Below are 140,445 nucleotides of genomic sequence, written 5' to 3' on the forward strand. Positions count from 1 at the left end.
TATCGTCCCTCAGAGAGAAGGCTCCGATAGAGCGGTTCGCCGGCAATTTATCCTATGGAGCAGTTCACTCGCCGTGTGCCTAAGCTTTCGTTAGTCCCTCCATCGCCTTGCTCACTCCCGGAGTAACAACATTTACACCCTCTCCATCATCCAACACATGTTTTACTTTGTAACTGTTTCTACTTCCAGGCGCGGAGTGATATGCAAACTTTCACAAAATGATCGGGCGTCATAGCAGTTATGTATACGCTCATTATACAACAGTTGGGAACCAATCAGATCGCTGGATTTAGGTCCCCCGTTGTATAAATATATATATACATCTAGCATTTGTGGTTTTGGCATAAACAAAACTAGGGTGCACTGTACTATTTGCGAACACCCTTTCTGAAGCCTCTCTCTCGCTCTCCCTCTCTCTCTCTCTGTCCCTCCCTCTCTCTCTTTCTATCTCTCTCGTTCCGTTTTGTGGAGCACGTTAATTGTCTTAGAACACTCCCATTCAGAATGCATTGGTTTACATTTCGTTCTGTGTAACACGCAAAAAGTCGGACTATCGTGCTCTGGAACACGCTTCAATAGATTAACGTTCGTGCGCAGGAGCACGCAATCGCGTGATACCGGGTTGAAGAGACACAGCTGACCAGGTTGCTATAATAGTATAACAGTGTGTGTGTACTGATGATGGAGCTACCTCCGTCTTTATTGATGATGTAGCTACCTCTGTCTTTATTGATAATGTAGCTACCTCTGTCTTTATTTTGCATGTCATTATTGATAATGTAGCTACCTCTGACTATATTGATAATATACATACCTCTGTCTTTATTTAGCATGTCTTTATTGATAATGTAGCTAACATTTGTCTATTATAGCAACCAGGTTGCTATAATAGTTATAATTATTATTATGTACAACAAATACCATTGAATAAGAGTTAAAAAGGCTTACTAAAGGAGACAAGACAATTTAAAATGTATTTGAACCTTCAAACAAAGTCGATTTTTAACGTTGACGAGTTTCATTTCCCTCCAAGCTTTGTGCTCAAAAGAGGATGTGGTTATCTTGGTCAGTGTGTGTGTGTGTGTGTGTGTGTGTGGTTGTCTTGGTCAGTGTGTGGTTGTCGTGGTCAGTGTGTGTATGTGGTTGTGTTGGTCAGTGTGTGTGTGTGTGCATGTGGTTGTCTTGGTGAGTTTGTGTGTATGTGGTTTTCTGGGTCAGTGTGTGTGTATGTAATTGTCTTGGTCAGTGTGTGTATGTGTTTGTCTTGGTGAGTTTGTTGTGTGTGTGGTTCTCTTGGTCAATTCCATATTAAGGTCTACCCACCTTCAAATAAATATCCATATGTATAAACTAAATAATGTAAGCATTTAATTTCTATTTATTTTTCTGCATAAAGCCGAACTCCAGGCTGCTGATTTGAAGCCCAGTGGAGTGAATGTGATCTGGAGGCAGCAGCCTTGGCATTCAGGGTAGTCCAGCGTTGGCCTTCAGTGAGGAAAGGATAGGCCAGGGTAGGTCAGGTAGACCAGGGTAGGTTAGGGCAGGTCAGAGCAGGTCAGGGTAGGTCAGCGAATGTCCTGCGCCCTGGCGGCCCGGTCTCCGCAGGTTCCTTGTCCTTGCCCATGTCTTCAAACATCAGAATCCTTTCAGAGAAACACAACACATGCCAGTGAAATTTGTTAGCCTTTTCATCCATGATGATGGCATGTGCAGCGGTAATCATGAATACAGAACAATGTTTCAAGTATGAACGTGTTTTATTTCTTTGTAGCGTCAACGTGTAAAGATTTACTAATATGTCAGGTCCTGATATATTTTGATCCTTATAATAGCTTGGGGGAGCTAGCATTTCCAGCGCAGAAATACCTCAGTGCACGTACGACAAAAAGAGAACCAGGATTCAGATTGAAGAAATGAGGAACTGTCCTTTTGACCCCACTCTGTTGGCTGTGGTTGCTTGTTGTTAGCGAGTGAATGCTGGTTAGAAGAATGTCTTTGCTATTATTTATTCTGCAGAGTAAATCGGAGCACCCGACAGAGGCCCAAATCGTACACATTATCACCCTACTACCCTGAGGCATTGATTTAGGGTCCTTGTTTTCTACTTACAGTTTCAGAATTGAGTTATTCTTGCCCAACATCATGTGGAGAAAGTCTCTGTAGGAGATGGTCTCCCCTGCAGACACCTGAGACAGAATCTTTTTCAGCTCCAAGTGGGTCTTGGCCTTGCCCAGTTTCTCCAACATTTGTTTAAGTCCCATGATGTCTGTCAAAAAGAGATTGTGTCGTTAATTGTAGTCGGTCAAAGATCCTTGATTCAAACGCTTGCAGTAATCCTTTTCTTTTTTACCTAAATCTCCGCTGATATCCAGATCAAATTCCATGAATTTAGCTGTAAAAAGAATGAATACAGGTTGTTAAAAAACAAATACACAACCTATTGTTTAAGAGAATTTCAATATCTTACTTTTAAACAATTCAAGCTTTGATGAAAGGTCTTCCACTTCTTCATATTGAGTGTCTGAGAGGAATTCCTGAAAGACGAATAAAAAGAGAACGGAATCTGATGTTAACTGATTCAGTGATGTTTAGAATCACTGAGAGAGATTGTGTTTAGAATCAGTATTGATGGTAGTAGCACTACTTTAAGTATTAGCATTGTGTAAAATAAGATATTTGGACCAACCTCATTGATTTTGTTGAGTCTTTCTTCCTGTGCAGACTTGAGGGCACCGAATTCTTTCCCTCCTGAAGCAAATAGGCAGAATCAACCAAACTGGAGCGGCCTTTTCGATTTTAACGCCATAAACCTAAACACGTCGGACCTATATCACCTAGTAGAGGCCATCCAGACTCACCTTGGATTCTTCTTGCCATTTCTCGGTGGCAGTGACTGAGGAGTACTGTCCACTGGGAGGAAGTGCAGCAGCACTTGTGGTGGTTGATGAGGAAGTGGATCTGTTGTCAACGTGCTCATTCCTAGTTTGGTTGTCCTGCCTATTCAGCACTGCCATAACGCAACTAACCAGAACTAACAGGTTAGCAAAAGCGCTTCCTTTTGGCCTTTTACCGCGGGTCATCTCCATGAAAAAACTCAACAATTCAGCAAAACTCAACCATTTACGAAAATGACCTGAATAGTGGTCGTTCATTCACCTCACTGCTGTACTCCCCACCCACAACAACTTTCAAGACGTTCTGCATCTTCAGAGTTCCTGTCTCCCTCTGTCTCCTCTCTCCTCCTCTGTGCCCCTCTGGTCCGTGCCCCTCTGGTCTGTCCCCCTCTGGTCTGTCCCCCTCTGGTCTGTCCCCCTCTGGTCCGTCCCCCTCTGCCCTGTCCCCCTCTGGTCCGTCCCCCTCTGGTCCGTCCCCCTCTGCCCTGTCCCCCTCTGGTCTGTCCCCCTCTGGTCCGTCCCCCTCTGGTCTGTCCCCCTGTGGTCTCTCCTCCTCTGGTCTGTCCCCCTCTGGTCCGTCCCCCTCTGGTCCGTCCCCCTCTGGTCTCTCCTCCTCTGGTCCGTCCCCCTCTGGTCTGTCCCCCTCTGGTCCGTCCCCCTCTGGTCCGTCCCCCTCTGGTCTGTCCCCCTCTGGTCCGTCCCCCTCTGGTCTGTCCCCCTCTGGTCCGTCCCCCTCTGGTCCGTCCCCCTCTGGTCTCTCCTCCTCTGGTCCGTCCCCCTCTGGTCCGTCCCCCTCTGGTCTGTCCCCCTCTGCCCTGTCCCCCTGTGCCCTGTCCTGCTCTGGTCCGTCCCCCTGTGCCCTGTCTTCTACCAAGTGGCCTGCCCTCTCACTGGTCCGGTGGGTTCCATGGGGGGTCAGGTCCTTCAGCGCCTCGGCGATGGATCCCAGATGGACCAGGAAGGCTGACTCAATCGCTGCCTTCAAATGAAGCCTTAACCTCCCCACCATGACTCCACTGAGGGCTTGATTGTACAGCGTTGGGAGTCTCTGAAAAACCCTTCATAAAATGAACATCTTATTAATTTAGCAGTGACACATATGTGAGACATTAAATATAGAAACAGGTAGTGGGAAACCAAAAAGCCTTTTTAGTAACACAGAGATGATTGAATACAGCTCAACACAAAACACAGCCAGAGCAGCAGGAAGTGAAAGTGAATTGGGACCTTCCACAACGGAGGCATGAGGGAAGCTCAGGAGGGGAGGAGCAGACAGCAGTAACCTGAAAGATGAGTCGTTTATAACGAATGTAAGATACATTCATTATATATAACCCTATCTGTCATATTCATATAGATATTCATCTGGATACAAGTTTTTCTTTCTACACCTTTTTTAATCAACACATCTTTCAACAGACACATCATTCACAGCTTTTGTCATTGCGGTAAATTACAAGCCATGTTTACAGTTAATTTAATTTTTGATAACATCACATCATCACCTTGTGGTGCAGTTGGGAATTGTGCGGATCCCTGACAAAGACAATATACGAAACAGCATTCAGTGTACACACAAGCTTTCAGGAGATCTTTTTTTTGCTTATTGATTCCTGTTTGGAAGGTAAATTCAAAGTTTACCAAACAATTGTTTAGTTTCCATAGACCCAATAGAATTTCCCTATAATCGCTTTATCAACAAATTTTATAGAATTAGTTCCTTAGCTTTGGATTCATCTACAGCTTGGAGCAGATCATAAAAAACATCGTCAGAGTTGGACTTTCCAGCGTTATATTGAACGTTATATCTTTCTTGATTTACATCCGGGATAACTTCATAAAACGGAGCCTGTGAAGAAGAAACAGGAGGATTCATCAAACTTAGAAACTGTTGAAGTCAGTCAAAAGGTGGAATAACATAAGTTGTTAGTCCACAATGAAAGCCATTTTCATTCCATGAAAATGGCTTAGAGAAACTTTATTATGCAATTTCATCAAGAAATCATAACACTGTTGTGTGTTAATATGGGAAAAATGACTGCTGTCATTATGATGCGGTAAGGTCACGACATAATAGAGATTAGTATGGTAACAGCCTAGTAGCCGGGCATTCCTACGATATATCGGGTTCTATTGTTGCTTTCCTACGATATATCGGCCTAGTAGTTGTGCATTCCTACGATATATCGGGTTCTATCGTTGCTTTCCTACGATATATCGGCCTATGGCTGTGCATTCATATGATATATCGGGTTACATTGTTGCATTCCTATAATGGGTTCTATTGTTCCAGTCTTACGACATATTGAGTTCTAGTGTTACGTTCCTACAATATATCGTCCCAGTAGCCGTGCATTCCTACGATATATCGTGTTCTAATGTTGCGGTTGTACACTGTACCGGCCTGGAGGCTGTGGATTGCCACGATGTACGAGGTAACTGCTCCTACTTACCGGTTCGGTTCCTACTGCTTCGCTCCCTAAAAAAACCCCAATAACAATCAGCCATTGATGTTACACGATTTTTAAATAACGATCATCGATCAGAAGCTGCTCTCACCTTTCTCGGTTTTCTTCTTGGAATGGAAGTAGAGTCCTCCTCCGACGGCCGCACACAGCAGGAGGTTGAGAGGCAGGGCCGCCCAGGCCGCCGCCGGCGACGCTGCTGCTGCTGAGACCACATCATCACTGTCAGGAACAACCATGGCTTCTACGTCCACAGCGTCCACAGCTCAGCGTCACAGACTTACTGTTGGTAGAGCGCCACGTCTCGGACGCCATCAGAACCTCGTCTTTATGCACAGAGCACACAGTGGGGGCGCCGGTGAGCTGCACCGCCTCAGTGAACAGCCGAGAGGTGATGGTGTTTTGGGTCATGTGGTTACGACCCCTCAGCCGGGAGGACCGGCTGGCCGTGGTCCACTCTAACGTCACGTCCTGATCACACTTCTCCAGGGCGCAGGTGAGCACACAGCTCAGGGTGAGGTTACTGCCCTCCTGCTCGGCAGAAACTGGAAAGACAAACACAACCAGAAGAGTCCACTGGGTGTTTCACATCCTGACGGGAAGCACCCCACACTGGGGAACGAGTCGTCGCCTGATGTTGAGTTCTTGATTTCTTTTTAGTTCATGTCTTATCTTGTGATCTCAACCAGTTTGTAAAGCTTACCGTGGAGTGTGTGCAGTCGGACTGTGGCTAAGACTTTAGTTTTGTCGCCATTAGGGGAGCACTGGTAATCCCCAGCCTGCCCCTGGCTTACAGCCAAAGAGAAGTCGGATTTATCAGATGTGACGGCTGGAAGGCTGACTCCATCAAGGGTGGGCTGGGGTCCCACCCACTGCACCAGACCGCCAGCGATGGATGAAGTATCACAAGAGAATGACACCGACTCACCCACCAGTGCAAATACTTCCTGTATACCATCTGGGTGAAAGGAGACAGCATGTGACAGAGCTCAAGCACTTGAAACGGAAATCATGGTGACACACTTCATGGTTAAACCTGCATTGGTCGTGCACTCAAGCAGCTAGTATTTGCTCATGGGCAAAGACAAGTACAAAGTGCAGATTCGAGTGCCAATGGATACCTGTGATGTTTAGCGTGTAGCCCAGGGAGGTTTTCACAGTGTCATTGTCTCTGAGTTGACAACTCCACGTTCTGCGATGGTCCATCGGTCTAGGCTTAAAGATTATTTTAGAGAAGCACTTTGAGGGCGACTTAAAGGAAAATCTCTCTTTGTTCAATGCTGTGTTGGCTTCACTCAGCCACTCTAGAAGGATTCCCTGGTGGGGACAAGACCGGACAAGTCCTTTGAAATCGTTGAGGTAACAATGAATCTCCATCATTTCACCTTTCTTCTCCGAAGTAACTGCACACATGACAAGAAAAGGGCAGATGTAAGGTCAGGTTTGAGTTTAGCTTCAGATCCCTGTGGGAGTGATTCAGTCGGTCAAGATGCTTACTGCTGAGGATCTCGAGTGACAGTGATGCGTTGAACCGCCCGTTACTGCACACATAGGTCCTCGCGCTGTCCTGTTCCAGGCGGTCAATGTGCAGAGAGCAGCCGGCCCCCAGCCTCACAGTGGGGGGCTCGTCGGCCGTGACCAAGCCCGCCCGGACCACCTCCGTGTAGAAACCCGGGAAAGAGTCGCTCACTTTCCAGTTGACCTCGGAGCAGGGTCCGACCAAGGGGATGGGACACGGCAGATCGACGCTGTCCCCCAGCACAGCGAAGACGGCTGAGAACAAAACGCAATTCAAAAACTGATTTGCTGGATGAGCGAAATGGCAGGAAACAACATATTACAGAGTCCTCGACTATCATCATACAAGTAAGCCTCAGTACTATTAAATCATACAAAAAAGATGGGTTTCGGATATTTACGCCTTCTGGATCCTCCCTGCGGTGAGACGAGCAGTTTGAAAACTATTTCCCGGTAGCGGTTAGCATTAGCGGGCAGTTGTAAATCCCCAGGTGTCCCGATTGGCTCCAAAGGTAAACTTATAGAGCTAGCTTATGATGTTTGTTTGCAATATTTTGTTCCCCGAATTCTTCAGGTCGGATTTTTATTTTGCCGTCAACCTCAGTCCAGTTCAGTTCAGTTTAACTTTATTGTCCCAAAAGGGAAACTTGTCTTGCAGTCAGGTACACATAAAAAACACAATATACACAAGGGCACACGACAAAGAGATAGACACAGGCTAATAAACGGTCATACTTATCTAGTCATCAGATTCAAATACATTTACAGGTACGTGCAAGGAATTGTGCAAATTGAGCAAACGTTTTGCACTAGGAATAAAAGAGTTCTTTGTCTTATTGGACCTAGAAAGAGGGACTCTTAGTATTCGGCCTGAGCGAAGGGCCTCGAATGAACAATGAAGGGGTAGATTTTTACAGTCCAATATAGACAATGCTTTCTGAGTAACCTGTGTCTTATAAATGTTCATTGAGGATACATGTGTACAGCCAATCAACTTCCCAGCCACCTTCACAATATGGCTGAGGTTGTTTTTGTCCCTAAGGCTGATGCCCCCATACCAGGCAATAAAAGAAAAAGTGAGAACAGATTCAATAAAAGCATCATAACCTTATCGACATTGAAAAAGTTAAGCTTCTGAAGGAAGTACAATCATTGTTACCCCTTCTTGCAAATAGAATCAGTATTAACGTCAAATTTGAGTTTATTATCTATCATTGTTCCCAGATATTTATACTGGTCAACCATCTCTATGCAGTTTCTATTTATGTTAGTAGGTGGAGGAGAACAAGATTGGTTTCTCCTTAAATCAATGGCCATATTTTTGGTTAAGCTGAAGAAAAGACTTGTCACACCAACTGACAAACTCATCAACCACTGGCCCATGCTGAGATTCATGTTTATGCAGTTAACTAACAATAACTGTGTCAGTAACAAATTTCGGGATGTGTCTATTAATATGTTGACTTCTACAGTCATTAGTGTAGAGGATATCCAGTAGAGGGGTAAGTACACAACCCTGGGGAGAGGCAGTGGAAGAGACACGCCTTTCCGAAAGACAACCATTTACCTTTACTCTTTGTCTTCTGTTAGTTAAGAAATCCATGATCCATTTCAGGAGATGACTCTAAAGATTAAATTCGGATAGTAGTTTACTGACTAAAACATGTCGCTGGAGAGTATTAAAAGCAGAAGAAAAATCTAAAAACAAAAGCCTGGCGTGTGTGCCAGGACCATCTAGATGGCTGTACAGGAGATTTACTAGTGTAATCTGGGCATCCTCCACCCCTCTTCTAGCCCTGTGTGCAAATTGCCCGGGGTCCAGGGACTCACCCACCCTTAACAACAAAAGACACTTCACAATCTTTTCAAATGACTTCATGACCAGTGAGGTCAGTGCCACTGATCTGAAGTCATTTAAACCCTTTTTAGTGTTGCCCTTTGCCACTGGAACAATAATGGACTCCTTCGATGCCTTTGGGACCCTTCTCTGTTCAAAGGACATCTCAAAAATATCAGTGAACACCCCACAGAGCTGTGCTGAACAGCACTTTAACAGTCTCCCATGACCATATGGACCCAGACTTTTATTGACCTTATTTCTCTTAAATACTGACCTAACATCTTCTTGTGTAATTGAGAATGGTGTGGACTTTACCAGAGCTTGCTCCTCAGTTAATTTCTTATGTTCATCTGAAAAGTCATGAATATCAAAACGTGAACCTGTACGTGAACCTGTATCGTAGTGCACCGCCAGGCGTAAGAAAAAACGGTTATTCATAACTAGATTGTTGTAGTAACTGCTTTTAAAATAAGCTGAATTCTAGTTTCTGGGTGAGTTTATTACCATAGTTCATTCTAGATTAATAGTCGAATGTTTGCATTATCTGGAAGCTGAATTACATTGTGTAGGCCTATAGACATTGTGGAGAAATTGGCCGCTGGGTATTAACGCTCACAGATCACAACCAAACGATAAAAGTCCCCCCGTCCTTCACCTCAGGAAAGAGTAAGTTGGACGCACGGAGAAGAGCCGTCATCGAGAACCAAACCTTTAGGTAGTAAGTTCAGTCAAAATGCTTCCTCTTTGTCTGAACTAATTAAATGTACGCATACATGTATTATTATTAATCATTACAGAACGAAATGAATGCATAATACATATTTTATTCTTAATACATTTAAATATAATCAACACATTATTTGCTACATTGGTATTGTTTGCTGTTACCAGTTTGAAGTCCGTAAGTCATCCGGATAAAAGTATAAAGTCCTAGAAGTGGTAAGGAACACATCTTTCTTCTTTCAATCGTGTAGTAGTCTTCGTGGTTCATCACTCATCCAACTGCTGTGTTCAGGAAGTGAAGGCGTTCAGTTTTGTCAAAGGGGCAACCACATTACAACATACACGTTTTTCTGATTGCAAAACAAGTTTTCCATGCCAGCCTTCACCTCTTAATGTGGTGAGGAGGGTTTCAAATCATTGTGTTATAGCGAATGACCGAGAAACCATACTCAAATCATATGGAGGCAAATGTTATCTCACATAAAGTAAAGTAGTAGTAAGTAAATCCATCTTTTGTCAGAACTTTTCCACCGTTTTATTTTCCTTCACAGAGGGGCGACATTGGGAAGTGAGAAATCAGCTGCACACTCTGCACACTCTGTTGAACACACTCTGTTTGCACTCTGTGAAATGGAGACATATTTGAATATCATGTTTTGGAAATAACGCTTCTAAATTTGCGTTGGATTATAGATTAATGCATGAGTAAACTCAATACGCACATAGGCCTATTTCCACACCTAAGAAACAAATTCCTGATCTAGAATGTTGATAGCTTACAAACAATAACCAATACTTTTTTCTAGTAGTTCTTAAAGAATCTTATTAAACGATGGTAAGCTGTAACCATCTGTGCTAGCATGCTGGCTATCTCCGTGGTTTGCTCTCCATGATGTCTTTGACCCAGGAGATCAAGAGGTAGTCCTACCCCTGGACCCACACGAGGTCCCACTCCTCCATCTTACAATCCTTCACCCCAACACAAATGGTTCTCCAAGGAAATTCAAAATAATAATCGATACTAATATCAACAACTTATGTTCAGGGAAGCACAGCTTTTTGTTTCATTTCCACTAACAGGGTGAATGTTCGGGTGGTTTCCCTTTTTAAGGTCTGCTTCACTCATGATGTTATCATTCGTTGTTTTATCATTCGAGCGTAGCCGCTCAACATAGCGGCTACGCTCGAATGATAAAAAAACGAATGATAACATCATGAGAGTGATAACGTCATGAGTGAGAGATTCCTACGGATTCCTACCCACGGGGAGATCCCTACGGGCCCTAGGGTTAGACGTAACAACCTTCACAGCCAGGATCAAGACCATGAAGCCTCATTATAGCGCAGTGTCGCCGCTCTGCTGGTTAGGGGGTCCCACGGCGAGGTCCGTCTCCAGGGGGCGGGGCACCGCGATGACCTTGTAGGACTTGACCTTCAGCACCACGCTGGCTTCCCCCTCCAGGTCCGGTAGACCCGCCCCCTCTCCCCCGGGGAGGAACAGGAAGTCCCGCAGCAGGTAGGCGGTGAACAGGAAGAGCTCCGTCCTGGCGACCGTCTCGCCCAGACACAGACGGGCCCCGCCCCCGAAGGCCAGCAGGTCGCGGGCGCGGCCGCCGCCCCCCTCCAGGAAGCGCTCTGACGGAGGCAACGGGTCAAAGGTCAACTCTGCTGAGCCAGCAGGGAGTGGGTGTAGGCCTACCTGGTCTGAGAGGGTAGGTGAGTGTAGGCCTACCTGGTCTGAGTGTAGGCCTATCTGGTCTGAGAGGGTAGGTGAGTGTAGGCCTACCTGGTCTGAGTGTAGGCCTACCTGGTCTGAGAGGGTAGGTGAGTGTAGGCCTACCTGGTCTGAGAGGGTAGGTGAGTGTAGGCCTACCTGCTCTGAGTGGGTAGGTGGTCTAGGCCTACCTGGTCTGAGTGTAGGCCTAGCTTGTCTGAGGTGGTAGGTGAGTGTAGGCCTACCTGGTCTGAGAGGGTAGGTGAGTGTAGGCCTAGCTTGTCTGAGGTGGTAGGTGGTCTAGGCCTACCTGGTCTGAGTGTAGGCCTAGCTTGTCTGAGGTGGTAGGTGAGTGTAGGCCTACCTGGTCTGAAGCTGTTGGGCTCGCTCCACACAGAAGGGTCGTGGTGAGCTCCGAACAGGTTGGGAATGATCACTGTGTCCTTAGGGATGAAGTACCCTGCAATACTGAACACAGTACAGATACGTTACGTAACCTCAGTAGTCTACTGAACACAGTACAGATACGTTCCGTGACGTCAGTAGCCTACTGAACACAGTACAGATACGTTACATGACGTCAGTAGCCTACTGAACACAGTACAGATACGTTACATGACGTCAGTAGCCTACTGAACACAGTACAGATACGTTCCGTGACGTCAGTAGCCTACTGAACACAGTACAGATACGTTCCGTGACGTCAGTAGCCTACTGAACACAGTACAGATACGTTCCGTGACGTCAGTAGCCTACTGAAGACAGTACAGATACGTAACGTGACGTCAGTAGCCTACTGAACACAGTACAGATACGTTACATGACGTCAGTAGCCTACTGAACACAGTACAGATACGTTACGTGACGTCAGTAGCCTACTGAACACAGTACAGATACGTTACATGACGTCACCTGTGATACTGAACACAGTAGCAACACTGAGTCCAGGTGCCCTTGTGTGTGTGTGTGTGCTCTGAGTCAAGGTGTGTGTGTGTGTGTGTGTGTGCGTGCGTGCGTGCATGTGTGTGTGCGTGTGCGTGTGTGTGTGCGTGTGTGTGTGTCGAGGTGCCCTTGTTTGTATGCGTGCTCTGAGTCCAGGTGTGTGTGTGTGTGTGCTCTGAGTCCAGGTGCGTGTGCGTGTGTGTCTGTGTGTGCGTGTGCGTGTGCGTGTGTCCGGGGGCCCGGTCTCCACCTGCTGTCCCTGAGGGCGCGGTGGGGGACGGCGAGGGGGGCCACGGGGCGGAGCCTCAGCACCTCGCTGATCACCGCCCCCAGCACCGGGAGGCGGGGCCTGTCGCTGTACTGGGGGTACCGCCCCTCCAGCACCCCACACATCTCCTCATACACCTGTGTCTGCACCTGGGGGGGCGGGGGCAGATAGGGGGCGGGGGCAGGGAGGGGGGCAGGGAGGGGGGGGGGGGGGTCCGGGGTACCAGGTACAGCAGCATCAATGCAGAGCAGTGAGTTTGACATTGGGGTTGGGTTTAAGGGGTAGAGTAAACCCTCTACCCCCTAACCCTAACCCTAAACCAAACCCTACAATTAAAAAACAATTCCCTAATAGGTAGCCCTGACTCTGAAACCAAAGCCTAGATCAAATCCTCACCCTACCACTGAGCTAGCGTACCCCCTACAACTGAGCTAGCGTACACCCTAACCCTGAGCTAGCGTACCCCACTAACCCAGAGCTAGCGTACCCCCTAATCCTGAGCTAGCGTACCCCCTAACCCTGAGCTAGCATACCCCCTAACCCTGAGCTAGCATACCCCCTTACCCCTGAGCTAGCGTACCCCCCTACCACTGAGCTAGCGTACCCTCCTACCCCTGAGCTAGCGTAACCCCTACCCCTGAGCTAGCGTACCCCCCTTCCCCTGAGCTAGCGTAACCCCTACCACTGAGCTAGCGTACCCCCTTACCCCTGAGCTAGCGTACCCCCCTACCACTGAGCTAGCGTACCCCCTTACCCCTGAGCTAGCGTACCCCCCTACCCCTGAGCTAGCGTACCCCCCTACCCCTGAGCTAGCGTACCCCCCTACCCCTGAGCTAGCGTAACCCCTACCCCTGAGCTAGCGTACCCCCCTTCCCCTGAGCTAGCGTAACCCCTACGACTGAGCTAGCGTACCCCCCTACCCCTGACCTACCTGTGGCCGGTGCAGCAGGAAGGCCAGGGTCCAGCTGAGCCAGGCGGCGGTGGTCTCCGTGCCCCCGATCAGCAGGTCCACCGTGGCCATGTGGAGGTGGGTGTCCGTCAGCCGCTGCAGACGGACACATGGACACAATCACACTGCACTGCTGGGGATGTAGGGTGAGTAGGCCTACTGACCAGGTCGTCACAGTGCTCTGTTGTAGAGTAGGCTACTACTCTTTGTAGAGTTGTAGCTACTAGGGCTCTTTGTTGACTAGGTCTGCTTAGGGTGGTTACTCGGGCTCAATGTTCAGTAGGCCTACTTAAGGGGTAGTAACAGGGCTCTTTGTAGGGTAGGCCGACTTGAGGGTAAGTTATTGTTGCTCTATGTTGTGTAGGCTTACTTAAGGAGTAGCTACTGGGGCTCAATGTTTGGTAGGCCTATTAATGGGTAGTTACTGGGATTCTACATACAGTAGGCTTACTTAACGGGTAGTTACTGGGGCTCATGTGGAGTAGGCCTGACTTAAGGGGCAGTTTCTGGTGCTTCTTGTTCACTAGGTCTGCTTAAGGGGTTGTTGTTACTTCATGTTGAGTAGGCCTACTTAACAGGTAGAAACTAGTGCTTTAGATTTAGTAGGCCTTTACTTAAGTGGGCGTTACTGGAGTTCTATGTTCAATAGGCATAATTAAGGGATAGTAACTGTTGCTTAATGTTGAGTAGGCTTACCTACCACACCGTCTTCAGATCCAATACTTTGTTCGATGCCTTTGAGCAGAGAGCTGGTGATGCTGTCCTCTGATTGGTTGTCTCGCAGCTATAAAGTCAGCAACATAAACAGATGTTATTGTTATGTTGGGAGTTTAATGTTAAATGATAGTGGAGACAACATGTCAACTTACTTTGTATTCCTTGATGTGTCTTCCTATGATGTCATCTCTCCTCGCCACCTCTTTCAGAAGACGGGAGAATGGACGATTTGGCAATTTCTTGGGGAAACCACAAATGTGTTTGATTATGTAAATTCGAGAATATTTATCAGTTAATTGCGTGTATTATGGCTGATTATGGGTACTGACTCTGAGTATTACGGCTTGTGAGTCTAAGCGTTCTAGATACTGACTCTGAGTATTATGGGTACTGACTCTGAGCATTATGGGTACTGACTCTGAGTATTACGGCTTGTGAGTCTAAGCGTTCTGGGTACTGACTCTGAGCAGGGGGAAGGAGTCCAGAGCTGATATCCACGGGGATCCCCAGAGAGACACGATGTTGTTGAGGCAGCTGTGCAGTTGTTGCAGTTCCTCAGACTCCTTCCCATACTGGAGACACAAAGAGACCACATTTAATACACACAACACTGATATCGATAATAGAAACTAACCTAAATACATGAAGTACGAAACTACACAAACTATAAAATCCAAATGCTGCTATCAACAAAGAAACTGAAAGTTGATCAAAATATAAAATGACATGAACAAAAAAACCTGTTCGACTCGTGTTTGTTTAATGATGATTTGGTGCTTACTTCTTTTTCAAACGTCAGCGTTGTGATGACGTTACTGGCTGCCACGGTGAAATCCTCTGCGAGATCGACCGCACGGCCGTTGTACCCAATCAGAACCTGAACAGAAGAATGAAGCACAGCTCAAATAAATACTGATCATTTGTGCATTGTTATATATCAGCGTCTGTTAATCACAGACTGTGCGGTAAATAATCACTGCCTTCACGTTTATTCAACCAAAACCCTTGGTAGACCTGTAGACCGGTCTGAGGACCTCAGTCTCTGTAGACCGGTCTGAGGACAGCAGTCTCTGTAGACCGGTCTGAGGACAGCAGTCAGTAGACCGGTCTGAGGACCTCAGTCCATGAGGACCGGTCTGAGGACAGCAGTCAGTAGACCGGTCTGAGGACCTCAGTCCCTGAAGACCGGTCTGAGGACAGCAGTCTGTAGACCGGTCTGAGGACCTCAGTCCCTGAAGACCGGTCTGAGGACAGCAGTCTGTAGACCGGTCTGAGGACCTCAGTCTCGGCAGACCGGTCTGAGGACAGCAGTCTGTAGACCGGTCTGAGGACCTCAGTCTCGGCAGACCGGTCTGAGGACAGCAGTCAGTAGACCGGTCTGAGGACCTCAGTCTCTGCAGACCGGTCTGAGGACAGCAGTCAGTAGACCGGTCTGAGGACCTCAGTCTCTGCAGACCCGTCTGAGGACAGCAGTCTCTGTAGACCGGTCTGAGGACCTCAGTCTCTGTAGACCGGTCTGAGGACCTCAGTCTCTGGAGACCGGTCTGAGGACAGACGTCTGTAGACCGATGTACCTCTCTGACCTCTGTGTGTCTGTATGTGTCTGTGTGTCTCTGGTTGTGTGTCTGTTTGTGTCTGTGTGCGTCTGTGTGTGTCTGTGTGTGTCCGTGTGTGTTTGTGTGTGTCTGTGTGTCTCTGGTTGTGTGTCTGTGTGTGTCTGTGTGCATCTGTGTGTGTTGTGTGTACCTCTCTGAGGGCCAGGGCCTGTCTCTGCACCAGGGCCTGCAGGCTACTGTGTGTGTGTGTGTGTGTCTGTGTGTGTCTGTGTGTGTCTGTGTGTGTGTGTCTGTGTGTGTCTGTGTGCGTCTGTGTGTGTCTGTGTGCGTCTGTGTGTGTGTGTGTGTCTGTGTGTGTGTGTGTGTCTGTGTGTGTCTGTGTGTGTCTGTGTGTGTCTGTGTGCGTCTGGTTGTGCGTTGTGTGTACCTCTCTGAGGGCCAGGGCCTGTCTCCGCACCAGGGCCTGCAGGCTGCTGTGTGAGTAGCGCTGCAGGGTCTGGTGCACCAGGCGGCGCTGAACCCTCCACTCCTCGCTGTAGTCGCCCAGCGAGATGGAGCGCCCCCCCCCGGAGACCAGGGAGCCTGCAGGGGGCCATCACAGGCTCTTTAATGTATAGCTCTATATGATATATCTATATCTATATCTATAGAGATATAGATATAGATAGATATATAGAGAGATATATATTCAAAAAGTGTGTTTGTTAAGTTAGTTTGTTAAGTACGTGCATTCAGTATATTCATTAAGTATATTCATTAAGTATATTCATTAATTACATTCATTAAGTACATTCATTAAGTATATTCATTAATTATATTCATTAAGTACACTCATTTAGTATATTCATTAAGTATCTTCATTAAGAATATCATTACTAATATCCATAAAGTGTATTAGAATGCATATTTGTGAGTTTTGGAAAAAGCTATTTGTATCCCACTACATATGCATGTCCTTCTCCTTCTCCTTCAGCCCGTCTCTTTATGTTAGTCTGGCTGAACGGAAGTAGACAGCGTCTATTGCCTAGCGTCGGATTTGGCCGCGACTCCTCCCCTTCCGGTTGCTGGCGTTCCCGTATTGTGCTCCCCCTCAAACTTGGAAACTAGGCAGTATGGCGAGTTTTGAAGAGGACTTTGACGGCGCTGTAAAGTTGGCATGTTTTGCTCTTTCCGTCGAAAATTGCAAAGAACTGCAAAAGATTTGCTTGCAGCATTGGCTGAGGAAGAAAGATGTTCTATTTTGCATGGACACCGCTGCTGCTTCCCGGGCTTAGCCCCGCCCTAGACGATTGTGATTGGTTTAAAGAAATAAAAACAGGCCCGCCCAGTTTCCCCACGGATAGACGGCTCGAGGTAGCATGGCTCCAGACCATTCTACTTGCTGTAGTTTGGTCTGGCTTTGCGAGACTACTTTATGTTGACCCCCATCTGTCCAGCGCCTTCTGGTCACCTGTGTATGAAGTGGGTTAGGGTTAGGGTTAGGGTTACCCTCTGTCCAGCGCCTCCTGGTCACCTGTGTATGAAGTGGGTTAGGGTTAGGGTTAGGGTTAGGGTTACCCTCTGTCCAACGCCTCCTGCTCACCTGTGTATGAGATGGGCCGGCCAGCGAAGTCGGACCATTTCCTAACCAGCGCCTCCTTGATGACGTCGCTGCTGTTCAGAACCACCAGCGCTGCAAAACACACACACACACACACACACACACACACACACACACACACACACACACACACACACACACACACACACACACACATAGACAGTATAGACAGTAGAATCCACAAACACCAGACGCCCCATCAACCAAACCCCCCCCAGCCCCCCAGCCCCCCAACCGCCCGCCCCCCCCCCCCAGCCCCCCAGCCCCCCCCCCAGCGCCGGTCCTCACTGGAGCTGCCGCAGGTCAGGGTGTAGACGGGGCCGTACCTCCGGGCCAGCCGCGTCAGGTGGGAGGGCAGATGGTCCTGGCCCAGATCCAGCAGGTTCCCCAGGAAGGGGAGACCACGGGGCCCGGGAGGGAGGCCCTTGTGGAGGACTAGAGGAGGAGGGGGGGGGGGGGGGAGGAGGAGGAGAGGGAGGGGGAGGAGGAGGAGCAGGGGGGAGGAGGAGGAGGAGAGGGAGGAGGAGGAGGAGGGGGGAGGAGCAGGGGGGAGGAGGAGGATGGGGAGTGGGAGGAGGAGGAGGAGGAGGGGGAGGAGGGGGAGGAGGAGGAGGTGGAGGGGGAGGAGGAGGAGGAGGAGGGGGAGGAGGAGGAGGAGGAGGGGGAGAGGGAGGGGGAGGAGGAGGAGGAGGAGGGGGGAGGAGGAGGGGGGAGGAGCAGGGGGGAGGAGGAGGAGGAGGAGGGGGAGGAGGAGGAGGAGGAGGAGGAGGAGGGGGAGGAGGAGGATGGGGAGGAGGAGGAGGAGGAGTCACTGGGTTGCTGACATCGTCACTGTGAAACCCGTCTGCTGTTATATAATAATTATACATTAGACTTATATCGAGCTTTTTTCTTGTATATTCAAAGACGCTTTACCGAACACACTATAACATAGTCTAATAAGAACTTATCTAAGTAAAAAGATGTAAATATCTTGAATATCTTAAATATATCTTAAAGCTTACATCATGAAAGAAGTTCGCAAACTCCCTGTTTCAATTTAAATCAATATACAAATCGACATCAAACTTTAAAAAATACTTTAACATACAAGAAACATAATCCATATCATAAATACAATACACGTCACAAACACACTATGGTATGATATATATACAACACGCGACTATGGTATGATATATATACAACACGCGACTATGGTATGATATAGATACAACACGCGACTATGGTATGATATATATACAACACGTGACTATGGTATGATATATATACAACACGCGACTATGGTATGATATAGATACAACACGCGACTATGGTATGATATATATACAACACGCGACTATGGTATGATATATATACAACACGCGACTATGGTATGATATAGATACAACTCGCGACTATGGTATGATATAGATACAACACGCGACTATGGTATGATATATATACAACACGCGACTATGGTATGATATAGATACAACACGCGACTATGGTATGATATAGATACAACACGCGACTATGGTATGATATAGATACAACACGCGACTATGGTATGATATAGATACAACATGCGACTATGGTATGATATAGATACAACACGCGACTATGGTATGATATAGATACAACACGCGACTATGGTATGATATAGATACAACACGCGACTATGGTATGATATAGATACAACACGCGACTATGGTATGATATAGATACAACACCCGTACAGTGCCCTCCACCTGGTCCCCCCGCTGAGGCAGAGGACAACGGCGTCCTAGAGGTCCCCCACAGCCACAGCGCCACGGCCAGGGCCAGCAGCGCCATGCTGGCCAGCAGCAGCCACGAGTCCTGGGTCATGATGGGGCGTCGGGCAGACCTGGGTCCGGCCCGACGCCTCCTCTTATAGCCCGCCTCCCTCCGGCCAGGCCCAGGCCGCGGCCCTCAAGGACGCCACAATATTGTGTCGGCCTGATAAGAGAGGGGCCCGGAGAGACGAGGATACCAGGCCAAGGACGATCACATGGCTGGCGTTTATTTTGGAATCGGGTGTAGATAAAAAAACACACAATATAACATCATGATGAACTCATTTCATTTGGTAGAATTCCATGAGGTAATTATTGCAAAAAAGTAGTTTATTGGTATTTTATTGTTGTTTATATTTGATTTACTCTTTATTTAAATTTTAGATAGTACGTTGATGTACCTCATTTGGACCTTTTGAAGGTCATTAAAACACCAGAGTTGATGAATGACTTGAGACTGTGTTTGCAAGAGAACCAACGAGAACACACAACAAGGAGACGAGAAGCCCTGACGCCCAGAAACTCTTGTTTTTATTCATCACAATCTGCGATCCAGAGGACAAAAGGAACTGCATCACAATGGGGTTGGGTGCTCATGGAAACACTTTCTACAACAAAGTCACAAAGTATGTGTGGAGTTCGAGCCGGAACGAAACAGACAAAACACAGAGTGAAACATAAAATCAATAATAAAAAAAAAGACGTTTATCTTTTCTGTTTTGTAAAAAAAATAGTAACTGATGTTGACACAGCAAAAAGAAAGCAAAACAAACTTGGCATGCAGCTGTCAAAATACTGTTTAATATGCAGAAGGCGGACCTTAACCGTGTGTATAATGAGGGGAGGCGGAGCCTAACCATGTGTATTACGAGGGGAGGCGGAGCCTATCCATGTGTGAGGGAAAGAGGCCGAGCTTAACCATGTGTATTATGAGGGGAATAGGCGGAGCTTCACCAAATGTATTATGTGGGGAGGCGTGGCTTAATTGTGTGTATTATGAGGGGGAGAGGCGGAGCTTAACCATGTGAATTATGAGGGGAGGCGGACCTTAACCGCTAGTATCAGACGGCCTCAGCCTTGGGCAGTGGAGGGGGAGAAGGCGGCCGGTCGGATCTTCATCTCAGTGGAAGGTAGAGAAGAGTCTTTACCCTTCCAGTCGATCCACACCACGCCCTGACGGGAAGGAGAGACACAGAAGACGTCAGAAACTCCTAACGCTAACCCCTTCCTTAACCCTATCCCTGCTTGAACCCGACCAGACTCCACCCCCATCCTCTCTCCGTCTCTGCCCGGTTAGTTCCAGCCCCCCCCCCCCCCCCGTTGGTGGACGAGGTGTACCTGGTTGTTGGAGCTGACGCCGTAGAGCCCGTTCAGGTTGGTCTTGTAGCAGTTCTTGTACCACCACCCCCCCATGTAGGCCCGGGCGCAGTGGATCCCCAGGGGGTCGGGGTCCCGGTCGTTGGTGGAGAACGGCCGGCCGTTGTGGTACTTCATGGAGTCCCCTGGGGACGGAGAGGGTTCAGCGAGACGGCAGTGAGGGAGTGAGGCCTCGGGTATTCTACACATCTCCTCCTGGTGCCCACGGACTAGCTCTAAACATCTGCTCAAGAGTAGCTTACCCTCAAAAATAGCAGTTAGCATCATGTAGCATCATATTATCCTAGCTATCTCTGTTGTATACGGGGAATGACCAGGCAAACAAATCTGTATCAGTTCATCTAGATCCTGCATAGCTCCCCCCTTACCCTCCCCGCCCTCTTAGGCACTCCTGGCACTTAAAGATAGTTCTCAGCATCGTGTGCATCTTATCCCTGCTTTCTCGGTTGTATACGGGGAATGGGTTAACCTAGTGATGGTTAGTGCTTGGTACTTGGTTCTATGAACATCCTTACTGTACCCACAGAGATATATATATTTTTCTCTTTCTTCTGACGAATCTACTTAGGCCTAAAACATTTTTTTGTTTGGTTCCGGTTTCCGACCGACCCTGTCAATTTATGTGCGACCCAAATTATTTTATGAGCTTTATAAAAAAAAAAAAATATATATATATATATATATATTCTTTTTTTTTTTTTAGGCAAACTATAATTACGTTTTGGTACAGCACCTCTTCATTCTGTACAAAGATCAGCAAATTTTCTTGTTTTTAAATGAAAACAACCTACCTGTCATTCGCTGCCGCTGGAAAAAATAAAATAAATAAATAAAATAAATTCCCTACCTACCCATGACCTCAACTGACAACCAACAGGAACCAAAGTTTTTTTTTTTAGGCGTTATTTTAATTCTCTTTGGGTGAAAGCGTCTGCCGAAGGCCCCTGGAGGTGAGTGTGGACGAGCAGCTGTTTCCCAGCAGTGACCCAGATGTTTGTCGTCCCCACCTGCGGTGCCGGTGAACCCCGACAGCTGGAGGCTGTAATGGTTCTCCTCCGAGGCCACGCTGAAGGTGGAGTAGTGGGCGTAGGCCGTCTCGTTCTCCGCCCGCAGCTCCACCCTCATGGCCATGGGGCCCGCCTGGGTCAGGTGGTGCAGGAGCTCGTTACCTGGTGGAGGCAATGCCGCGTGGATCAAAGGTGGAGCAGAGGGAGTCACTAACAGTGTACTGTGGAGACACTGAAGGGTGGAGTAACTAACAGTGTAATGTGGAGACACTGAAGGGTGGAGTCACTAACAGTGTAATGTGGAGACACTGAAGGGTGGAGTCACTAACAGTGTACTGTGGAGACACTGAAGGGTGGAGTCACTAACAGTGTAATGTGGAGACACTGAAGGGTGGAGACACTAACAGTGTAATGTGGAGACACTGAAGGGTGGAGTCACTAACAGTGTAATGTGGAGACACTAAAGGGTGGAGTCACTAACAGTGTAACGACCATACGGGTGGAGTAACTGACAGTGTAACGACCATACGGGTGGAGTAACTAACAGTGTAACGACCATACGGTTGGAGTAACTGACAGTGTAACGACCATACGGGTGGAGTAGCTAACAGTGTAACGACCATACGGTTGGAGTAACTGACAGTGTTACGACCATACGGGTGGAGTAACTTACAGTGTAACGACCATACGGGTGGAGTAACTAACATTGTGACGACCATACGGGTGGAGTAACTAACATTTTGACGACCATATGGTTGGAGTAACTGACAGTGTAACGACCATACGGGTGGAGTAACTTACAGTGTAACGACCATACGGGTGGAGTAACTAACATTTTGACGACCATACGGGTGGAGTAACTAACATTGTGACGACCATACGGGTGGAGTAACTAACATTGTGACGACCATACGGGTGTAGCTCTAGACGTACCGATCCAGAACTCCTGGCTGACGTTCCCAAAGCCCACTCTGTACTCGCTCCAGCTCCTGTAGAAGTCAGTGTTCCCGTTCATCCTCCGCTGGAACACCTGGGAGACAGACGAACAGGGGGGGAGGAGGGGGGGGGGACCAGAAAGGGGAGGACAGGAGGGGGGGATAACGTGAGGACCAGAGGGGGAGGGGGTGAGGATAGACAGGGGGTGAGGAGGGGGGTGAGGACCAGAGGGGGAGGGGGGTGAGGACCAGAGGGGGAGGGGGGGAGGGGGGGGAGGACAGACAGGGGGTGAGGAGGGGGTGAGGAGAGACCAGAGGGGGAGGGGGTGAGGACAGACAGGGGGGGAGGAGGGGGGTGAGGAGAGACCAGAGGGGGGGGGAGGACAGACAGGGGGTGAGGAGGGGGTGAGGAGAGACCAGAGGGGGAGGGGGATGAGGAGAGACCAGAGGGGGAGGGGGTGAGGATAGACAGGGGGTGAGGAGGGGGGTGAGGAGAGACCAGAGGGGGAGGGGGGAGAGGAGGGGGGCAGATGGGGAGGGGGGTGAGGAGGGGGTGAGGACCAGAGGGGGAGGGGGTTGAGGAGGGGGTGAGGACCAGAGGGGGAGGGGGTTGAGGAGAGGGTGAAGACCAGAGGGGGAGGGGGTTGAGGAGGGGGTGAGGACCAGAGGGAGAGGGGGGTGAGACCCAGGGAGTGAGGAGGGGGGAGGGGGGTGAGGAGGGGGTGAGGACCAGAGGGGGAGGGGGGTGAGGAGGGGGGGGGGGGGGGGGGGACAGAGACCCAGGGGGGTGAGGGGGGGTGAGGACCAGAGGGGGAGGGGGGTGAGACCCAGGGGGTGAGGAGGGGGGGGGACAGATGGGGAAGGGGGTGAGGAGGGGGACGACGACGACAGAGACCCAGGGGGGTGAGCAGGGGGGAGGGGGGTGAGGAGGGGGTGAGGAGCAGAGGGGGAGGGGGGTGAGGGGGGGTTCGGAGCGGGTCCGGCCTCACCGTCCAGCCGCCGCCGTCGGTCTCCATGTCGCAGTAGACCCGCTGGGCTCCGCCCTCCCTCCCCTGGGGGTAGATGTCCGCCTCGCCCGACGGCCGCGCCCCGTTCTGCAGCTCCTCGGAGCAGTCCGCCGGGGACGGGAACCGCAGCGTCCCTGGGGCGGAGGAACCGTGTGAGCGTGGGGTCGTCACGCAACGAGGACGACACAGGGCGGGTTCTGTAGTTTACGTTCATATGAAGTTATTAAGCTCCTGCTCTCCTTCCAATCGGAGCCACAGGTGAGGCCACAACTACAACTAGGAGACCAGGAGTGCAGAACAGAGAAGAAATGTGTTTGATTTAGAAGGGAGGCATGGGGCTCAGGGGGTAGAGCCGCTTGGCTGGTGACAGGTGGGTCGCTGGTTCGATCCCCGGAGTGTCGAGGTGTCCCCGAGCGAGACACCTCACCCTGACTGCCCCTGACCAGCTGGCTGCCGCCCTGCTAATTGGCTCCGCCAGCGTTATGTGAATGTGTGCGTGAATGTTGGGCAGTATTTTAAAGCGCTTTGGGTGACCTATGGTTAGAAAAGCGCTGTATGAATGCAGTACATTTACCACTTAGTTAGTTATCGAGGCCATGGAAGAATCAGAATGTTCTGGTCGCCCCTCGGCTGCGGGTTCCAGACCCAGTGGAACCCGGGACATGAACACATCACTGTATTACCTGTTACAAACTCTGAGGTCACAACGGAGGTGTAGAGGCCGTCCCTCTCCCCCTGAACCAAGACCACGTAGCGGCTCGCGGGCTGCAGCCTAGTGAGCCGGTACTCTGTGACGGTAGGGTCCAGGATCACCTCCTGAAACACACACCATCCTCCCATTAGGCTGGGTCACACAAGAGGTAGGAGGGCCTCCTACATGGTAGGTCCTACTATAGCTGAGACTCCTCCTACTACATGCTAGGTCATACTACAGCTGTGACTCCTCCTACTACATGGTAGGTCTTACTATAGCTGTGACTCCTCTACACTACATGGTAGGTCCTACTATAGCTGCGTCTCCTCTACACTACATTGTAGGTCTTCTTATAGCTGTGACTCCTCTACACTACATGGTAAGTCCTACTATAGCTGCGTCTCCTCTACACTACATGGTAGGTCTTCTTATAGCTGTGTCTCCTCTACACTACATGGTAGGCCCTCCTTTAGCCGGGCCTCACCTTGCTCTCCTCTCCTACTACATGGTAGGTTATCCTGTAACGTTGGTAGGAGATGCTGGAAGTTTTCCACGTGATGACAGCAGAACGCGGGCCTACAGCGCTGGGCTTCACCGCTGGGGAGCACGGAAATGCAACAAGTAATAAAATGTACAACAATTCACAATATAGTAAAATCCTAACACCGTTTCTACATCATTACAATACACAATACAGTAATATCATCATGTAGCCCACTATAATACAGTAGTAACATAGTAATTATACGATAGGTAACAGACTCCAGTGACTCACTGCTGGCGGTGGTGAAGGTGGTGGAAACGGCTTGGCTCTGGAAGCTGTTCTTCTGGCTCAGAGCCTTCACCCTGTACACCGTCCCCCTCTGCAGAGCCCTCAGCTGGTGCTCCACAGCCCGGCCCGACACCATCACCGTCACCGTCACGTTAGGGACTGACGGGGGATCAATCAGAGTTCACCGAGACTCTGCATAGCCTCCCCCCTAACCCTCCCACCCCTCCTACTCACTTATTGTACGTTGTACGTCCTGACACTTAAGAACAGTACTTAGCTTTGTGCAGCATCGTTTCCTAGCTAGCATTCTTGTATACGGGAATGAGTATCCTAGCGATTGTTAGTGCTTGGCACTTGGTTCCATGAGCATCCTTACTGTACCAACAGAGATATAGTGTTGTTTCTCAAATTCTTGTAAGTCGATTTTGATAAAAGAGTCTGCTCAGTGCCCTGAATGTATATTCAAAGGATCTCCAAACTCACTCTTGGCCGACTCGTAGCTGATGATGAAGCGATCCACTCTCCCCGGGCTCGGCGTCCACCGCAGCAGAGCTCTGGTGTCCGTCACATCCACCACTCTGAACTGCAACGGAGGGGCGGGCACTGCAGGGAGAGGATATAGATGGGGTCAATTCAACGTTCTCAAAGACCAAGACACACATCATGGTTGGTTTATGGTACCTGGCGACGCTGAACTTTGTCTGGGCAAAGAGATTTGGTACCAGGTGAGGGTGTGCTATGTCTGGTACACTAGCTATGGTACCAGGCAGGGGCGAGGGGGGGGTGTATGGAGCGATTGTTGACGGGGGGGGGGGGGGTGTATGGAGCGAATGTTGAAGGGGACGGGGGGGGGGGGGGGGGTTATGGAGCGGTTGTTGACGGGGGGGGGGACGGGGGGGGGGGTTATGGAGCGATTGTTGATGGGGGGAGGGGGGGGGGGGACGTTTTTTTTTTTTTTTTTTTTTTGGCTCTTGGGGGCCCCCCCCGTGGCCCGGGGCCCCCAAACAATTGCGGGGCCCCAGGCAGTTGCCTGGTATGCCAATGGGATGCGGCGCCTCTGGTACCAGGTGAGGGAATACTATGTCTGGTACAGTAGCTTATGGTACCAGGTGAGGGTGTGCTGTGTCTGGTACACTAGCTATGGTTCCAGGTGAGGGTGTGCTGTGTCTGGTACACTAGCTATGGTTCCAGGTGAGGGTGTGCTGTGTCTGGTACACTAGCTATGGTTCCAGGTGAGGCTGTGCTATGTCTGCTGCAGTAGTTTATGGTAGCAGGTGAGGGTGTACTATGTACAGTAGCTTATGGTACCAGGTTAGGATATGCTATGTCTGGTCCAGGAGCAGGTTGAGGTGAACTTGTGTACCAGTGGTGATGTGGGATGTGAGGGCATCACTCTGGGCGTGTCCTTGGCTGGTTGTCACGGTGATGATGTAGGAGGACCCGGCACCCAAATGGGACAGGACAACATGGGAATGCTGGAACTCCACCGCCTCAAAGCTGCTCTCGCCTGGCAGGATGAGACACACACAGAGGCTTCTATTGAATCAGGAACAGTGAACAGCCATGGAATGAGGGGTTTTGATATCGAGGTGGGTAATACTGAATGAAGCAACAACTTTACCAAACCTGTAATAGAGTTGGTGTATGTGACCCTGAAGCCGGTGAAGGCGCTCTTCGGTTTAGACCAGGAGACCGTGACAGACGACTCGGTCACGTTGCTGAACACCATCTCCGTCGGCGGCTCAGGCCCTGGGGAAACATCAAGGCGTGTTAGCATGTGTGTGGCTTTATTTGAGTAACCCATGATGGAGACTTTTACCTGTAGTAATGGATGTCCTGTGGATCTTGGACCTTCTCCCAGAGGCTGTGCCGAATATCTGCAGGAGGTAGCGTGTGTTTGCCTGGAGGTGGTCGAAGCCCACCGCACGTACATTCCCAGGAAGAACCAGGGAGATTCTCTGCTCCTCTGCTTTTCCTATGGAGCCGGTGGCTTTAGCCGAAGAAGCCGTTGCGTCCGTGTTTTCCATCAGCGCCTGCCCTGCCGTCGTGTTCTTTGAGGGGGTGGTTGCCATGTCGTCAATGCCCGGTTGTCCGTCCGCTGCCTCTTCGTCTACTGTTCCCTCAGCCTCCATCCTCTGCTCTCTCCTGATCACAGTAAAGTTCTTGAACATCCCTGCTGGAGCCGACCATGTGAGGGTGAAGCTGTACGAGGACACGTTGGAGACCTTCACAGAACCCAGACCCCCTCCGGATTTCCTGCTTGTGTGCTGTTGTGTTGCCGTATCCCCGGTTACCTGGACGAGCGTCTCCTTAGCGGACGCCTCTCCATGTTCTACACTGGTCACGTTCACTGAAGTCTGGCTCTTCTGTGTACCTTTTGCTTTCCCGGAGCCAACCTTGCTTGTCTGAGTTTTGGCAGCCTTTCCATCCCCGTGTGACTTGATCACCGCTGTATGGTTGGCTGTGGGCGTGGGCTTGTCTTTGGCGCTCAGTGTAGCGTTGGTTGTAGAAGACTTTGTAACCAAAAACGGATCGACTGGAGTGTCTTTGGTTGACTTTGCATCAGCAGACTGATTGACTAAAGTTGTCAAATCACTTGTCAAAACTGAAGTTGCAGACTTGTCTTTGGTGATCGTTGTTGTACCCCTGCCTGTCGCAGGCTTTGTGACTCTAGACTGAGTAGTCCTAACCTCTGTAAGAATGGTAGTTTCTGTGTTAGGCTTCAAATCGCTCAATGTTTTAAGTGAAGTCTTCTGACTGACCGAAGTTGTTGGCTTGTCTTTGCTGTCAGTGGTACCAGTGGTTTTCACAGTTTTGGATGCGGTTGAAACCACTGTTTTAACACCACTTGAATGGGTTTTAACTGTAGTTATATGATCGACTGCAGACACTTGCTTATCTTTGCCTGTTGTGTTACCACCAGTGGCGTTTTTTGTTGCCGTGGAGAGCACTGTTTTAGCCAATGTGAGGGCAGGCTTAACATCACTTGAAAGTGTTTTCACTGAAGTAGTCTGCTTGTCTTTACCGGCAGTGGTTCTACTTAAAATAGCTTTCCCAGAGCTGATCTTGGTCGTTTGAGTCTTTTTGTTATCAACAGTCTGCACCACATGTGAATTGTTAACACTCCCGGTTTTGACCTCTTTAATCAGTGTATGGGCAGATGATTGGGTGACATCTTTCTCAGCCAGTGTGGAAGGATGTAGGGACTTCTTCACGTCAGATGTTTCAATGGCCTTGGTCAAAAGAGTCTGAACTTTGGCAGTACCATTGGTCACTTCCTGAGCCCCCAATGTCACATTTGTCTGTGGCTGGTCTTGCAGCTGGCCAGCGGTAGCATGTGCTTTAGCCATGACCCCTTCTTTCATCATCACCTGTTTGGCTTCAGATTTGGGTGGGAGTTCTTTGCTGGCCAGGACTGTAGTTCTCCCTTTACGGGCCTCCTCCTGCTTCGTGCCCTTGTGTTTCAGAAGAACCTGACCCACGGTCAGCTGGACAGACTTTCTGGCGCTTGCAGAGTTTTTGGTATTTATTTTGGCAGCGGTAGTCGCTTGTCTTGCTTGGGTTTTCACTGTGCTCACCTTCCCAGGTGTGGCCAGAGTTAGAGTCTGCACTTTTTTCTGGGAAAGCGTTTGCTCTGCCTTTGTGTTCTTGTCCTGGGGTATCTTCACCATCTCTACGTTCGTCTTGACCTTCCCTTTGTCCCCTTCTGAAATATAACAACAGCAACTGAGTTTGAGGAATGCGTGAACCATTTTCACTGCAATGACAAAAAACAATTGACTTCATGGAAATATTTCAGGGTTTTATGGCGAAGCCAGTTACGGACTCACTTGTTTCACAGTTGACTCCAGGAGCACACCTACTGCAGTCAGGGCCTTGGAACCCCACCGAACACACACATCTCCCCATCTCACATTCACCATTTCCATTACATTCGTTTGGACACTTCCCTGGATGGAAAGAAAAGAAGACAAGCAGCACATGAGTATTTTAAGTGACAATGGGCAGAATTAAGAAAATACCAACGCAAACATGTTTTCTCTTTACTTGCTATGTTTGCGGGCGGTCAACAACCAGCATCCTGAGCCAACACGCTAGAGTCGTGTCACAACTCATTCCCTTTATTTACCTTTTTACAAATGCAGTAGATCATTTTACTTTGCTTAAATAATATATTAGTAAATCTTACACATTATGACTTTAAAAGCGAACACATGCAAAACATTCATGAAGAAAGCGTGTGTTAAAGAGGACTCCATCCGTACGTTGACCTTTCAGAGCGGCCATCTCCTTCTCCAGTCGCTCTACACGTATCCTCAGAGCCTCCATCTCAGCCTGGCAGCTCTCGGAGCAGCCTGCAGGAACCAGGCTGATCTTATGGGTCACCACCAGGGGAGAGCCAGGCTTCAGCTTCACCTCCTGCTCCGTGGTGTGGACGCCGTCACACCTCTCGCTGGTCCCGGCGTCCTTCGGCCCACTGGTCACCGCGGGCGTTTTGATGGCTTTGGCAGACCTCACATTACTGGTTGAGGTCTGATTGACTGAGGTCGTCGGCCTGTCCTTGCTGGCTGGTTTAGTTATTATAAGGCCGGGCTTCTCTGTGACGGCCTCGCTTGAAGGTGTGTGCGTCGACTGAACTCCCTGAAAGACGGTTGGGCCGGAAATGCTGATTGCAGGAGATTTCATCGAGGTGGTTTGATTTGTTGAAGCTGTAAGCTTGTTTTTAGCGGTTTTGGCGGCACCATCTGTGACAGCAGCAACAAGTTTGTTTTTAATGATTTTGACATCACGAGTGGGAGGAGTTCTGAGAGTGGAGGTCTTATTAATGGCGTGCTTGTCCTTAATGGCCGCTGGCACTGTCTTTGGTGAGGTTGAAGGGAGGGCGTGGCTTAACGCGGACGCTTTCTTCGACTTCGTGGTCTTTGTCCCGTTGACCACCACAGGTTTCTGCTTGACCATCAGGGGGGCGGGAGTCGTTGGGTCTGCTACATTTGCCTTTGGGGAGGCCAGAGTGGTCTGTTTGGCAAGAGCGGGAATGTATTTCAGGATAGAAGGGGCGACAGTGGCATCGGATTTGATCGTGTCACTTCCCGTGGAGTTCCTCTTCTCGTTGGCTGCGGTGTGACGTGCGGGGACAGAAGTGATGAGCAGGACAAGACAGAGAGAGAGCAGCATTTTGAAACAGAAGCAGAAATCCTCTGGAGGCCTCGGGTATATGAACTCAAGGACAAGTTCCGTCCAGTACACGTCCTCTGTGAAACAGCAAGCGGGAGTCTTTCCTAGAGGAGAATTCAGAAAGAAAGAAAAGTCAAACTTGGTGGAAGCAGACGGTTTCATTTCAGAAAAGTCGTTTTTTTGTGAACCACCCAGCTCTAGGCGTATACAGAGCCCCCATTCACTACTGACCTCACCGACCACATCATGCACACCACCACTGACACACTCTCTTGATTAACCCATCTCAGCAGATCTAACTCTACTCACCTTAACCCTAACCCTACTAACCCCCCTCACACTAACCCTACTAACCTTAACCCAACTAACCCTACTCCTAATTACCTCCCAGCTGATTCATGGTTGAGGCCCAGATTAAAGGAAGGTTTAGACTGAAGTTTTGACTCATTAGGACATCTATTTATACTGTTTATAATTTCCCATTCGGTAATCAAAGCTTTTAGGGCCACCAAGCACAATGATATCTTCACTCAAACATCCGGTGACATTCATCGCTCGTGGACCGCTAGACAAACACCCCTCAAGTGTTTCCAATAGCGACCACTGTGCATCGATTCACCGGCGATATTGGAGTGAGTAAAGTAAATCTCCATAGAGCGGCGGTTTGAGCAGGAAGGAGAGAGGGCTGTAGGGTCTGTAGAGAGGCCCAACAGAGCCCTCCTGTATCAGCAGAGCACACTGCCTCTTTCACCCACATAACCCCCTCACACATCCACAACTCACCGAGGAGGCAAGCCGTCCATCAGGTGGAGACTGGATACTCCTGTACATTCACACTACTCTACTGTACTGTGTATGGATGCTACCTCAACTACATCCCAACGGGTGCATTGGGAATGCGGAAATGGGATGTATGAATGAATTGGTTTAATCAACTCATTTCGGTCAGGGTCGTCACTAAAACAGAATATTTGCAGTATTTCGTTATCTTTGTCATTCACTTCAGAATTGTAATAATTTTTGCAGCCCAATTGTAGGATTGTTGCTATTCATGCATGTCAATACATCAACTTTTTAACCATAGCTTTAACCTTTTTATTTAAATATTTTAAATATTATTTTGCGGCTTATTCATACCCAACATTTTGCAATTGTATTATATGTAGTTTCCTTCAATTAAGTCATTCAATGCTATTCAATTCATTATTCAATTGGGAATTACTGAAAATTTAAATTTAAATTTGTGTGCAATCTAACGCATAGGACATGACAAAATACACATGCACATTGAAATAAGTATGGGTACCAGAGTAATACCACAGTAATAAACAGTAATTCAACATTTTAACCACAGTAATCCCACAGTAATACCAGAGTAATACCACAGTAGTACCACAGTAATATCACAGTAATATCACAGCAATAGATAGTAATACCACAGTTTAACCACCGTTTTACCGCAGTAGTACCACAGCAATGCAAGTTATAGCACAGTAATACACAGGTTTACCACAGTAGTACACTGTTGTACCCCAGTAACACCACCGCAATACAAGTTTTACCACAATAATACCCAGTAATACACAGCTTTACCCCAGTAATAGCAGAAACATGCGTGAGAACGGCTGACCTACTGGGAGGTGGAGGCTCTAGGTGTGCCGGTCTGCTCCCTCCATGGACTGAAGCTCACTGAGACCCGCTGGAGCCGAGGGGGAGAAGAGCAGCGGGAAGGGGAGAACCTGAACGTGTGCTCTCACTGAAGACCCCCCACACCCTCCACCACCACCTCCACCTCCCCTCATCACCTCCACCTCCCCTCATCACCTCCACCTCCCCTCATCACCTCCACCTCCCCTCATCACCTCCACCTCCCCTCATCACCTCCACCTCCACCTCCACCTCCCCCACCACCTCCACCTCCCCTCATCACCTCCACCTCCCCTCATCACCTCCACCTCCCCCACCACCTCCACCTCCCCTCATCACCTCCACCTCCCCTCATCACCTCCACCTCCCCCACCACCTCCACCTCCCCTCATCACCTCCACCTCCCCTCATCACCTCCACCTCCCCTCATCACCTCCACCTCCCCTCATCACCTCCACCTCCCCTCATCACCTCCACCTCCCCCCATCACCTCCACCTCCCCTCATCACCTCCACCTCCCCTCATCACCTCCACCTCCCCTCATCACCTCCACCTCCCCCCATCACCTCCACCTCCCCTCATCACCTCCACCTCCCCTCATCACCTCCACCTCCCCTCATCACCTCCACCTCCCCTCATCACCTCCACCTCCCCTCATCACCTCCTCTAACCCCACCACCTCCTCTTACCCCACCACCTCCTCTTACCCCATCACCTCCTCTTACCCCATCACCTCCTCTTACCCCATCACCTCCTCTTACCCCATCACCTCCTCTTACCCCACCACCTCCACCTCCCCCCATCACCTCCTCTTACCCCACCACCTCCTCTTACCCCACCACCTCCTCTTACCCCATCACCTCCTCTAACCCCACCACCTCCTCTTACCCCACCACCTCCACCTCCCCTCATCACCTCCTCTTACCCCACCACCTCCTCTTACCCCATCACCTCCTCTTACCCCATCACCTCCTCTTACCCCACCACCTCCACCTCCCCTCATCACCTCCTCTTACCCCACCACCTCCTCTTACCCCACCACCTCCTCTTACCCCACCACCTCCACCTCCCCTCATCACCTCCTTTGCCCCATCACCTCCTCTTACCCCACCACCTCCTCTTACCCCACCACCTCCTCTTACCCCATCACCTCCTACCCCACCAGTATAATTAATCTATTGTGATTATTAACTTACAATTAAAAAGGGGGAGTCAACATCAATCAGGTAATAAGTAGGGGGTTAAAAATGTGCTGATGTGTCTTTGTCACAAAACACAACCTTAGTTAAAGCAGACATATTTAGTTAAGCAGACAACCATAGTTAAAGCAGCCATGCCTCGTTAAGGCAGACATCCCTCGTTAAGGCAGACATCCCTCATTAAAGCAGACATCCCTCGTTAAGGCAGACATCCCTAGTTAAAGCAGGCATGCCTAGTTAAGGCAGACATCTCTAGTTAAAGCGGATCTCCCTAGTTAAGCCATACCTGCCTAGTTAAAGCAGACATCCATAGTTAAATCAGGTCTCCCTAGTTAAGGAAGACATCCCTACTTCAAGCAGATCTCCCTAGTTAAGGCGGACCTCCCTAGTTAAGGCAGATCTCCCTAGTTAAGGCAGACATCCCTAGTTAAGGCAGATCTACCTAGTTAAGCAGACATCCTTGACGCCTAGTCGACCTCTGGTTGAATGCAGCCCCCTCAGAGGTCCGGTTCATCTGACTACGTATAGTTTAACACTGCGTGTATTCAGCCCTGATTCTGGGGGACAGGGCCCTCTCTCCAGATGAATGGGGGGTCTGTGTGCGCTAATGCAATGTGGCTACGTGGGAGTTATGTAAGGAACCAAATATCAGTCAAGGACTGCTGTGTGAGGACACCCGGCACCAACCTTCTGGGAACCACATGAAGACAAGTCAGCGGGACAGCGTCCACACAAACACACACCAGCAACACGTCCTTGAACATAACCATTCATGTGCCTGTTTATGTTTCAGACGCGCAGGTACAAGTACACAGGTCCACACCAACATGCAACCATCCGTAATGAGATCATTTATTTACATGCTATCGTTGTCTACAGCCTAATGATCCCTCTCCACGGAGGTTGAAGAGACTCCTCATTCATGAGAGACACCAGGGTTCTCCACCTTCCATGTGAAGCCAGGGACATACATGTGGTCCGATTAGTGTCATATAGCGGTGATGGGGGACTTCAATGGAACCACCCCCCTGGCACGGACCATGTGGTCTTCCTTTGGTGTTGATGATGGACATGATGACCTCACAGGAGGGAACACCTCTAAAGGCATATCTTTGGAGTCTGACTCAAGGATGGGTGGTCTCCCTGGCATCGCTGCCCCTGTCTGGCAGCAATGTACCGCTCAGCCTGACTAACTCTCTGATCCAGGATCACTGGTACTACCTCAGTCCTCATATACTGATCCAGGATCAGTGATGCTACCCAAGTCTTACTCTCTGATCCAGGATCACTGATACTGCCTCAGTCTTACTTCAGTCTCTGATCCAGGATCAGTGATATTCCCTCAGTCTGAGGATAACTGAGATGTGAAGTCGATGCTTTAGAGTTCATTACCCCGTTAGATTCAGTGATAATTTTGCTCTAGCATGGATTAGACACATTTGGATCCGTCACGTTTGGGAGAACATCCACATTTAGGATTTTAATGAATCAATCCCAAACCATCCGTACTTAACATTTACTTTGTCAGCAGCACTTTAAGTGTCCTAGGTGCCTTTCTGAAGCCCAGGTAGCATGTGGTACCAGTGCCATGCTACGGGCATTGCTGAGGTGAAATATGTGATGTGTGTTTACCTTTATTGATTCAAATGTTATGCAATGTGTAGTGCTGAGCGAACAGAGCGTACATTGAGCTGACAGCGCTGTGACACTCAGTACTTCCATGATGTTGATATTGGAGCAGCGCTTTAAAATAATAAAGTACATAAGCCTGCGCCTGTGCCCCCACCCTTAACCCTTCCCCCCTACCCTCACCCCCTACCCTCACCCCTCCCCCCATCCTGTTTCTATATTTTATATTTATACAATGATCTCCAACACATGTTTGGATATTATATATATTTATAAAATGATCTCCTACAGTTGTTGGATATCTGGTTAAAGGTATTGAAAGAGAAAGAAAAGTGATGAACATGCATGGTTTTATTAGTACGTATTAGAACGTAAAGCATTGATTAACCACAGGGGTTACACATTTCATAAGTATAATATTTGTGGTATATATATATCTCCGTTAAGATTTGAGTGGTCCAGAGATCATGGTTCTGATGTGAAATATACTGAACCAAAGTGGACCTTTACAAACTACAGTCATTCAGGTCATTAGCAAAGTCACTGAAAGATATACAACTAAGCTCGTATCTCCTCGATGAGGCACACTTCTGAGCATCAGGAACCAACTCCACCCAGGTGGTGGAGTCCAACAGGTACTGCATTCTAGAGAGAGAGAGAGAGAGAGAGAGAGAGAGAGAGAGAGAGAGAGAGAGACGGACAGAGAGATGGACAGAGAGACAGAGAGAGAGAGACGGACAGAGAGAGACGGACAGAGAGACATAGAGAGACGGACAGAGAGAGACGGACAGAGAGACAGAGACAGAGACAGAGACAGAGAGAGAAAGACAGAGAAAGAGAGAGAGAGATGGTCACAGAGAGAGAGAGACAGAGAGAGCGAGAGAGAGCGAGAGAGAGAGAGAGAGAGAGAGAGAGAGTGTGTCAACATAGCCTGGTATATATATCTTAGGATTTGTACTTCATGGACATCACTTCATCGCTTACTCTCCGTGTGAGTCGGTGGTGGAGCCGTCTTTGCCCATGATGAGGTACTGCCGGCCCACCTCAAGCTTCTCTCTGCACTGAAGCCTGTTGGCAAACACCCTCCTGCTGTGGGCGGCTACCCTGGTGTCCTTACCTGCATGGGAGAGGACGTACACGCGTCGTATCAAAGTAAAAGAACGCAGTCACACATTAGCATTTGTCTCGAGTGTTGTGGATGCCCTCTTTAATAAGCCTTACTTGACTTGAGGAGCCTCACTACATTTGTGTTGTAAAGCCGGAAGTTGCTCTTGAAGGAGACATCGAGAACCTCCACCAGGAACTCTGAAAGCAAATCGGGAAGAATGAGAATAAACACAGCAGCTGTTCTGTTGGTTCAGGTGATGCAACATGAGCGCAAAAACACAATGTGTTGAGATTAAAGGTCCCATGACATGCCACCAGGTGTGGTGTGATTAGCCGTTACAAGCCGTTTTGGAAATTGGCCCCTTGTGACATCACAGGTGGGCGTGTCCACCTAGATGTGTGCTGGATAGATCAGTTTGCCAGCCTACCCAGTGGACTGTAGCAAACGCTGCTCATCTATCCGTCGCACATCCACATCTATCCACATCGAGGTGGACACGCCCACCTGTGATATCATAAGAGGTAGATTTCCAAAACGGCTTGCAACGGCTAATCACACCATATGAGACCTTTGCAGATGTAGTAAAATTATTAAATCTGTGAGAGGGTTAATGTGACAGGGTTACTGTGAGAGGGTTGGTGTGACAGGGTTAGTATGACAGGATGAGTGTGACAGGGTTAGTGTGACAGGAAGAGTGTGATATGGTTAGTGTGACAGGATGAGTGACACAGGGTTAATGTGAAAGGGTTAGTCCGACAGGGTTAGTGTGAGAGGGTTAGTGTGAGAGGGTAAGTATGAGAGGGTTAGTGTGACAGGGTTAGAGTGACAGGATGAGTGTTAGAGGGTTAGTGTGACAGGGTCAGTGAGAGGTTCAGTTTGAGAGGGTTAGTTTGAGAGGGTTAGTGTGACAGGGTTAGTGTGAGAGGGTAAGTATGAGAGGGTTAGAGTGACAGGATGAGTGTTAGAGGGTTAGTGTGACAGGGTCAGTAAGAGGTTCAGTTTGAGAGGGTTAGTTTGAGAGGGTTAGTGTGACAGGGTTAGTGTGAGAGGGTGAGTGTGACAGGATGAGTGAGACAGGGTTAGTGTGACAGGGTTAGTGTGAGAGGGTTAGCGGGACAGGGTGAGTGTGAAAGGGTTAGTGTGACAGAGTTATGTCCTCACTGTAATCCACCAAAGGGTGGTAGCAGGCGTGCTGTATCCGGCTGCCCTTCTTAATCTTGGTCTTCAAGAGGTTCTTCACTTCATGGCAGGGTCCTGATAGAATAAGACAACGTTAGCAGAGTAGCAACAAAGCTTAGCGACATTGTGGGAGGCTGGCTGCCAGTGGTTGGGAATGAAGCCGTACTCTCTGCACATTGGCACACGTCATCAGAGCACAGTTTGGACACCTCTGTGCCCCTCTTGGGGGCAGAGTAGAATATAGTGCACTTCTTCACTGCAACGAAAGCAAAGAGCATAAATTAGGCTCACCAAGCCGGTGCTCATGGAATGAATGAAGACATGAGTGGATGAAAGGGTTATGGAAAGGATGGTTGTTACTTGGTTCATAATAATCGTAGAAGGAGGCTTGAGCGGGCTGCAGGAGGCTGATGGGGACGGTTTGTTTAGCCTCAAACGTTATGCACTGGCTCTTAGCCTTGAGCTGCAGGGAAAGGATGTGAATGCAGGATCAGGTGCAGCACTAAGGACCACAATGGGAATAAGCCTTAGGGCTTTATTGTGTCATCCCTGACTATCTTTATTGATAGAATGTATGGCACAGGTTGTTGTTTCATATTTTTGTGTCAAGAATGGTCAAATAAAATCAATCGAAAATCACTAGCATGTTGCATCGAATGTCATCAGATGGGGTCTGTTGTGAGAAGGCAGTACCTCGTTGAAGTACAGTATGACTCTTCCAGAGGAGATCTCATAATGTGAGATGTAGACCTCAGGGAGTTCTTTAAGCTGTTGAAGGAACAGGGTAAGAGCAGATTAAGTAATTCAATTCAATTTCATTAGTATAGCCCTTTATCACAGGTACAGTCTCAGAGGGCTTTACAGGCCATGTATTTATAAATATGCCCCCCGCCCCCTGACTCTAGCCCCCCAGAGGGCCAGAGGAAGGAATAAATCTGGAAAAGGAACACGGATTGGGGATCCCTCCTTCCAGGGATGATCAGGAGTGCAATGGGTGCCATAATTGACATACCGTCGCATAACAAAGCTATCGTGATAATCTGATGTGAAGGAGGGTTACTTACTCCGTCCAGATGCTCTGTATTAGCCTCAAAGCCACTGAGGAGGGTGATGTCTGCAATAGCCATACCAGTGAGATTGCTTTTCAGGCTGGAAAACAGAAACAGATGAATATGAATAACACTTGGCCCAGGCTAGGACAGGTGGAAACATATGGAGATAGATTGGTGAATCCCACTCAGCTTCCCATTGGTTTCATACACCCAATAAATGTGTTTAAAGTGAACTGAAATTAATCTGTTTGAACTGAACTAAACTGAATGTGTGTAAAGTAAAATTAACTGAATCTGTGTAAAGTGAACTGATTGTATGCAAGGTGAACTGAGCTGAATCTGTGTAAAGGGAACTAAACTGAATGTGTTTCCAGTGAAGTGAAGTGAATTTATGCAAAGGGAATTGAATTGAATGTGTGTAAAGTGAACTGAACTGAATGTGTGTAAAGTGAACTGAACTGAATGTGTGTAAAGTAAACTGAACTGAATGTGTGTAAAGTGAACTGAACTGAATATGGGTAAAGTAAACTGAATTTGTTTACAGTGAAGTGAACGGAATACATGTAATGTGAACTGAATGTGTGTAAAGTGAGCTGAACCATCTGAACGCCATCCAGGTTGACAGGACTTAAGGACTCACCTTAAACAGACATTGTACATCAAAGAGTTTTCTTTAGCAGAGTTTTCGTCGATTTCTCTCCTGCGTCGGGTTCTGTGCTTGTCGATTTCTGCGTCGTAATCGTAGTTTTCAGGGAAGTACTGGTAGTTGTCCAGAATCTTAGCTGTTGAAATAACGGTTGGCAGTGATTTCCATTTCTTTACACTGTTTGAAGTACCTTTAGAACTGGTGTTAACAACTAGACCAACTCACAGGTGTACTGAGCCTTCCCCTCCAGCGTCACGTTGATGTTCAGTAATGTACAGCTTTCCGTGGGCTCCATCAGATAGAAGTGCTTCATGACCTGTACAGATGGACCGTTGAGTTTCTATTCATTCATTTTTTTATTTGCTTTTGAGCAGAAATAAATCAAACCATCTTACTTTCATTTTGATGTTTCCCGTTCCTTTCAGTTCCACCTTGATCTTGTTTCCTATCATGGACTGAGATGACAGACAGGATTAAAGAGATGAGTTGGGAGTAGGGTAAGTGGTTCTATGGGCTCGGTGTCCATGATGCTGTACTGTACCTTCAGCTCGACTATCACTTTGTCCGTCGGCTCTTTTAACAACAACTCCCTCTTGTCTGATTTTCCCGATACGAAGAACTCTGCCTCCACCGTACTGAAAGACTTAGCGGGCTTCTTCACGTCGTACTCTGCCAGGGCCTCCAGAGCCACCATGGTGTCCTGGAGACAAGAACGTACTTCAATATAGCTCGTAGTTGTACTTCAATATAGCTCGTAGCAGCTGGACTTGAATATAGCTCGTAGTTGTACTTGAATATAGATCAAAGTTGTTCTTGAATATAGCTCATAGTTGGACTTGAATAGGGCTCATAGTTGGACTTCAATACAGCTCGTAGTTGTACTTCAATATAGGCCGTAGTTGTACTTGAATATAGCTCGTTGTAGTACTTGATTATAGCTCGTAGTTGTACTTGAATATAGCTTGAGGTAATACTGTAGCTAGGTCACCTGCGTTGACTGGAAACCCCCGCCGTAGTTCTCCTGCGCGACCAGCCAGCAGGAGGCGCTGTCGGCCCACGGGAAGTCCTGGTGCGCCACAGCTGTCAGCAGGGCGTAGGCCGTCGTTTCCACGGTGATAGCATCCTGCTGAGAGGAGCTTTCTGGATTGGCTTTCCACACCCGGCAACCGTTGTCATCTGTGGAGTGTTAAGAAGTCAACAAACACGCAGATTCAACTGTTTCAGTGTGAGCATTGTGTTGTTGGACCGACATTGGGTGTCTGACCGACCTTCTGCAGCCAGAGCTTGGAGCTGCTTCCAGGCTGGTTTGGCTCCGTCTATGTCAGGCAGACAGATGGCCAGGCAGTAGGCTGTGATGGCCACAGCATAAGGCCTCTCCAGCTCCCCCACGTGGGAGAGGAGGTACGACGTCGAGCTGGCGATACTGTCCAGCTAAGGACCAAAATAAATTCAGAAGTTTATGGACGTAGTTAAAGTACAGTGAAAAGACCTCAAACCAGAAAGCATGTACGGTTTCTGAACCAGTGCCAGCAGCACCCCTAGGGGTCACTTGGGTAACTGCATGCAAATTCAATTTCCAAATATAAAAAGCACCAAAAAGAGGGGGGCGGGAACAGCAGTGAAAGAGAGTTGAAGATATGTCTATAGATATCTATATGTATATATATATAAAGCTCTATGCTAGGCGTGGTTATATCTATATGTATTTGTATATAAAGCTCTATGCTAGGTGTAGCTATGGCTATATCTATATGCATATAAAGCTGTATGGATGCCTGTGGCTATAGCTATATGCATATGTATATGTAGCTATATGGATAGCTGTGGCTCACCACATCGTTCTTCATGCTGTGTTCGACGAATGGGATGGCGTGCTGCAGCGCCACGGCGATGAACGCCGTCATGGACATGTTCTTCCCAGCGCCTCTGATCCCCCCCTGCAGTGGAGGGAAGGGGGGGGGTCAGGAGAAGCACACCTTTAAAGGGGACACATTGAACCCCCAGGTGAGAGTGGGATTAGCCGTTACAAGCCGTTTGGAAAATCGGCCTCTTCTGACATCACAAGTGGGCGTGTCCACCTAGATGTATGACGGATAGATGAGCAACGTTTGCTACAGTCCGCTGGGTAGGCTGGTGGACCGATCTATCCAGAACACACCTAGGTGGACACGCCCACTTGTGATGTCAGAAGAGGCCGATTTTCAAAACGGCTTGTAACGGCTAATCACACTCACACCTGGTGGTATAATATGTCACCTTTAACCAACCATGTGTGAGTGGGCTCCTGAAACCAGCCTACATCCATCTCCCTGTCGTACACAGGGCGTGGGTCTGAGAAGGACCCGTCCTGTTTCTGCACGGACATCAGGAACCGGACTGAAGTGCTGATGTCCTGATTGGACACGTCCCTGCCAATGTGACCCTGCGGGCCGCCTCCCCTTCCGGCCATCTGGCGATCCGCCAACAGAGACAGCACTTTCACAACAAGAGCGGTGAGCCTGTGGTCAAAACAGAACACGGTTACGGCCAGTGCTGTTGTTTAGCAGGAGCCAACCTGGGAAGATATTTACAACAATATGTAGATAGAATGCCTACCAATAACTTGTTTGAAATTCTTTATATATTCCATAAGATCCATCATCTTTTCTGTGTTCCAGAATTCTCGTCAAACCTGGAGAGAAAACATAATTGTTTAAATATTTGTGTGCTGGGCTTGCTCAGGCTTGACTTTCTTCTCTTTGTGGACAACTGTTAAACCTCATGAAATCATCATGACATCATCATGACCTCACCACAACATCATCATGACATCAACGCAAATTCATCATCATGACATAGTCACAACGTTCTCGTGGTATCACCACAACGTTTTCCTGATGTCATGATGACATCGTCACCATGACCTCATCCTCATGACGTCATCATGAATTGCACGCAGAATAGACAACAGTTAGCAGACGTGGGAGGAGTGATGTGTTTCAGACATGCTGACCCTTCTCAGTCATCTCGAGAGCCTGGTCCCTTTTGCCGGCGGGCAGCTGGGTCCACTGCTGGCTGAGGTCCAGGTAGCGCAGAGCCAGGACTGTCGGGGCCATCAGCTTCATGGTCTGCTCTGCACAGCCACCAGGCAGCTGCAGAAGACGGTCGACCCCTTCGGCCGACAGGAGGACCCTGGCACTGGACTCGCCGAACCCCGCCCCTGGGAATAGGACTCAGCTGTGACTTACTGAAATAAATGACTATCGTAATATAGTTCATTACTACAACACAAGTGGGCTCAACACACACCTTCCATCTTAATGAATAGATTGGAGGAGGATCCGGGGACCGTCTCATTGGGTAGGTTTCCATCGATGCTGAAAGAAGCCCCCCCTGAACAGACAACAGCGCACCCACTGGTCGATCAGAAATGAAAGAGTCAATGATTAAACGTTTGAATTTGAAAAGTCTCACCTTTCAAATCATAATTCAAAGTAATCTCCTTCGTCTTTTCTTCTCCTTCTGTCTACAAAAAACAGAGAGACACTCATTGATCCTTTGCCATTAAGAGTTGAAACTGCAAAGTGAACTCTTCATTGGTTAATTCACATGAAGTAATGATAGCCAGAGAACCTTTCTTGAGCGCTTTCACCCAGACTACCAGTTCCATACCCATCTGCCCCCCATGAGAAACACGCACATTCAATCCATTGACTTACCCAAACATTCAGGCTCTTTTCAATGGCGTCGGGTTCCCTATTGTTGTTGAAATCATAAAGGCGTATTTTGATGGGTATAGCGCCGCTTATCATGGGGATGGCAGCGAAGGTCACCAGCGTAGAGGACCCGCTCTCCACGCTGACGTTCATGAAGGCTGTGAACGTGGAGGAGCCCGGGGAGCAAAGCCCGGGTGTCTGCTCCATGTGAACGGCTAGCTGGAACCACAGATCAGGGGACGGGATGAGACCTAAACAAGACCTACAGGCTGACTCCTACAGGCTGAGACCTAAACAAGACCTACAGGCTGAGACCTACACAAGACGTACAGGCTGGGACCTACAGGCTGACTCCCACAGGCTGAGACCTACACAAGACCTAGAGGCTGGGACCTACAGGCGGAGACCTACAGACAGAGACCTACAGGTTCAGACGTACACCAGCCCTACATTAATGAGTCTTTGCATAAAGGCAGCTGAAGGACTAAATAGTGGATGGAACCCCTGAGATGTTCAGGAGCCCAACAGTCATCCAGATCTTTACCTGTACAGCATCAGGCCCATAGTTGTAGATGACTGCCACAATGCTCAATTGTTCATATCTCCTGACCGAATAGGGCAGTCTCAGAGACACAAAGATGTTCTTAAAGGTTTTCAGCTCGATTGGCTCGACAACGCAGAATCCTGCATGGGACACCAAGACAAAAGCTCATTCTCGACACACTGGCTTATATTAGAAATGGTAACTGGAAGGTAAGAAAGTCAGTGTTACCGTGAGTTGGAGATAGAATGACTGCCTGAATTTCCCAAGTGGTAATAGAATCCCCTAGAGATAAAGTGTGTCTAAAAAGGTTTGTATATGTTAATATTCTTTTTGTAATATTAATATATATATTTTTAATCAAATCATATTTTCTGTGACATAAATAAAGAATAATAAAATATAATAGATAATATATAAAATATTGCGTTACTTGTGTTGGTCAGTGGCATCGAAATATGTAAATGCAAAACTTGGAGCAAAATTTCGACGGATCCTATTTGACATCCGGCCAATGAAATATTCCTCAATATCTAGTAGACTGACAGCTGGAGACAGAGGAAACATGACATCAATCAATTAATCAATTAATCAATCAATTAATCAATCAATCACATACGTTGAATGGTCCTTTGGTTGATACGACTTCTTTCTAACATGCTTACTTCTGCCAAATCCGTTGTCTTCCGCGGCGCTCTTCCTCAGAGCCTCCCCCCGAATACAACACTTAAAGAAGATGTCGGCACACTGAGGCTCTGCGTTCATCTCGGTCACCCTCCTCCTCCTCTCCTCACAGGAGCGTCTCATGGGGATGGAGGAGAAGCCCTGGTCACAGCACTGCTGGAGCTCTGAGCTCAGGTTCCCCTCTGAGGACAGACGAGCTCCACTTACACCATGGGGCAGTTTCCTGATTCACTGACTAATGACACATATAGATTTACATTTACAATTAGGGCGTTTGGCAGGCGCCTTAATCCAAAGCGACTAGCAATAAGTATGTATTTCCCCCTTGGATCAATAAAGTATATACTATCTATCTATCTATCTATCTATCTATCTCTCTCTCTCTCTCTCTCTCTCTCTCTCTCTCTCTCTCTCTCTCTCTCTCTCTCTCTCTCTCTCTCTCTCTCTCTCTCTCTCTCTCTCTCTCTCTCTCTCTCTCTCTCTATCTATCTATCTATCTATCATTTGTCGTAAGAATATAGAGCTGTCGGTACAGTAAGGGTGTTCATAGAACCAAGTGCCAAGCACTAACAATAACAAGGTTTACCCATTCCCTGTATACAACAAAGATAGCTAGGATAAGATGCTACACAATGCTAAGTACTATTCTTAAGTGCAAGGATGTGTAACATACAATAAGTGCATTAAGTGCCAGTACGTACAATAGGCCTATTCAACTAGCGGCCCGTTGCCCAAATACGGCCCTTCTTAATTTTTTTCCGGCCAGCAAGAGGTTGCCTGCAAACCAATTTTTTTTTATGTTTAAAAAAAAAAAAGAGACAAATAGTTGCCTGCATATCAGGTTTGTGTGTGTAATACGTGGTGTAATATGATAAATAAAAGGAATGCATGAAGGCTATGCAGAGTCCAGGTGAACTAATATGATATCATACTATATATTTTGCCTTGTGAATGTAGTTGTTGCCTTACTCATCTCCAGGAGCTCATGTCGGAGGTCCAAGGCCCGTCTGGAGCGCCGTGCAGCATGGGGTTTACACCTGGACCCTAGAGGAAGTGCTGAGGAATGACGCCCTTATTAGGTCATTGGAGCTTATACCGTACACACACTTTGAGGGAAGTATAAAGAGAGATTCTGATACTCTCGGTCCAAGAGAGATGAGACACATACTTGACAGTATTACATGTGTTTCTCATGGAATAAACATTTTTGAAATATCGAAATTGAAATATTATGAATATCGTTCATATCAGCCTATTATTATATTATTAATTATATTATATTTTATTAGGAGCGCGTCTTGCTTTCAATACCATTTGCTTTGGGTGTTGAACCTGAAGACACAAAAGACAAGCCGGCCTCGGTGAAGATGGAGTCCTGGTCGGGCCCCCCTCGGTATGAGCAGCCCAGGTCGTAGGACTCCATGGCAGAGAACACCTGGGGGGTCAACCCAACTTTATTGATGAAGCTCTTCTCACACAAAACAGACTAAACCATTCGGTGAGGGGTTTTCACACGTAGTATGAGCAGTGATGCCATGACAAGCTGTTTATTGGTGTGGGTTGCATTGTGGCTGTGGACGCTGTATTTTGTACTTTGTGATTGGATGTTATTGCTATGTGGGCGGGACTAGCTAAAGCAGGGCTATATATCAGTCCCTCCAGAAAAACGCGATTATGCGATTGCATAATTCAACGCATATCAGCCAAAGTCTGCATATTCATGCGGGGGCCGCATTTTTTCAAATATGCCGCACTTTCACGCCATAAATTGCAGATTCCCGCGCAAAATATGCGCAATTTCATTGCAAAAAAAGTCCCATATATCTTAGCAGAATGTTGCGTTTACTTCACACAAGAGCAGCCATTTCCCCCTGTTGCCATGGGAACGTTATGAAGTGACGTAATTACACGACGTGAACGTCATCGAAAAGCTGCATTTTTTCGCAAGTTCCCGCAATTTTTGCAAGTTCCCGCAATTTCATTTCATGAAATTGCATAAATATGCCGCATATTTCATTGCATTTTTTAAGAAAATGTGCCGCATAATCAAGGATTTTTGGCCGCAACAATCACAAAAAACGCCGCATTTTTCTGGAGGGACTGATCTATACACCATGCATGCCAAGCGTTTGGGGTTCAGATCTGGCTCCCTCTGGGGGACTGAGGCACTGTCTGAGCAGAGGGACCGTTCAGGGGTCAATGGAGTGATTCATGTTGGACGGTTTAGTTTTGCTGATCAATAATGTATAGGCACTTCTAGTTCTGTGTCTCAGATGTACGTTTTGGCCACGCCCGGTCTACATCACAGCACTTTGTTGGCAGTGCTGGGATCCAGTGGTGAAGAGCTTCATACTACAGACCAGGACAATGACCAGGACGACAAAGAAGATACAGGGTGTGTGTGTGTAGGAGAGAGGGTGTGTGTGTAGGAGAGAGAGGGTGTGTGTGTGTGTGTGTGTGTTGGAGAGAGGGTGTGTGTGGGTTCGTGGCGGAGCGTGCGTGCATGCGTGTATCTGTGGGTGCGTGTGTGAGTCTGGATGTAACCTGCTTGGCTGTCAGTCTGTTCCGTCGGTCCAGAGCGTACATGGCCTTGTCCACCACCAGCAGAGCCACCCTGGCCCTCCCCTTCACCTCCACCTCCAGTCCGATGATCCCCCCTGGCGGGGCGGGGTTCATGGAGGGACTGACCTGCGTCCCAACCAATCAGCATTCAGTCGTCTGTTGTGGTGAAGCTTATACAACATTGTTTTTGAGGTTCAAGACACAAAGGTCCTCACTTTGACCGCCATCTCACACTCATCGACCACGTCCACCCACACGGAGTCAGACACCAGGACGTCCTGCTGGTCGTAGTAGTAGCCAATCAGACGCAAGGAGGGCACCATCTGGGCGGTGATCCTGATCCCGGCGCCGCCCAGTCGGGGCATCGCTACCACGGAGCCCTGATGCACCAGAGCCCCGTGACTCAAGACCTGCAACACACGATTCACCCGACGGTCATCTCAACCCTCGCTCTGCTGAAACATGGACGACGTTGTGTATGATGATGAAGATGATGATGATGATGATGATGATGATGATGATGATGATGATGATGACAATGACGATAGCTTACCAGGTAGTACACCAAACCATCTTTGGGAAGACCGTTGATGGTGTTGAACGTGACGTCGAGCTGTTGGTTGACTTTGAACTTCCCGGTGGGAACGCTGATGTACAGGTAGTGCTGACTGGGCGAGGACATGGGCTTCAAAACCTTCTCCTGCGTCACGGTGCCGGCTCGGACCTGTTGCAAATGAAGAAGATACAAAACTGCCATGGCCGGATGTGGTTAATGTGAGGATATTGATGAAAACGATATCTTGGCACTCTTACGTTAACAGTGATTTGTGCAGGAGGAGAAGCTGGGAGATTGAAGATGTGCACCGCTGCCCCCTCTTGGTTGGTGACCAGCGGTACGGTTTCCCCTCGGAGACTGAGCTCTACCGGGACCTCAGAGGCTGGAGAACCATCCGGAAGACGCAGGAGCACCTGACAACGGGAGGTCAAAGGTTATCTATCTATCATACTGATACAGGGACAACAGATGTAAATTAGCCTTGTGGCTAGAATCTGGCTCAATTATATATTGTGTATTGTCCCTGTCAAATAAACGAAAAAATCCAAATAAATACTAGCCTAATACTCATACTGATAAAAATGACATAATGTGATCATACTGATACAAATCATAATAATAACCATAAAAAATAATTATATTTATATATACATTTTTGAATTAGTATAAATAGGTATATGTATCTTTAAAAATAAATATGAATAAAATAATTACATATTTTTTGTTCTTATTTTATGTATATATGTAAATAAAAAAATACACTAAATAACTTATAACATAGAAAGGTGCTATAATAAATAGCAAACTTGTCATTACTTAACCCTTTGTTAATATTTCTTAATTGTTGCTAAAATATCTATTTGGCACAAGTTAATTATTGTTTCATCAATAATTTAATATTAATTGTTTGCATAACCCTAACCCTATCCCTTACTCACGACCCTAACCCTAACCCTAACACACGACCCTAACCCTAACACACGGCCCTAACCCTAACCCTAAGACACTGCCCTAACCCTAACACACGGCCCTAACCCTAACACACGGCCCTAAACCTAACCCTAACCCTAACACACAGCCCTAACCCTAACACTCGACCCTAACCTTAACACACGGCCCTAAACCTAACCCTAACACACAGCCCTAACCCTAACCCTAACACACAGCCCTAACCCTAACCCTAACACACGACCCTAACCCTAACACACGGCCCTAAACCTAACCCTAACACAGGGCCCTAACCCTTACCCTAACACACGACCCTAACCCTAAAACACGGCCCTAAACCTAACCCTAACATACAAGCCTAACCCTAACCCATTAACCTAACCCTAACCCATTAACCTAACCCTAACACACGACCCTAACCCTAACCAGTGAGTCAGTGACACTCGGTGGTCAGTGAAAATAAACTATTAACTTGTGCCAAATAGATATTTCACTAACAACTAACAAATATTATCAAAGGTTTAGGTAATAACTAGTTTGCTCTTTATTATGGCACCTTATTATAAAGTGTTACCAATATTTTTTAGGATTACATATTTTATAATTATAATATTGTATATACAATTACCTTTTTGGTATTAATATAATATAATAATTAATGATAATTCATTATTAATTATTATTTTTATTTATATTATTTATACATATTTATATAAATATATACCTACTTACCACAATGTCTAATGGAGCTCCAGGAATGAAAGACGATCGAATTCGAGATAGGTCGATTTCATAAAGTCGAGAAACGATTGGAAGAGAAATCTCTGCCTCCTGCATCTCACTGCCTGCAAGCACATGACCAGGATTAGCCCCGCCCCCAGCCCACAACCACCGCGTACATGACTGTACATCGCCTCATTACTGTGTAAACTGCAAACATACTCTGTTGTTCTGTGACCGACACGCTCATCACCAGTTCTGCACCCTCCTGCTCCAAGTAGGTGACGTTACACCCTTGGGTTTGTAGCTGTGTCTTTAGCTCTTCAGCCCTGAGAGTCACTGTGCCGACACCATCTTCAATCTGTCAAGAAAGAGGTTTGGGTTTTTACTTTATTTTAGTTGAAGTCGGTTTTTCCTTCGCTTCCGCAAAAGCCTCCAGACTCACTTGTTCAGAGTTCCCCTAGACTCTGCATAGCCTCCCCCCTAACCCCCCGCCATTTCTATGGACATCCTCAGTGTACCGACAGCGATATATTGTTGTTTCTCTTTCCTCTGACAAATGTTCTTATTGTAAGTTTCCCCAGTTAACAACTTAGCTTGGTGCTCACCGAGCCAGTCTTCTCCAGTCCCCGGATCATCCGGGAGACTTTGAGGCACTCAGAGCCCTGCAGGCCGGCCACCCTGAACCAGGAGTGGAAGCTCCCAGCCACCGTCTCCCCGTACGAGTACCTGCGTGAAAGGTCGCTACTGTCAGACCACTGCCTAAGCTAAGGTCATTCATGTGCTCATAGCTTGATTCATCAGAACTCACTTGGCCGTCACCGTGAAGGTAAACGTCTCGCGCTCCAACAGAACGTAGCGTTCTTCGGAGTTTATGATCACCTCGAAACTTGGTAAAACTGCCGTTAAAAAACAACAGGTCACTTTTGCTAATGAAATGCATAAAGCTGAAACGCTGACAAGGTTAAGATAAATGTAAACACTCACCAAATTTCTGGACCTGAAACTCCAGAGTAGCAGCATGTTTCTTATCTCCTTCATAATGTGCAACAATTTTCCATGTACCCAGTCTTAAAAAGAAACCCATGAATGTAAAATAAATCAATGGAAAGAGGAATAAGGAGCTGTGGAACAGGTTAAATGCCGTCATGCAGGTTTTATGATGGGCCTCCGTACCCAGCGACGTCAGGTAGGTACAGATCACCTCTGAACATACCACCGAACGGAGCCCGGAGCGATGAGTCCAGCTTCAGACGGATTCCAGATGGGTTCTGTGAAAGATGAGAATCCATTCAAATCATGAAAAGTGCAACAGTCTTTGGAAAGTCTCCTCAGAAGATCAGATTTGAGACGCATCACATCCCACAAAATACTCACAATGACGGATATTTCAATTTGTTCCTCTGAGGGTCGCATGGTGTGGTCGAGTGCGAAGATCCTGTACTGGACTGGAAGTTAGATCATGTAAAACGCATGAATGAATAACGTGGGATGAGTAATATATCACGTACAAGAAGGATATAGTTCAGATTGAGTTGAAGAAGGGGCTGGTGTTGTGCGGTCGGACCTTGATCTGATGGTTTGTACAGCGGTTGGTTGGTCTGGATGAAGAGGTAGCCCCTGTGCATGGACACCAGCACGCGGGTCATCTTCCTCACTGGTGTCTCGGCCACCAGCAGAAGGTACGGATCAGACTTAAACTTTACGAGAGCGGCCATCCTCTCCCGGTCTATCTGTACCAATCATGAATGGAATATATGTTAAAATGTACACTTGTAAAAACAAAATTCAAGTGCAAAATATGCAAATGAAAAGCAACAGTTTCATTTCATTCATTCAGATTATTGAGCTATGATTCAACACCGTATTGTGGTTTAGTGCAACCTGTGTGTCGACTACATTATTGAGCTATGTCTAAATGTTTAGTTTAACCTATATCTTCTTCCCAATTACAATTACGGCATTTAGCACTGCAGACGCTTTTATCCAAACGACTTACATCGGGTTAATACACACATTGACACACCGACGGCAGAGTCAACCATGCAAGGCGACAGCCAGCTCGTCAGGAGCAGTTAGGGTTAAGTGTCTTGCTCAGGGACACATCAACACTCAGCTAGGAGGAGCTTGGGATTGAACCAGCAGCCTTACGGTTACAACACAGCTGCTACCACCTGAGCTAAGCCACATTCTTGAGCTATGTCTAACCACAGTGATTTTTAGTGTAACCTATATCTTCTCTACATTATCGAGCTATGTCTAACCACAGTGGTTGAGTGTACACTATGTCTTCTCTACATTATCGAGCTATGTCTAACCACAGTGGTTGAGTGTAACCTATATCTTCTCTACATTATTGAGCTATCTCTAACCACAGTGGTTTAGTGTAACATATGCACGTTATCTTACCATGAGCTCCACGGTTTGGATGGCTCCACCATTAGATGAAGTGGTCTCTTTATCGGACACAACCTGGCCTGACCTCTCATCCTCCAGATAGAGCGTGGTGGCCGAGGAGGTCTGAACAAAGACCTTCTCCTTAACGTTGACGTGGAACACTTTTGGAGCCGAGATGAAGAATCTGTACTTTCACAAATGTAAATTAAAATAGTATTTAAATCACGAAATGTTAACATTTCATGAATAAGAATATAATAAATCAATGAAAAAATAACAGTAGATATTTCAATTCCATGATTCTACCCAGTGGTGGAGTAATATTATTTTTTATATTCAGGCCTACCTTTTACTGGCACACACAGACTCCAGAGCCAATATGAGTAAAAGCAACAAACAAGTAGACCTGTGCATTCTGGAGCCTCAACTGTTCTGATAGTCCTGGTCTGAGCCAATGGTCTCCAGATGTCTAGTCTTATAGTCCTGCCCCTTCTCTACTCACTTTCACAGTTGTAATGGCTGCAGTTGTATTTATAATACTGAGCTCACAATTTGAGAGCTAATGAGAGTACAAGTAAGTGTGTTTTTTAACTTGTTTTAAAAAAAGAGAAAGAAGTATAACAAAATACATTCCTAGTTTATTAGATATTAGATGACAGTAAAACGTTAGGCTGCAGCAGCCTGGGTTCACTCTGGGGATCTACCAAATCAGTTAGGGTTGTGTTCTCTTATCTGCTCTCTCATTGGTCTCTTCAACACTGCCCCGTTTTTTCTAAATCATGTGATTTACTGGAAGTTTCTGATATTTAAATGTCATTATTGAGCTATGTGTAAACAACATATTGTGGTTTAGTGTAACATATCTTCTCTACATTATTAAGCTATGTTTATACATTGTTTAGTGTAACCTATGTCTTTCTCTACATTATTGAGCTCTGTTTAATCAACGTTTAGTGTAACCTATGTCTTCTCTACATTATTGAGCTATGTTTAAACAACGTTTAGTGTAACCTATGTCTTCTCTACATTATTGAGCTATGTTTAAACAATGTTTAGTGTAACCTATGTCTTACCATACATTATTGAGCTATGTTTAAACAATGTTTAGTGTAACCTATGTTTTCTCTACATTATTGAGCTATGTTTAAAGAATGTTTAGTGTAACCCAGGTCTTCTCTACATTATTGAGCTTTGTTTAAACAATGCTTTGTGTAATCTATGTCTGAACTACATTATTGAGTGATTTCATTTTAGCTCAATTAATCTCATATTATTCAAATTATTTTCTGACTCATTATTTATTCTGCTGTGTCATTTTGTTTCATTTTATTTTTACTACATACTTTCACACATGTTTATCTTTACATCAAATTTCGGATGATGGCACCAACGTCATGACTACATGTCATTCTCATACCATCCTCAAGGTGGTGTTATATTGCGCCATTGCCTACGCAGCCTCTCTGTTTCTTTTTGATGTCAAGCATGCATGTTGTTGTTCTGAAGACGCATTTCCCTTTGCATCATAAGTCAACCTCAAATCATGTGTCAACCTCATCAGTAAACAAACACAAGTAAACGGGTGAAAAATAACACTCAATGTTTCAATTTCATGATACTTCCCAGTGGTGGAGCAATATATTTTAATAGATGTAGGCCTACCTTTTACTTGCACACACAGACTCCAGAGCAAAGATGAGTAAAATCAACAAACAAGTAGTCCTGTCCATTCTGGAGCCTCATCTGGTCTGATAGTCCTGGTCTGAGCCACTGGTCTGAGCTACTGGTCTCCAGTTGTCTAGTCTTATAGTCCTGGTCTGAGCCAATGTTCTCCAGATGTCTAGTCTTATAGTCCTGCCCTTTCTATACTCACTTTCACAGTTGTAATGGCTGCAGTTGTATTTATAATACTGAGCTCACAATTTGAGAGCTAATGAGAGTACCAGTATGTGTGTGTTGAACTTGTTTTAAAAAAAGAGAGAAAGAAGTATAAAAAAATACACTCCTAGTTTATTAGATATTAGATGACAGTAAAACGTTAGGCTGCAGCAGCCTGGGCTCACTCTGGGGATCTGCCAAATCAGTTAGGGTTGTGTTGTCATCTGCTCTCTCATTGGTCACTTCAACACTGCCCCGTTTCTTCTAAATCATGTGATTTACTGGAAGTCACAGATATTTAAGTTTCATTATTGAGCTATGTTTAAACAACATATTGTGGTTTAGGTTAACCTATGTCTTCTCTCCATTTTCGAGCTATGTTTAGACAATGTTTAATGTTAACTATGTCTTCTCTACATTAAGCTATGTTTAAAAAACCTATCTCTTCTCTACATTATTGAGCTACGTTTAAATAACGCTTAGTGTAAACCTATCTCTGCTCTACATTATTGAGCTACGTTTAAATAACGCTTAGTGTAACCCACATCTTCTTGCAGGGTCGCGGGAAGTGGGGGTGCTTAGGGTGCTGCAGCACCCCCCCTGGCGGTCCCTGGCTGTAACTGCAAGTGAGAACGTTTTCTGAACGAATCAATACTTTTTTTTTTAGAGTAGAATTTTATCATACAACATGATTATTCATTAAATTATTGACATCCACCCTTTTTGTTATATTTATCATATTAGCATTTCATTTTATTTAGGACATTGTCTGTGTAGGCTGACGTAGTGACGCACAACGCAGAACAATGCTGTGTGCGCGACGGGAAAATTCGAGAAGTCAAGCTTGTTACAAGTGCAATGTGTCGCAGAAAATAAGTATTTTCCGATTTTTTTGGCACCAAGAAGGCAAAACTTCGCGATCAAAACACCAGCCGGACATCTAATTCCCTGCATTCCGTATGTGACCTGTCCATAGCTCAATATGGTAGGCCTACTATGCTGATTTAACGTAAGCATATTGGTGTACAACATCTGTTGTAGTTCAAAACATTCTAAAACTGGTGTAAAATGTTGCTGGCCATATTAATAGACACGTTGAATGTTATCGTTTTGATTCTGGAATCCCGCACGTAAACTGGTTGGCAAAAAAGGAGCAAAGACGGACGGACGGTTCACTTGACGGAGAAATCGTCACCTTCCTCATATCAGACAACTCGCAAGTCTGGATGAAAACGAAGGCTTTCGTTTACTGTCACTTTCCTTTGTAAACCTTTAGAAATAACCTCCTGAATCCTTGTTATAACGCTGTGTAATCAAGTCAATAAAAATAATGTAAATCAATCCGGACCGCAACAGCTTGTCGGCATGTTGTTAGTGTGTGCAATTCAGCACAGTATCAGCCGAGTTGACTCTAATTTCCACATTGTTTACTTGCTAACGTTTTCGAATAACAGTGGCTAGTTGGCAGAGTTACACCGGGATCCCACCGGACGCGTACGCGCCGCAGCGCGGCACGCCGCTCCTGGGACGCTGCTGAAACGTTCCGCGGCGCGCCCGGTGGAAATGGTCTCATTGATTAGAGTGGAAGCGATCAGCAGCGGTGACCGCGGCGCAGCCGTCCCGCGGCGCGTACGCCTCCGGTGGAATCAAGCCTTTAGTATTTTTACACACCAGTAAGTGTTTATCATAGCGGAGCCCCATATGTGACGTCACCCGTCATCTCGTCTCTGTAAACATTGGATGTTGCGCAGCATTTATTATGACGTCATTATATAGACTCTCTCTCAGCACCCCCCACTCGGACTGACTTCCCGCGTCCCTGTCTTCTTGACATTATGGAGCAAAGTTTAAGCAATGTTTTGTGTAACCTATGTCTTCTCTACATTATGAGCTATGTTTAAACAATCTTTAGTGTAACCTATGTCTTCTCTACATTGTTAAGCTATGTTTAAAGAACGTTTAGTGTAACCTATGTCTTCTCTACATTATTGAGCCTATGTTTAAATAATGCTTAGTGTTAACTATGTCTTCTCTATTTAGCTATGTTCAATAACGCTTAGTGTTAACCTATGTCTTCTACATTATTGAGCTACGTTTAAATAACGCTTAATGTAACCTATATCTTCTCGACATTATTGAGCTATGTTTAAACAACGTTTAGTGTAACCTATGTCTTCTCTACATTATTGAGCTATATATAAACAGCGCTTAGTGTAACCTATGTTTTCCCTACATTATTGAGCCATTTATTTTTAGCAAATACTTTCACACATGTTTATCTTTACTTCAGAATTCGCATGATTGCACCAACATCATGACTACATGCTATCTTCAAACCATCCTAAAGGTGGTGTTACATTGCGCCATTGCCTATTGCCATAGCCTCTCTGTTTCTTTTTTAAGTCAAACGTACATATTGTTCTGAAGGCGCTTTGGCCTTTGGATAATCAGTCATCCTCGAATCAAACGTCAACCTCATCAGTAAAGAAATACAAGTAAACGTGTGTGCTGCCTTTTTCTGGATAAATAGAACTGTAGCCTTTACAGTTCCAAAAAATTCAATGAGTTGTTGTGATTCAAGGGTTTATGTCCTATGGAGGAAACAGTAAGATAGTAAATATATACGTATACAAATGTATATTATATTTACGTTAATAGTAATATATATATTTTAATCAAATCAGCTGAGAAAAGTAAAGGGTCTAGTTCTCTTTATCCATTACAACTGCAGCTCCCTATCTAACTTTTCTTTTTCGGATTTGTTTACTGGCCAGTCTTGACCAAAGGCCGATATGCCGTCGATGCATATATGTGTGGATATGCAGCGCTAAGGTAACAAACGCAACATTCCCTATTTTTGTTGGATTAAACACTACTTTTAATATATTAATATTTTTTTATTCCAAATCCATTTCCGTTTTCATTATCGTTCAAAAATAACTACCGACAATAGACCTCTAAAGAATAAGTCCCGCCTCCAAGGCTCCCGGTTCTTTCCCTCCGTCAAATGTCTACGAGAATCACATGGCGTTTAGAATGATCATGCATAACAAACATAACAAACTCTGTAGGCGGTGAGGAAGTGAAAGCTGCGTCACATTTAAGTTGTTCAAACTACACATTTTTAATTACACTTTCAGTGTAGTTCACTTTTTCCATTTAGTTTCCATTGGGGTTTTGGATTGTCGGCGCCGTTAAAGTAGTAAACGATTATTAATGCGGGAGCTAGTACCGATCTGCGCAGACTTCATACGTCATACTTGTTAGGTAGGAGGGAGGAGATGTCCTTGATCGCAACCACAACCTAACATGATGGTCATTTCAAGAGTGATTTCAGTGGTCTATAAATCTTTATCGCTGGCGAGGATCAGCCTCTTTTATCCGCAACATAACTTTTTGGTCTGACCGTGATAAGGGTTTGCTGGCTGTCATTGAGATTTAGATCGATTCGATCGATTTCACACATGAAAGAGCAGTGTTGGTGCTGTCACGTTAAAATTGTACCGGGGGCGAAAATTGTACCGGGTACGTAATCAGTTGTCCGTTGCCAGGCAACGAACAACGGATTACGTAAGGGGTTGTCCGTTGCCAGGCAGGTTTCAATCGCACTCATGTTGCCGAAGACGAAATAATATAATACAGATAACGGATCGCTAGATAACACTTGTTTTTACTTTATATTTGTATTGCATTTAATTGTTTAATCGAATTTAGCTAGTAAACTGAGTGTTTAATGTGTATCATAGTCATAGTCTCTATTTTAGTTTAGAGAATAGATTATAGGTAATAGATAGATAGATAGATAGATAGATAGATAGATAGATAGATAGATAGATAGATAGATAGATAGATAGATAGATAGATAGATGGGTAGATGGTGAGAAGGCATTTACTAACTGGTAAATGCTTTTTATTATTATTATTCAAGTTATCCCCATAGCATTTAGCTATTACTGTGTAGGGAAATAGATAAATACAATGCAATACAATACAAATATAAAGTTAGGAACGCTAATAAATGTAATTTGTAGAATAAGTGTTATCTGTCTTGTCGCGCTCAATAAACGAGTTCGCGAATGTTCAAGAACCTCGCGTCCCACGTCATTTGACGTGGGACGCGATCGTCTGTTGCCAGGCAGGTTTGGAATGGATTACTATGGATGACGTAGGCCGGTAAAATTTTCGCCCCCGGTACAATTTTAACGTTGCAGTGCCACTGAACTCCATTTAGGTCAAGAAAAACTATGAAGCATTGCCGTTGCTATGCAACCTTGACTTGGAGAGTCGTGACGTCCTAGTCTGCGCAGATCTGCGTTGGCATCATGTTTCTTCATAATAGTGGACTACTTTACCGGCACACTGACAATCCAAAACCCACGTGGAAACTCGATGGAAAAAGTGTGTAGTTCAAAACGTGACGCAGCTTTTACTTCCACATCGCCTACATAGTTCGTTATGTACGGTCATTCTAAACGTCACGTTATTTCTCATAGACATTTCACCAAGGGAACCGGGAGCCTCGGAGGCGGGACTTATTCTTCAGAGGTCTGCAACAACAAGCATTTTTAGGGATTAGAATCCTGTAATAATGGGGAATAACATTGCGTTTTGAAAGAGACAGAAAAATTATGAACATGCATGGTTTTATTAATACATTATACATATTATTGGATATGTGGAACGTAAAGCATGGATTAACCACAGGAGTTACATATTTCATGAGTATAATATTTGTGGTATATATGTATCTCCGTTAAGATTTGAGTGGTCCAGAGATCATGGTTCTGATGTGAAATATACTGAACCAAAGTGGACCTTTACAAACTACAGTCATTCAGGTCATTAGCAAAGTCAGTGAAAGTTTTACAACTAAGCTCGTATCTCCTCGATGAGGCACACTTCTGAGCATCAGGAACCAACTCCACCCAGGTGGTGGAGTCCAACAGGTACTGCATTCTAGAGAGAGAGAAAGAGAGAGAGAGGTGTAGTGGGGGGGAAGAGAGTCGACATAGCCTGGTATATAGGATTTGTACTTCATGGACATCACTTACTCTCCGTGTGAGTCGGTGGTGGAGCCGTCTTTGCCCATGATGAGGTACTGCTGGCCCACCTCAAGCTGCTCTCTGCACTGAAGCCTGTTGGCAAACACTCTCCTGCTGTGGGCGGCTACCCTGGTGTCCTTACCTGCGTGGGACAGGACGTACACGCGTCGTATCAAAGTAAAAGAACGCAGTCACACATTAGCATTTGCCTCGAGTGTTGTGGATGTCCTCTTTAATAAGCCTTACTTGACTTGAGAAGCCTCACTACATTTGTGTTGTAAAGGCGAAAGTTGCTCTTGAAGGAGACATCGAGAACCTCCACCAGGAACTCTGAAAGCAAATCGGGAAGAATGAGAATAAACACAGCAGCTGTTCTGTTGGTTCAGGTGATGTAACATGAGCGCAAAAACACAATGTGTTGAGATTAAAGCCGTTTACAAGCGGCTTCAATACAAGCCGTTTTGGAAATTTGCCCCTTATGACATCACAGGTGGGCGTGTCCACCTAGATGTGTGCTGGATCAGTTTACCAGCCTACCCAGTGGACTGTAGCAAACGTTGCTCATCTATCCGTCACACATCTAGGTGAAAACGCCTACCTGTGATGTCATAAGAGGTCGATTTCCAAAACGGCTTGCGACGGCTAATCACACCATATGGGACCTTCAACAGATGTAGTCAGATGATTACCGTAATTTCGGACTATAAGCCGCGCCTTTTTTCCCATTTTTCGATTCTGCGGCTTATATAACGGTGCGGCTAATCTATGGATTTTACAGCTAACGGCCTCTAGGAAAATCTGTAATCTAAGCTTAAATCAGTATTCAGAGCTTCGTTGTTTTTTTTCACATATGTGACGTTACCACAGCAGGCACAGCAGGGAGGCAAACTATAAGCGTCAGCGACACCAAGCAGAGAAGCGAGAGAGGTGGTGGAAGAATAGATATCTTGTTTCCCTTTACTTTATAACACAACATTAGCGGGATCTCGGGAGGAAAAGTAATGCTTAGCGAAATGCTAACCTTAACTTAGCTGTTTGTTTACGTTCGCTGTACAGCGCCACGCCAATCAACTGTGACTGGCTTGCTGCATAGCGCGAGCGTCATTGGATTACCCGGACAATATAATGGATATAATATGGACACATAAGACAATCAATATTCGGTATTTGTTATGGATTTATTGTACAAATTCCCTGAAAAGATGCACGTTCCAGGATGAATTGAAAAGCTCCCGCAAGGGCTGAGATGGCAGAGGACAGCTGATTTGGAACGGAACAACAGCTGTTAGCTTCCACGGGGAAAAACTATGGAACTTCAACCTACTTAGGCCTACCAATTAACTGTCAAAAAGCTATTAAATCTTCAACAAAATAGGCAGATACTGTCAAAATCGGTTCCAGGGAGTATATAGGGATTATTAATGTTGTTTTGATGGTATTTTTTTCTGGAACGAGTATTTGTATATTCGCTCGGAAAAACCAACGAGTATTCGAAGCCTGAAAAATGGCATTCGGGCCAGCCCTAATGGTAATTAAACATTAAAATACCTGCGGCTTGTAGTCCAGTGCGGCTTATATATGTACACATCATTCAATTTAGCTGCTGCGGTTTATACTCCGGTGCGCCTTATATACCGGAAAATACGGTATATCTGTGAGAGGGTTAACGTGACAGGGTTACTGTGAGAGGGTTGGTGTGACACGGTTACTTTGAAAGGATGAGTGAGACAGGGTGAGTGTGAAAGGGTTAGTGTGAGAGGGTTATGTCCTCACTGTAATCCACCAAAGGGTGGTAGCAGGCGTGCTGTATCCGGCAGCCCTTCTTAATATTGGTCTTCAAGAGGTTCTTCACTTCATGGCAGGGTCCTGTTAGAATAACACAACGTTAGCAGAGTAGCAACAAAGCTTAGCGACATTGTGGGAGGCTGGCTGCCAGCGGTTGGGAATGAAGCCGTACTCTCTGCACATTGGCACACGTCATCAGAGCACAGTTTGGACACCTCTGTGCTCCTCTTGGGGGCAGAGTAGAATATAGTGCACTTCTTCACTGCAACGAAAGCAAAGAGCATAAATTAGACTCACCAAGCCCGATCCGAGGGAACGAATGAAGACATGAGTGGATGAAATGGTTATGGAAAGGATGGTTGTTACTTGGTTCATAATAATCGTAGAAGGAGGCTTGAGCGGGCTGCAGGAGGCTGATGGGGACGGTTTGTTTAGCCTCAAACGTTATGCACTGGCTCTCAGCCTTGAGCTGCAGGGAAAGGATGTGAATACAGGATCAGGTGCAGCACTAGCATGTTGCATCGAATGTCATCAGATGGGGTCTGTTGTGAGAAGGAAGTACCTCGTTGAAGTACAGTATGACTCTTCCAGAGGAGATCTCATAATTTGAGATGTAGAGCTCAGGGGGACTTTTAAGCTGTTGAAGAAACAGGGTAAGAGCAGATTAAGTAATTTCAATTCAATTTCATTAGTATAGCCCTTTATCACAGGTACAGTCTCAAAGGGCTTTACAGGCCATGTATTTGTTCAGGCTGGAACACACAAACAGATGGATATCAACGCTCGACCCAGGCAATGGCGGTGGGAACATATGGAGATAGAGAGCTGGATCCACACCCTTCCCATTGGTTTTATAACCCTAATAAATGTGTGCAAAGTGAACTGAACTGAATCTGTGTGAACTGAACTGAACTAAACTGAACTGAACTAAACTGAATCTGTGCAGGGGGGGGGGTTCCTTAGAAGGGGCAACGGAGGCAACGCCACCTTGAGATTTAAAAAAAAATAATTCACGTGACTATGAAAATATTATTATATATTTAAGTTTTTGAAATTATCTTTGGGCAATGGGTGTTTATTACTGAATAATTCCATGAAAATGTTGGAAAAAAATTGCCAAGTGCCTTTGCAAGGCAGGAGGCTGGCCGATGTTACTCTGAATATGTTACGTCCGGGGCTAGCCGCTGAAGGGAAGCAAAGAGGCCAAAACTCACTTTTGCCGCCTTTGAGAATAAAAAATAACAAATCACAATACAGTTCACTATTGCAGGGAAAATCATTCATACCATGAGAAAACATAGGAAGGGCGGCCAGCCGCATCTGTTCCTTGCAATCAATCACAAATCAGCTATTCCTTTTTTTAACGTTCTATAGAACGTTAAAAAGAGGAATAGCCGATGAGGAATAAGTAATAAATCTGTTTTCCAAATCTCCTGTTGGTACTGCCAGCATACTCAAGCAAGCAGGGGGGGGGGGAGAGTACCATCTTATATTTGTTTTTGCTTTTTATTGATGTTGGCCTATTATTTTTATATTTGTTGAAGAGCCTGTCTTTATTTCTTTGATTTTCATGAACCCCATTTCTAGGGAGGTTGTTCTGTTAGAATTCAAATGGAATTCTTAAATAAATGGAATCTGCAGTGAAATGATCTTCTGAATAGTTTTTTATTTGAAACACAAAATAAAATATATTTGATTTTGAGGAAAATAGTAAACATAAACAGTCAATAAAATGTGTTTCAATAGAGTTAAGTCAACTAAAAAATTATAAGAGGCTGAATTGACAATGATTAGGTATGACAAATTTAATGAGTCATGTTGATGACATGAATATATTATTAGGAGTGATAACTTAAGAAAATCAACTCTACTTTTGTAGATTTTGTTAGTTTTAACGATGGATTCAAAATGATCAGGTTCATTGAACTTATCCAAAATTTAAGCAATGATTACTTCAAATGTTTGTTTGTCAAATTATTATGTTTCAGTTCATCAACTTCCTCAAAGAAAATGACTTGTCTCGTTTGAAGTAGTAAATACTTGAAATGTTTGTTTGTTGAAATTATTTGTTTTGATGTTGTTCATTTCTAAAAGATTTTGAGTCTAAAAAACTTGTGTGATTAGTTAAAACATCTACTTCTCACGTTATTTGTTTTAAATTTATCCTTGTCCGAGCAAGATTTTGAGCATTAAAAAAGTCAAATTTTAAGTAGAAATTACTTAAAATATTCTTTAACCTAGCTAAATATTTTGAGGTAATAAGTTTCATCAAATATTTCGAGTTCATTGAACCTGTTGGGGTTTACAGTGTAAGCAAATTAGCCTTCGGTTTCCGCCTTTTGCGGCAACTGACTAGAAGGCTAATTTGCATTACATTTAAGCAGCACGCACCATGAATGAACTTTACTTTATGAAGTTGAACTTTGTCTGCACGTTTGATTGAAAGTTTCGAAGCATTGCACTCTGCTAATACACTGTTAAGTGTCTAGTTCTTAGTTAGCTATGATCCTCTCTAATGCGCCTCCACACGACGCGTCACGTGAGTATCTTTTTTTTAAAAGTTGTGTTGGCCTTCGCTTTAGAGAAGACATGCATGTGTGCATGCACGCGTTCATGAATGCGCGTTCATGAATGCCTCCTTGGTAAGCTCGGCCAGGAACCGCTACTGAATGTGTGCAAAGTGAACTGAACTGAATGTGTGTAAAGTGAACTGAACTGAATGTGTGTAAATTGTACTAAACTGAATGTGTGTAAATTGAACTGAACTGATTGTATGTAAAGCGAACTGAATTTAATTTGTGTAATGTGGACTGAACTGAATGTATGAAAAGTGAACTGAACCTTCTGAACGCCATCAAGGTTGAAAGGACTTAAGGACTCACCTTACACAGACATTGTAAAAGAGAGAGTTTTCTTTGGCAGATTTTTTTTCGATTTCTCTTCTGCGTCGGGTTCTGTGCTGGTCGATTCCTGCGTTGTAATCGTAGTTTTCATCGAAGTACTCGTAGTTCTCCGGAATCTTAGCTGTTGAAATAACGGTTGGCAGTGTTTTCTATTTCTTTACAATGTTTGAAGTACCTTTAGAACTGGTGTTAACAACTAGACCAACTCACAGGTGTACTGAGCCTTCCCCTCCAGCGTCACCTGTGATTTGGTTCAGTAATGTACAGCTTTCCTTGGGCTCCATCAGATAGAAGTGCTTCATGACCTGTACAAATGGACCGTTGAGTTTCTATTCATTAATTTTTTTATTTGCTTTTGACAAACATTGAGCAGAAATAAATCAAACCATCTTACTTTCATTTTGATTTTTCCCGTTCCTTTCAGTTCCACCTTGATCTTGTTTCCTATCATGGACTGAGATGACAGACAGGATTAAAGAGATGAGTTAGGTGTAGGGTAAGTGGTTCTACGGGTTCGGTGTCCATGAGGATGTACTGTACCTTCAGCTCGACTATCACTTTGTCCGTCGGCTCTCTCAACAACAACTCCCCCTTGTCTGATCTTCCCGATACGAAGAACTCTGCTTCCACCATACTGAAAGACTTAGCGGGCTTCTTCACGTCGTACTCTGCCAGAGCCTCCAGAGCCACGATGGTATCCTGGACACAAGAAAGTACTTCAATATAGCTCGTAGTTGTACTTCAATATAGCTCGTAGCAGCTGGACTTGAATATAGCTCCTAGTTGTACTTCGATGTAGATCGAAGTTTTACTTGAATATACCTCATAGTTGTACTTGAATATAGCTCATAGTTGTATGTGAACCTAGCTCATAGTTGTACTTGATCATAGCTCGTAGTTGTACTTGAATTAAGCTCGTAGTTGTTCTTGAATATAGCTCGCAGTTTAACTTGAATATAGCTTGTAATTGTATTTGAATATAGCTCGTAGTTGAACTTTAATATAGCTCTTAGTTGTACTTGAACATAGCTTGTGGTTGTACTTGAATTTAGCTTGTAGTTGTACTTGAATAAAGCTTGTAGTTGTACTTGAATATAGCTTGTAGTTGTGATTGAATATAGCTCGTAGTTGAACTTGAATATAGCTCTTAGTTGTACTTGAATAATGCTCGTAGTTGTAGGCCTACTTGAATAAAGCTTGTAGTTGAACTTGAATATAGCTCATAGTTGAACTGCAGCTCTGTTCATTTCCCATGAAGGAACCAGGTTACCTGCGTTGACATGAACCCCCCGCCGTAGTTCTCCTGCGCGACCAGCCAGCAGGAGGCGTTGTCGGCCCACGGGAAGTCCTGGTGCGCCACAGCTGTCAGCAGGGCGTAGGCCGTCGTTTCCACGGTGATAGCATCCTGCTGAGAGGAGCTTTGTGGATCGTCTTTCCACACCCGGCAGCCGTTGTCATCTGTGGAGTGTAAAGAAGTCAACAAACACGCAGATTCAACTGTTTCAGTGTGAGCATTGTGTTGTTGGACCGACATTGTGTGTCTGACCGACAGGGGCGGCGCCAAACGGTTGCTTGCCGTTGCTATAGCAACTCCAAGCAATTACTCAGAAACCCCAGAGCAACCCCTGATTTTTTGTCAAACTCAAACAACATATTTGAAATAATGCCATTTTCCGTAAAATGGTATTAAATAAGTTCAACTAAACCTATGGCCGAATGCGGTACCCGTCACCATACCGACCATTCCTGTCATATGAATCACCAGATTAAGTGCATAATCAATGAGTAGCGTCAACATTTCAGGGCCGTGACTGGACTGTCGTTCAAATCAACGCGAGTCAGCCTGGGACTCTCCTCTCCTCCCCTCCCCCTCACCGTGCCCAGTTCCCGAGCGTTGGGCATGCACACACTCTGTAAGTGACATGAACAGATTAAAAAAAAAAACATACACACAATTAACACAAACTATCCCAAGCAATATGTACAATATTAATTAATTATTATTTAATGTACATGAAACAATAATTTCATTAATAGCATAGTCTTACGAAAAATAAATAACATTTCAAATATGCGGACATCTCGCGGCGAGATTATCAGTCAGAGATGTTCGTTGCCGGCTCGTTGGCGCTTAAAAAATATGGACAAGTTTTTACTATTTCGAAAGAAATCAAGTTCAAACACGACTCGCGATGGCGAGGCTGAGGATGGGCTCGTTAATAGCCAGACTTGTGTTGGACTTGGCAGTTGTTCGGAGGGGGGTTATGCTGAGGTCAAGAAACGGAAGAAAATATTGTAGCCTACACAGTTCTGAATTAGCAATACAATGTTAGCACATACTTGCTAGCAATGTTGGTGTGTTAAACCGTATGGATTAAAGTGGAATATTGCAAGACGTCCTGTGATCAAGACATCGATTTAAGGTAGGCCGTTTGGTTATTAAGTTTGCCCGTCGCAGCATATTGACTTGGGGCCCATGTGATTTTGTTTTGAAGTAGAACTAGATTCTAGGTTTGGCTCATGCCAAAGGATGGGTTTATCGTAGCCTGGTATGATCCGCCCTTAATTGAAGTATTATGAAGTATAATAGTATCAACCATAATAGCAACTATTGTATTAATGTTCCACATAGGCCTACATTTGAGACGTATCGCGCAACTAATGTGAATGCTTTGGAATGTACCGTGGCGACGGTGGGTCTGAGATGTGCAATTCACCACTATTGACAGGACAGCTAACCTTGTAGTTGGGGAACTGCTGACGGGCTGTTGATTGAGAGAACTATGTTGTTTGTTATATGTCGTGTGGCCGCAGTGCCACCTGGACTAGCAGTGAATGTGTACATGCCGCTGGGCTATTTTCATGTTGGCCTTCTTAAAGATCTTCCTCTATATTGTTCTATGTCTTTACGTCTTTATATCTGTGCGTGTGTGAGGGAGAGGGAGAAAGATAGCGCACGTTGAACTGTCAAATGATACGATCACACTCAATCACAGTGGTGCGATTAGTCTGTGTTGTTACGGTACTGTAAACTTGCCTCGTACGGGACCGCAACCACCCCAACTCGTGCCGAAAATGTCTTCCCGGCCGTGCCTCTGCCAAATTCAGGTGTTTTGATCAAGGTTTTTTTTTTGACCAGCAACCTCTTGAATTCATACAGCAACTGTTAAGCAACTGCAACAAATTATTTCTGGCGCCGCCACTGCTGACCGACCTTCTGCAGCCAGAGCTTGGAGCTGCTTCCAGGCTGGTTTGGCTCCGTCTATGTCAGGCAGACAGACGGCCAGGCAGTAGGCTGTGATGGCCACAGCATAAGGCCTCTCCAGCTCCCCCACGTGGGAGAGGAGGTACGACGTCGAGCTGGCGATACTAGCCACCTAAGGACCAAAATAAATTCAGAAGTTTATGGACGTAGAAGTACAGTGAAAAGACCTCAAACCAGAAAGCATGCATGGTTTCTGAATCAGTGCTAGCAGCACCCCTAGGGGTCACTTGGGTAACTGCATGCACATTTCCTGGGCGGACAAATGTCCGACAATATTCCAGAATATCGGACACTTGGAATATCTTCCGGATGTTATTCACTAATAATTAAATAATCACCAAAAGTCCACATTTAAACAACAAACGACCCAAACTAAGTTGCTTCAATAAATGCCATTTATTATATTAGCCTAGGCAAAAAAAACATGACGGACATTCTACGCAAAAATGGTATACGGGTAAAAAATAATTAATTGGATAATTGCAATTCTTGCAGGCCACTTTTGGCGCAACTTCATGGCATGGAAGTGCTCCGCTGCTCGCGAAAAGTTGAAGTCTTTCAATCCCGGCCCAAGGCTCGATATGCGTATCAGCCTCGTCACCTTTTCCTCAGCTAGGCGGTTTCTGATAGATGTTTTAATCCTGTTTTGAAGAGAAAAGGCTCGTTCCGCAGGAACACTGGACACGGGCATTGTACTGGCGATTTTGGCCAGCTTTGCCCAGTCGGGAAAGATTTTTCGGCGAGCGCGTTCACGAGGATTTGTGCCGCGACAAATTCGCTCGAGATGAAATATTTAAACTTTGACGCGAATTTCGCGTGATGACAGCCAATCAGCGTTCAACAGCTTGCACATGCACTGAGTGACATGTGTATGCATGTGCGGGTGCATTGTGCGCGTTCATGAATGCACGTTCGTGTTTGCCTCCCTGGTGACTTGGCCAGGAACCGCTACTGATTTTCATATGCTACTGATTAATTCATACATAAATGTGAACTTCTTTCTTTTTTTTCTCGGACATGTGGGCCGTTTACATTTTATTTTACCGGCCATGCGTGCGTGCAATCGGCCAATGTCCGGCTATAGCCGGCTAACGTGAACACTGGGCTATATCTCTATATGCATATGTAGCTATATGGATAGCTGTGGCTCAACACATCGTTCTTCATGCTCTGTTCGACGAATGGGATGGCGTGCTGCAGCGCCACGGCGATGAACGCCGTCATGGATATGTCCTTCCCAGCGCCTCTGATCCCCCCCTGCAGTGGAGGGAAGGGGGGGGGTCAGGAGAAGCACACCTTTGAAGAGGACATATTGTGCCCCCAGCTGAGGGTGGGATTAGCCGGTACAAGCCGTTTGGAAAATTGGCCTCTTCTGACATCACAAGTCGGCGTGTCCACCTAGATGTATGACGGATAGATGAGCAACGTTTGCTAGTCTAGAGCCTGACCAATATATCGGCGGGCCGACATAAGCGGCCGATATTAGGCATTTTCCAAACTATCGGTATCGGGATTAATTAATAATAAAAAAATTAATTAAAAAATGTTGGTTTCGGTTATTGTGTTTTTGTTATCAGAAGTTTAATAAATTTTGATTTTGACTTTTCTGTTGTGACGATTAAACAAAAAAAATAAAGTTTATTTGCATTACCTTATTATTTTAGTGAGGACTCATAATAACTACAAATAACCAATGTTATGGAAATCTGTTTATGTTTTGTCACGCGTTTCTGGAATTTCTTTTTTAAATATATATCGGCCGATATATCGGAGTAGGCTGGTAGACTGATCTATCCAGCACACATCTAGGTGGACACGCCCACTTGTGATGTCAGAAGAGGCACATTTTCAAAACGGCTTGTAACGGCTAATCACACTCACACCTGGTGGTATAATATGTCTCCTTTAACCAACCATGTGTGAGTGGGCTCCTGAAACCAGCCTACATCCATCTCCCTGTGGTACACAGGGTGTGGGTCTGAGTAGGACCCATCCTGTTTCTGCACGGACATCAGGAACCGGACTGAAGTGCTGATGTCCTGATTGGACACGTCCCTGCCAATGTGACCCTGCGGGCCGCCTCCCCTTCCGGCCATCTGGCGATCCGCCAACAGAGACAGCACTTTCACAACAAGAGCGGTGAGCCTGTGGTCAAAACAGAACACGGTTACGTCCAGTGCTGTTGTTTAGCAGGAGCCAACCTGGGAAGATATTTACAACAATATGTAGATAGAATGCCTACCAATAACTTGATGGATTCGTAATCCATGCTCCATAAGATCCATCAGCTTTTTTGAAAGTCAGAATTCTCGTCAAACCTGGAGAGAAAACATAATTGTTTAAATATTTGCGTGCTGGGCTTGCTCATGCTCGACTTTCTTCTCTTTGTTGACAACTGTTCAACCTCATGACATCATCATGACATCATCGTGACATCATCATGACAGCAACACGACATCATCATCATGACATCCTCACGACTTCCTCATGACATCACCACGACATCTTTCTGATGTCTTGATGACATCATCATCATGAAATCATCCTCATGACATCCTCATGTCTACCACGCTGATGCCGCCTTCAAAACGCTCAGAGTTTCCGAGAGTTTTTTGAGTTTCAGATCTTAAGCTCAGAGGAAAGTGCTTTGAACACTTTGTTGGGTCTGAGTTATCGCTCAGAGTTTCCCGCGGAAATAAAGCAACCCGAGTCCCCCCAGATCACATCACAACAATGGCTGCCCATTTCATTGATAGACTAAAGTGAACTTGCAGCAAGCACAAAGAGGCAAACTTAACACCCATTACATGGATGTTACACCCAACATTTGCATTACAATTTATTATAGCTGACAATTATAAACATCACCTGATAAAGTCTCGCTCATGTTCAACCATCGCAAGCAGTTCTAATAACTGCTTCATCTGATTCAGCTAAGATGCGCAAAGAGGTCCCTGCGGGCATCGGGAAGGTTTACGTAAAGACACGTAAGAGCTTCCGAACCTCCGAGCTGTTTTGAAGGCGGCATAAATAATCAACAGTAAGCCGACGTGAGAGGAGTGATGTGGTTCAGACGTACTGACCCTCGTCAGTCCTCTGCAGAGCCAGGTCCCTGGAGCCGGCCGGCAGCTGGAACCACAGCTGGCTGAGGTCCAGGTAGCGCAGAGCCAGGACTGTCGGGGCCATCAGCTTCATGGTCTGCTCTGCACAGCCGCCAGGCAGCCTCAGAAGACCGTTGACCCCTTCGGCCGACAGGAGGACCCTGGCACTGGACTCGCCGAACCCCTGGGAATAGGACTCAGCTGTGACTTACTGAAATAAATGACTATCGTAATATAGTTCATTACTACGACACAAGTGGGCTCAACACACACCTTCCATCTTAATGAATAGATTGGAGGAGGATCCGGGGACCGTCTCATTGGGTAGGTTTCCATCGATGCTGAAAGAAGCCCCCCCTGAACAGACAACAGCGCACCCATTGGTCGATCAGAAATGAAAGAGTCAATGATTAAACGTTTGAATTTGAAGTCTCACCTTTCAAATCATAATTATAAGTAATCTCCTTCGTCTTTTCTTCTCCTTCTGTATACAAACAACATAAAAAAAGGGAGACACTCATTGAACCTTTGACATTAAGAGTTGAAACTGCAAAGTAAACTCTTCATTGGTTAATTCCCATGAAGTAATGATAGCCAGAGAACCTTTCTTGTGCGCTTTCACCCAGACTACCAGTTCCATACCCATCTGCCCCCCATGAGAAACACGCACATTCAATCCATTGACTTACCCAAACATTCAGGCTCTTTTCAATGGCGTCGGGTTCCCTATTGTTGTTGAAATCATAAAGGCGTATTTTGATGGGTATAGCGCCGCTTATCATGGGGATGGCAGCGAAGGTCACCAGCGTAGAGGACCCGCTCTCCACGCTGACGTTCATGAAGGCTGTGAACGTGGAGGAGCCCGGGGAGCAAAGCCCGGGTGTCTGCTCCATGTGAACGGCTAGCTGGAACCACAGATCAGGGGACAGGATGAGACCTAAACAAGACCTACAGGCTGACTCCTACAGGCTGAGACCTAAACAAGACCTACAGGCTGAGACCTACACAAGACGTACAGGCTGGGACCTACAGGCTGACTCCTACAGGCTGAGACCTACACAAGACCTAGAGGCTGGGACCTACAGGCGGAGACCTACAGACAGAGACCTACAAGTTCAGACGTACACCAGACCTACAGATTCAGACGTACACCAGCCCTACATTAATGAGTCTTTGCATAAAGGCAGCTGAAGGACTAAATAGTGGATGGAACCCCTGAGATGTTCAGGAGCCCAACAGTCATCCAGATCTTTACCTGTACAGCATCAGGCCCATAGTTGTAGATGACTGCCACAATGCTCAATTGTTCATATCTCCTGACCGAATAGGGCAGTCTCAGAGACACAAAGATGTTCTTAAAGGTTTTCAGCTCGATTGGCTCAACCACGCAGAATCCTGCATGGGACACCAAGACAAAAGCTCATTCTCGACACACTGGCTTATATTAGAAATGGTAACTGGAAGGTAAGAAAGTCAGTGTTACCGTGAGTTGGAGATAGAATGACTGCCTGAATTTCCCAAGTGGTAATAGAATCCCCTAGAGATAAAGTGTGTCTAAAAAGGTTTGTATATGTTAATATTCTTTTTGTAATATTAATATATATATTTTTAATCAAATCATATTTTCTGTGACATAAATAAAGAATAATAAAATATAATAGATAATATATAAAATATTGCGTTACTTGTGTTGGTCAGTGGCATCGAAATATGTAAATGCAAAACTTGGAGCAAAATTTCGACGGATCCTATTTGACATCCTGCCAATGAAATATTCCTCAATATCTAGTAGACTGACAGCTGGAGACAGAGGAAACATGACATCAATCAATTAATCAATTAATCAATCAATCACATACGTTGAATGGCCCTTTGGTTGATACGACTTCTTTCTAACGTGCTTACTTCTGCCAAATCCGTTGTCTTCCGCGGCGCTCTTCCTCAGAGCCTCCCCCCGAATACAACACTTAAAGAAGATGTCGGCACACTGAGGCTCTGCGTTCATCTCGGTCACCCTCCTCCTCCTCTCCTCACAGGAGCGTCTCATGGGGATGGAGGAGAAGCCCTGGTCACAGCACTGCTGGAGCTCTGAGCTCAGGTTCCCCTCTAAGGACAGAGGAGGTCCACTCACACCATGGGGCAGTTTCCTGATTCACTGACTAATGACACATTTACATTTACAATTAGGGCGTTTGGCAGACGCCTTAATCCAAAGCGACTAGCAATAAGTATGTATTTTCCCCAAGGATCAATAAAGTATACGTCTATCTATCATTTGTCATAAGAATTTACGTATGGCTGTGGGTACAGTAAGGATATTCATTGAACCAAGTGACAAGCACTAACAATAACAAGGTTTACCTATTCCCTGTATACAACAAAGATAGCTAGGATAAGATGCTACACAATGCTAAGTACTATTCTTATGTGCAAGGACGTGTAACATACATAAGTGCATTGAGTGCCAGTACGTATAATAGGCCTATTCAACTAGCTCCCCGTTGCCCGAATACGGCCCTTCTTAATTCTGCAGGCAAGAGGTTGCCTGCAAACCAAAAAAAATTAAATATATATGTTTTAAAAAAAAAAGAGACAAATAGTTGCCTGCATATCAGGTTTGTGTGTGTAATACATGGTGTAATATGATAAATAAAAGGAATGCATGAAGGCTATGCAGAGTCTAGGTGAACTAATATGATATCATACTATATATTTTGCCTTGTGAATGTAGTTGTTGCCTTACTCATCTCCTGGAGCTCATGTCGGAGGTCCAAGGCCCGTCTGGAGCGCCGTGCAGCATGGGGTTTACACCTGGACCCTAGAGGAAGTGCTGAGGAATGACGCCCTTATTAGGTCATTGGAGCTTATACCGCACACACACTTTGAGGGAAGTATAAAGAGAGATTCTGAAGGATCACTTTGTACTCTCTCGGTCCAAGAGAGATGAGACACATACTTGACAGTATTACATGTGTTTCTCATGGAATAAACATTTTTGAAATATCGAATTCTATTATTATATTATTAATTATATTATATTTTATTAGGAGCGCGTCTTGCTTTCAATACCATTTGCTTTGGGTGTTGAACCTGAAGACACAAAAGACAAGCCGGCCTCGGTGAAGATGGAGTCCTGGTCGGGCCCCCCTCGGTATGAGCAGCCCAGGTCGTAGGACTCCATGGCAGAGAACACCTGGGGGGTCAACCCAACTTTATTGATGAAGCTCTTCTCACACAAAACAGACTAAACCATTCGGTGAGGGGTTTTCACACGTAGTATGTATGAGCAGTGATGCCATGACAAGCTGTTTATTGGTGTGGGTTGCACTGTGGTTGTGGACGCTGTATTTTGTAATTTGTGATTGGATGTTATTGCTATGTGGGCGGGACTAGCTAAAGCAGGGCTATCTATCATTCCTTCCAGAAAAACGCGATTATGCGATTGCATAATTCAACGCATAATCAGCCAAAGTCTGCATATTCATGCGGGAGCCGCATTTTTTCAAATATGCCGCACTTTCACCCCATAAATTGCAGATTCCCGCGCGAAATATGCGCATTTTCATTGCAAAAAAGTCACACATATCTCAGCAGAAAGTTGAAAAATGTTGCGTTTACTTCACACAAGAGCAGCCATTTCCCCCTGTTGCCATGGGAACGTTATGAAGTGACGTAATTACACGACGTGAACGTCATCGAAAAGCTGCATTTTTCGTAAGTTCCCGCAATTTTTGCAATTTCATCGCATAAAATTGCATAAATCTGCCGCATATTTCATTGCATTTTTTAAGAAAATGTGTCGCATAATCAAGGATTTTTGGCCGCAGCAATCACAAAAAACGCCGCATTTTTCTGGAGGGACTGATCTATACACCATGCATGCCAAGCATTTTGGGGTTCAGATCTGGCTCCCTCTGGGGGACTGAGGCACTGTCTGAGCAGAGGGACCGTTCAGGGGTCAACGGAGTGATTCATGTTGGACGGTTTAGTGTTGCTGATCAATAATGTATAGGCTCTTCTAGTTCGGTCTCTCAGATGCATGTTTTGGCCACGCCCGGTCTACATCACAGCACTTTGTTGGCAGAGCTGGGATCCAGTGCTGGGATCCAGTGCTGGGATCCAGTGCTGGGATCCAGTGGTGAAGAGCTTCATACTACAGACCAGGACAATGACCAGGACGACAAAGAAGATAGAGGGTGTGTGTGTGGAGGAGAGAGGGTGTGTGTGTGTGTTGGAGAGAGGGTGTGTGTGTTTGTGGCGGAGCGTGCGTGCATGTGTGTATCTGCGTGCGTGTGTGAGTCTGGATGTAACCTGCTTGGCTGTCAGTCTGTTCCGTCGGTCCAGAGCGTACATGGCCTTGTCCACCACCAGCAGAGCCACCCTGGCCCTCCCCTTCACCTCCACCTCCAGCCCGATGGTCCCCCCGGGCGGGGAGGGGTTCGTGGAGGGACTGACCTGCGTCCCAACAACTAATCAGCACTCAGTCGTCCGTTGTGGTGAAGCTTATACAACATTGTTTCTGAGGTTCAAGACAGAAAGGTCCTCACTTTGACCGCCATCTCACACTCATCGACCACGTCCACCCACACGGAGTCAGACACCAGGACGTCCTGCTGGTCGTAGTAGTAGCCAATCAGACGCAAGGAGGGCACCATCTGGGCGGTGATCCTGATCCCGGCGCCGCCCAATCGGGACATCGCAACCACAGAGCCCTGATGCACCAGAGCCCCGTGACTCAAGACCTGCAACACACGGTTCACCCAACGGTCATCTCAACCCTCGCTCTGCTGAAACATGGACGACGTTGTGTATGATGATGAAGATGATGATGATGATGATGATGATGAAAATGATGAAGATGATGATGAAGATGATGATGACGATAGCTCACCAGGTAGTACACCAAACCATCTTTGGGAAGACCGTTGATGGTGTTGAACGTGATGTCGAGCTGTTGGTTGACTTTGAAGTTCCCGGTGGGAACGCTGATGTACAGGTAGTGCTGACTGGGCGAGGACATGGGCTTCAAAACCTTCTCCTGCGTCACGTGCCGGCTCGGACCTGTTGCAAATGAAGAAGATACAAAACTGCCATGGCCGGATGTGGTTAATGTGAAGATATTGATGACAACGATAACTTGGCACTCTTACGTTAACCGTGATTTGTGCAGGTGGAGAAGCTGGGAGATTGAAGATGTGCACCGCTGCCCCCCAAGGAAGGCGCCCAGTGGGCATCCTTACCAGATGCCCGAACCACCTCAACTGACTCCTTTCTAAGTAAAGGAGCAGCGGCTCTAATCCGAGTTCCTCACGGATGGCTGAGCTTCTCACCCTATCCCTAAGGGAGACGCCAGCCACCCTTCTGAGAAAACTCATCTCGGCCGCTTGTACCCGCGATCTCGTCCTTTCGGTCATCACCCAGCCCTCATGACCATAGGTGAGGATAGGAACGAAGATCGACCGGTAGATCGAGAGCTTTGCGTTGCGGCTCAGCTCTCTTTTCGTTACAACGGTGCGGTAAAGCGAACGCAATACCGCCCCCGCTGCTCCGATTCTCCGGCCAATCTCACGCTCCATAGTACCCTCACTCGCGAACAAGACCCCGAGGTACTTGAACTCCTTCACTTGGGCTAAGGACTCATTTCCTACCCGGAGTAAGCAATCCACCGGTTTCCTGCTAAGAGTCATGGCCTCAGATTTAGCGGTGCTGATCCTCATCCCAGCCGCTTCACACTCGGCCGCCAGCCGATCCAGTGAGTGCTGAAGGTCACAGGCCGATGATCCAATGAGGACCACATCATCTGCAAAAAGCAGTGACGAGATCCTCAGACCACTGAACTGCAACCCCTCCCCACCACGACTACGCCTCGATATCCTGTCCATGTATATCACAAACAGGATTGGTGACAAGGCGCAGCCCTGGCGGAGACCAGCACCCACTGAGAACGAAACTGACTGGCTGCCGAGAACACGAACACAGCTCTCGCTTTGGGAGTACAAAGATTGGATGGCCCTGAGGAAAGACCCCCTTACCCCATACTCCCGCAGCACCTCCCACAGTTTCTCCCGGGGGACCCGGTCATACGCCTTCTCCAGATCCACAAAACACATGTAGACCGGATGGGCATACTCCCAGGCCCCCTCCAGGATCCTTGCGAGAGTGAAGAGCTGGTCCGTAGTTCCACGTCCGGGGCGAAAACCGCATTGTTCCTCTTCAATCTGAGGTTCGACGATCGGCCGAACCCTCCTTTCCAGCACCTTGAAGTAGACTTTACCAGGGAGGCTGAGAAGTGTGATACCCCGGTAATTGGCACACACTCTCTGGTCCCCCTTTTTGAACAGGGGAACCACCACCCCGGTTTGCCACTCCTTTGGCACTGTACCCGACTCCCACGCGATGTTGAATAGGCGTGTCAACCATGACAGCCCCTCAACACCCAGAGCCTTTAGCATTTCTGGCTGGATCTCATCAATCCCTGGGGCTTTGCCACTGCGGAGATGTTTGACTACCTCAGTGACCTCCACCAGGGAAATTGACGACGAAACACCATCAACCTCGAGCTCTGCCTCCAACATAGAGGGCGTGTTATTCGGATTCAGGAGTTCCTCAAAGTGTTCCTTCCAACGTCCGACGACCTCCTCAGTTGAGGTCAACAGAGTCCCATCCTTACTGTACACAGCTTGGATGGCTCCCCGTTTCCCCCTCCTGAGGTGCCGGATAGTCTTCCAGAAACACTTTGGTGCCGACCGAAAGTCCTTCTCCATGGCCTCTCCGAACTTCTCCCACACCCGCTGCTTAGCCTCCGACACGGCAGCCGCTGCAGCCCGTCGAGCCTGTCGATACCTTGCAACCGAGTCAGGAGTCCTCCAGGATATCATATCCCGGAAGGCCTCCTTCTTCAGTCGGATGGCTTCCCTGACCACCGGTGTCCACCACGGTGTCCGAGGGTTACCGCCCCTTGAGGAGCCTAAGACCCTGAGGCCACAGCTAGCCACCGCAGCTTCAGCAATGGAGGCTTTGAACACCGCCCACTCCGGCTCAATGCCCCCAACCTCCACAGGAATGCCAGAAAAGCTCCGCCGGAGGTGTGAGTTGAAGATACCTAGGACGGGGGCCTCCTCCAGACGTTCCCAGTTCACCCGCACTACTCGTTTGGGCTTACCAGGTCTATCCGGAAATTTCCCCCATTCCCTGATCCAACTCACAACCAGATGGTGGTCGGTTGACAGTTCCGCCCCTCTCTTTACCCGAGTGTCCAAAACATGCGGCCTCAGATCAGATGACACGATCACGATCATACTAGTACAAATCCTAATAATAATAATAAACAATATTTAATTATTATATATTAATTTTTGAATTAATATAAATATATATATGTATCTTTAAAAATAAATAAAATAATTATATTTTTTGTTCTTATTTTTGTTCTTTTTTATTTCATGTAAATAAAAAAATAAAGGTAAAATATAATATTTTGGATTACGACACTAACCCTAACCCTAAGACACGGCCCTAACCCTAACACAAGGCCCTAACCCTAACACACGGCCCTAACCCTAACCCTAACACACGGCCCTAACCCTAACACACGGCCCTAACCCTAACACACGGCCCTAACCCTAACACACGGCCCTAACCCTAACCCTAACACACGTCCCTAACCCTAAAGGTGCGGCCACACCAGACGCGTATCTCGCGTACTTCGCGTATAAAATCGCCATTTTTTCCATAGGGAACCATTGGTTTACGCGCGTATTACGCGTTTCACGTGTATAAGCAACAATTTACGCGCGTAACGCGCGTATGAGGCGCGTATATTAACGCGCTATACGCGTGTATAGCGTATATCGCGTACATTTCAAGAGTTCAAAAAATTGAACTTTTTACGCTCATACGCATGACGATTAGCCGCGTTGCCCAATCAGCGTTGAGCTTGACACGACGTCACTGGCAGGGAGTAGTGAGCTTGGACAGAAGCATACGGCCGACATCTTTCTTTATTCTGTGTGGAAATAGTAACATAGTTACGCCATTAAATGCTTTTATGGAAACATTTCTAGCGAGAAATGTGCATTTTACTTTCATAATGTTCGCTCGGTGAATGTGAAGGATGTTTGGTTTGATAGTTATGACGAAGAGGGAACGCTCCGTTCACTTGCATGGACATGGACTCATCTAGGCGAGTGACGTAGGCGCGTATGGCGCGTATGCGACCATTTTTGACACAAAATGGTCAAGCAACATTTTACGCGCGTATCTCGCGTAAAAATTACGCGAGATACGCGTCTGGTGTGGCCGCACCTTTACACACGGCCCTAACCCTAACACACGTCCCTAACCCTAACCCTAACACACGGCTCTAACCCTAACCCTAACACACGGCCCTAACCCTAACACACGACCCTAACCCTAACCCTTACCATGCGCGCAGATGGCACTAGGGACGGGGGGGATATGACCCCCTCAGATTCATAGTGACCCCCCCAACGTCGCTACAAAAGGCGACAAACATCGCGGGTAAAACGGAGGCTTGCTCCTCTTGAAATGTCACTGGAACCTGTCTTACAAACTGCATACACCGATCTTTCTCCGAGACAGTGAAATACTCCTACATGACTTTTTCTTTCAATTTTATTTGTAAACCAACCACAAGTGCGCGCTGGCGGCTTATTTTTTTTCTGTCGTATCACTCCGCGAGCATCTTCGGTTGCTGAGCGACGTCAATGTCTTTGGCGACTATTGCTCAGTTGATAAACACTACGAATGCTGGTAACAAATAAATTGTGAAAAGACACACCGTGTGAAGTTATTTTTTTGGCCATAGTTTCCATATGCTAAAGACGTGTCTAGTTCACCGTCATGCAGGCTGTGTTTAGTAAAATAAATAGCGATCTGTTTTCGGCGCATTTAGGCCTATCTGCCTAATCCCACGTTGAAATAATTATGATGTTGAATGTTGATGGCGCAGTTGTTGAAATAAACAGATTGATTTCATACAAATCATAAAAGCATCCCCCTGTGTCATTGTGTGTGCGTGTATACGAGGTGCGTGGGTGCATGTCTGAGTGCGTGTGTGCGTGGGGGGTTAGGGTTTGTTTTCCTGGCACGAAAGGGGGAATAAATAACATTTTGTCGGCCAAAGTGTTATTTTAATCATCGAATCGGCCCAGAATTTCACAATCGGTGCATCCCTAATCCCAACATTAAAACTGAACTGAAAGAGGAGAGAGAGTTGAAAGTCCAACTGGCCATGTTTAAAAACAAGTACAAGGTCAACACAACTGCAGTGCATGCTTTGAAAGAAATGCCCCCTGAAGTCCGTGGCCTGTTTGATCAGGTAGAGACACTAGTGAGATTGTTGATGGTGGTGCCCATATCATCTGCCGAGGCAGTGCGCCGTTTCAGTGGGTTACGCAGATTGAAGACATGGTTGCGATCAACCATGACACAAAAAAGACTCAATGGCATTGCTGTGTGCCATATGCACCAAGAATGGCTAGACAGACAAGACAGACCAAAAATTGCCCAGCAGTATGTTGAGGGTAATGAAAGGAGGAGAGATGTCTTTGGGTCCTTCAGTGAGTCTGCTTAGACAGTAAATTTCTTTGGCTTTTGTTCATTCATGTAAATATGTTGTTGTTTAAACTTCTGAGTGTCGACACAAATGTTTATATAAAACATATTTTGCATAAGGCATGAAGTTTCTGTGGGTGATTGGCATTCCAGACAAATAATAGTTTCATTATATATGTCTAGTGTTTATAAATTAGGCCATTGATTAACAATGTTCACTGTTGTTTATCCATGATTTCAAATAAGAAATCTCCAATGGCATTTTAGTGCAAACCATTGGCCCATAGGCTATTACGAAAGTAACTACTTGAGCGCTAGTTAAAGCCCAGATTACACAAAAATAACTTATTGAGTTGAAATCATTTGCTGACAGCTTTGTCCCCCCCAGTTCAAAAATCCCATCTGCGCCCCTGGTAATGGCTGCAGTTGTATTTATAATACTGAGCTCGCAATTTGAGAGCTAATGAGAGTCCCAGTATGTGTGTGTTGAACTTGTTTTAAAAAAAAGAGAGAAAGAAGTATAACAAAATACATTCCTAGTTTATTAGATATTAGATGACAGTAAAACGTTAGGCTGCAGCAGCCTGGGCTCACTCTGGGGATCTGCCAAATCAGTTAGGGTTGTGTTCATCTCTCATTGGTCTCTTCAACACTGCCCCGTTTCTTCTAAATCATGTGATTTACTGGAAGTCTCAGATATTTAAGTTTCATTATTGAGCTATGTTTAAACAACATATTGTGGTTTAGGTTAACCTATGTCTTCTCTACATTTTCGAGCTATGTTTAGACAATGTTTAATGTTAACTATGTCTTCTCTACATGATTGAGCTATGTTTAATAACGCTTAGTGTAAACCTATCTCTTCTCTACATTATTGAGCTACGTTTAAATAACGCTTTGTGTAAACCTATCTCTTCTCTACATCATTGAGCTACGTTTAAATAACGCTCAGTGTAACCTACATCTTCTTGCAGGGACGCGGGAAGTGGGGGTGCTTAGGGTGCTGCAGCACCCCCCTGGCGTTCCCTGGCTCCAACTGCAAGTGAGAACGTTTTCTGAACGAATCAATACTTTTTTTTTTTTAGAGTAGAATTTTATCATACAACATGATCATTCATGAAATTATTGACATCCACCCTTTTTGTTAGATTTATCATATTAGCATTTCATTTTATTTAGGACATTGTCTGTGTAGGCTGACGTAGTGAAGCACAACGCAGAACAATCCTGTGTGTGCGACGGGAAAATTCGAGAAGTCAAGCTTGTTACAAGTGCAATGTGTTAATCTTGTTGAAAGACTTAGCGGGCTTCTTCACGTCGTACTCTGCCAGAGCCTCCAGAGCCACGATGGTATCCTGGACACAAGAAAGTACTTCAATATAGCTCGTAGTTGTACTTCAATATAGCTCGTAGCAACTGGACTTGAATATAGCTCCTAGTTGTACTTCGATGTAGATCGAAGTTTTACTTGAATATACCTCATAGTTGTATGTGAACCTAGCTCATAGTTGTACTTGATCATAGCTCGTAGTTGTACTTGAATTAAGCTCGTAGTTGTTCTTGAATATAGCTCGCAGTTGAACTTGAATATAGCTTGTAATTGTATTTGAATATAGCTCGTAGTTGAACTTTAATATAGCTCTTAGTTGTACTTGAACATAGCTTGTGGTTGTACTTGAATTTAGCTTGTAGTTGTACTTGAATAAAGCTTGTAGTTGTACTTGAATATAGCTTGTAGTTGTGATTGAATATAGCTCGTAGTTGAACTTGAATATAGCTCTTAGTTGTACTTGAATAATGCTCGTAGTTGTAGGCCTACTTGAATAAAGCTTGTAGTTGAACTTGAATATAGCTCATAGTTGAACTGCAGCTCTGTTCATTTCCCATGAAGGAACCAGGTTACCTGCGTTGACATGAACCCCCCGCCGTAGTTCTCCTGCGCGACCAGCCAGCAGGAGGCGTTGTCGGCCCACGGGAAGTCCTGGTGCGCCACAGCTGTCAGCAGGGCGTAGGCCGTCGTTTCCACGGTGATAGCATCCTGCTGAGAGGAGCTTTGTGGATCGTCTTTCCACGACCGGCAGCCGTTGTCATCTGTGGAGTGTAAAGAAGTCAACAAACACGCAGATTCAACTGTTTCAGTGTGAGCATTGTGTTGTTGGACCGACATTGTGTGTCTGACCGACCTTCTGCAGCCAGAGCTTGGAGCTGCTTCCAGGCTGGTTTGGCTCCGTCTATGTCAGGCAGACAGACGGCCAGGCAGTAGGCTGTGATGGCCACAGCATAAGGCCTCTCCAGCTCCCCCACGTGGGAGAGGAGGTACGACGTCGAGCTGGCGATACTAGCCACCTAAGGACCAAAATAAATTCAGAAGTTTATGGACGTAGAAGTACAGTGAAAAGACCTCAAACCAGAAAGCATGCATGGTTTCTGAATCAGTGCTAGCAGCACCCCTAGGGGTCACTTGGGTAACTGCATGCACATTTCCTGGGCGGACAAATGTCCGACACTATTCCAGAATATCGGACACTTGGAATATCTTCCGGATGTTATTCACTAATAATTAAATAATCACCAAAAGTCCACATTTAAACAACAAACGACCCAAACTAAGTTGCTTCAATAAGTGCCATTTATTATATTAGCCTAGGCAAAAAAAACATGACGGACATTCTACGCAAAAATGGTATACGAGTAAAAAATTATTAATTTGATAATTGCAATTCTTGCAGGCCACTTTTGGCGCAACTTCATGGCATGGAAGTGCTCCGCTGCTCGCGAAAAGTTGAAGTCTTTCAATCCCGGCCCAAGGCTCGATATGCGTATCAGCCTCGTCACCTTTTCCTCAGCTAGGCGGTTTCTGATAGATGTTTTAATCCTGTTTTGAAGAGAAAAGGCTCGTTCCGCAGGAACACTGGACACGGGGATTGTACTGGCGATTTTGGCCAGCTTTGCCCAGTCGGGAAAGATTTTTCGGCGAGCGCGTTCACGAGGATTTGTGCCGCGACAAATTCGCTCGAGTTGAAATATTTCAACTTTGACGCGAATTTCGCGTGATGACAGCCAATCAGTGTTCAACAGCTTGGCCACTGAGTGACATGTGTATGCATGTGCGGGTGCATTGCGCGCGTTCATGAATGCACGTTCGTGTTTGCCTCCCTGGTGACTTGGCCAGGAACCGCTACTGGTTTTCATATGCTACTGATTGATTCATACATAAATGTGAACTTCTTTCTTTTTTTTCTCGGACATGTGGGCCGTTTACATTTTATTTTACCGGCCATGCGTGCGTGCAATCGGCCAATGTCCGGCTATAGCCGGCTAACGTGAACACTGGGCTATATCTCTATATGCATATGTAGCTATATGGATAGCTGTGGCTCACCACATCGTTCTTCATGCTCTGTTCGACGAATGGGATGGCGTGCTGCAGCGCCACGGCGATGAACGCCGTCATGGATATGTCCTTCCCAGCGCCTCTGATCCCCCCCTGCAGTGGAGGGAAGGGGGGGGGTCAGGAGAAGCACACCTTTGAAGGGGACATATTGAACCCCCAGGTGAGGGTGGGATTAGCCGGTACAAGCCGTTTGGAAAATCGGCCTCTTCTGACATCACAAGTCGGCGTGTCCACCTAGATGTATGACGGATAGATGAGCAACGTTTGCTAGTCTAGAGCCCGACCAATATATCAGCGGGCCGACATTAGCGGCCGATATTAGGCATTTTCCAAACTATCGGTATCGGGCGATTAATTAATAATAAAAAAATTAATTAAAAAATGTTGGTTTCGGTTATTTTGTTTTTGTTATCAGAAGTTTAATGAATTTTGATTTTGACTTTTCTGTTGTGACGATTAAACAAAAAAAATAAAGTTTATTTGCATTACCGTATTATTTTAGTGAGGACTCTAATAACTACAAATAACCAATGTAATGGAAATCTGTTTATGTTTTGTTACGCGTTTCTGGAATTTCTTTTTTAAATATATATCGGCCGATATATCGGAGTAGGCTGGTAGACTGATCTATCCAGCACACATCTAGGTGGACACATCTACTTGTGATGTCAGAAGAGGCACATTTTCAAAACGGCTTGTAACGGCTAATCACACTCACACCTGGTGGTATAATATGTCTCCTTTAACCAACCATGTGTGAGTGTGCTCCTGAAACCAGCCTACATCCATCTCCCTGTGGTACACAGGGTGTGGGTCTGAGTAGGACCCATCCTGTTTCTTCACGGACATCAGGAACCGGACTGAAGTGCTGATGTCCTGATTGGACACGTCCCTGCCAATGTGACCCTGCGGGCCGCCTCCCCTTCCGGCCATCTGGCGATCCGCCAACAGAGACAGCACTTTCACAACAAGAGCGGTGAGCCTGTGGTCAAAACAGAACACGGTTACGGCCAGTGCTGCTGTTTAGCAGGAGCCAACCTGGGAAGATATTCACAACAATATGTAGATAGAATGCCTACCAATAACTTGATGGAATTGCAATCCATGCTCCATAAGATCCATCAGCTTTTTTGAAAGTCAGAATTCTCGTCAAACCTGGAGAGAAAACATAATTGTTTAAATATTTGCGTGCTGGGCTTGCTCATGCTCGACTTTCTTCTCTTTGTTGACAACTGTTCAACCTCATGACATCATCGTGACATCATCATGACAGCAACACGACATCAACATCATCATCATGACATCCTCACGACTTCCTCATGACATCACCACGACATCTTTCTGATGTCTTGATGACATCATCATCATGAAATCATCCTCATGACATCCTCATGTCTACCACGCTGATGCCGCCTTCAAAACGCTCAGAGTTTCCGAGAGTTTTTTGAGTTTCAGATCTTAAGCTCAGAGGAAAGTGCTTTGAACACTTTGTTGGGTCTGAGTTATCGCTCAGAGTTTCCCACGGAAATAGAGCAACCCGAGTCCCCCCAGACCACGTCACAACAATGGCTGCCCATTTCATTGATAGACTGAAGTGAACTTGCAGCAAGCACAAAGAGGCAAACTTAACACCCATTCTAACATTTGCATTACAATTTATTATAGCTGACAATTATAAACATCGCCTGATAAAGTCTCGCTCATGTTCAACCATCGCAAGCAGTTCTAATAACTGTTTCATCTGATTCAGCTAAGATGCGCAAAGAGGTCCCTGCGGGCATCGGGAAGGTTTACGTAAAGACACGTAAGAGCTTCCGAACCTCCGAGCTGTTTTGAAGGCGGCATAAATAATCAACAGTAAGCCGACGTGAGAGGAGTGATGTGGTTCAGACGTACTGACCCTCGTCAGTCCTCTGCAGAGCCAGGTCCCTGGAGCCGGCTGGCAGCTGGAACCACAGCTGGCTGAGGTCCAGGTAGCGCAGAGCCAGGACTGTCTGGGCCATCAGCTTCATGGTCTTCTCTGCACAGCCGCCAGGCAGCCTCAGAAGACCGTTGACCCCTTCGGCCGACAGGAGGACCCTGGTACTGGACTCGCCGAACCCCGCCCCTGGGAATAGGACTCAGCTGTGACTTACTGAAATAAATAACTACTGTAATATAGTTCATTACCACGACACAAGTGGGCTCAACACACACCTTCCATCTTAATGAATTTATTGGAGGAGGATCCGGGGACCGTCTCATTGGGTAGGTTTCCATAGAATCTGAAAGGAGCCCCCCCTGAGCAGACAACAGCGCACCCATTGGTCGATCAGAAATGAAAGAGTCAATGATTAAACGTTTGAATTTGAAGTCTCACCTATCAAATCATAATTATAAGTAATCTCCTTCGTCTTTTCTTCTCCTTCTGTCTACAAACAACATAAAAAAAGGGAGACACTCATTGAACCTTTGACATTAAGAGTTGAAACTGCAAAGTAAACTCTTCATTGGTTAATTCTAGAGCTGTCAGTTAAACGCGTTATTAACGGCGTTAACGCAAACCAAATTTAACGGCGTTAAATTTTTTATCGCGCGATTAACGTAATTATTTTATAAAAAAAAAAAAAAAAAAAAAAAGATTTTTTTTTTTTTTTTTTTTCTTTGGCTCAAAACAAAGAAGCAGTAGCCTGACTGCTATGTTCAAATGACATTTGTTCAAAGCAGTCGTTTAATTGCACTATAGGCTCTTTTTTTGTATCGTCCTGTTTTGATCAGTGTATATGCCAATGTTGTTATCAATAAAAAATCATTTGAACAAGGCAAGCCGATGCACTTCACCATGTTGATAAGAGAATTAAAATGAGAAGAATTATGGGACAAAAAAATCAAGGGATATTTAGCATAGAAAAATAATTTGCGATTAATCGCGATTAATTAGAGTTAACTATGACATTAATGCGATTAATCACGATTCAATATTTTAATCGCTTGACAGCTCTAGTTAATTCCCATGAAGTAATGATAGCCAGAGAACCTTTCTTGAGTGCTTTCACCCAGACTACCAGTTCCATACCCATCTGCCCCCCATGAGAAACACGCACATTCAATCCATTGACTTACCCAAACGTTCAGGCTCTTTTCAATGGCATCGGGTTGCCACCGATTGATTATATCATAAGGGCGTATTTTGATGGGTATAGCGCCGCTTATCATGGGGATGGCAGCGAAGGTCACCAGTGTGGAGGACCCGCTCTCCACGCTGACCTTCACGAAGGCTGTGAACGTGGAGGAGTCCGGGGAGCAAAGCCCGGGTGTCTGCTCCATGTGAACGGCTAGCTGGAACCACAGACCAGGGGACGGGGTGAGACCTACAGGCTGACTCCTACAGGCTGACTCCTACAGGCTGGGACCTACAGGTTAAGACCTACAGGTTCAGACCTACAGGCTGACTCCTACAGGCTGGGATCTACAGGTTCAGACCTACAGGTTCAGACCTACAGGCTGACTCCTACAGGCTGGGACCTATAGGCTGAGACCTACAGGCTGACTCCTACAGGCTGACTCCTACAGGCTGGGACCTACAGGCTGAGACCTACACAAGACCTATAGGCTGAGACATACAGGCTGAGACCTACACAAGACCTACAGGCTGAGACCTACACAAGACCTACAGGCTGAGACCTACAGGCTGACTCCTACAGGCTGGGACTTATAGGCTGAGACCTACAAGCTGAGAGCTACAGAAGACCTACAGGCTGAGACCTACAGGTTCAGTCCTACAGGCAGAGACCTACAGGCTGAGACCTACAGGTTCAGACCTACAGGCTGAGACCTACAGGCTGAGACCTACAGACAGAGACCTACAGGTTCAGACCTACAGACAGAGACCTACAGGCTGAGACCTACAGACAGAGACCTACAGGTTCAGACGTACACCAGACCTACAGGTTCAGACGCACACCAGACCTACAGATTCAGACGTACACCAGACCTACATTAATGAGTCTTTGCATAAGGCACCTGAAGGACTAAATAGTGGATGGAACCACTGAGATGTCCAGGAGCCCAACAGTCATCCAGATCTTTACCTGTACAGCATCAGGCCCATAGTTGTAGATGACTGCCACAATGCTCAATTGTTCATATCTCCTGACCGAATAGGGCAGTCTCAGAGACACGAAGATGTTCTTAAAGGTTTTCAGCTCGATTGGCTCAACCACGCAGAATCCTGCATGGGACACCCAGACAAAAGCTCATTCTCGACACACTGGCTTATATTAGAAATGGTAACTGGAAGGTCAGAAGGTCAGTGTTACCGTGAGTTGGAGATAGAGTGACTGCCTGAATTTCCCAAGTGGTAATAGAATTCGGTAGAGATAATGTGTGTCTAAAAAGGTTTGCATTTGTTAATATTCCTTTTGTAATATTCCTATATATTTTTTTAAAAAAATACCAAAAAAATATAAAATATTGCATTACTTGTGTTGGTGGTCAATGACATCGAAATATGTAAATGCAAAACTTGGAGCAAAATTTCGACTGATCTTTTCGGCCATTCTGCCAATGAAATGTTCCTCAATATGCAGTAGACTGGAAGCTGGAGACAGAGGGAACAATGTTACATCAATCAATTAATCAATCAATCACATACGTTGAATGGTCCTTTGGTTGATACGACTTCTTTCTAACGTGCTTACTTCTATCAAATCCGTTGTCTTCCACGGCGCTCTTCCTCAGAGCCTCCCCCCGAAGACAACACTTAAAGAAGATGTCGGCACACTGAGGCTCTGCGTTCATCTCGGTCACCCTCCTCCTCCTCTCCTCACAGGAGCGTCTCATGGGGATGGAGGAGAAGTTCCCCTCTAAGGACAGAGGAGGTCCACTCACACCATGGGGCAGTTTCCTGATTCACTGACTAATGACACATTTAGATTTACATTTACAATTAGGGCGTTTGGCAGACGCCTTAATCCAAAGCGACTAGCAATAAGTATGTATTTCCCCCAAGGATCAATAAAGTATACGTCTATCATTTGTCATAAGGATTTACGTATGGCTGTGGGTACAGTAAGGATATTCATTGAACCAAGTGACAAGCACTAACAATAACAAGGTTTACCTATTCCCTGTATGCAACAAAGATAGCTAGGATAAGATGCTACACAATGCTAAGTACTATTCTTATGTGCAAGGACGTGTAACATATATAAGTGCATTGAGTGCCAGTACGTATAATAGGCCTATTCAACTAGCGGCCCGTTGCCCGAATACGGCCCTTCTTAATTCTGCAGGCAAGAGGTTGCCTGCAAACCAAAAAAAATTAAATATATATGTTTTAAAAAAAAAAGAGACAAATAGTTGCCTGCATATCTTTGTGTGTGTAATACATGGTGTAATATGATAAATAAAAGGAATGCATGAAGGCAATGCAGAGTCTAGCTGAACTAATATGATATCATACTATATATTTTGCCTTGTGAATGTAGTTGTTGCCTTACTCAGCTCCAGGAGCTCATGTCGGAGGTCCAAGGCCCGTCTGGAGCACCGTGCAGCATGGGGTTTACACCTGGACCCTAGAGGAAGTGCTGAGGAATGACGCCCTTATTAGGTCATTGGAGCTTATACCGTACACACACTTTGAGGGAAGTATAAAGAGAGATTCTGAAGGATCACTTTGTACTCTCTCGGTCCAAGAGAGATGAGACACATACTAGACAGTATTACATGTGTTTCTCATGGAATAAACATTTTTGAAATATCGAATGCTATTATTATATTATTAATTATATTATATTTTATTAGGAGCGAGTCTTGCTTTCAATACCATTTGCTTTGGGTGTTGAACCTGAAGACACAAAAGACAAGCCGGCCTCGGTGAAGATGGAGTCCTGGTCGGGCCCCCCTCGGTATGAGCAGCCCAGGTCGTAGGACTCCATGGCAGAGAACACCTGGGGGGTCAACCCAACTTTATTGATGAAGCTCTTCTCACACAAAACAGACTAAACCATTCGGTGAGGGGTTTTCACACGTAGTATGAGCAGTGATGCCATGACAAGCTGTTTATTGGTGTGGGTTGCACTGTGTTTGTGGACGCTGTATTTTGTACTTTGTGATTGGATGGTATTGCTATATTGGCGGGGCTAGCTAAAGCAGGGCTATATATCAGTCCTTCCAGAAAAAACACGATTATGCGATTGCATAATTCAACGCATAATCAGCCAAAGTCTGCATATTCATGCGGGGGCCGCATTTTTTCAAATATGCCGCACTTTCACCCCATAAACAGCAGATTCCCGCGCGAAATATGTGCATTTTCATTGCAAAAAAGTCACATATATCTTAGCAGAAAGTTGAAAAATGTTGCGTTTACTTCACACAAGAGCAGCCATTTCCCCCTGTTGCCATGGGAACGTTATGAAGTGACGTAATTACACGACGTGAACGTCATCGAAAAGCTGCATTTTTCGCAAGTTCCCGCAATTTTTGCAAGTTCCCGCAATTTCATCGCATAAAATTGCATAAATCTGCCGCATATTTCATTGCATCTTTTAAGAAAATGTGTCGCATAATCAAGGATTTTTGGCCGCAATAATCATAAAAAACGCCACATTTTTCTGGAGGGACTGATCTATACACCATGCATGCCAAGCGTTTGGGGTTCAGATCTGGCTCCCTCTGGGGGACTGAGGCACTGTCTGAGCAGAGGGACTGTTCAGGGGTCAATGGAGTGAGACATGGAGTTGGACGGTTTAGTGTTGCTGATCAATAATGTATAGGCTCTTCTAGTTCGGCCTCTCAGATGCACGTTTTGGCCACGCCCGGTCTACATCACAGCACTTTGTTGGCAGTGCTGGGATCCAGTGCTGGGATCTAGTGGTGAAGAGCTTCATACTAAAGACCAGGACAATGACCAGGACGACAAAGAAGATAGAGGGTGTGTGTGTGTAGGAGAGAGAGGGTGTGTGTGTAGGAGAGAGAGGGTGTGTGCGTGTGTGTGTTTGTTGGAGAGAGGGTGTGTGTGTTTGTGGCGGAGCGTGCGTGACTGCGTGCATGTGGGTATCTGTGCGTGCGTGTGTGAGTCTGGATGTAACCTGCTTGGCTGTCAGTCTGTTCCGTCGGTCCAGAGCGTACATGGCCTTGTCCACCACCAGCAGAGCCACCCTGGCCCTCCCCTTCACCTCCACCTCCAGCCCGATGGTCCCCCCGGGCGGGGAGGGGTTCATGGAGGGACTGACCTGCGTCCCAACAACCAATCAGCACTCAGTCGTCCGTTGTGGTGAAGCTTATACAACATTGTTTCTGAGGTTCAAGACAGAAAGGTCCTCACTTTGACCGCCATCTCACACTTATCGACCACGTCCACCCACACGGAGTCAGACACCAGGACGTCATGCTGGTCGTAGTAGTAGCCAATCAGACGCAAGGAGGGCACCATCTGGGCAGTGATCCTGATCCCGGCGCCTCCCAGTCGGGAAATCGCAACCACGGAGCCGTGATGCACCAGAGCCCCGTGACTCAAGACCTGCAACACACGATTCACCCGACGGTCATCTCAACCCTCGCTCGGCTGAAACATGGACGACGTTGTGTATGATGATGAAGATGATGATGATGATGAAAATGATGAAGATGATCATGATGATGATGACGATGACGATAGCTCACCAGGTAGTACACCAAACCACCTTTGGGAAGACCGTTGATGGTGTTGAACGTGACGTCGAGCTGTTGGTGTACTTTGAACTTCCCGGTGGGAACGCTGATGTACAGGTAGTGCTGACTGGGCGAGGACATGGGCTTCAAAACCTTCTCCTGCGTCACGGTGCCGGCTCGGACCTGTTGCAAATGAAGATGATACAAAACTGCCATGGTGGGAAGTGGTTAATGTGAAGATATTGATGAAAACGATATCTTGGCACTCTTACGTTAACAGTGATTTGTGCAGGAGGAGAAGCTGGGTGATTGAAGATGTGCACCGCTGCCCCCTCCTGGTTGGTGACCAGCGGTACGTTTTCCCCCATGAGACTGAGCTCTACCGGGACCTCAGAGGCTGGAGAACCATCCGGAAGACGCAGGAGCACCTGACAACGGGAGGTCAAAGGTTATCTATCAATCATACTGATGGCAGGGACAACAGATGTAAATTAGCCTTGTGGTTAGAATCTGGCTCAATTATATATTGTGCATTGTCCCTGTCAAATAAACGAAAAAATCCAAATAAATACTAGCCTAATACTCATACTGATAAAAATGATATAATGTGATCATACTAATACAAATCATAATAATAACCATAAAAAAATAATTATATTTATATATATACATTTTTGAATTACTATAAATAGGTATATGTGTCTTTAAAAATAAATATGAATAAAATAATTACATATTTTTTGTTCTTATTTTATATATATATATGTAAATAAAAAAATACACTGAATAACTTATAGTAAGGTGCTATAATAAATAGCAATTTTGTCATTACTTAACCCTTTGTTAATATTTCTTAATTGTTACTAAAATATCTATTTGGCACAAGTTAATTATTGTTTCATCAACAATTTAATATTAATTGTTTGCATAACCCTAACCCTATCCCTAACTCACGACCCTAACCCTAACACACGGCCCTAACCCAAACCCTAACACAAGACCCTAACCCTAACACACGGCCCTAAACCTAACCCTAACACAAGGCCCTAACCCTAACACTCGACCCTAACCTTAACACACGGCCCTAAACCTAACCCTAACCCTAACACACAGCCCTAACCCTAACCCTAACACACAGCCCTAACCCTAACCCTAACACACGACCATAACCCTAACACAAGGCCCTAACCCTAACCCTAACACACGACCCTAACCCTAAAACACGGCCCTAAACCTAACCCTAACATACGAGCCTAACCCTAACCCTAACACATTACCTTAACCCTAACACATGACCCTAACCCTAACCAGTGAGTCAGTGACACTCGGTGGTCAGTGAAAATAAACTATTAACTTGTGCCAAATAGATATTTCAGTAACAACTAACAAATATTATCAAAGGTTTAGGTAATAACTAGTTTGCTCTTTATTATGGCACCTTATTATAAAGTGTTACCAATATTTTTTAGGATTACATATTTTATAATTATAATATTGTATATACAATTACCTTTTTGGTATTAATATAATAAAATATAATATAATAATTAATGATAATTAATTATTATTGTTATTTATATTATTTATACATATTTATATAAATATATACCTACTTACCACAATGTCTAATGGAGCTCCAGGAATGAAATACGATCGAATTCGAGATAGGTCGATTTCATAAAGTCGAGAAACGATTGGAAGAGATATCTCCGCCTCCTGCATCTCACTGCCTGCAAGCACATGACCAGGATTAGCCCCGCCCCCAGCCCACAACCAACGCGTGCATGACCGTACATCGCTTCATTACTGTGTAAACGGCAAACGTACTCTGTTGTTCTGTGACCGACACGCTCATCACCAGTTCTGCACCCTCCTGCTCCAAGTAGGTGACGTTACACCCTTGGGTTTGTAGCTGTGTCTTTAGCTCTTCAGCCCTGAGAGTCACTGTGCCGACACCATCTTCAATCTGTCAAGAAAGAGGTTTGGGTTTTTACTTTATTTTAGTTGAAGTCGGTTTCTCATTCGCTTCCGAAAAAGCCTCCAGACTCACTAGTTCAGAGTTCCCCTAGACTCTGCATAGCCTCCCCCCTAACCCCCCGCCATTTCTATGGACATCCTCAGTGTACCGACAGCGATATATTGTTCTTTCTCTTTCCTCTGACAAATGTTCTTATTGTAAGTTTCCCCAGTTAACAACTTAGCTTGGTGCTCACCGAGCCAGTCTTCTCCAGTCCCCGGATCATCCGGGAGACTTTGAGGCACTCAGAGCCCTGCAGGCCGGCCACCCTGAACCAGGAGTGGAAGCTCCCAGCCACCGTCTCCCCGTACGAGTACCTGCGTGAAAGGTCGCTACTGTCAGACCACTGCCTAAGCTAAGGTCATTCATGTGCTCATAGCTTGATTCATCAGAACTCACTTGGCCGTCACCGTGAAGGTAAACGTCTCGCGCTCCAACAGAACGTAGCGTTCTTCTGAGTTTATGATCACCTCGAAACTTGGTAAAACTGCCGTTAAAAAACAACAGGTCACTTTTGCTAATGAAATGCATAAAGCTGCAACGCTGACAAGGTTAAGATAAATGTAAACACTCACCAAATTTCTGGACCTGAAACTCCAGAGTAGCAGCATGTTTCTTATCTCCTTCATAATGTGCAACAATTTTCCATGTACCCAGTCTTAAAAAGAAACCCATGAATGTAAAATAAATCAATGGAAAGAGGAATAAGGAGCTGTGGAACAGGTTAAATGCCGTCATGCAGGTTTTATGATGGGCCTCCGTACCCAGCGACGCCAGGTAGGTACAGATCACCTCTGAACATACCACCGAACGGAGCCCGGAGCGATGAGTCCAGCTTCAGACGGATCCCAGATGGGTTCTGTGAAAGATGAGAATCCATTCAAATCATGAAAAGTGCAACAGTCTTCGAAAGTCTCCTTAGAAGATCAGATTTGAGACGCATCACATCCCACAAAATACTCACAATGACGGATATTTCAATTACTTCCTCTGAGGGTCGCATGGTGTGGTCGAGTGCGAAGATCCTGTACTGGACTGGAAGTTAGATCATGTAAAACGCATGAATGAATAACGTGGGACGAGTAATATATCACGTACAAGAAGGATATAGTTCAGATTGAGTTGAAGAAGGGGCTGGTGTTGTGCGGTCGGACCTTGATCTGATGGTTTGTACAGCGGTTGGTTGGTCTGGATGAAGAGGTAGCCCCTGTGCATGGACACCAGCACGCGGGTCATCTTCCTCACTGGTGTCTCGGCCACCAGCAGAAGGTACGGATCGGACTTAAACCATGGCAGATCGGCCATCCTCTCCCTGTCTATCTGTACCAATCATGAATGGAATATATGTTAAAATGTACACTTGTAAAAACAAAATTCAAGTGCAAAATATGCAAATGAAAAGCAACAGTTTTAGTCTAGATTATTGAGCTATGATTCAACACCGTATTGTGGTTTAGTGCAACCTGTGTCTCGACTACATTATTGAGCTATGTCTAAATGTTTAGTTTCACCTATATCTTCTTCACATTACAATTACGGCATTTAGCAGACGCTTTTATCCAAAAAACTCACATCGGTTAATGCACACATTGACACACCGACGGCAGAGTCAACCATGCAAGGCGACAGCTAGCTCGTCAGGAGCAGTTAGGGTTAAGTGTCTTGCTCAGGGACACATCAACACTCAGCTAGGAGGAGCTGGGGATTGAACCAGCAGCCTTTCGGTTACAACACAACTGCTCTACCACCTGAGCTAAGACACATTCTTGAGCTATGTCTAACCACAGTGATTTTTAGTGTAACCTATATCTTCTCTAAATTGTTGAGCAAAGTGGTTTAGTGTAACCTTTATCTTCTACCACTGTGGTTTAGTGTAACCTATATATTCTCTACATTATTGAGCTATGTCTAACCACAGTAGTTGAGTGTAAACTATATCTTCTCTACATTATTGAGTTATGTCTAACCACAGTGGTTTAGTGTAACGTATGCACGTTATCTTACCATGAGCTCCACGGTTTGGATGGCTCCACCATTAGATGAAGTGGTCTTTTTATCGGACACAACCTCGCCTGACCTCTCATCCTCCAGATAGAGCGTGGTGGCCGAGGAGGTCTGAACAAAGACCTTCTCCTTAACGTTGACGTGGAACACTTTTGGAGCCGAGATGAAGAATCTGTACTTTCACAAATGTAAATTAAAATAGTATTTAAATCACGAAATGTTAACATTTCATGAATAAGAATATAATAAATAAATGAAAAAATAACAGTAGATATTTAAATTCCATGATTCTACCCAGTGGTGGAGTAATATTATTTTTTATATTCAGGCCAACCTTTTACTGGCACACACAGACTCCAGAGCCAAAATTAGTAAAAGCAGCGAACAAGTAGACCTGTGCATTCTTGAGCCTCAACTGGTCTGATAGTCCTGGTCTGAGCCAATTGTCTCCAGATGTCTAGTCTTATAGTCCTGCCCCTTCTCTACTCACTTTCACAGTTGTAATGGCTGCAGTTGTATTTATAATACTGAGCTCACAATTTGAGAGCTAATGAGAGTACAAGTAAGTGTGTTTTTTAACTTGTTTTAAAAAAAGAGAAAGAAGTATAACAAAATACATTTCTAGTTTATTAGATATTAGATGGCAGTAAACGTTAGGCTGCAGCAGCCTGGGTTCACTGCTCTCTCATTGGTCTCTTCAACACTGCCCCGTTTTTTCTAAATCATGTGATTTACTGGAAGTTTCTGATATTTAAACGTCATTATTGAGCTATGTGTAAACAACATATTGTGGTTTTGTGTAACATATCTTCACTACATTATTAAGCTATGTTTAAACATTGTTTAGTGTAACCTATGTCTTCTCTACATTATTGAGCTACGTTTAAACAACGTTTAGTGTAACCTATGTCTTTTCTACATTATTGAGCTACGTTTAAACAACGTTTAGTGTAACCTATGTCCTCTCTACATTATTGAGCTATGTTTAAACAACGTTTAGTGTAACCTATGTCTTACCATACATTATTGAGCTATGTTTAAACAATGTTTAGTGTAACCTATGTCTTCTCTACATTATTGAGCTATGTTTAAAGAATGTTTAGTGTAACCCAGCTCTTCTCTACATTATTGAGCTTTGTTTAAACAATGCTTTGTGTAATCTATGTCTGAACTACATTATTGAGTGATTTCATTTGAGCTCTATTAATCTCATATTATTCCAATTATTTTCTGACTCATTATTTATTCTGCTGTGTCATTTTGTTTCATTTTATTTTTACTACATACTTTCACACAGGTTTATCTTTACATCAAATTTCGGATGATGGCACCAACGTCATGACTACATGTCATTCTCATACCATCCTCAAGGTGGTGTTCAGAGGTGGGTAGGAACGCGCTACATTTACTCCGTTACAAATACTTGAGTAACTTTTTGGATAAATTGTAATTTTAGGAGTAGTTTTATTGCAACATACTTTTACTTGAGTAAATATTCGAAGAAAGAACGGTACTTTTACGCCGTTCCATTTGGCTACGTGACGGTCGTTACTTTGTTTTTTTAGATCTTTTCTTTTATTACATGCAAGATCTATTTTTATCACGTTAATATTCCTTAGCCCAAGTGAAGGAGGTCTTGTTCGCGAGTGAGGGTACTATGGAGCGTGAGATTGGCCGGAGAATCGGAGCAGCGGGGGCGGTATTGCGTTCGCTTTACCGCACCGTTGTTACGAAAAGAGAGCTGAGTCGCAAGGCAAAGCTCTCGATCTACCGGTCGATCTTCGTTCCAATCCTCACCTATGGTCATGAGGGTTGGGTGATGACCGAAAGGACGAGATCGCGGGAACAAGCGGCCGAGAGGCAATTGAATAACGCCTGCACACACACACAGGCACGCACGCACACGCAGAGTGGTAATCGGGAGAGTTGGGTGAATTCCCTGTGGCCCGTCAACGTTTCGGGGGCGCCGGGTCAACGTCGCAACCAATTCGCTTTTATCTAGAGGGGAGTAACTGAGCGCCCCCTCCCGAAGTGGCACAGCCCAGGTCGGCCTTGAACTGCGATTGGTCAGAAAGACGTAACAGCTAATGACAACATTGAACTCTCATGCAGCAGGGCCCCGTTTCCCGATAACGATGGATCTTCGCTCGTACGATCATTCTCCCGATGGATCTTGCGATCCATCGTCAATTTCTTTGGAGCGTTTCCCGAAACTCCTCTTAACGTGAACGCGCATTCGCTGCACTCACGACGTCGTAGGATTGTAACTGTCTACTGACACGGTGCTGAAATGGGCTCCGTAGGAGGGGGAGACGCAGGAATGTCGCAGGAAAATTGTGTTAAAAAGGGTTAAAATATATCCCCATCAAGGACAACAGCAGAGTAGCCTACAAAAAAAATAGACTGCAATTATATGAATGCTAAAGACATTAAAACACAATTGATTAGGCTTAAACCGACATATATCAGTCCTAATCCTGAACGCACTGTGCGTTTCACTGCATTTTCCCCCCTGAAATAATTCCTCTTCACACCTGTGAATAACCCGGGAAACGTCCATGATGAGGAATACAACGAAGCCCACCGTCTGGCCCGGTGCATCGTTGAGCGCACGATCGGGAGGTGGAAGTTGCGCTTTAGATGCCTTCACAAGTCAGGCGGAGGGCTCCAGTTTTCGCCGGCCAAGTCATGCGCCGTGATATGTGTGACGGCTATGTTGCACAACATTGCAGCTAAGGCTGGGGTGGCATTGCTTGAACCGGAGGACGTTGAGGACGATGACGATGAGGAAGATCGGTGTGAGGACGGCCTCCCTCATACGCGGCTGGTTTTCATGCGCGTCGAATAGTGATTGAGACTTATTTTTAACCCCCTCCACCCTCCCTCATGTCACTAAACATTCCCGTCAACGTGACCAATCCCCACCATATCCCAGCCTTTTGCCTGCTTCTTTGCTTGTTTTTTATAAAAAAAAATATTTGTTTATTTTTTATTTTTTTTAATTTCTTTAATTTCGTTATTTCTTATTTTTTTTAATTTGTTTAATTTAAAAAAAAAAATTACATTATTTTATGCTACGTTTTATGAGTAGCCTATGTCAGTCTGCACAAATCCCCCCACTTTCTCTCACACATTTTGAGTGCCCTGCCTGCGCAAACATTTTCTGGACTGTCCCGTTTTATTTTGGCCATTTTAACATCTTTATTAATAAATTAATTAATAATCTTTATTAATTACCAAACTAAGAACATAAAGGCGCAATGCGTTTTAATAAAACGCATCCAATATACGGAATGTCCGATGGTGACGCCACTGAGGCTATAGCTGACATCTTAGCGTCCTACGAGTACCTACGAGCACCCCTGGAGTACTCGTTAGCTACGAGCGTTTTCAAGACGTTCGTGACCAACGATAGTTTCGGAAAACGCGGTGAAAACTCTACGATGCCCTTTCGACGCACTTCACGATCCACTTAGGCTAACGACGCTTTCGGGAAACGGGGCCCAGGCTCGAACAGAGTCTCACACACACACACACACACACACACACACACACACACACACACACACACACACACACACACACACACACACACACACACACACACACACACACACACACACACACACACACACACACTTTATTTTTAAAACTCTTATTTATTTAAAAGGATGTTATTTACATTATCTTTATTTGAACATTGCTGTTTTATATTTTGTTGGTGTCTATTTTGTACCGTTTGTGTTGCTCTGTTTATTTAAAAAATAAATCGGAGAAACTCAGTACTTGAGTAGTCTTTTCACTGCATACTTTTTTACTCTTACTTGAGTAATTATTTTTACGAGTACTTTTACTTCTACTTGAGTAATTATAATCTTAAAGTAACAGTACTTTTACTTGAGTACATTTTTTAGCTACTCTGCCCACCACTGATCATAAGTCAACCTCAAATCATGTGTCAACCTCATCAGTAAACAAATACAAGTAAACGGGTGAAAAATAATGAAAAGAAATGTTTCAATTTCATGATACTTCCCAGTGGTGGAGCAATATATTTTAATATATTTAGGCCTACCTTTTACTTGCACACACAGACTCCAGAGCAAAGATGAGTAAAATCAACAAACAAGTAGTCTTGTCCATTCTGGAGCCTCAACTGGTCTGAGAGTCCTGGTCTGAGCCACTGGTCTGAGCTACTGGTCTCCAGTTGACTAGTCTTATAGTCCTGGTCTGAGCCAATGGTCTCCAGATGTCTAGTCTTATAGTCCTGCCCTTTCTGTACTCACTTTCACAGTTGTAATGGCTGCAGTTGTATTTATAATACTGAGCTCACAATTTGAGAGCTAATGAGAGTACCAGTATGTGTGTGTTTAACTTGTTTTAAAAAAAGAGAGAAAGAAGTATAACAAAATACATTCCTAGTTTATTAGATATTAGATGACAGTAAAACGTTAGGCTGCAGCAGCCTGGGCTCACTCTGGGGATCTGCCAAATCAGTTAGGGTTGTGTTGTCATCTGCTCTCTCATTGGTCTCTTCAACACTGCCCTGTTTCTTCTAAATCATGTGATTTACTGGAAGTCTCAGATATTTAAGTTTAATTATTGAGCTATGTTTAAACAACATATTGTGGTTTAGGTTAACCTATGTCTTCTCTACATTATTGAGCTATGTTTAATAACGCTTAGTGTAAACCTATCTCTTCTCTACATTATTGAGCTACGTTTAAATAACGCTTAGTGTAAACCTATCTCTGCTCTACATTATTGAGCTACGTTTAAATAACGCTTAGTGTAAACCTATCTCTGCTCTACATTATTGAGCTACGTTTAAATAACGCTTAGTGTAACCTACATCTTCTTGCAGGGTCGCGGGAAGTGGGGGTGCTTAGGGTGCTGCAGCACCCCCCCTGGCGGTCCCTGGCTGTAAGGCAAGGCAAGGCAACTTTATTTATATAGCACTTTTCATACACAAGGCAGACTCAAAGTGCTTCACATATAAACATTGTTATACAATAAAATAAAATAATAGATAAGTAAAAGAAAACATATGCAAAGAAATGAGTAAAATCGAAAGTTAAAAAGGCTTTTTAGTAAGTAAAATTGAAAGTGCAATGTATTTAAGAAAGTGAGAAAATTAAATTGAAAGTTATTTAAGATCCGACTGAAGAAGGAGGCCTTCCGGGATATGATATACTGGAGGACTCCTGACTCGGTTGCAAGGTACCGACAGGCTCGAAGGGCTGCAGCGGCTGCCGTGTCGGAGGCTAAGCAGCGGGTGTGGGAGAAGTTCGGAGAGGCCATGGAGAAGGACTTTCGGTCGGCACCAAAGTGTTTCTGGAAGACTATCCGGCACCTCAGGAGAGGGAAACGGGGAACCATCCAAGCTGTGTACAGTAAGGATGGGACTCTGTTGACCTCAACTGAGGAGGTCGTCGGACGTTGGAAGGAACACTTTGAGGAACTCCTGAATCCGAATAACACGCCCTCTATGTTGGAGGCAGTGCACGAGGTTGATGGTGTTTCGTCGTCAATTTCCCTGGTGGAGGTCACTGAGGTAGTCAAACATCTCCGCAGTGGCAAAGCCCCAGGGATTGATGAGATCCAGCCAGAAATGCTAAAGGCTCTGGGTGTTGAGGGGCTGTCATGGTTGACACGCCTATTCAACATCGCGTGGGAGTCGGGTACAGTGCCAAAGGAGTGGCAAACCGGGGTGGTGGTTCCCCTGTTCAAAAAGGGGGACCAGAGAGTGTGTGCCAATTACCGGGGTATCACACTTCTCAGCCTCCCTGGTAAAGTCTACTCCAAGGTGCTGGAAAGGAGGGTTCGGCCGATCGTCGAACCTCAGATTGAAGAGGAACAATGCGGTTTTCGCCCCGGACGTGGAACTACGGACCAGCTCTTCACTCTCGCAAGGATCCTGGAGGGGGCCTGGGAGTATGCCCATCCGGTCTACATGTGTTTTGTGGATCTGGAGAAGGCGTATGACCGGGTCCCCCGGGAGAAACTGTGGGAGGTGCTGCGGGAGTATGGGGTAAGGGGGTCTATCCTCAGGGCCATCCAATTTTTTTTCATAAGCACTTGAAGTGCTTATGAAAAAACATAGTGCTTTTCACAATGGGGATGAGGATGAAAATAGAGAGGCAACTAAGGAGGTCAGAGCAGAAATCAAGAGGGCTAAATTACAATATAAAAATAAGATAGAGGAGAGACTGGGTAGTAACAACTTGAAGGCAGCATGGGATGGTGTTAAAAGAATGACAGGTTTGCATAAAACACAAAACAAGCCAGTCCATATCCCAATGTATAAGAGTGATAGCGATTTATCTGAAGCATTGAACACTTTTTTTTCACGTTTTGATATTCATGATTTTTCAGATGAACATAAGAAATTAACTGAGGAGCAAGCTCTGGTAAAGTCCACACTCTTCTCAATTACACAAGAAGATGATAGGTCAGTATTTAAGAGAAATAAGGTCAATAAAAGTCCGGGTCCAGATGGCATTACTGGGAGATTGTTAAAGTGCTGTTCAGAACAGCTCTGCGGGGTGTTCACTGATATTTTTGAGATGTCCTTGGAACAGAGAAGGGTCCCAAAGGCATGGAAGGAGTCCATTATTGTTCCAGTGGCAAAGAGCAACACTACAAAGAGTTTAAATGACTTCAGGCCAGTGGCATTGACCTCACTGGTCATGAAGTCATTCGAAAAGATTGTGAAGTGTCTTTTGTTGTTAAGGGTGGGTGAGGCCCTGGACCCAAGGCAATTTGCATACAGGGCTAGAAGAGGGGTGGAGGATGCCCAGATTACACTACTAAATCTCCTGTACAGCCATCTAGATGGTCCGGGCACACACGCTAGGCTTTTGTTTTTAGATTTTTCTTCTGCTTTTAATACTATCCAGCCACATGTTTTAGTTAGTAAACTACTATCAGAATTTAATCTTGAGAGTAATCTTGTGAGCTGGATTATGGATTTCTTAACAAACAGAACACAACGAGTAAAGGTAAATGGTTGTCTCTCGCAAAGGCGTGTCTCTTCCACTGGCTCTCCCCAGGGTTGTGTACTTTCCCCTCTACTGTATATCCTCTACACTAATGACTGTAGAAGTCAACATATAAATAGACACATCCTGAAATTTGCTGATGACACAGTTATTGTTAGTTTACTGCATAAGCATGAATCTCAGCATGGTCCAGTGGTTGATGAGTTTGTCAGTTGGTGTGACAAGTCTTTTCTTCAGCTTAACATCTCAAAGACAAAAAATATGGCCATTGATTTTAGAAGAAACCAATCTTGTTCTCCACCACCTACATACATAAATGGAAACTGCATAGAGATGGTTGACCAGTATAAATATCTGGGAACAATGATAGACAATAAACTCAAATTTGACGTTAATACTGATACTATTTGCAAGAAGGGGCAACAACGATTGTACTTCCTTCGGAAGCTTAACTCCTTCAATGTCGATAAGGTTATGTTGTCTATATTTTATAAATCTTTTATAGAATCTGTTCTCACTTTTTCTTTTATTGCCTGGTATGGGGGCATCAGCCTTAGGGACAAAAACAACCTCAGCCATATTGTGAAGGTGGCTGGGAAGTTGATTGGCTGTCCACAAGTATCCTTGCTGAACATTTATCAGAAGCAGGTTACTAAGAAAGCATTGTCTATATTGGACAATAATAATCACCCCCTTCATTGTTCATTTGAGGCCCTTCCCTCAGGCCGGGGACTAAGAGTCCCTCTTTCTAAGTCCAATAGGTCAAAGAATTCTTTTATTCCTAGCGCAATTCGTTTGCTAAATTTGCACAATTCTTTGCACATACCTGTAAATGTATTTGAATCAGATGACTAGATAAGTATGACAATTATTAGCCCGTGTCTATCTCCTTGTTGTGTGTCCTTGTGTATATTGTGTTTTTATGTTTTTATGTTTTTATGTGTACCTGACTGCAAGACAAGTTTCCCTTTTTGGGACAATAAAGTTAAACTGAACTGAACTGAACTGAATCCTGTTTGTGATATACATGGACAGGATATCGAGGCGTAGTCGTGGTGGGGAGGGGTTGCAGTTCGGTGGTCTGAGGATCTCATCACTGCTTTTTGCAGATGATGTGGTCCTCATTGGATCATCGGCCTGTGACCTTCAGCACTTACTGGATCGGCTGGCGGCCGAGTGTGAAGCGGCTGGGATGATGATCAGCACCGCTAAATCTGAGGCCATGACTCTTAGCAGGAAACCGGTGGATTGCTTACTCCGGGTAGGAAATGAGTCCTTAGCCCAAGTGAAGGAGTTCAAGTACCTCGGGGTCTTGTTCGCGAGTGAGGGTACTATGGACGTGAGATTGGCCGGAGAATCGGAGCAGCGGGGGCGGTATTGCGTTCGCTTTACCGCACCGTTGTAACGAAAAGAGAGCTGAGCCGCAAGGCAAAGCTCTCGATCTACCGGTCGATCTTCGTTCCTATCCTCACCTATGGTCATGAGGGCTGGGTGATGACCGAAAGGACGAGATCGCGGGTACAAGCGGCCGAGATGAGTTTTCTCAGAAGGGTGGCTGGCGTCTCCCTTAGGGATAGGGTGCGAAGCTCAGCCATCCGTGAGGAACTCGGATTAGAGCCGCTGCTCCTTTACTTAGAAAGGAGTCAGTTGAGGTGGTTCGGCCATCTGGTAAGGATGCCCACTGGGCGCCTTCCTTGGGAGGTGTTTCAGGCACGTCCAGTGGGGAGGAGACCTCGGGGAAGACCCAGGACTAGGTGGAGAGATTATATCTCAACACTGGCCTGGGAACGCCTCGGGATCCCCCCGTCAGAGCTGGTCAATGTGGCCCGGGAAAGGGAAGTCTGGGGCCCCCTGCTTGAGCTGCTCCCCCCGCGACCCGACCCCGGATAAGCGGATGACGATGAGGTTATTTAAGATCAGATCAACAGACTCTCTGGAACCCAAGTCGGGACTACAACCCGACCTAAAGGACAATATTCTAGGACTCTAACCCAGCTTCTAGGACTCTAGCCCAGCAACCTTTCTCTCTGGTATCAGATCATGTATTTTTCTGGTAAAAATAGAAAATAAAGGGAAAGTTAAAAAGGCATTTTAGTAAAATAAAGGTACAAATACAAACTAAACTCAGGACTCTAACCCTTATACAAATACAAACAAACTCAGGACTCTAACCCTTATACAAATACAAACAAAACTCAGGACTCTAACCCTTATACAAATACAAACTCAGGAGCAGAAAGCTAAAGCAAACATAAAAGTCTTCAATCTTGTTTTGAAGGTGCTCAGAGTTGGGGCAAGTCTTAAATCCTCAGGGAGTTTATTCCAGCTATTTGTTGCATAGTAACTAAATCCTGCTTTCCCATGTTTCGTGTTTACTCTGGGGATAATTAACAGATTGGTCTCAGAAGATCTTAGTGTTCTAGAAGGCTTATGTAGTGAAAGCATATCAGTTAAATATTTTGGGCCTAAACCATGTAGGGATTTATAGGTTAGCAACATGATTTTAAACTCAATTCTCTGACCTACAGGAAGCCAATGTAACGATTTAAGAATTGGTGTAATATGTTCAAATTTTTTGGTCTTTGTTAAAACTCTAGCAGCAGCATTCTGAACAAGCTGAAGCTTCCTTAGAGTTTGTTTTGGGAGACCTGTAAGGAGACCATTGCAGTAATCAAGCTTACTAGTGATAAAGGCATGTACAAGTTTTTGTAAGTCTTCGGTGGACGTGAGCCCTCTAAGTCTTGCTACATTTTTAAGGTGATAATATGCAGATTTTGTAACTGATTTGATGTGACTTTCGAAATGTAAATCAGAATCCATGATAACCCCTAGGTTTCTGGCTTTGATTGAGGTTTTCAGGGACAGAGAATGAAGGTGTTGGGTTACTTTAAAGGCCCACTATGCAACTTCGGGCATTTCTTGGCTGTTTTCTTGGTTTTGGCACGCACATTTCTCTACACAGCGCCCCCTACAGCTTCGTAGTAGATATTTCACAACACTGTCGTAACAACTCGTTGACGACCCTTCCCCATGCACTTCTACGCGAGCCATGTGCATTTGTTTTCAAAGAAGCCGGCGAATGCGTGGAGCCATGTCCGAAGTAGATGTTCATAAAGTGTAGGCAAGGTTATACATTTTTAAAAAGGTGTATTTGTATTGCAATCAACATAAATCCATCCTTTTTTATAGTTGACGGGGAGAATGTATATCCTAGATTATAATTCTTATATCTTAGGTTGAACAGAACAATCAGTGTAAGAGGTTTGGCCAACATAATAATCTAAATAAACAAGAACCTGGATTCGGGGATTCAGTCTGTATCTGGGGGACGAGACGGACGAACAGCAAAACACCCATGGAAACAAAGGTGTTTATATGGTTGCAACCAAGCAAGCTAGAAACATACAGGGCTCACAACAAAACGGTCGAGAAAACAATTTTTACAGGGCTCACAACAAAATGGTTGAGCAAACACATTTGTACAGAGACTATCAACATCAAGAATACAACGAAGACAAAGTTCACCCAAAGGTACTTTCAATTTCAAAAGCAACACGGCTGAGTCGGCGTCTGATTTGCAGTCTTCTTTTTCTTTCAGTTCACGCTATTCCTGAAAAGCTTGCTCAACGTTTACTCGTGTCTGGCCTCTTTGTCGGTCAGTCTCCATTTTCTCTTCTTCTGTTCCTCCGACATTGGGTTTCTCTGTCTCTTTTTAGTCGGCTGATCTATGATGAATATAACAATCCCTTAGTTACTTGTGTTTATATCGAGCCGGTTCCGCGTTTGGGGGTCTGTGCCGTAAAGCACCAACGCCCGGAGTTCAGAACTTTCAACGCTCCAACGCGTGACGCTTAGCCACGATAGCCAATCAGCGTGGAGCTTGACCCGACATCACCAACAGAGAGTAGTGACCCTTGCACAGAAGCATACGGCCGACATCTTTCTTTATTCTGGGGGTGGAAATAGTAACATAGTTACGCCATTAAATGCGTTTATGGAAACATTTTTAGCGAGAAATGTGCATTTTACTTTCATAATGTTCGCTCGGTGAATGTGAAGGATGTTTGGTTTGATAGTTATGACGAAGAGTGAACGCTCCGTTCACTTGCATGGACAGAGTCTCTGGTTGCTAAGCAACCTCAACGTCTTGGCGGACTATTTCTCTGCTGATCAACACTACGAATGCTGGAAACACACCAGACACACCATGTGAAGTTATTTAACCCGATTATCGTTATTTATGAGTCCTTAGCCCAAGTGAAGGAGTTCAAGTACCTCGGGGTCTTGTTCTCGAGTGAGGGTACTATGGAGCGTGAGATTGGCCGGAGAATCGGAGCAGCGGGGGCGGTATTGCGTTCGCTTTACCACACCGTTGTTACGAAAAGAGAGCTGAGCCGCAAGGCAAAGCTCTCGATCTACCGGTCGATCTTCGTTCCTATCCTCACCTATGGTCATGAGGGTTGGGTGATGGCCGAAAGGACGAGATCGCGGGTACAAGCGGCCGAGATGAGTTTTCTCAGAAGGGTGGCTGGCGTCTCGGGATAGGGTGAGAAGCTCAGTCATCCGTGAGGAACTCGGATTAGAGTCGCTGCTCCTTTACTTAGAAAGGAGTCAGCTGAGGTGGTTCGGGCATCTGGCAAGGATGCCCACTGGGCGCCTCCATTGGGAGGTGTTTCAGGCACGTCCAGTGGGGAAGAGACCTCGGGGAAGACCCTGGACTAGGTGGAGACCTCGGGGAAGACCCTGGACTAGGTGGATAGATTATATCTCAACACTGGCCTGGGAATGCCTCGGGATCCCCCCGTCAGAACTGGTCAATGTGGCCCGGGAAAGGGAAGTCTGGAGCCCCCTGCTTGAGCTGCTCCCCCCGCGACCCGACCCCGGGTAAACGGATGACGATGAGATGAGATCGTTATTTATATCCGAGATTATTTAATCTAACCCGATCTAAACTCTATCATGCACCCAAACACGGCGGCGTTTGGGTTTCCTACCTCGGACTCTAGCGCAGCCACAGGCGCGTTGGGCGCGTTGAACCATTTTTGTGACACACAATGATCAAGCGTCAGGTTAGGCGCGTTACTCGCGTTATCCAACGCGAGTAACGCGGTTGGTGTGGCCGTACCATTAGTCGATTGATCCATGATGAATGCAACAATTGCCTCGCAACTGGCTGTTTATATCTAGCCGGTGCCATGTTTGGGTGTGTGTCTGTGCCGTAAAGCATTTTCGAAACTACAATCTGACTACATTTTCGAGGATACTTCCGTTGCGTCACATCCGGATTGTGTCGGTCCGAACAGAGCAAGTTGCATATGCGCTTTTTCACTGGAGAGGCGACATGGGTAAATGACACACCCACCAATCGACCCAGAAATGGATGCAGAACCATCAGCATAACTCTCAACCTGCATACTTAATGTAATTTTGGCTCAAAAAGTTGCATAGTGGGCCTTTAAGCCTTTCCGTTTTAGCACCAAATACAATTATCTCTGTTTTATCCTCATTTAGCTGAAGGAAATTTCGGCACATCCAGTCTTTCACTTGCTCAATGCACTGGCACAGCAGATCTATGGGCCGATAGTCATTTGGTGATAGCGATACATAGATTTGCGTGTCATCAGCATAGCAATGATGGTCAATATTGTTATTATGCATGATTTGCCCTAGTGGGAGCATGTAGATGTTGAATAAAGAGGGTCCTAAGATCGAACCTTGTGGGACTCCACACATCACGTTGGTTGATTCTGATACAAAGTCGCCGATGGAAACAAAGTAGTTCCTATTTTGTAGGTAGGATCTGAACCAATTTAAGACTGTGCCTGAAAGCCCCACCCAGTTTTCTAACCTGTCCAAAAGTATTGTATGGTCTACAGTGTCGAATGCAGCACTGAGGTCTAGTAGCATTAGTATTGAGGTTTTGCCAGAGTGTGTTAAGACGGATGTCGTTTACAACTTTAATGAGGGCGGTCTCAGTGCTGTGCAGGGGTCGAAATCCTGATTGGAAGGTGTCATAACAACCAGTTGATGCCAGGAAGTGATTAAGTTGCTGGAGGACAACTTTCTCAATGATTTTACTTATGAAGGGCAGATTTGATATTGGTCTGTAGTTGTTAATAATAGAGGTATCTAGGCTCCGCTTTTTTAAAAGGGGTTTAATAACTGCAGTTTTCAGGGCTTTTGGGAAGTTGCCTGACTGGAGAGAGTTGTTAACTATATGCAATATGTCTATTGCTAGGCAGTCAAAAACATTCTTAAAGAGGTTGGTAGGTAAAGAATCAAGGCAACAGGTGGATGGCTTTAGTTGTGTAACAGTTTCCACAAGAGTTTTAGAGTCAATAACATTAAAGCATGCTATCCCTGCCACGTTACTTTTGCCTGAACAGGGTGGTAGTCCAACATTTTTGTTTGAAGTGGAGATATTGATGGCGCGTCTGATGCCTTCAATTTTATCAGTATAAAAAGCTGCAAACTCATTGCATTTCTGCGTGGAATGGAGATCAGGTGGAATTTGTGTTGGGGGGTTGGTCAGTCTGTCAACAGTTGCAAATAGGGTTTTTGCATTATTATTATTGGATTTAATGATATTGGAGAAAAATGTTTCTCTAGCACTTTTTAAGTCTGAATTGTAGGCACGGAGGCTCTCTTTGTAGATATCATGGTGAATATGAAGTTTTGTTTTACGCCAGATGCGTTCAACCTTCCTGCATTCTTTTTTCTGTGCTGTTACAGAAGCAGCTTTTCTCCAGGGTGCCTTTTGCTTTCCAGAAATCGTTTTAACCTTGTAAGGTGCAATGACATCCATGACTTTCAAAATTTTCAAATTAAAGTTTTCTACAAGATCATCAGCAGAACATGGGTTGAGAGGTGGTAGTAAGGAGATGGCCTTTCTAAAAAGTACATACGATTCTTCATTGATATACCGTTTTTTGACAGTATTTGATTTTGTCTGTATGTTGGGAATAAAAGATATATTAAAGAAAACACAAAAGTGGTCAAACAAGGAAGGATCAGTCACAGAGAGATCAGAAACATTGAGGCCCTTTGTGATAACCAGGTCTAGAGTGTGGCCCTTACAATGAGTAGTCTCTTTCACATGTTGGGACAGTTCAAATGTGTCCAAAATGGTAAAAAGTTTTTTTGCACACTTGTCATTCAAATCATCAGTATGAAAATTGAAGTCACCAGTTATAACTAGACAGTCAAAGTCTGTGGAGATGCTAGACAATAATTCTGTGAATTCATCGAAAAAATTTGCAGAGTATGTGGGTGGCCTGTAAATAATTAATAGGAGAACTCTGGGGGAGCATTTCAATACAGCACAAAGGTATTCGAATGATGGGAAATCACCAAATAACATCTGTTTCCCCTGAAAATCATTTTTAAATATAACAGCAACCCCTCCACCTCTTTTTCCAGATCTACATGCATCAAAAAAGTTATAGTTGGGAGGAGCTGTCTCTATCAGAACGGTTGCACTGTTATTTTGTTCCAGCCATGTTTCAGTTAAAAACATAAAATCCAGTTTAGAGGTGGTAATAAAATCATTAACTAAAAATGATTTGTTATTAAGAGACCTAACATTAAGTAGGCCCATCCTGATGGTGTTGTTGATAGGCTTTAAGGTTGTTTTTGGTTTGGAGGAAATATGTATGAGATTTGTGAGCTTAGCAGTGTGTCTAAGTTTCCCTTTGTTTACTCTCTTAGTGGTTACAGCAGGAATGCAAAAGTTGCCATGTTTTGACATAGGCAACCTTGGGTTCAGCAGATTATGCGAAACGTCCTTTATACTTTGTCTACGGCTGAACCCTTTTTTGTCTCAGTAATACTCAGGACTACTATCAGTACAGGGGGCGGGGGGCTGGGGCGCCCTCCGCTTTGGTGTTATCAGCCTGTGGGAATGACCTGGCGATGCTATCATTGACACAGATGCAAGTTTGATGCCTACATATTCCTGTTTCTTAAATTCAGCTGGAAAATCGCAAAGGGAGGAGACAGTGGAGCTGGAGTTGTTGTGGCTATGGGAGAGATGAGGAGGGGGGTGGCCGTTCCTCGCCAAGCCAGCATCGGCGATGGGGGAGGGCACGGTGTCCATGGTGTCGGGCAGGCTGTTGTCTCTCTTCAAGGTCTTTGGTCTGTAATGCAGAGGAGGGGGGTGGCCGTTCCTCGTCAAGCCAGCATCAGCGATGGGGAAGGCACAGTGTTGATGACGTCGGGCGGGCTGTTGTCTCTCTTCAAGGTCTGTGGGCTGTCTGCTATCTGTGTGTCAGATAGTGGCAGAGTAGATGTGTGGGGGAGGCTGTAGTCTCGCTTCTTCTCAACCTGTGCTCTGATTGTGGCCTGTGCGTCAGACCATGGCAAGATTGTGGCCTGTGCGTAAAGCGAGAAGAGAAGATTGTCCCTCAACAGTTTTGAGCCTAACCTGTTTGGGTGTAGGCCATCTGCTCTGAAAAGATATTTGCGCCCCCAGAATAAGTTGAAATTGTCAATAAAGCTCCTTCCTCTTTCATTGCAGACTCTGGAAAGCCATGTATTCAGTGCAAGTAGACGACTGAATCTGTTTATTCCCCTGTCAACTGCTGGTATGGGTCCACTGATGAATGAGTTGATGTGTATTTTGTCCAGTGTATCCAATAGATCAGTGTAATCCCTCTTCAGAAGTTCTGACTGTTCTCTTTGAATATCATTAAATCCTGCATGCACAATAATCTGTGAGATTTTGGGGTTTTCCAATATGATTTTGGCTAGTTTATGGTTGATATCACTAACCATTCCATATGGGAAGTTGCATGTTTTGATCTTCTTACCGGTTATATCCTTGATGGTTGAGTCTCCTATAATCAGAGTGTCTGGTTCATCTGCTTCCTCTGAGATGGGCCCTTGTTGGACGGTGGCAGACACATGCGCAGCCCGCCTCTGTGGCGACTGGTTGTTCCATGTCTGTCCGTACCGTCTGTCCGGACACATTTCAGGGGTCAGGGGTGCACAGGTGGCCGAGGCATGCGCAGCTCGCCTCCATGGCGACTGGTTCATGTTCCGTCTCTGTCCGCACTGTCCGTCCGGACGCATCTCGGGGCTCAGGGGTGCATGGGTGGCAGGCTCGTTCGTGGACTCTTGAAGTGGCAGGAACCGGTTCTTCAGTGGCAGGGTTAATTTCAGTGACGGGCTAATCCGGCTGATAACTTTAGCTTTGGGTAGTTTAGCATTTGGCGTTGAGTGATCTTGTTGATTCACTTTGGTATGTTGTTTTGGCTTAGCGCCGACTCTGTGCCAGTGAAACGCAGCTGGAACTGTCTCTCTCTTGTCCAGCTTCGGGAAGGATACAGTGTAGCTTTGATCATCTTGCTGTATCTGAGTGAGCTCAGCAAACTCACCCATCGGCACTGTATCCTGTAGGGGTCCTTAGCATTTTTCTAATGCTGCTAGTCTCGTTTCCATTAAAGCCACCGTCTGTCGCAGTTTGGTGCAGTCTGTGCATTTCCCAGTCTCCATGCCTGAGATATCCGAGTACAGAGGCATGTTGGCGATAGGAAAGTCCAAGGCTTTTTCTGCGGTCTGATCCGGGAGTAAAAAGTGCCAAAATGTATTGTTGAATCGAGCGATGGAGGACGACGAAAACAAACTATATACTGTTAGGTATTATGATCATGAAATAAAATAAGATAAAGTAGATCTGAACGATGAATTAAGTAGTTTTTTCCAATGCCTAGCGGAGCTTCGGGAAACATGACCTCTCTCTGCTGCTGCTACACAATGTGTAGTGTAACTGCAAGTGAGAATGTTTTCTGAACGAATCAATACTTTTTTTTTTAGAGTAGAATTTTATCATACAACATGATTATTCATGAAATGATTGACATCCACCCTTTTTGTTATATTTATCATATTAGCATTTCATTTTATTTAGGACATTGTCTGTGTAGGCTGACGTAGTGACGCACAACGCAGAACAATGCTGTGTGCGCGACGGGAAAATTCGAGAAGTCAAGCTTGTTACAAGTGCAATGTGTCACAGAAAATAAGTATTTTCAGATTTTTTTTGGCACCAAGAAGGCAAAACTTCGCGATCAAAACACCAGCCGGACATCTAATTCCCTGCATTCCGTATGTGACCTGTCCATAGCTCAATATGGTAGGCCTACTATGCTGATTTAACATAAGCATATTGGTGTACAACATCTGTTGTAGTTCAAAACATTCTAAAACTGGTGTAAAATGTTGCTGGCCATATTAATAGACACGTTGAATGTTATCGTTTTGATTCTGGAATCCCGCACGTAAACTGGTTGGCAAAAAAGGAGCAAAGACGGACGGACGGTTCACTTGACGGAGAAATCGTCACCTTCCTCATATCAGACAACTCGTAAGTCTGGATGAAAACGAAGGCTTTCGTTTACTGTCACTTTCCTTTGTAAACCTTTAGAAATAACCTCCTGAATCCTTGTTATAACGCTGTGTAATCAAGTCAATAAAAATAGTGTAAATCAATCCGGACCGCAACAGCTTGTCGGCATGTTGTTAGTGTGTGCAATTCAGCACAGTATCAGCCGAGTTGACTCTACATTGGATGTTGCGCAGCATTTATTATGACGTCATTATATAGACTCTCTCAGCACCCCCCACTCGGACTGACTTCCCGCGTCCCTGTCTTCTTGACATTATGGAGCTAAGTTTAAGCAATGTTTTGTGTAACCTATGTCTTCTCTACATTATGAGCTATGTTTAAACAATCTTTAGTGTAACCTATGTCTTCTCTACATTGTTAAGCTATGTTTAAAGAACGTTTAGTGTAACCTATGTCTTCTCTACATTATTGAGCCCATGTTTAAATACTGCTTAGTGTTAACTATGTCTTCTCTATTTAGCTATGTTTAATAACGCTTAGTGTTAACCTATGTCTTCTACATTATTGAGCTATGTTTAAATAACGCTTAATGTAACCTATATCTTCTCGACATTATTGAGTTATGTTTAAACAACGTTTAGTGTAACCTATGTCTTCTCTACATTATTGAGCTATATATAAACAGCGCTTAGTGTAACCTATGTTTTCCCTACATTATTGAGCCATTTATTTTTAGCAAATACTTTCACACATGTTTATCTTTACTTCAGAATTCGCATGATTGCACCAACATCATGACTACATGCTATCTTCAAACCATCCTAAAGGTGGTGTTACATTGCGCCATTGCCTATTGCCATAGCCTCTCTGTTTATTTTTTAAGTCAAACGTACATATTGTTCTGAAGGCGCTTTGGCCTTTGGATAATCAGTCATCCTCGAATCAAACGTCAACCTCATCAGTAAAGAAATACAAGTAAACGGGTGTGCTGCCTTTTTCTGGATAAATAGAACTGTAGCCTTTACAGTTCCAAAAAATTCAATGAGTTGTTGTGATTCAAGGGTTTATGTCCTATGGAGGAAACAGTAAGATAGTAAATATATACGTATACAAATGTATATTATATTTACGTTAATAGTAATATATATATTTTAATCAAATCAGCTGAGAAAAGTAAAGGCTCTAGTTGTCTTTATCCATTAAAACTGCAGCTCCCTATCTAACTTTTCTTTTTCGGATTTGTTTCCAGTCTTGACCAAAGGCCGATATGCCGTCGAAGCCTATATGTTTGGATATGCAGCGCTAAGGTAACAAACACAACATTCCCTATTTTTGTTGGTTTATACACTAGTTTTAATATATTAATATTTTTTTATTCCAAATCCATTTCCGTTTTCACTATCCATCAAACATAACTCCCGACAATAGACCTCTAAAGAATAAGTCCCGCCTCCGAGGCTCCCAGTTCTCTCCCTCCGTCAAATGTCCACGAGAATAACATGGCGTTTAGAATGATCGTACATAACAAACTCTGTAGGCGGTGAGGAAGTGAAAGCTGCGTCACATTTAAGTTGTTCAAACTACACATTTTGAATTACACTTTCAGTGTAGTTCACTTTTTCCATTTAGTTTCCATTGGGGGTTTGGATTGTCGGCGCCGTTAAAGTAGTAAACGATTATTAATGCGGGAGCTAGTACCGATCTGCGCAGACTTCATGCGTCATACTTGTTAGGTAGGAGGGAGGAGATGTCCTTGATCGCAACCACAACCTAACATGATGGTCATTTCCCGAGTGATTTCAGTGGTCTATAAATCTTTATCGCTGGCGAGGATCAGCCTCTTTTATCCGCAACATAACTTTTTGGTTTGACCGTGATAAGGGTTTGCTGGCTGTCATTGAGATTTAGATCGATTTGATCGATTTCATACATGAAAGAGCAGCGTTGGAGCTGTCACGTCAAAATTGTACCGGGGGCGAAAATTGTACCGTGTACGTAATCAGTTGTCCGTTGCCAGGCAACGGACAACAGATTACGTAAGGGGTTGTCCGTTGCCATGCAGGTTTCAATCGCACTCATGTTGCCGAAGACGAAATAATATAATACAGATAACGGATCGCTAGATAACACTTGTTTTTACTTCATATTTGTATTGCATTTAATTGTTTAATCTAATTTAGCTAGTAAACTGAGTGTTTAATGTGTATCATAGTCATAGTCTCTAATTTAATTTAGAGAATAGATTATAGGTAATGGATAGATAGATAGATAGATAGATAGATAGATAGATAGATAGATAGATAGATAGATAGATAGATAGATAGATAGATAGATAGATAGATGGGTAGATGGGTAGATGGTGAGTAGGCATTTACTAACTGGTAAATGCTTTTTATTATTATTATTCACGTTATCCCCATAACATTTAGCTATTACTGTGTAGGGAAATAGACAAATACAATGCAATACAATACAAATATAAAGTTAGGAACGCTAATAAATGTAATTTGTAGAATAAGTGTTATCTGTCTTGTCGCGCTCAATGAACGAGTTCGCGAATGTTCAAGAACCTTCCAACGTCATTCGACGTGGGACGCGATCGTCTGTTGCCAGGCAGGTTTGGAATGGATTACTATGGATGACGTAGGCCGGTAAAACTTTCGCCCCCGGTACAATTTTAACGTGACAGTGCCACTGAACTCCATTTAGGTCAAGAAAAACTATGAAGCATTGCCGTTGCTATGCAACCTTGACTTGGAGAGTCGTGACGTCCTAGTCTGCGCAGATCTGCGTTGGCATCATGTTTCTTCATAATAGTGGACTACTTTACCGGCACACTGACAATCCAAAACCCACGTGGAAACTCGATGGAAAAAGTGTGTAGTTCAAAACGCGACGCAGCTTTTACTTCCACATCGCCTACATAGTTTGTTATGTACGGTCATTCTAAACGCCACGTTATTTCCCATCGACATGTCACCAAGGGAACCGGGAAACTCGGAGGCGGGACTTATTCTTCAGAGGTCTGCAACAACAAGCATTTTTAGGGATTAGAATCCTGTAATAATGGGGAATAACATTGCGTTTTGAAAGAGACAGAAAAAATATGAACATGCATGGTTTTATTAATACATGATACATATTATTGGATATGTAGAACGTAAAGCATTGATTAACCACAGGAGTTACATATTTCATGAGTATAATATTTGTGGTATATATATATCTCCGTTAAGATTTGAGTGGGCCAGAGATCATGGTTCTGATGTGAAATATACTGAACCAAAGTGGACCTTTACAAACTACAGTCATTCAGGTTATTAGCAAAGTCACTGAAAGATTTACAACTAAGCTCGTATCTCCTCGATGAGGCACACTTCTGAGCATCAGGAACCAACTCCACCCAGGTGGTGGAGTCCAACAGGTACTGCATTCTAGAGAGAGAGAGAGAGAGAGAGAGAGAGAGAGAGAGAGAGAGAGAGAGAGAGAGAGAGAGAGAGATGGACAGAGAGAGAGATGGACACAGAAAGAGAGAGAGAGAGGGAGAGAGAGAGAGAGAGAGATGGACACAGAAAGAGAGAGAGAGAGATGGACACAGAAAGAGAGAGAGAGAGACAGAGAGACAGACAGAGAGACAGCGAGAGATGGACAGAGAGAGAGATGGAGAGAGAGAGAGAGAGAGAGAGAGAGAGAGACAGACAGACAGACAGACAGACAGACAGACAGACAGACAGACAGACAGACAGACAGAGAGAGAGAGAGAGAGAGAGAGAGAGAGAGAGAGAGAGAGAGAGAGAGAGAGAGAGAGAGAGAGACGGACAGAGAAATAGAGAGAGACGGACAGAGAAAGAGAGAGATGGACAGAGAAAGAGAGAGAGAGAGAGAGAGATGGACACAGAAAGAGAGAGAGAGAGAGAGATGGACACAGAAAGAGAGAGAGAGAGAGAGAGAGACAGAGAGAGAGAGACAGACAGAGAGACAGAGAGAGATGGACAGAGAGAGAGAGAGAGATGGACAGAGAGAGAGAGAGAGACAGAGAGAGAGAGAGGGGGAGAGAGAGACAGAGAGGGGGAGAGAGAGACAGAGAGGGGGAGAGAGAGACGGAGGGGGAGAGAGAGACAGAAAGACAGAGAAAGAGAGAGAGACAGACAGACAGACAGACAGACAGACAGACAGACAGACAGACAGACAGACAGACAGACAGACAGACAGACAGACAGAGAGAGAGAGAGAGAGAGAGAGAGAGAGAGAGAGAGAGAGAGAGAGAGAGAGAGAGAGAGACAGGTGTAGTGGGGGGGAAGAGAGTCAACATAGCCTGGTATATATATCTTAGGATTTGTACTTCATGGAGATCACTTCATCGCTTACTCTCCGTGTGAGTCGGTGGTGGAGCCGTCTTTGCCCATGATGAGGTACTGCTGGTCTACCTCAAGCTGCTCTCTGCACTGAAGCCTGTTGGCAAACACTCTCTTGCTGTGGGCGGCTACCCTGGTGTCCTTACCTGCGTGGGACAGGACGTACACGCGTCGTATCAAAGTAAAAGAACGCAGTCACACATTAGCATTTGTCTCGAGTGTTGTGGATGTCCTCTTTAATAAGCCTTACTTGACTTGAGGAGCATCACTACATTTGTGTGGTAAAGGCGAAAGTTGCTCTTGAAGGAGACATCGAGAACCTCCACCAGGAACTCTGAAAGCAAATCGGGAAGAATGAGAATAAACACAGCAGCTGTTCTGTTGGTTCAGGTGATGTAACATGAGCGCAAAAACACAATGTGTTGAGATTAAAAGTTCCAATGACATGCCACCAGGTGTGGTGTGATTAGCCGTTACAAGCCGTTTTGGAAATTGGCCCCTTGTGACATCACAGGTGGGCGTGTCCACCTAGATGTGTTCTGGATAGATCAGTTTGCCAGCCTACCCAGTGGACTGTAGCAAACGTTGCTCATCTATCCGTCACACATCCACATCTATCCACATCGAGGTGGACACGGCCACCTGTGATGTCATAAGAGGTAGATTTCCAAAACGGCTTGCAACGGCTAATCACACCATATGGGACCTTTGCAGATGTAGTAAAATTATTAAATCTGTGAGGGGGTTAATGTGACAGGGTTACTGTGAGAGGGTTGGTGTGACAGGGTTAGTATGACAGGATGAGTGGGACAGGGTTAGTGTGACAGGAAGAGTGTGACAGGGTTAGTGTGACAGGATGAGTGACACAGTGTTAATGTGAAAGTGTTAGTGTGAAAGGGTTAGTCCGACAGGGTTACTGTGAGAGGGTTAGTGTGAGAGGGTAAGTATGAGAGGGTTAGTGTGACAGGGTTAGTGTGACAGGGTTAGAGTGACAGGATGAGTGTTAGAGGGTTAGTGTGATAGGGTCAGTGAGAGGTTCAGTTTGAGAGGGTTAGTTTGAGAGGGTTAGTGTGACAGGGTTAGTGTGAGAGGGTTAGTGTGACATGGTAAGTGTGACAGGGTGAGTGTGACAGGATGAGTGAGACAGGGTTAGTGTGACAGGGTTAGTGTGAGAGGGTTAGCGTGACAGGGTGAGTGTGAAAGGGTTAGTGCGACAGAGTTATGTCCTCACTGTAATCCACCAAAGGGTGGTAGCAGGCGTGCTGTATCCGGCTGCCCTTCTTAATCTGGGTCTTCAAGAGGTTCTTCACTTCATGGCAGGGTCCTGATAGAATAAGACAACGTTAGCAGAGTAGCAACAAAGCTTAGCGACATTGTGGGAGGCTGGCTGCCAGCGGTTGGGAATGAAGACCTACTCTCTGCACATTGGCACACGTCATCAGAGCACAGTTTGGACACCTCTGTGCCCCTCTTGGGGGCAGAGTAGAATATAGTGCACTTCTTCACTGCAACGAAAGCAAAGAGCATAAATTAGGCTCATCAAGCCGGTGCTCATGGAATGAATGAAGATATGAGTGGATGAAAGGGTTATGGAAAGGATGGTTGTTACTTGGTTCATAATAATCGTAGAAGGAGGCTTGAGCGGGCTGCAGGAGGCTGATGGGGACGGTTTGTTTAGCCTCAAACGTTATGCACTGGCTCTCAGCCTTGAGCTGCAGGGAAAGGATGTGAATGCAGGATCAGGTGCAGCACTAAGGACCACAATGGGAATAAGCCTTAGGGCTTTTATTGTGTCATCCCTGACTATCTTTATTGATAGAATGTATTGCACAGGTTGTTGTTTCATATTTTTGTGTCAAGAATGGTCAAATAAAATCTATCGAAAATCACTAGCATGTTGCATCGAATGTCATCAGATGGGGTCTGTTGTGAGAAGGCAGTACCTCGTTGAAGTACAGTATGACTCTTCCAGAGGAGATCTCATAATGTGAGATGTAGAGCTCAGGGGGACTTTTAAGCTGTTGAAGGAACAGGGTAAGAGCAGATTAAGTAATTCAATTAAATTTCATTAGTATAGCCCTTTATCACAGGTACAGTCTCAAAGGGCTTTACAGGCCATGTATTTATAAATATGACACCCCCCCCCTGACTCTAGCCCCCCAGAGGGCCAGAGCAAGGAATAAAGCTGGAGAAGAGACGCTGATTGGGGATCCCTCCTTCCAGGGATGGAGTGCAATGGGTGCCATAATTGACATACCGTCGCATAACGTAGCTATCGTGATAATCTGATTTGAAGGAGGCTTACTTACTTTGTCCAGATGCTCTGTATTAGCCTCAAAGCCACTGAGGAGGGTGATGTCTGCAATAGCCATACCAGTGAGATTGCTTTTCAGGCTGGAAAACAGAAACAGATGAATATGAATAACACTTGGCCCAGGCTAGGACAGGTGGAAACATATGGAGATAGATTGGTGAATCCCACTCAGCTTCCCATTGGTTTCATACACCCAATAAATGTGTTTAAAGTGAACTGAAATTAATATGTGTGAACTGAACTAAACTGAATGTGTGTAAAGTAAAATGAACTGAATCTGTGTAAAGTGAACTGATTGTATGTAAAGTGAACTGAACTGAATCTGTGTAAAGGGAACTAAACTGAATGTGTTTCCAGTGAAGTGAAGTGAATTTATGTTAAGTGAACTGAACTGAATGTGTGTAAAGTGAACTGAACTGAATGTGTGTAAAGTAAACTGAACTTTATGTGTGTAAAGTGAACTGAACTGAATGTGTGTAAAGTGAACTGAACTGAATGTGGGTAAAGTAAACTGAATTTGTGTACAGTGAAGTGAAGGGAATACATGTAATGTGAACTGAATGTGTGTAAAGTGAGCTGAACCATCTGAACGCCATCCAGGTTGACAGGACTTAAGGACTCACCTTAAACAGACATTGTACACCAAAGAGTTTTCTTTAGCAGAGTTTTCGTAGGTTTCTCTCCTACGTCGGGTTCTGTGCTTGTCGATTTCTGCGTCGTAATCGTAGTTTTCATCGAAGTACTGGTAGTTGTCCAGAATCTTAGCTGTTGAAATAACGGTTGGCATGTTTTCTATTTCTTTACACTGTTTGAAGTACCTTTAAAACTGGTGTTAACAACTAGACCAACTCACAGGTGTACTGAGCCTTCCCCTCTAGCGTCACGTTGATGTTCAGTAAGGTACAGCTTTCCTTGGGCTCCATCAGATAGAAGTGCTTCATGACCTGTACAGATGGACCGTTGAGTTACTAGTCATTACATTTTTTATTTGCTTTTGCCAAACATTGAGCAGAAATAAATCAAACCATCTTACTTTCATTTTGATGTTTCCCGTTCCTTTCAGTTCCACCTTGATCTTGTTTCCTATCATGGACTGAGATGACAGACAGGATTAAAGAGATGAGTTAGGAGTAGGGTAAGTGGTTCTACGGGCTCGGTGTCCATGAGGATGTACTGTACCTTCAGCTCGACTATCACTTTGTCCGTCGGCTCTTTTAACAACAACTCCCCCTTGTCTGATCTTCCCGATACGAAGAACTCTGCCTCCACCGTACTGAAAGACTTAGCGGGCTTCTTCACGTCATACTCTGCCAGGGCCTCCAGAGCCACGATGGTATCCTGGACACAAGAAAGTACTTCAATATAGCTCGTAGTTGTACTTCAATATAGCTCGTAGCAGCTGGACTTGAATATAGCTCCTAGTTGTACTACGATGTAGATCGAAGTTTTACTTGATTATACCTCATAGTTGTACTTGAATATAGCTCATAGTTGTATGTGAACCTAGCTCATAGTTGTACTTGATCATAGCTCGTAGTTGTACTTGAATTAAGCTCGTAGTTGTTCTTGAATATAGCTCGCAGTTGAACTTGAATATAGCTTGTAATTGTATTTGAATATAGCTCGTAGTTGAACTTTAATATAGCTCTTAGTTGTACTTGAACATTGCTTGTGGTTGTACTTGAATTTAGCTTGTAGTTGTACTTGAATAAAGCTTGTAGTTGTACCTGAATATAGCTTGTAGTTGTGATTGAATATAGCTCGTAGTTGAACTTGAATATAGCTCTTAGTGGTACTTGAATAATGCTCGTAGTTGTACTTGAATAAAGCTCATAGTTGAACTTGAATATAGCTCATAGTTGAACTGCAGCTCTGTTCATTTTCCATGAAGGAACCAGGTTACCTGCGTTGACATGAACCCCCCGCCGTAGTTCTCCTGCGCGACCAGCCAGCAGGAGGCGCTGTCGGCCCACGGGAAGTCCTGGTGCGCCACAGCTGTCAGCAGGGCGTAGGCCGTCGTTTCCACGGTGATAGCATCCTGCTGAGAGGAGCTTTCTGGATCGTCTATCCACACCCGGCAGCCATTGTCATCTGTGGAGTGTAAAGAAGTCAACAAACACGCAGATTCAACTGTTTCAGTGTGAGCATTGTGTTGTTGGACCGACATTGTGTGTCTGACCGACCTTCTGCAGCCAGAGCTTGGAGCTGCTTCCAGGCTGGTTTGGCTCCGTCTATGTCAGGCAGACAGACGGCCAGGCAGTAGGCTGTGATGGCCACAGCATAAGGCCTCTCCAGCTCCCCCACGTGGGAGAGGAGGTACGACGTCGAGCTGGCGATACTAGCCACCTAAGGACCAAAATAAATTCAGAAGTTTATGGACGTAGAAGTACAGTGAAAAGACCTCAAACCAGAAAGCATGCATGGTTTCTGAACCAGTGCTAGCAGCACCCCTAGGGGTCACTTGGGTAACTGCATGCACATTTCTTGGGCGGACAAATGTCCGACACTATTCCAGAACATCGGACACTTGGAATATCTTCCGGATGTTATTCACTTATAATTAAATAATCACCAAAAGTCCACATTTAAACGACAAAAGACCCAAACTAAGTTGCTTCAATAAATGCCATTTATTATATTAGCCTAGGCAAAAAAAACATAACAGACATTCTACGCAAAAATGATATACGGGTAAAAAATAATTAATTTGATAATTGCAATTCTTGCAGGCCACTTTTGGCGCAACTTCATGGCATGAAAGTGCTCCGCTGCTCGCGAAAAGTTGAAGTCTTTCACTCCCGGCCCAAGGCTCGATATGCGTATCAGCCTCGTCACCTTTTCCTCAGCTAGGCGGTTTCTGATAGATGTTTTAATCCTGTTTTGAAGAGAAAAGGCTCGTTCCGCAGGAACACTGGACACGGGGATTGTACTGGCGATTTTGGCCAGCTTTGCCCAGTCGGGAAAGATTTTTCGGCGAGCGCGTTCACGAGGATTTTATGCCGTGACAAATTCGCTCGAGTTGAAATATTTCAACTTTGACGCGAATTTCACGTGATGACAGCCAATCAGCGTTCAACAGCTTGGCCACTGAGTGACATGTGTATGCATGTGCGGGTGCATTGCGCAAGTTCATGAATGCACGTTCGTGTTTGCCTCCCTGGTGACTTGGCCAGGAACCGCTACTGGTTTTCATATGCTAATGATTAATTCATACATAAATGCAAACTTCTTTCTTTTTTTTCTCGGACATGTGGGCCGTTTACATTTTATTTTACCAGCCATGCGTGTGTGCAATTGGCCAATGTCCGGCTATAGCCGGCTAACGTGAACGCTGGGCTATATCTCTATATGCATATGTAGCTATATGGATAGCTGTGGCTCACCACATCGTTCTTCATGCTCTGTTCGACGAATGGGATGGCGTGCTGCAGCGCCACGGCGATGAACGCCGTCATGGATATGTCCTTCCCAGCGCCTCTGATCCCCCCCTGCAGTGGAGGGAAGGGGGGGGGTCAGGAGAAGCACACCTTTAAAGGGGACATATTGAACCCCCAGGTGAGGGTGGGATTAGCCGGTACAAGCCGTTTGGAAAATCGGCCTCTTCCGACATCACAAGTCGGCGTGTCCACCTAGATGTATGACGGATAGATGAGCAACGTTTGCTAGTCTAGAGCCCGACCGATATATCGGCGGGTCGACATTAGCGGCCGATATTAGGCATTTTCCAAACTATCAGTATCGGGCGATTAATGAATAATAAAAAAAATAATTAAAAAAATGTGGTTTCGGTTATTGTGTTTTTGTTCAAAGAACTTTAAGTTTCAGATCTTAAGTTTGTATTTTTTACATTTTAATTATCAGAATTTTAATACATTTTGATTTTGACTTTTCTGTTGTGACAATTAAACAAAAAAAATAAAGTTTATTTGCATTACCTTATTATTTTAGTGAGGACTCATTATAACTACAAATAACCAATGTTATGGAAATCTGTTTATGTTTTGTTACGCGTTTCTGGAATTTCTTTTTTAAATATATATCGGCCGATATATCGGAGTAGGCTGGTAGACTGATCTATCCAGCACACATCTAGGTGGACACGCCCACTTGTGATGTCAGAAGAGGCACATTTTCAAAACGGCTTGTAACGGCTAATCACACTCACACCTGGTGGTATAATATGTCTCCTTTAACCAACCATGTGTGAGTGGGCTCCTGAAACCAGCCTACATCCATCTCCCTGTGGTACACAGGGTGTGGGTCTGAGAAGGACCCATCCTGTTTCTGAACGGACATCAGGAAACGGACTGAAGTGCTGATGTCCTGATTGGACACGTCCCTGCCAATGTGACCCTGCAGGCCGCCTCCCCTTCCGGCCATCTGGCGATCCGCCAACAGAGACAGCACTTTCACAACAAGAGCCGTGAGCCTGTGGTCAAAACAGAACACGGTTACGGCCAGTACTGCTGTTTAGCAGGAGCCAACCTGGGAAGATATTCACAACAATATGTAGATAGAATGCCTACCAATAACTTGATGGAGTTGTTATCCATGCTCCATAAGATCCATCAGCTTTTTTGAAAGTCAGAATTCTCGTCAAACCTGGAGAGAAAACATAATTGTTTAAATATTTGGGTGCTGGGCTTGCTCATGCTCGACTTTCTTCTCTTTGTTGACAACTGTTCAACCTCATGACATCATCGTGACATCATCATGACAGCAACACGACATCATCATCATGACATCCTCACGACTTCCTCATGATATCGCCACGACATCTTTCTGATGTCTTGATGACATCATCATCATGAAATCATCCTCATGACATCCTCATGTCTACCACGCAGATGCCGCCTTCAAAACGCTCAGAGTTTCCGAGAGTTTTTTGAGTTTCAGACCTTAAGCTCAGAGGAAAGTAGTTTGAACACATTGTTGGGTCTGTGTTATCGCTCAGAGTTTCCCGCGGAAATAAACCCGAGTCCCCCCAGATCACGTCACAACAATGGCTGCCCATTTCATTGATAGACTAAAGTGAACTTGCAGCAAGCACAGAGAGGCAAACTTAACACCCATTCTAACATTTGCATTACAATTTATTATAGCTGACAATTATAAACATCACCTGATAAAGTCTCGCTCATGTTCAACCATCGCAAGCAGTTCTAATAACGGTTTCATCTGATTCAGCTGAGATGCGCAAAGAGGTCCCTGCGGGCATCGGGAAGGTTTACGTAAAGACACGTAAGAGCTTCCGAACCTCCGAGCTGTTTTGAAGGCGGCATAAATAATCAACCGTAAGCCGACGTGGGAGGAGTGATGTGGTTCAGACGTACTGACCCTCGTCAGTCCTCTGCAGAGCCAGGTCCCTGGAGCCGGCCGGCAGCTGGAACCACAGCTGGCTGAGGTCCAGGTAGCGCAGAGCCAGGACTGTCGGGGCCATCAGCTTCATGGTCTGCTCTGCACAGCCGCCAGGCAGCCTCAGAAGACCGGTGACCCCTTCGGCCGACAGGAGGACCCTGGCACTGGACTCGCCGAACCCCGCCCCTGGGAATAGGACTCAGCTGTGACTTACTGAAATAAATAACTATCGTAATATAGATCATTACTACGACACAAGTGGGCTCAACACACACCTTCCATCTTAATGAATAGATTGGAGGAGGATCCGGGGACCGTCTCATTGGGTAGGTTTCCATCGATGCTGAAAGAAGCCCCCCCTGAGCAGACAACAGCGCACCCATTGGTCGATCAGACATGAAAGAGTCAATGATTAAACATTTGAATTTGAAAAGTCTCACCTTTCAAATCATAATTATAAGTAATCTCCTTCGTCTTTTCTTCTCCTTCTGTCTACAAACAACGTAAAAAAAGGGAGACACTCATTGAACCTTTGCCATTAAGAGTTGAAACTGCAAAGTAAACTCTTCATTGGTTAATTCCCATGAAGTAATGATAGCCAGAGAACCTTTCTTGTGCGCTTTCACCCAGACTACCAGTTCCATACCCATCTGCCCCCCATGAGAAACACGCACATTCAATCCATTGACTTACCCAAACGTTCAGGCTCTTTTCAATGGCGTCGGGTTCCCACCCATTGATTATATCATAAAGGCGTATTTTGATGGGTATAGCGCCGCTCTTCATGGGGACGGCAGTGAAGGTCACCAGCGTAGAGGCCCCGCTCTCCACGCTGACGTTCACGAAGGCTGTGAACGTGGAGGAGCCCGGGGAGCAAAGCCCGGGTGTCTGCTCCATGTGAACGGCTAGCTGGAACCACAGACCAGGGGACGGGGTGAGACCTACAGGCTGACTCCTACAGGCTGGGACCTATAGGCTGAGACCTACAGGTTCAGACCTACAGGTTCAGACCTACAGGCTGACTCCTACAGGCTGACTCCTACAGGCTGGGACCTGCACAAGACCTACAGGCTGGGACCTACAGGCTGAGACCTACACAAGACCTACAGGCTGAGACCTACAGGCTGACTCCTACAGGCTGGGACCTATAGGCTGAGACCTACAGGCTGAGACCTACACAAGACCTACAGGCTGAGACCTACAGGTTCAGACCTACAGGCAGAGACCTACAGGCTGAGACCCGTCTTTGCATAAAGGCACCTGAAGGACTAAATAGTGGATGGAACCCCTGAGATGTCCAGGAGCCCAACAGTCATCCAGATCTTTACCTGTACAGCATCAGGCCCATAGTTGTAGATGACTGCCACAATGCTCATTTGTTCATATCTCCTGACCGAATAGGGCAGTCTCAGAGACACAAAGATGTTCTTAAAGGTTTTCAGCTCGATTGGCTCAACCACACAGAATCCTACATGGGACACCAAGACAAAAGCTCATTCTCGAAACACTGGCTTATATTAGAAATGGTAACTGGAAGGTAAGAAGGTCAGTGTTACCGTGAGTTGGAGATAGAGTGACTGCCTGAATTTCCCAAGTGGTAATAGAATCCGGTAGAGATAAAGTGTGTCTAAAAAGGTTTGCAAAGTTTTTAATATTCCTTTTGTAATATTCCTATATATTTTTTTAAAAAAATACCAAAAAAATATAAAATATTGCATTACATGTGTTGGTCAGTGGCATCGAAATATGTAAATGCAAAACTTGGAGCAAAATTTCGACGGATCTTTTCGGCCATGCTGCCAATGAAATGTTCCTCAATATCCAGTAGGCTGACAGCTGGAGACAGAGGGAACAATATTACATTAATCAATCAATCACATACGTTGAATGGTCCTTTGGTTGATACGACTTCTTTCTAACGTGCTTACTTCTGCCAAATCCGTTGTCTTCCGCGGCGCTCTTCCTCAGAGCCTCCCCCCGAATACAACACTTAAAGAAGATGTCGGCACACTGAGGCTCTGCGTTCATCTCGGTCACCCTCCTCCTCCTCTCCTCACAGGAGCGTCTCATGGGGATGGAGGAGAAGCCCTGGTCACAGCACTGCTGGAGCTCTGAGCTCAGGTTCCCCTCTAAGGACAGAGGAGGTCCACTCACACCATGGGGCAGTTTCCTGATTCACTGACTAATGACACATTTAGATTTACATTTACAATTAGGGCGTTTGGCAGACGCCTTAATCCAAAGCGACTAGCAATAAGTATGTATTTCCCCCAAGGATCAATAAAGTATACGTCTATCTATCATTTGTCATAAGAATATACGTATGGCTGTGGGTACAGTAAGGATATTCATTGAACCAAGTGACAAGCACTAACAATAACAAGGTTTACCCATTCCCTGTATACAACAAAGATAGTTAGGATAAGATGCTACACAATGCTAAGTACTACAACATACATAAGTGCATTGAATGCCAGTACGTATAATAGGCCTATTCAACTAGCGGCCCGTTGCCCGAATACGGCCCTTCTTAATTCTTTTCTGGCCCACAAGAGGTTGCCTGCAAACCAAAAAAAAATTAATATATATGTTTTGAAAAAAAAGAGACAAATAGTTGCCTGCATATCAGGTTTGTGTGTGTAATACATGGTGTAATATGATAAATAAAAGGAATGCATGAAGGCTATGCAGAGTCCAGGTGAACTAATATGATATCATACTATATATTTTGCCTTGTGAATGTAGTTGTTGCCTTACTCATCTCCAGGAGCTCATGTCGGAGGTCCAAGGCCCGTCTGGAGCGCCGTGCAGCATGGGGTTTACACCCGGACCCTAGAGGAAGTGCTGAGGAATGACGCCCTTATTAGGTCATTGGAGCTTATACCGTACACACACTTTGAGGGAAGTATAAAGAGAGATTATGAAGGATCACTTTGTACTCTCTCGGTCCAAGAGAGATAACCCGAGATTAAATGTGTGTCTCATGGAATAAACATTTTTGAAATATCGAATGCTATTATTATATTATTAATTATATTATATTTTATTAGGAGCGCGTTTTGCTTTCAATACCATTTGCTTTGGGTGTTGAACCTGAAGACACAAAAGACAAGCCGGCCTCGGTGAAGATGGAGTCCTGGTCGGGCCCCCCTCGGTATGAGCAGCCCAGGTCGTAGGACTCCATGGCAGAGAACACCTGGGGGGTCAACCCAACTTTATTGATGAAGCTCTTCTCACACAAAACAGACTAAACCATTCGGTGAGGGGTTTTCACACGTAGTATGAGCAGTGATGCCATGACAAGCTGTTTATTGGTGTGGGTTGCACTGTGGTTGTGGACGCTGTATTTTGTACTTTGTGATTGGATGTTATTGCTATATGGGCGGGGCTAGCTAAAGCAGGGCTATATATCAGTCCTTCCAGAAAAACGCGATTATGCGATTGCATAATTCAACGCATAATCAGCCAAAGTCTGCATATTCATGCGGGGGCCGCATTTTTTCAAATATGCCGCACTTTCACCCCATAAATTGCAGATTCCCGCGCGAAATATGCGCATTTTCATTGCGAAAAAGTCACATATATCTTAGCAGAAAGTTGAAAAATGTTGCGTTTACTTCACACAAGAGCAGCCATTTCTCCCTGTTGCCATGGGAACGTTATGAAGTGACGTAATTACACGACGTGAACGTCATCGAAAAGCTTTTTTTTTCGCAATTTTTGCAAGTTCCCGCAATTTCATCGCATAAAATTGCATAAATCTGCCGCATATTTCATTGCATTTTTAAGAAAATGTGTAGCAAAATCAAGGATTTTTGGCCGCAACAATTACAAAAAACGCCGCATTTTCCTGGAGGGACTGATCTATACACCATGCATGCCAAGCGTTTGGGGTTCAGATCTGGCTCCCTCTGGGGGACCGTTCAGGGGTCAACGGAGTGATTCATGTTGGACGGTTTAGTGTTGCTGATCAATAATGTATAGGCTCTTCTAGTTCGGTCTCTCAGATGCACGTTTTGGCCACGCCCGGTCTACATCACAGCACTTTGTTGGCAGTGCTGGGATCCAGTGCTGGGATCCAGTGCTGGGATCCAGTGCTGGGATCCAGTGGTGAACAGCTTCATACTACAGACCAGGACAATGACCAGGACGACAAAGAAGATAGAGGGTGTGTGTGTGTAGGAGAGAGAGGGTGTGTGTGTGTGTGTAGGAGAGAGAGGGTGTGTGTGTGTGTGTGTGTGTGTGTTGGAGAGAGGGTGTGTGTGTTTGTGGCAGAGCGTGCGTGCATGTGTGTATCTGTGCGTGCGTGTGTGAGTCTGGATGTAACCTGCTTGGCTGTCAGTCTGTTCCGTCGGTCCAGAGCGTACATGGCCTTGTCCACCACCAGCAGAGCCACCCTGGCCCTCCCCTTCACCTCCACCTCCAGCTCGATGGTCCCCCCGGGCGGGGAGGGGTTCATGGAGGGACTGACCTGCGTCCCAACAACCAATCAGCACTCAGTCGTCCGTTGTGGTGAAGCTTATACAACATTGTTTCTGAGGTTCAAGACAGAAAGGTCCTCACTTTGACCGCCATCTCACACTCATCGACCACGTCCACCCACACGGAGTCAGACACCAGGACGTCCTGCTGGTCGTAGTAGTAGCCAATCAGACGCAAGGAGGGCACCATCTGGGCGGTGATCCTGATCCCGGCGCCGCCCAGTCGGGACATCGCTACCACGGAGCCCTGATGCACCAGAGCCCCGTGACTCAAGACCTGCAACACACGGTTCACCCGACGGTCATCTCAACCCTCGCTCGCTGAAACATGGACGACGTTGTGTATGATGATGAAGATGATGATGATGATGACAATGACGATAGCTCACCAGGTAGTACACCAAACCATCTTTGGGAATACCGTTGATGGTATTGAACGTGACGTCGAGCTGTTGGTTGACTTTGAACTTCCCGGTGGGAACGCTGATGTACAGGTAGTGCTGACTGGGCGAGGACATGGGCTTCAAAACCATCTCCTGCGTCACGGTGCCGGCTCGGACCTGTTGCAAATGAAGAAGATACAAAACTGCCATGGTGGGATGTGGTTAATGTGAAGATATTGATGAAAACGATATCTTGGCACTCTTACGTTAACAGTGATTTGTGCAGGAGGAGAAGCTGGGAGATTGAAGATGTGCACCGCTGCCCCCTCTTGGTTGGTGACCAGCGGTACGGTTTCCCCCCGGAGACTGAGCTCTACCGGGACCTCAGAGGCTGGAGAACCATCCGGAAGACGCAGGAGCACCTGACAACGGGAGGTCAAAGGTTATCTATCAATCATACTGATACAGGGACAACAGATGTAAATTAGCCTTGTGGTTAGAATCTGGCTCAATTATATATTGTGCATTGTCCCTGTCAAATAAACGAAAAAAAACAAAATAAATACTAGCCTAATACTCATACTGATAATAATGATAATAGTGGATATAATGTGATCATACTAATACAAATCATAATAATAATAATAAACAATATTTATATTATTATATATACATTTTTGAATTAATATAAATATATATATGTATCTTTAAAAATAAATAAAATAATTATATTTTTTGTTCTTATTTTTCTTCTTTTTTATTTTATGTAAATAAAAAAATAAAGGTAAAATATAATATTTTGGATTACGACATTAACCCTAACCCCATCACACGGCCCTAACCCTAACACAAGGCCCTAACCCTAACACACGGCCCTAACCCTAACCCTAACACACGGCCCTAACCCTAACACACGGCCCTAACCCTAACACACGGCCCTAACCCTAACCCTAACACACGTCCCTAACCCTAACCCTAACACACGGCCCTAACCCTAAAACAAGGCCCTAACCCTAACACACGGCCCTAACCCTAACACACGGCCCTAACCCTAACACACGGCCCTAACCCTAACCCTTACCATGCGCGCAGATAGCACTAGGGACGGGGGGGATATGTGAAATACTCCTACACGACCGACTTTTTCTTTCAATTTTATTTGTAAACCAACCACAAGTGCGCGCTGGCGGCTTATTTTTTTTCTGTCGTATCACTCCGCAAGCATCTTCGGTTGCTGAGCGACGTCAATGTCTTTGGCGACTATTGCTCAGTTGATCAACACTACGAATGCTGGTAACAAATAAATTGTGAAAAGACACACCGTGTGAAGTTATTTTTTTGGCCATAGTTTCCATATGCTAAAGACGTGTCTAGTTCACCGTCATGCAGGCTGTGTTTAGTAAAATAAATAGCGATCTGTTTTCGGCGCATGTAGGCCTATCTGCCTAAACCCACGTTGAAATAATTTTGATGTTGAATGTTGATGGCGCAGTTGTTGAAATAAACAGATTGATTTCATACAAATCATAAAAGCCTCTCCCTGTGTCATTGTGTGTGCGTGTATACGAGGTGCGTGGGTGCATGTCTGAGTGCGTGCGTGCGTGGGGGGTTAGGGTTTGTTTTCCTGGCACGAAAGGGGGAATTAATAACATTGTGTCGGCCAAAGTGTTATTTTAAACATCGTATCGGCCCAGAATTTCACAATCGGTGCATCCCTAATTCCAACATTAAAATAAATGGAAAATACACTCCTTACTCCCATTACAAAAGATGCAGCTGTTCGCAAATATCCTGAACTGAAAGAGGAGAGAGAGTTGAGAGTCCAACTGGCCATGTTTAAAAACAAGTACAAGGTCAACACAACTGCAGATGCAGTGCATGCTTTGAAAGAAATGCCCCCTGAAGTCCGTGGCCTGTTTGATCAGGTAGAGACACTGGTGAGATTGTTGATGGTGGTGCCCATATCATCTGCCGAGGCAGAGCGCAGTTTTAGTGGGTTACGCAGATTGAAGACATGGTTGCGATCAACCATGACACAAAAAAGACTCAATGGCATTGCTGTGTGCCATATTCACAAAGAATGGCTAGACAGACAAGACAGACAAAAAATTGCCCAGCAGTATGTTCAGGGTAATGAAAGGAGGAGAGATGTCTTTGGGTCCTTCAGTGAGTCTGCTTAGACAGTAAATTTCTTTGGCTTTTGTTCATTCATGTAAATATGTTGTTGTTTAAACTTCTGAGTGTCTACACAAATGTTTATATAAAACATATTTTGCATAAGGCATGAAGTTTCTGTGGGTGTTTGGCATCCCAGACAAATAATAGTTTCATTATATATGTCTAGTGTTTATAAATTAGGCCATTGATTAACAATGGTCACTGTTGTTTATCCATGATTTCAAATAAGAATTCTCCAATGGCATTTTAGTGCAAACCATTGGCCCATAGGCTATTACGAAAGTAACTATTTGAGCGCTAGTTGAAGCCCAGATTACACAAAAATAACTTATTGAGTTGAAATCATTTGCTGACAGCTTTGTCCCCCCCAGTTCAAAAATCCCATCTGCGCCCCTGCACCAAAGTGTTTTTTTAAACATCGTATCTGCCCAGAATTTCACAATCGGTGCATCCCTAATTCCAACATTAAAATAAATGGAAAATTCACTCCTTACTCCCATTACAAATGATGCAGTTGTTCGCAAATATCCTGAACTGAAAGAGGAGAGAGAGTTGAGAGTCCAACTGGCCATGTTTAAAAACAAGTACAAGGTCAACACAACTGCAGATGCAGTGCATGCTTTGAAAGAAATGCCCCCTGAAGTCCGTGGCCTGTTTGATCAGGTAGAGACACTAGTGAAATTGTTGATGGTGGTGCCCATATCATCTGCCGAGGCAGAGCGCAGTTTTAGTGGGTTACGCAGATTGAAGACATGGTTGCGATCAACCATGACACAAAAAAGACTCAATGGCATTGCTGTGTGCCATATTCACCAAGAATGGCTAGACAGACAAGACAGACAAAAAATTGCCCAGCAGTATGTTCAGGGTAATGAAAAGAGGAGAGATGTCTTTGGGTCCTTCAGTGAGTCTGCTTAGACAGTAAATTTCTTTGGCTTTTGTTCATTCATGTAAATATGTTGTTGTTTAAACTTCTGAGTGTCTACACAAATGTTTATATAAAACATATTTTGCATAAGGCATGAAGTTTCTGTGGGTGTTTGGCATCCCAGACAAATAATAGTTTCATTATATATGTCTAGTGTTTATAAATTAGGCCATTGATTAACAATGGTCACTGTTGTTTATCCATGATTTCAAATAAGAATTCTCCAATGGCATTTTAGTGCAAACCATTGGCCCATAGGCTATTACGAAAGTAACTATTTGAGCGCTAGTTGAAGCCCAGATTACACAAAAATAACTTATTGAGTTGAAATCATTTGCTGACAGCTTTGTCCCCCCCAGTTCAAAAATCCCATCTGCGCCCCTGCACCAAAGTGTTTTTTTAAACATCGTATCTGCCCAGAATTTCACAATCGGTGCATCCCTAATTCCAACATTAAAATAAATGGAAAATTCACTCCTTACTCCCATTACAAATGATGCAGTTGTTCGCAAATATCCTGAACTGAAAGAGGAGAGAGAGTTGAGAGTCCAACTGGCCATGTTTAAAAACAAGTACAAGGTCAACACAACTGCAGATGCAGTGCATGCTTTGAAAGAAATGCCCCCTGAAGTCCTTGGCCTGTTTGATCAGGTAGAGACACTAGTGAAATTGTTGATGGTGGTGCCCATATCATCTGCCGAGGCAGAGCGCAGTTTTAGTGGGTTACGCAGATTGAAGACATGGTTGCGATCAACCATGACACAAAAAAGACTCAATGGCATTGCTGTGTGCCATATTCACCAAGAATGGCTAGACAGACAAGACAGACAAAAAATTGCCCAGCAGTATGTTCAGGGTAATGAAAAGAGGAGAGATGTCTTTGGGTCCTTCAGTGAGTCTGCTTAGACAGTAAATTTCTTTGGCTTTTGTTCATTCATGAAAATATGTTGTTGTTTAAACTTCTGAGTGTCTACACAAATGTTTACATAAAACATATTTTGCATAAGGCATGAAGTTTCTGTTGGTGATTGGCATTCCAGACAAATAATAGTTTCATTATACGTGTCTAGTGTTTATAAATTAGGCCATTGATTAACAATGTTCACTGTTGTTTATCCATGATTTCAAATAAGAATTCTCCAATGGCATTTTAGTGCAAACCATTGCTCTTTATTATGGCACCTTTTTATAAAGTGTTACCAATATTTTTTATAATTACATATTTTATAATTATAATATTATATATACAATTACTTTTCTTATTATTATAATTGATAATAATTAATGATAATTCATTATTAATTATTATTTTTATTTATATTATTTATGCATATTTATATAAATATATACATACTTACCATAATGTCTAATGGAGCTCCAGGAATGAAATACGATCGAATTCGAGATAGGTCGATTTCATAAAGTCGAGAAACGATTGGAAGAGAAATCTCCGCCTCCTGCATCTCACTGCCTGGAATCACATGACCAGGATTAGCCCCGCCCCCAGCCCACAACCACCGCGTGCATGACCGTACATCGCTTCATTACTGTGTAAACGGCAAACGTACTCTGTTGTTCTGTGACCGACACGCTCATCACCAGTTCTGCACCCTCCTGCTCCAAGTAGGTGACGTTACAACCTTGGGTTTGTAGCTGTGTCTTTAGCTCTTCAGCCCTGAGAGTCACTGTGCCGACACCATCTTCAATCTGTCAAGAAAGAGGTTTGGGTTTTTACTTTACTTTGGTTGTAGTCGCTTTTTCCTTCGCTTCCGCAAAAGCCTCCAGACTCACTTGTTCAGAGTTCACCTAGACTCTGCATAGCCTCCCCCCTAACCCCCCGCCACTTCTACGGACATCCTCAGTGTACCGACAGCGATATATTGTTGTTTCTCTTTCCTCTGACAAATGTTCTTATTGTAAGTTTCCCCAGTTAACAACTTAGCTTGGTGCTCACCGAGCCAGTCTTCTCCAGTCCCCGGATCATCCGGGAGACTTTGAGGCACTCAGAGCCCTGCAGGCCGGCCACCCTGAACCAGGAGTGGAAGCTCCCAGCCACCGTCTCCCCGTACGAGTACCTGCGTGAAAGGTCGCTACTGTCAGACCACTGCCTAAGCTAAGGTCATTCATGTGCTCATAGCTTGATTCATCAGAACTCACTTGGCCGTCACCGTGAAGGTAAACGTCTCGTGCTCCAACAGAACGTAGCGTTCTTTGGAGTTTATGATCACCTCGAAACTTGGTAAAACTGCCGTTAAAGAACAACAGGACACTTTTGCTAATGAAATGCATGAAGCTGAAACGCTGACAAGGTTAAGATAAATGTAAACACTCACCAAATTTCTGGACCTGAAACTCCAGAGTAGCAGCATGTTTCTTATCTCCTTCATAATGTGCAACAATTTTCCATGTACCCAATCTGAAAAGCAAAAATAAATAAATCAATGGAAAGGGGAATAAGGAGGTGAGGAACAGGTTAAATGCCGTCATGCAGGTTTTATGATGTGCCTCCGTACCCAGCGACGTCAGGTAGGTGTTGGACACCGCTGAACATACCACCGAACGGAGCCCGGAGCGATGAGTCCATCTTCAGACGGATCCCAGATGGGTTCTGTGAAAGATGAGAATCCATTCAAACCATGAAAAGTGCAACAGTCTTTGGAAAGTCTCCTTAGAAGATCAGATTTGAGACGCATCACATCCCACAAAATACTCACAATGACGGATATTTCAATTTGTTCCTCTGAGGGTCGCATGGTGTGGTCGAGTGCGAAGATCCTGTACTGGACTGGAAGTTAGATCATGTAAAACGCATGAATGAATAACGTGGGACGAGTAATATATCACGTACAAGAAGGATATAGTTCAGATTGAGTTGAAGAAGGGGCTGGTGTCGTGCGGTCGGACCTTGATCTGATGGTTTGTACAGCGGTTGGTTGGTCTGGATGAAGAGGTAGCCCCTGTGCATGGACACCAGCACGCGGGTCATCGTCCTCACTGGTGTCTCGGCCACCAGCAGAAGGTACGGATCAGACTTAAACTTTACGAGAGCGGCCATCCTCTCCCTGTCTATCTGTACCAATCATGAATGGAATATATGTTAAAATATACACTTTTAGGGTCAAACTTCAAATGTGAAATATGTAATGATTCAACGACGTAGTGTATTCTATGTCTCGTCTATATTTTTGAGCTATTTCTAAACGTTTATTGTATTCTCTATCTTCTCTACATTATTGAGCTATATCTAATCACAGTGGTTTAGTGTAACCTATATCTGCTTCACATTATTGAGCTATATCTAATCACAGTGGTTTAGTGTAACCTATATCTCCTTCACATTATTGAGCTATATCCAACCACAGTGGTTTAGTGTAACCTTTATCTTCTCTACATTATTGAGCTATATCAAACCACAGTGGTTGAGTGTACCCTATGTCTTCTCTACATTATTGAGCTATCTCTAACCACAGTGGTTTAGTGTAACGTATGCACGTTATCTTACCATGAGCTCCACGGTTTGGATGGCTCCACCATTAGATGAAGTGGTCTTTTTATCGGACACAACCTGGCCTGACCTCTCATCCTCCAGATAGAGCGTGGTGGCCGAGGAGGTCTGAACAAAGACCTTCTCCTTAACGTTGACGTGGAACACTTTTGGAGCCGAGATGAAGAATCTGTATGTTCACAAATGTGAATAAAAATGCTATTTAAATCAGGAAATATTAACCATACATAAATAAGAAAATAATAAATAAATGAAAAAATGTCAATAGATATTTCAATTTCATGATTCTTCCCAGTGGTGGAGCAATATTATTTTTTTATATTCAGGCCTACCTTTTACTGGCACACACAGACTCCAGAGCCAAAATTAGTAAAAGCAGCGAACAAGTAGACCTGTCCATTCTGGAGCCTCAACTGGTCTGATAGTCCTGGTCTGAGCCACTGGTCTGAGCTACTGGTCTCCAGTTGTCTGGTCTTATAGTCCTGGTCTGAGCCAATGGTCTCCAGATGTCTAGGCTTATAGTCCTGCCCCTTCTCTACTCACTTTCACAATTGTAATGGCTGCAGTTGTATTTATAATACTGAGCTCACAATTTGAGAGCTAATGAGAGTACAAGTATGTGTGTTTTGAACTTGTTTGTAAAAAAGAGAAAGAAGTATAACAAAATACTTTCCTGGTTATTAGATATTAGATGACAGTAAACGTTAGGTTGCAGCAGCTTGGGTTCACTCTGGGGATCTGCCAAATATGTGAGGGTTTTGTTGTCATCTGCTCTCTCATTGGTCTCTTCAACTCTGCCCTGTTTCTTCTAAATCATGTGATTTACTGGAAGTTTCAGATATTTAAATTTCATCATTGAGCTATTTTTAAACAACATATTGTGGTTTAGTGTTACGTATATCTTCTTTACATTATTGAGCTATGTTTTAGCAATGTTTAGTGTAACATATGTCTTCCCTACATTATTGAACTATGTTTTAGCAATGTTTGTTGTAACCTATGTCTTTTCTACATTATTGAGCTATGTTTAAATAACGTTTAGTGTAACCTACGTCTTCTCTGCATTATTGAGCTATTTTAAATCTATTTTAGTTTTGTATTATTCGAATCATTTTCTGACTCATTTTTTATTTTGCTGTCATTTTTTTATTTTTTTTTATTTTTAGCACATACTTTCACACAAGTTTATCTTAACATCATATTTTGCATGATGGCACCAACATCATGACTACATGTTATTCTCAAACATCCTCAAGGTGGTGTTATATTGCGCCACAGCCTACGTAGCCTCGCAGCCCTCGTTTCTCCTGGAAGTCAGACATACATTTTATCATGAAGCCGCATTGGCCTTTTGATCATGAGTCAACTTCGAATCATAAGTCAACTTCATCAGTCAACAAGTTGGGGAGAGCCGGGTCGATTGAAACACTTTTCAGTTAAACGTCTTTTTCAAAGATGACGTTACGTATACAAATAATTTCAACATGTGATCAAAAACTCACATGTGTGTTATCTTAGTTTCAAGTGTAATTTAATACATATGTTGGATGATCGATGTTTTTTAACTTTGAAAGTAAGTTGACATCTGTTTCAAACGCCCCGCCTAGTCGGGGCGTTTGGAACACACATGCGGGACGAATGAAACAGCATATTTTAAAAATAAACTATTGAACTTACTCTTGTTTTTATGCAATATACCGGACAACATAGTAGTGTACTCGTCATTGCTAAAATTTCACATAATTCCTCATAATATAAATAGGTTAAAATATATTTTTGGCCCGTGCGTAATTGTCAAGATGCACATTTCGATTAAAACTCACCTTTCTTCTTTTGGACGACTAAATTTGCATTAAATTTACTTATTTCCCTGTCCTAAGTCATGTTTAGGGATACACAGTTGAACATCCTTTTATTATTTAAACAAAAACCACCACGTCAACCGGATAACATGACTCCTGTTGCGTTTGAAACAAATGTTTCAATCGTCCCGACAGCGACTACTGACACTTAAACCTTTTTTACCTCTAAACTTCAAAACTCTGACATTGCACACTTTAACACAGGTTTAAGTACTAATGCATCTGTTGTATAGTCATATTATTATGGCATGAGACAAAAAACACAACTATTTATTGCAAAAAAATTACCGCAGGAAGGATTTTAGTTAGCGGTATCGAAAACAGGTTTGGGGGATAACATTTGAACGGTGTGACGTCATTACACGAAATTTCGTGGGGTTGGTCAGTCTTGCGTGCTGAACGTAGTGACGAAATTTGACGTGAAAGCCTTGCGTGGTTCTCGAGGAAATCACTGTGTTTCAATCGTCCCGTGTTTCAATCGACCCGGCTCTCCCCTTCTAGTAAACGGGTGTGCTGCCTTCTTCTGGATAAATAGAACTGTTACATTTACATTTCCCAACCAAATTCAATGAGTTGTTTTGATTCCAGGGTTTATGTCCTATGGAGGAAAAACAATAAGATCGAAAGTATATATACAATATATATTATATTAACGTTAATATTAATCAATATATAATGATTAAATCAGTTGAGAAATGTAAACGTAATTGTTCTCTAACCATTAACCCCCCCCCCCCCCACGCTCCGAAGTCCTGTCCAGGATTAAAAAATAAATATTTGCACCGGGGCATATCACCATGATGTTACGCCACTGACCAAAGTCCAATATGCCGTCGATGTAGGCCTACGCGTGGATATGCAGGGCTAATGTAACATTACACATTGATCCGTATTTCCGTTGGATTATACACACATTTTAATATATTGATGCATTTTATAGTTTGAAAAGGAAAAAGTGTGTAGTTCATAAAGTCACGCAGCTTTAACTTCTTCAACACCTACAGAGTTTGTTATGTAGGCCTACGGTCATTCAAAAACGCTACGTTATTTTCCATAGACATTTGCCCGAGGGAACCGGGAGCCTCGGAGGCGGGAATTATACTTCAGAGGTCTACTCATGATGGGTCTATTTCGACGAGCCTTTTTCTTTATAGGTCCTTGCTTTTTACCCCCTGGGCTTTGAATGCTAACTATCGCTGGAGGGCGACATAACTCCTTTAGAACCGATTTGAACCCCCCTGCGGCTGCAATCTGTTGCTTTCCTCCGTCTGCTGCTCCTCTTGGTATGACATTCCAAGTTCCGCTCATTATATTGAGTAATTTAGTAATATTTGGATATTTTTTTGGGAAAGGCATGAGACTGTTATTACTGCTGTTTACTCAAACATAAAAAAGTTCATATTGAAAAGTGGTTTAACAAGTACATAAATTATGAAAAATGATACATTATGATGAGTAACCGCCGAGTTAAACAACCTTTAATGCAAAAAACATTATGAAAGATATAGAATATAAGAAAGCCTCAGGGTAGAACGTGATCTCTGATGGGTGGCTGCTCATACCTGTTTTCAGAGAGAAATCCACTGTAAATAATTAACCGTGTGGAAACACATTGAGAGTTATCAAAGAAAAATCACATAATGTAATAAACGCATTTAATCAAATAGGTTATAAACTCAATATCAAAATCTCAGATTTAAAGTTTTTAAGTAAATCAATTATATGGCCCAATATGATGCATACATTTGTGTTATTTACTTAATTAAACCATTGACACAAATGTATCTTCTAGTATTTCAAATGTAACCTAATGATGAATACCTATGTAGACACTGGGTTGATTAACCTAGTGTTATGGAAACTAGATGTCTTTAGTTTAGTCTATCATAAGTCCCATCACTTTATGTTTTTCCATGAAATCCATCCGTTGAAGCTGACTCATCTGGATCTGTTTAGCAGCAGCCGAGTGTTAGATGTCCATGCACAACTCCTGGTTTCAGAGATACAAGAATTGCGTTTGGACAATCAACCCTAGACTCTGAGTTCCACCCATGTGAGGAGACTGCTGGACAGAGGTCCTGGAGAGGAAACCACAAAGACACATCAAGCTATGCACCATATTTAACACTATTACATATGTATCTATCTACCTTTTGGCACAGCAGATATATAAGTTTGTATCATTGCACAATTCTAGATGAATGAAAATCAATGAAATAATAAGTTATGTTAAAGCAGTACAATACACAAAATGCACAATAAGATTACATTTGTTTTTAAGAAAATGATCTTAGTTTTTGTTATACTAGTGAACTGTTGAATATCATTTTGAGAAATAAATGCACATGAAAAACCTTAAACATTTGGTTTGCAAAAATTATCCTTTTCAAAATTATTTGTAAAATTTCTGACTAAAACCATGCACACCAAAAACATAGTTTAAATGAAAAGGTTCTTACCGCAGAAAGGTTGATAATCCCAAAGGGGTTTTCATTTACCAAAAAGTGTTGAACTATCTTTAAATCATGCATTACCAAACCCTAGGTTAAGGAAGGCTAAGAGACTTGAGTTGTTTAGATCCAGTGCTGGACGTCCGTCCGGGTCGGCGGCTGGCTGCTGAGTGCCGTCTCTGCGTGTGTGTCCCTTCTTCCCTCTGTCCATCTCATTTCATGCAGGACTGGGGTAACCTAAGAGACAGAGGCTCAATGGAGAAAATCTGCTTTGGCTGCAATTAAGTGTGAGAGTGAAGGAGGGGGGGGGGGGGGGGGGGGGGGGGGGGGGGTGACGGCATGGGCGGGGCCTCACACGCAGAGGGGCATGGCAGGTGAACAGGGACGGGATTCCATCATGTGGTATTAAGGATTTAAGGAAGAAAATACAACTTAATAATGGGTCTACTTGTGTTGTGTTTAATCAATTTGTTTGAATCGCTTGGATGAAAAAAGAAAACATTTGCAGGCTGAAAAAAAGTATGAAGAATTTTACTTTAGGCGTGAGTGCATCATGTAGAAGTTCTAAAGGATGTTTCTCAGGCCAGACATGAACACGCATGCACTTCACTCTGTTTATCATCTCTGCTGTTTATAGCTTTAGTTTTTGGGTTTTTATAAATATTTAATCATGTTAAAAACCTGACAGTTAATCATCGGACTATATCCTTATCGGGCTGCTAATCTGAGCTCCATACTGTCAAGAGAACCACATCTGATTTGGGATTAGGCCAAATTAGAGCACATTACACCCATCCCAGTGGAGCTGAATCCTAATCTCAGGGGATATGCAAGGGAGTGACCGCCGTGTTGCCATGGCGAGCAGGCCACAAAAGGGTGTGGCGTGGGAATGTACCCGGGGTCAGGAGTAAGGGGGCAGAGGTCAGAGGTCAGAGGCAGCTGGACAGCACACAAGAGGAGAGGATGGTGAGAAAAGGGGGAGGGGCCAGAAAGGGGACATTAACATTGAACTGACCGATGCTTTCAGGGGAAGCGATCACTAAGCTATGAAACATGTCTAATGGTCCATGCAATGGACACGCCTCACACTGCACCTCGGGAACGCCAGGCTCGCCGATGCGTTGGTCTTGCATGGATTTAGAGACTTCTATTATCGTACACATTTTTTTTACCAAAAACCTTCATTAAAGATATTCCAATATTTGCGTCAAAATGGAAGAGCATTGAAACTGCTGTCAATTGAAATTATTGGTTTAGTGGAATGGAACGATGGAATATCTTAAAATGCATCCATTATTAAGACCTTACACTGATCCGTTCATCCTTTCACAGGACAATATTTAGCACATTTTCATGGATGAGTTTGCCCAAAAAACAGTAATAGAATTAAATAAACAGTATTAGTAGACGAAATCCCCAACAAACCGAACAATTGGCTGAAAGGTTCCCCTCTGATGTGGCGCCGCGGGAGGAGAGCGGGCCGGGTGAGGCCACATGCTGCCTCTGAAGGTCAAGTCACGGGGCATATCCTGGTGGTCTCAAAAAGATTCTCAGGGTCCAACTTAGGGGGTCAATATGCAAATGTTCACCCCCAAGTGAAAGGCAAAGAGCGGATCAATGTTCTCACATCACTCCTGCTGCCCGTGACTGTGGGGGAACGCCTCCACTCCAAAACGGTTTCATATTCAATGGAATCCAGGGAAACAAAAGAAGCCTGGCCCACAGCCGCATGTGTAGCACCTCAATATGAGGAGGAGAGGAACCACATGAGATGCTGCCGAACACTTGAATGCATTAATTTCAAATCCAAACGACCAAAACCTAGCCCTATGTGGAGGTCTTGAGGTCTTGAGACCTGATAAATTGAGTGAAAACTTTTGGGAAGATACCTTTTTTTTTTTATTGACACATAGATACGACATACACAAGTAAACGAAGATCAGCTCAGGCCCGCTGCGGCCCCAGCACACGTAAAACAGATGAAGTTGAGTTCTTCCGTGTCGGGTAAGGCCACCCACTGCTGCCCCCTAGTGGCCTCTAGGGCACCTGCCATGCCACAGTCATACGTCCTCTCAGCCCCGTGGCCCGGGGCCCAGTTCTGATAACAGCCATCACCCCACTTGATCCAGTACCAGAAGTTGAAGGCGTGGCGAAGCCCGAGCCAGACGTGGGG

The 140,445-nt window shown here is 45.0% G+C and overlaps 9 protein-coding genes across 19 annotated transcripts in view; all 9 read right to left on the reverse strand.

Moving 5' to 3' along the window:
- Positions 1-819: 819 nt before the first annotated feature.
- LOC115545542 (allograft inflammatory factor 1) lies at positions 820-3,017 on the reverse strand. The gene is made up of 6 exons (XM_030358838.1): positions 2,859-3,017; positions 2,687-2,748; positions 2,468-2,534; positions 2,351-2,392; positions 2,110-2,266; positions 820-1,643 (listed from the first exon to the last, which is right to left on the reverse strand). Exons 1-6 carry the CDS (start codon positions 2,875-2,877, stop codon positions 1,556-1,558), a joined length of 435 nt encoding a protein of 144 aa, XP_030214698.1. The 5' UTR covers positions 2,878-3,017; the 3' UTR covers positions 820-1,555.
- Positions 3,018-4,020: 1,003 nt separating this feature from the next.
- On the reverse strand, positions 4,021-9,733 carry LOC115545512 (uncharacterized). 2 transcript variants are annotated; one of them, XM_030358779.1, is made up of 8 exons: positions 9,606-9,733; positions 6,857-7,132; positions 6,481-6,762; positions 6,063-6,317; positions 5,644-5,904; positions 5,454-5,561; positions 5,348-5,373; positions 4,021-4,743 (listed from the first exon to the last, which is right to left on the reverse strand). In XM_030358779.1, exons 1-8 carry the CDS (start codon positions 9,706-9,708, stop codon positions 4,600-4,602), a joined length of 1,455 nt encoding a protein of 484 aa, XP_030214639.1. In that variant the 5' UTR covers positions 9,709-9,733; the 3' UTR covers positions 4,021-4,599. The 2 variants fall into 2 exon arrangements, with proteins under 2 accessions (XP_030214639.1, XP_030214638.1); XM_030358778.1 differs by having other exon boundaries at positions 5,454-5,564.
- On the reverse strand, positions 9,522-19,053 carry cyp21a2 (cytochrome P450, family 21, subfamily A, polypeptide 2). The gene is made up of 12 exons (XM_030358770.1): positions 18,905-19,053; positions 17,475-17,621; positions 17,169-17,258; positions 16,014-16,168; positions 14,812-14,907; positions 14,492-14,602; positions 14,183-14,269; positions 14,014-14,097; positions 13,296-13,409; positions 12,347-12,513; positions 11,519-11,622; positions 9,522-11,075 (listed from the first exon to the last, which is right to left on the reverse strand). The coding sequence occupies exons 1-12, from the start codon at positions 19,032-19,034 to the stop codon at positions 10,777-10,779; spliced, it is 1,584 nt and encodes a 527-aa protein (XP_030214630.1). The 5' UTR covers positions 19,035-19,053; the 3' UTR covers positions 9,522-10,776.
- A 441-nt stretch (positions 19,054-19,494) lies between these two features.
- Positions 19,495-31,724, reverse strand: tnxba (tenascin XBa). 3 transcript variants are annotated; one of them, XM_030358723.1, is made up of 15 exons: positions 31,580-31,724; positions 29,046-30,053; positions 28,605-28,724; positions 26,594-28,480; positions 26,401-26,523; positions 26,138-26,281; positions 25,258-25,377; positions 24,778-24,933; positions 24,487-24,599; positions 23,992-24,124; positions 23,291-23,442; positions 22,300-22,396; positions 21,367-21,528; positions 20,321-20,484; positions 19,495-20,155 (listed from the first exon to the last, which is right to left on the reverse strand). In XM_030358723.1, the coding sequence occupies exons 2-15, from the start codon at positions 29,947-29,949 to the stop codon at positions 20,054-20,056; spliced, it is 4,377 nt and encodes a 1,458-aa protein (XP_030214583.1). In that variant the 5' UTR covers positions 29,950-30,053; positions 31,580-31,724; the 3' UTR covers positions 19,495-20,053. The 3 variants fall into 3 exon arrangements, with proteins under 3 accessions (XP_030214583.1, XP_030214581.1, XP_030214580.1); XM_030358721.1 differs by having other exon boundaries at positions 29,040-30,053; positions 31,584-31,723; XM_030358720.1 differs by having other exon boundaries at positions 29,040-30,053; positions 31,580-31,723.
- Positions 31,725-34,757: 3,033 nt separating this feature from the next.
- On the reverse strand, positions 34,758-52,332 carry LOC115545482 (complement C4-A). 2 transcript variants are annotated; one of them, XM_030358698.1, is made up of 41 exons: positions 52,175-52,332; positions 50,525-50,696; positions 49,683-49,848; positions 49,493-49,563; positions 49,292-49,386; positions 49,103-49,185; positions 48,927-49,014; positions 48,724-48,844; positions 48,338-48,476; positions 48,128-48,240; positions 46,705-46,860; positions 46,445-46,615; positions 46,107-46,301; positions 45,874-46,017; positions 44,641-44,764; positions 44,299-44,385; positions 43,311-43,511; positions 43,079-43,193; positions 42,877-42,947; positions 42,649-42,788; positions 42,108-42,323; positions 41,863-41,914; positions 41,698-41,781; positions 41,402-41,608; positions 41,005-41,080; positions 40,709-40,907; positions 40,242-40,346; positions 39,678-39,840; positions 39,398-39,585; positions 38,951-39,109; positions 38,805-38,864; positions 38,635-38,725; positions 38,404-38,545; positions 37,776-37,860; positions 37,405-37,479; positions 37,072-37,174; positions 36,878-36,967; positions 36,694-36,786; positions 35,646-35,729; positions 35,409-35,541; positions 34,758-35,069 (listed from the first exon to the last, which is right to left on the reverse strand). In XM_030358698.1, the coding sequence occupies exons 1-41, from the start codon at positions 52,240-52,242 to the stop codon at positions 34,931-34,933; spliced, it is 5,064 nt and encodes a 1,687-aa protein (XP_030214558.1). In that variant the 5' UTR covers positions 52,243-52,332; the 3' UTR covers positions 34,758-34,930. The 2 variants fall into 2 exon arrangements, with proteins under 2 accessions (XP_030214558.1, XP_030214560.1); XM_030358700.1 differs by lacking the exon at positions 52,175-52,332 and adding an exon at positions 50,859-51,006.
- Positions 52,333-57,016: 4,684 nt separating this feature from the next.
- LOC115545759 (complement C4) lies at positions 57,017-73,541 on the reverse strand. Its single transcript, XM_030359184.1, has 29 exons — positions 73,378-73,541; positions 73,034-73,228; positions 72,798-72,941; positions 71,556-71,679; positions 71,205-71,316; positions 70,392-70,633; positions 70,172-70,286; positions 69,970-70,040; positions 69,742-69,881; positions 69,176-69,391; positions 68,923-68,974; positions 68,760-68,843; positions 68,469-68,687; positions 67,628-67,703; positions 67,332-67,530; positions 66,538-66,642; positions 65,335-65,497; positions 63,391-63,578; positions 62,661-62,819; positions 62,515-62,574; positions 62,331-62,425; positions 62,100-62,208; positions 59,780-59,854; positions 59,584-59,686; positions 59,390-59,479; positions 59,206-59,298; positions 57,679-57,762; positions 57,442-57,574; positions 57,017-57,346 (listed from the first exon to the last, which is right to left on the reverse strand). The coding sequence occupies exons 1-29, from the start codon at positions 73,504-73,506 to the stop codon at positions 57,208-57,210; spliced, it is 3,714 nt and encodes a 1,237-aa protein (XP_030215044.1). The 5' UTR covers positions 73,507-73,541; the 3' UTR covers positions 57,017-57,207.
- A 5,665-nt stretch (positions 73,542-79,206) lies between these two features.
- LOC115545548 (complement C4-like) lies at positions 79,207-93,573 on the reverse strand. The gene is made up of 30 exons (XM_030358846.1): positions 93,447-93,573; positions 93,113-93,284; positions 92,263-92,428; positions 92,073-92,143; positions 91,873-91,967; positions 91,684-91,766; positions 91,508-91,595; positions 91,305-91,425; positions 90,919-91,057; positions 90,709-90,821; positions 89,364-89,519; positions 89,104-89,274; positions 88,766-88,960; positions 88,530-88,673; positions 87,263-87,386; positions 86,937-87,023; positions 86,136-86,300; positions 85,918-86,035; positions 85,755-85,825; positions 85,527-85,666; positions 84,559-84,774; positions 83,816-83,867; positions 83,653-83,736; positions 83,357-83,563; positions 82,536-82,611; positions 82,240-82,438; positions 81,445-81,549; positions 80,246-80,408; positions 79,966-80,153; positions 79,207-79,417 (listed from the first exon to the last, which is right to left on the reverse strand). Exons 1-30 carry the CDS (start codon positions 93,512-93,514, stop codon positions 79,328-79,330), a joined length of 3,867 nt encoding a protein of 1,288 aa, XP_030214706.1. The 5' UTR covers positions 93,515-93,573; the 3' UTR covers positions 79,207-79,327.
- A 19,987-nt stretch (positions 93,574-113,560) lies between these two features.
- c4b (complement C4B (Chido/Rodgers blood group)) lies at positions 113,561-134,450 on the reverse strand. Of its 2 annotated transcripts, none has more exons than XM_030358697.1 (41): positions 134,293-134,450; positions 133,958-134,129; positions 133,360-133,525; positions 133,170-133,240; positions 132,969-133,063; positions 132,789-132,871; positions 132,613-132,700; positions 132,410-132,530; positions 132,024-132,162; positions 131,814-131,926; positions 127,616-127,771; positions 127,356-127,526; positions 127,049-127,243; positions 126,813-126,956; positions 125,558-125,681; positions 125,243-125,329; positions 124,414-124,614; positions 124,207-124,321; positions 124,042-124,112; positions 123,814-123,953; positions 123,179-123,394; positions 122,926-122,977; positions 122,761-122,844; positions 122,465-122,671; positions 121,654-121,729; positions 121,358-121,556; positions 120,511-120,615; positions 119,311-119,473; positions 119,031-119,218; positions 118,307-118,465; positions 118,161-118,220; positions 117,981-118,071; positions 117,751-117,892; positions 117,123-117,207; positions 116,757-116,831; positions 116,423-116,525; positions 116,229-116,318; positions 116,045-116,137; positions 115,064-115,147; positions 114,827-114,959; positions 113,561-113,892 (listed from the first exon to the last, which is right to left on the reverse strand). In XM_030358697.1, exons 1-41 carry the CDS (start codon positions 134,358-134,360, stop codon positions 113,754-113,756), a joined length of 5,064 nt encoding a protein of 1,687 aa, XP_030214557.1. In that variant the 5' UTR covers positions 134,361-134,450; the 3' UTR covers positions 113,561-113,753. The 2 variants fall into 2 exon arrangements, with proteins under 2 accessions (XP_030214557.1, XP_030214556.1); XM_030358696.1 differs by having other exon boundaries at positions 121,325-121,556.
- Positions 134,451-138,787: 4,337 nt separating this feature from the next.
- Positions 138,788-140,445, reverse strand: part of LOC115545488 (uncharacterized threonine-rich GPI-anchored glycoprotein PJ4664.02) — a 5,609-nt gene continuing 3,951 nt past the window's right edge. For all 6 annotated transcript variants that reach the window (XM_030358731.1, XM_030358735.1, XM_030358734.1 and 3 more), the window contains one exon: positions 138,788-140,445. This exon is cut by the window's right edge and continues 140 nt beyond it. In XM_030358731.1, coding sequence (XP_030214591.1) covers positions 140,212-140,445 — 234 coding nt within the window. In that variant the 3' untranslated portion in view covers positions 138,788-140,211.

This window comes from Gadus morhua, chromosome 6, assembly GCF_902167405.1.
Source record: "Gadus morhua chromosome 6, gadMor3.0, whole genome shotgun sequence".
In the NCBI taxonomy this organism is placed as follows: Eukaryota; Metazoa; Chordata; class Actinopteri; order Gadiformes; family Gadidae; genus Gadus; species Gadus morhua.

Excerpts from the sequence above, each read along its gene's own strand:
- LOC115545482 (XM_030358698.1), bottom strand. The coding sequence starts at position 52,242 with ATGGACAGGACTACTTGTTTGTTGATTTTACTCATCTTTGCTCTGGAG. Across the intron at positions 42,948-43,078 it reads GATGCCACTGACCAACACAA|ACACACTTTATCTCTAGGGG; the intron begins GTAACGCAATAT and ends AAACCTTTTTAG. Across the intron at positions 38,865-38,950 it reads AAGTGATAGTCGAGCTGAAG|TCCATGATAGGAAACAAGAT; the intron begins GTACAGTACAGC and ends CTGTCATCTCAG.
- LOC115545512 (XM_030358778.1), bottom strand. The coding sequence starts at position 9,708 with ATGAACCACGAAGACTACTACACGATTGAAAGAAGAAAGATGTGTTCC. Across the intron at positions 6,763-6,856 it reads GTCACTCGAGATCCTCAGCA|TTACTTCGGAGAAGAAAGGT; the intron begins GTAAGCATCTTG and ends TCATGTGTGCAG. Across the intron at positions 6,318-6,480 it reads CTACACGCTAAACATCACAG|ATGGTATACAGGAAGTATTT; the intron begins GTATCCATTGGC and ends CCTTTCACCCAG.
- LOC115545542 (XM_030358838.1), bottom strand. Across the intron at positions 2,535-2,686 it reads GACTCAACAAAATCAATGAG|GAATTCCTCTCAGACACTCA; the intron begins GTTGGTCCAAAT and ends TTCGTCTTTCAG. Across the intron at positions 1,644-2,109 it reads AATAACTCAATTCTGAAACT|GATTCTGATGTTTGAAGACA; the intron begins GTAAGTAGAAAA and ends TTTCTCTGAAAG.
- LOC115545548 (XM_030358846.1), bottom strand. The coding sequence starts at position 93,514 with ATGCACAGGTCTACTTGTTCGCTGCTTTTACTAATTTTGGCTCTGGAG. Across the intron at positions 92,429-93,112 it reads TCCAAACCGTGGAGCTCATG|ATAGACAGGGAGAGGATGGC; the intron begins GTAAGATAACGT and ends TGATTGGTACAG. Across the intron at positions 86,036-86,135 it reads AGACAACGGATTTGATAGAA|CTTCCAGTCTACTGCATATT; the intron begins GTAAGCACGTTA and ends CTCTGTCTCCAG.
- LOC115545759 (XM_030359184.1), bottom strand. The coding sequence starts at position 73,506 with ATGTCCTCGCCCAGTCAGCACTACCTGTACATCAGCGTTCCCACCGGG. Across the intron at positions 68,975-69,175 it reads AAAAGAGCCTGAATGTTTGG|ACAGAAGGAGAAGAAAAGAC; the intron begins GTAAGTCAATGG and ends TGTTGTTTGTAT. Across the intron at positions 57,575-57,678 it reads AGTGAGGCTTCTCAAGTCAA|GTAAGGACACCAGGGTAGCC; the intron begins GTAAGGCTTATT and ends TGTCCCACGCAG.
- c4b (XM_030358696.1), bottom strand. The coding sequence starts at position 134,360 with ATGGACAGGTCTACTTGTTCGCTGCTTTTACTAATTTTGGCTCTGGAG. Across the intron at positions 125,682-126,812 it reads ACAGACTGACAGCCAAGCAG|GTGTTCTCTGCCATGGAGTC; the intron begins GTTACATCCAGA and ends TTGACCCCCCAG. Across the intron at positions 124,113-124,206 it reads GATGCCACTGACCAACACAT|ACACACTTTATCTCTACCGG; the intron begins GTAATGCAATAT and ends AAACCTTTTTAG.
- tnxba (XM_030358721.1), bottom strand. The coding sequence starts at position 29,949 with ATGCTGCTCTCTCTCTGTCTTGTCCTGCTCATCACTTCTGTCCCCGCA. Across the intron at positions 26,282-26,400 it reads ATACACCAACTCTATTACAG|GCGAGAGCAGCTTTGAGGCG; the intron begins GTTTGGTAAAGT and ends TCATCCTGCCAG. Across the intron at positions 24,934-25,257 it reads CAGCTACGAGTCGGCCAAGA|TCCCTAACGTGACGGTGACG; the intron begins GTGAGTTTGGAG and ends ATCCCCCGTCAG.
- cyp21a2 (XM_030358770.1), bottom strand. The coding sequence starts at position 19,034 with ATGACCCAGGACTCGTGGCTGCTGCTGGCCAGCATGGCGCTGCTGGCC. Across the intron at positions 14,270-14,491 it reads ACTCCTTCCCCCTGCTCAGA|AAATTGCCAAATCGTCCATT; the intron begins GTCAGTACCCAG and ends GGTTTCCCCAAG. Across the intron at positions 13,410-14,013 it reads TTGGATCTGAAGACGGTGTG|CGGCTGACGGACACCCACCT; the intron begins GTAGGTAAGCCT and ends GTCCGTCTGCAG.